Raw genomic sequence first — 144,179 nt, 5'->3', positions numbered from 1 at the left:
AATGAAACTGAATCCTTTTCTAAAGAAAGGGATCTACAAATGGGAGGGGGCACGCCGACTCCGAACCTCCTACTTATTGTTTCTTATCTGGCCGGTTGTTGCACCCTTATTTTATTGCATTTTATTGCATCGAGTTCAGTTAATTTGTTAACAGTTCGCAGCAGCGGGATCAAAGGGGATTGGCCCGAACAGTCTCCTGCTTACTGCCTCGGCATTAGCAAACTGGATGAACGCACTAGCCCGCTTTAGTCCTGGTAGGATGATTGCTTCCTGGTGCTCCCGGGTAGTTTCTTTTAGTATTCCTTTTACTGCAGAGCCACTTTCCCCTTTGGAGATTCACTTGGCTATATTATGTAACTTACTCTTGATGAAATTGGAGCTTAGTACGAAATCCAAGGGGACGTTCCCCAACAGTCTGAGCGCTTGTGCTGCTAGCCGTCCACCGTCAAAAGTTCAGAGACACAGACTTACCCGTTCCACTGCAAGTCACTGGCTTCTGTGGCTTCTCAGAAAATCTCCCCTCGGCTCTTCAGACTCTTCCGACTCCGAAGGACGACGAAAGACCACATGCTCTCCCACTTCCTGTCCGAGTGTGCTCCGCGCTGGAAATGGGCTGATAAGGCCTCTGCAGTCCTCGCAGTACACAGGCTCCTCCTCCACTCAGAAACAGCAAAAGACTTGAAATTTCACCACGAAAGACCACTTACTCTCCCACTTCCTCTCTGCACGCGCTCAGCGCTGGAAATGGGCTGATAAGGTCTCGGCAGTCCTCGCAGTACACAGGCTCCACCTCCACTCAGAAACACCAAACACACTTGTAAAGTGACCACAAAAGACCACTTGTTCTCCCACTTCCTCTCCGAGGGTTTTCAAAATGAGGCGAAATGTAAAATGGACCTCAGTGTCTCAAAGAGAGAAAGGGTTCCATAGTTTGGCTGCTACAATGGAAAAAGTGCAGCCGCCCATCTGGGTTAGGCGTTATCGGGGACCCACAAGAAAAAGAGCTTCAGACGAGCGAAGGGGACGGCTACGTGTGCACGGCCGAAACTTCTCCTGGAAGCACTCTGCCAATATGACAACGTGTTCTCTGGTACGAGCTGCATTTAAAGTGTGCATTTATGCAGTGAATAAGATTGACCAAACAACAAAGAAAGGAGGGGGAATTAAACTGTTAGACCAAGCTGACCCCTAATATTGGGTACACCAAAACATCATACACTAAAGACTTTGTCAACAGTATGTCATCCCAGGGTGAGAAGTCCAACCTCACTTAGGGAAAACCTGAAAAGGGAGAGGGAAATCGTTTCCAATACCTCTAAAAAGTTAGAAGCCACCTAAAATGCTACACAATAGAAAATGGATACAGAGTAATGCACATTGAGCATGATATTCACATATACATTTTATTTGAACTTTCAACAATAATTAGAAATTACAATAAAATTGTCAAAAAGCCATAGTTCATCTCAATTAATACAAATCTTTGGCACAGTCCATAAGAAATTGCACAAGAGGGAAAAACCAAAACACAATTGTAACAACTTAAGTACACCGGGATAGGGAGTGTACAAAAACTATAAACAAATATATGGTTGTTGAAACAGTAAAGCAAACAATATGTGTCTAAATCAACTGTCAATTTGTGAACCCAACCTAAAAATCAGTTGTCTAACACCAAGAAAATGAAAAACTGCATTCACCATTGTGTCTCACACTCCTTCACTCCCATTCAACCCAACATGTTTCATTCATCACTCATTCAAACATACATAGTGAAGGGAAATTCATCAGGGGCATGCACTTAAAAACAATCTGTGCCAAAGTTATGAATAAGATTGGTGAAGGTAGTCTCAACGCCACAAAGCCTGAATGGTTACAATCAGGGCATGGGATACTCTCAAGAAATGCTCAACCAAACCACGCACTAATAATGTCACGTGGGGGTTGACTACTTAGCGATACCAATAGAGCAGCTCTTTCCTGCTCCTATGGTGAGCTTCACATTTACTCCAGCGGACTACTTAGAAGCACCAACCGAACAGCTATTTACTGATCCTGTGGTAAACTTCAAATTATCTCTAGCAGAGGATGGACATCAAACACCCGTGGACAAACAGAGAGCTAGGGAGACCAATAAGTAAAGTCTCTCCCTCAACAGACTGTTAAATTACATCATCTGGGGAGCTATCATGTGCACCAATATAATACACCAAAGAGGGCGTCCTAACAAGGAAAGGTTCATTTTTGTTAAAAACAAAACAAAATGGCGATGGAAGACCCAAGGATGGGAAATCATCACTTATTCTATCTGGTTAACTAAAGCATGTTACTCTGGCCTCTGCCGGGAGCGGAATGGACCCATTTTGGTACGTCTCAACTGACCGGAATCAGCCAAAAAGGCGACCAGAGACATTGCCACCTCGGCCCTAGCATGGAATTCTGAGAGCTTACCAAAGAGGAGAGAGCTGCAGTGTCGGACCCTATGGAGGTGTGGGTCATGAGTCTAGGGTGGCTGGTCTCATGCAACAAGGGCTCGCGGTCAAACCAGGAGCAAACACAGAGTCACTCTTCAACTAGATTAAAGCGACCTGTAAAAGATGCAAAATAAGTAATGTTATTCCTGCTCTGGGACGCCTATGTCATAAACTGGCTTCAAGAATTATTACATAGCAGTGGCTCATGTGTCTTTACCTTCGGCCCCGGATATTAGAGGCTAGTTCTCGAGCAGAATTAAGGTGCTCAATGCTGAGATGAAAATCCTGAAAGGACATGGTCCATTTTAATCAATTCTATCCATGAATGATCCCACTCTAACATGCAATGTTTAATAACCTTATATGGTGTTTTAATGTTTTATGTTATGGTCTTAATGTTCCTGGGATTATTAATTATATGGATTACTTTGATAGTTGAAGTGTACTACATGTACTGTTTTCATCACTGTCAATGAACTTTGTTTTTCTTATGGATTTAATACTGTGCAAAAATGTTTAATGTTAACTGAATTGCACAGTAAGCAAATACAAAAAAAGTAAAGTTTTGATTTAAACCTCCACGTCAAAGCAATTAATAGCGCACAGTACATTATGTTACTTGCTGAACTGACAAAACTATTTATGAGAAACTATTTGTTGGCATCGACTACTTATGGAAAATCGTGTTGGCCTGTGTGTTCGCTTGTCACTGGCATCTCTACAATTTTACAATACCCCATGGAGTGAAAACGAGAGGTCCATATAACAAGAACTGGCAAAGCCAACAGTTTTGGTTGTTCTGCAGGGACTTATGGGCATTTTCCAGACAGTGCCATGACAGTACTAACTAGCAGGCATGAGATGGCAAAAGCGGGCAAATCATTTTAGCACCTGAACATGTTATGTCTATCCAATGCTTATTTGAAAGCTCAAATTGTCAGCTTTGACAACGCTTTGTGTTGGTAGAAATCACAATATGATCTTCTGTTTTCATGTCAGTAGACACATTGATTTTTTAGACGTAATAAAAAAATAGAAAGGGACAGAACACACAAAGGTAAAGCAGATTCCGCTCATTTTCTGTGCAGAAAGATCTCTAAAATCATGTATGCTAAGGTATGAATTTTAAATAAGGTGTTTTATATAATCAGAACGATTGGAACTCTTAAGAAGACTGAAACTAGACATTAGATCTTAGCCTAGACAGAGTACAACAAAATAGTTTGCTTTGTCGCTTCCCATTCTATAGAAAGGGAACAAAGCAAACATTTCTCGGAAAAGCTTCAAGTGCTTGTGACTTCAAAAATAAGGAATCACTACCTTCGCCCAGCCACAGGAAAGGCAAATATTAGCTCAGAAGTCTCCACCACCAGGCATTATGACTGTTTCTCTTTCTCTACAAGGCAAACATATTTGTACAAAGGTTCATGATATTTAAAGAACATAGCATGTGAAATATCATGAGATTATATGAAGCCGTGTGTTCCAACAGTGTGCAAATAGCAAGTAGCAAGGTCTCTTTTCCACAAGCCACAGTTGGTTTAAACCGAAATTTAGTGAAAGGAGAACATGCAAGGACACACATATTGATGATAAATCAAGTTGCTGAGTGCACATTTTTTTAAGACGTGTATGTTACATAGGAGCCTATGTGTAGTCTCAATTAAGGCTTCTTAGAAATAACAATACCTCCCTTAAAAGCACAAATCCAGCACAAAGAGATCCCATGGAGTGTGTTTTACGTGCACACAGGCAGGTAGTGAGTGGGTATGGACATTGGCACTAGCAAGGCCACAGGCAGGCAATGGGTATTTAAAACCCAAACAACACCAAAAGACGGTGTTTCCATCATTACATGTCATCACTCTCATATCTTCGATTCGCATGTCAATAGTTTTGGTTATATGTAGTATTTATAGGGTCACCTAATAACCAGAACTCAAACTTAATAGAGAATAAAGTTAATTAATTAAGCCATAAGCACCCGATAAATGGGCTGGAATGGATGGTAATGTCCTGGGGCCCGAGTTAATAGGCCCAAGCATAGCGAGAGCCTTTAACGAGTGTCCCGGATCCAGCCCATGGAATGGGTGCTTATGGCTATTAGCATCCTGGGTTTGCAATCCAGAAACCCGGGGTGCTGATAGTAGAGATTTTTGTAGAAATTAACGTGACGTCTCACTCTGCCCCGTTCAGTCATACAAAATACTTACGCAAGATGGCCGCCATGGAGCTGGAAGACGGGGCTCCAAGCGGAGCTCCTCTTCCATTCCCATGGTGGCCAGCAGGAAGACACAGCAACAGCAGGGGCGGCGGCAGGGGGGCCACTGTCACTGCTGATGGCATCAGGTAAGTCGGTGAGGGAGGGATGGGAAAACTGAAGGGAAGGGAAGGTGGTGGTTGATGGTGGGGTGGTGTAAGCAGCCGGTAGGTTTCTCTGAACCGGGGCTTGGATCATGGGATTCAGCTAGCGATCAGAGCAACCTGGTTGGTTACTACCCCCGACCCGAGTGCTAATGTGTAATTAGCCAGTCAGATGGCACAGTGAGCTACGCTTGGAACTGACATCTGTTTGAGTCATGTTCCATATATAAGTCCCAGTATAGAAAACCCTATATGCCATCCTTCTGAGGGCAATAAACTGACTACAACTAAGCTGGACACTAATGATACCTGTTGCTTACTTTTCTATCAAATGGCCAAACTGTGGAAGTAAGCGCCATATGAAACTCAAGTTATTTCGTATTGTAAGGGATCAAGAGTAAGACTCGACACAGAGGCATGTTAAATGATTGTTATAGACTTTTATTTCCAGAAAGTAATGAGAAGGGTTGGGGGAATTCCTATCTATTCCTAATCCTAAAAGGGGTTTCCCTGCCTCAACAAAACAAAGGAACGTCTGTGTCATGATGTTAAACAAAAGAGCGTCCTCCGTTCTGTGTCCAAGAATCCTAAACTTACCCATACACTCTAAATGCAATATAACGTGCACAAGGGTTTTCTGGTTAGCTGTTCCATTTTATTTTTATTTGTTTGCATTTATAAAGTGCACAAAGCCCTGGGGCATCGTGGTGCTGTTACAGAAGGCTTACTTAGTTACATAAGTGCTTACAGGAAACATACAAATTAGTTACAAGGTAGGTGAGGGGAGTTACAGGGATAATTTACAGACAGTGAAACATTATGTAGAAACATAACATGGAGGAGCCATACCCAAGTTGCAAGGTGGCTGCACAATGGAATGCATACAGTCAAATTCAGTGATCACAATGGCGGGGCCATTCCCAAGTAGCAAGGCGGTACACAATGTGATGCATACAGTCAAATGAAGGGGTAACAACGGAGCCATACCTGAGTTGCAGGCCGTCTGCACAATGTAATGCATACAGTCAAATTAAGTGGTGACAACGCAGCCATACCCAAGTTGCAAGGTGGCTGCACAATGTAATGCATACAGTCAAATTAAGTGGTAACAACGGAGCCATATCCAAGTTACAGAGAGGCTGCCCAGTGTGATTCATACAGTCAAATTAAGTGTTAACAACGGAGCCATACCCAAGTTGCAAGGTGGCTACACAATGTAATACATACAGTCAAATTCAGTGATCACAATGGCTAGTCCATTCCCAAGTTGCAAGGTGGCTGCACAATGTGATGCATACAGTCAAATTAAGTGGTAACAACGGAGCCATATCCAAGTTACAGAGAGGCTGCCCAGTGTGATTCATACAGTCAAATTAAGTGGTGACAACGCAGCCATACCCAAGTTGCAAGGTGGCTGCACAATGTAATGCATACAGTCAAATTAAGTTGTAACAACGGAGCCATATCCAAGTTACAGAGAGGCTGCCCAGTGTGATTCATACAGTCAAATTAAGTGTTAACAACGGAGCCATACCCAAGTTGCAAGGTGGCTACACAATGTAATACATACAGTCAAATTCAGTGATCACAATGGCTAGTCCATTCCCAAGTTGCAAGGTGGCTGCACAATGTGATGCATACAGTCAAATTAAGTGGTAAGAATGGTGACACACCCAAGTTGCAATGTGGCTCAACAATGTAATGCATACTGTCAAATTAAGTGGTAAGAATGGTGACACACCCAAGTTGCATGGCGGCTGCACAATGTAATGCATTCATTCAAATTAAGTGGTAACAACAGAGCCATACCCAAGTTGCAGGGCTGCTGCACAATGTGATGCATACAGACAAATTAAGTGGTGACAATGGAGCCATACCCAGGTTGCAGTTCAGCTGCACAATGTAATGTCAAAGCTTAAATTGGGTGGTGACAACAGAGCCATACTCAAGTTGCAGGGCGGCTGGTCAAGTATAATGCATAGCGATTGGGTAAGTTCAGCTTGTAGAAAGTGCGAGGGTCAAGGTGTTACAATGGTGATGCCACTTACCTTGCTATCAGAGCGGAGATGATTGTGCCGGTGAATTGAAGGGGCTCCGTGGTAGAGCGCCGCAGCGTAATGCAATACATATGGAGATGACAGGGTCTTAGAACGCAGGCCTTTATACCGGGCTCGAATTTGCCTCCCGGCTCAGCTGGGTCTCGGTATTCGTAGTTAGATGTAGCCAATCAGGCTGCTCGAAGTAGCGACGTGCCTCTCCAGATGGTGCAGAAGGCTGAAAAAGATGCGCAAATGTGGGGGCCATCATTAATAAGGTCGCTGGTGCTGCAGTAGATGGAATGGACTGCAAACTCTGCACGCGATCTTCAGGGGCATTTCCTTCAGGCATATGGGCTTCCAGGGAGAAAGGAGATATACTTGTAGCTTGCTTCAAAAGATCTCAACATAATGGTTTAAGGTGCAGAACAGAAAATTCCTTTTGGCAATACAAAAATGTCTTTGCCTTATGGTTTCAACTATATTCAAAAGGTCAAGATTCTTCTTCTTTCCTTCAACCATGTCGTTCTTTAAAATGTTCAATTTGTCACACTTTATCCACTTTCCACCCCTAGTGTACTCTCCTGCATAGGTATTTGTTCAGTAATCAGGTATATATGTGTAATTAATGATCCTTGTTTTTGCATTTATAAAGCCCTGATGGCTGATGGGGCCAAGCTGATGGCCATGCAGTCGGGATATTTCATTTTCGATGAATGTAAAAGAATGTACTTGTATATATGTTTTAATAGATCTCATTGAAACGCTAGCTTCACCTTACTAACATACACACTTTAAGTGAATATGAAGGATTATTATGTTTGAGCAACATATCATTTACATTTATGTTTTAAAGAAATTAAAAAAATATATACACACAACAATATTTTTAAAAATCACAGTAAAGCCTAACAAATCAATTTTATGCGGAAAGGGAAAAAAATGAAGAAATAGAAAGAGAAAAACTTTCATTAGCTTCTGAGTGGACATTAAAGAATATGAACAAGCAATTATTAAGGGAAAGTGAGCCCAACCTTTTGTAGTTGAGAAATGTGCTAATCCCAACTGAATACCTATCAGTTGACTTGCATAAAGTCTCAGAATGAATGAACAAACAATGTGTCAAACTCTGGTTTTAGGTACATCACCTAATAAAATAAAGGAGATCAACAGCAAATTAGTACTGTGTCCTGAATACTTGCTGAAGCATAATCTACTCAATAGTGCAAAATACAAATTCAAAACCTAAAATATATATACTCATAGACACTGATAGCTCATATTCAAAGACAGCTTTCCTGATTCCATTATTGTTATGCTCAATCTGCAATCAAAAACAACCTGAGATTTAAAAAAAAATGTGAAGTTACTTACCAGCTATACCTTCTATTGCTACGATCGTGGTGGCGTCCTGTATGGCACCGCCATTTTACCTTTATTTAGATATAGCCCTAACGATGTAGGAACATAATTGCGTGTACCCCGTATGGCGTAAGAGGCAAAAAGAACATATGTTTAAAGTGTTGAAAAAGATATTCTGAAAGTTAATAATTTATGTCCAAACATTACTATGCTGTAAATAAAATAACCAAATCGTAGCGTTCCACATAAAACCATCTTTACTGTTTCAAATGTGACCAGAGACAGTTGAAAACTCATATCATTGCCAATGTTGCATGCAATATGTCTTATAACAAACCCTGTTGTCCAATTTCATTTTAAAAAAAGAAAGATACCCTATAGACATCAAAGCTATTATTCCTGATTTTCATACTTAAATTAAAGCAAAATAATGGATTAGAAGCTCGTATTTTGTGAGAGCTGCAAGGTGTCTCACCTCTCCTAATTCCATATACTCTGTTCTAATTAGTATAAGGAACTGCCTGTTTGATCAGCCAATAGTCAATAATCTCATTCTCCATTGTAGCTAGTTCTCGACCAAATAAATAATATTTGAAACCAGTAAATCAGAAATTTCTGAGCTCCAGATCATTTGATTGACAACAATTAATGTAACTCCATAGAGTACTGTGGCTGAATGCATGGACATGCCTACTTACGTAGCTTAGACTTTCCAAATGTTATTTAAAATTGTATCAATATTCACTAATGTGTGTCTCTACGAGTAGTCTGACTCTTGTGTATCAATAGTAGTGGTACCACACAACAAAACTGCATGTCAAATAAATTATTGATAGCCCCAAATAAACATTGCAGTAAGTATGGATTGTTAATTTTCTTAAATGTATCATTGATTTGTAGAAAAAACATTATTATAATTCTCTCTGAATGGAATATTCGATAATCAAATCCCCAATATGTGTAGTATGATTTAAGTTTGTACTTGATGTTTCACAAACATTTAAATTATTACCAACAATTAGAAAAAATCACATTCCAATTTTTCATAAGAAAACCTCCAACTCAGTATCTGTGTTAAACCCCTCGATTGTAAATCTGAGTTTGCAAATGTATCTGGCTTACATCCTCCTCGGGTTATTCTCTCTGTCTCTACCTCTTATGGAGCATTTGGCTTGATCAATGGCCAGAAATCTGAGATTGTGCTTGTTGTCCAAGATGTGCATCTCGCTCCAGTGCTCGGTAAGTGGAGTACTTGGGTCTTCATTAATAATCGAGTTCATGTGTTCCCTAATGCAAAATTGGACTTCTCAAATTGTACTGCCCAAATACATCTTACCACAGATAGAAACAATAAGATACATCACAAATGTACTGCAACAGTTTAATAACGTGTTGATAGAAATCTCTGATCATTTTGTTGAGGGCACACTTAGAACAAAACCTGCATTTGTGGAAACCATTACATTTCTTTGCGGTAGTTAACCAGTTCTCTATTGGCTTTAAAGGCTTCAAATGACTAGGGCATAATCTGTTTCTAATGGTAGGCGCTTTACTAAACGTAATGTCTAGTTTCCTGAAAATATATTCCTTCAAGTTCTCAAACATTCATAATGTCTCTCACTACTTTTGTCCACTATTAGTTCTTCGCTCAGTTTACCTTTTAATTTCTGAGCAGCTTCTTGGATGCAAGCAGCACTGTATCCTTTTCTTTTGAATCTATTCTTCACTACATCCTATTCTTGTTTGAACACACCATCTTCACTACAATTGCATCTAACTCTAATAATTTCCCCAACAGGGATGCTACGTATAACATGTCTCTGGTGACAACTACTGAGTTGACTTCAGTTTGTTTGTAAAATGTAGATGCGTACCTGTTGTTGTCCTAAATACATATATTCAGAACCAGAAATGTGATTCTTTGGTCATTGATTTTCCCACCAAATCCAGTCCAAAGGCATTATATTCTGTGAACTCAGTGAACTCAATAAGTGACCCATCCGAAATTAAAAATATATTGTCTATGTAGCAGCACCACCTAAGAACGTGTTGTTTGTAAATGTTGTTTGAAAAAAAGTGTGCCTGCTCGAAATAAGCTATAAATAGGTTGGTCAATGAGGGGCATAGCAGGCCCCTATCGCTACTCCATTTGTCTGTTAGTAAAAGACCCCATCAAACGTGAAAACATTGTTGTTGATAGTGAAAGTCAAATGTTCTTTCATGCATTCCAAATGTAAAAAGTATGCTGCTGTGATGCCAGAGTATGGTACTCAAATGCCTTAATGGCTAATGTATGGTCAATAGATGCATATAAAGCTTTGACATCAAAGCTGGCTAAATAGTTTTGTGACTTCCATTCCATTTAATATTTGAATAATATGTTTGGAATCACGTATGTAAGATTGAAAATTAATGACTAGTGGTTGCAGATACTGATCTATGTACTTGGATGCATTCTCTGTAATCCAACCAATACCACTAAGGCTAGGTCTCACTTCTGGTAAGTCCTGGTAGGATTTATGTATCTTTGGAAGAAAGAAAATGGTGGGCAGGTTTGGTTTTTCTTGCCAATGGAATGTCCTGTCCTCGTCCAACAAGATCCCTTGTCCATGCCAACATATGACAAGATTTGTATGCTCTTCTGAGATCTCTGTCATTGGATTCTTACTCAACTTCATGTAACACCCTGGTGTGTTTAGTTATTTAAAACCTAGCTTTATACATTAAAGTGGTAACATGCAGATAGATTCATGCTCTCCTGTGCTAGTTTCTAAGCAATGTGAATAATAAACATAGCAAGAGAAAAAAAGGATCCAACAATAGGAATCCTCATGTCCCTTGCATACTGTCAACAATCCACCAGAGAGGTGGTAACTGATTGTCGGTAGGAATATACACATGTAAAATAAGAGATTCAATGAGTACTGTTCCATTTATGGAAATCAAAAGATTTATTTTTAGAAAACATGTATTATATAAAATACACAAGATTTTTAATCACAGGCAAGCATGTAATTCATAAGTCCAAGGTATAGGTTACTGTGGCTTTACGCATTTCGAGGGTCATCCCTCTTCTTCAGAAGCCTAACTTGAACTGTCGATGATCAGCAGTGGATGGTGGAGAGTTCAATTGCAAGGAGAAAGGAATGAATTGGGAAAACAATAAAGTAACATATGTATCAAGTAAGTGTAACGCTCACCTGGCTCCCACGGAGGCGCTGGTCTAGTCTGGGTTGCTGTGGCCTCTTCAAGCGTGATTGAACAGGACCCCCAAATCTTGCTTGTCTGGCCCGTAGGAATATCCTTCTGCAGATGAGAAAGGGGATTAACTGTCTGCAGAATAGTGAGCTTGCTCCCCCTTTCCCCCTTCGTTCTTCTCTGACTTCCTCCAAAACCCCCGGTTTAAGCTCACCTTATGGTTTGGAAGGATGAACTCTCCATCCTGCTTCTGGTGCAGGGGCGCGCGTTCGTCCAGTTACTTCACTGGTTTTCAGAATGGCGCTGGCAAAATCCACTTGACTTTTCTGAGCGATACGCCGTAAGAATGAAGATTCAAAATGAAGTGGGAGAATGGAACAAAAGGCTCCCACCAATCCCCTCGCACCCCTGGCCTAGAGGATCACGGCCCAGGCACCCGCCACGAGAGGAGTTTGCCCATCTACCAGACGACCAAATACCCTGGTACAGGAACATACGGATGTGCCCACCAGCCTGCCCACCAGCCTGCCCTGCCCATGCCGACACCTGCGGCATGGATGAACTCGACTGAACCATGTAGCAGTAAATGAACACATCGTTAGGGATGCCATGATGACCTAGCTAACGGTCAGCACACCCGGGCAAGCATTCACACTGGACACTCCCACACCAATCCACACAAAGAACATATTCAGTGCTATGACGTAGGTGACGGACACACCCACTGACGCGCATCTTTATTATTTTTCACATAGGCTTTTCAAAATGCAGAAACGCAAGACGCACAATGAACTAATCTAAAATGCTTGCTCACGCTTCTCCTAAACCCATGCATTACAATGAGAAATATAACAAAGACATGATACTGGGGATAAAGCAATATGATACCATAACCTAAAGCGCTGTGTCTCAAACGTTTCCACCTATGCACCAGGCCCAAGTAGGCCGCAAGCAAGAGCCTCCATGAACATTGAATGAGCAAGAGTACAGTTGCTGACCCTGCAGAATGAGAACGGCGAGAGCAGACAGTCAAGGGCACAATGTTGCAAACTCGCATGCCGCAAGCCGACGCCAAGGTCACACCTGCAAATTAAGCCAGGCACACAGTGGAAAATGCAATATTAATTGTGCAGAATTCTGCCTCAACCACGGTCTCGCCTCAAGTGACCAAGCCGAACCTGACAGGGTGCCAGGCCCAGGAGGAGGGAGGCGCCTGGATCCCACGTTTCAAGACACAGGCAGATACAATTAAGCGACTCAATGGACATCTGCGGCGGTGGGAGTAGTCTGCCTTCCAGCATATGAATAAATCCTCACATTGTCTGCACATACCCATAGTGATACATTGTTGCAAATGACAGGTGCACCGCGAGCTGGGAACAGCGATGGTCCCAGACTGGGGGGGCTCGCGAGTGGACCAATCAGAACATGGGGCTCTTATCACTGACGCCATTAACATTAGCCAATCCTCAGGGGTCTTCATGTAACAATTTTCATGTATCAAATTGAAGGGACAACCCAAGTATACCACCTGACTAACCCTCGACCACTAATAACGGTCTCTATACGTATGCTATACTAACCCTACCACTCGAGGAACCAATCCAGAGTGGCGATAGGTTTTTTTGCTAAACTTTCCCAGGTGACGCAAGTAGCGTGTCATACTAAGGTAAAAAGGGCCTGCGAGCCCCACGATTGTGAAGTGAGTGTCAAGACGGACGCGTACGATCCTTGACCCATCCCTGCCGTTTTGTTCAATAAACAGCAGAATCACCTTGCTTCTTGCGTGTGTCTCATACTCATTTTTTGGGATATACGGGAGGAGTTGGGGCCTCCCTGCCCGGAGGTCCGCGGACGGCCCAGCCAACCCCGGGAGAATTTCCCCCCGACAAGTTGGAGGCACTCCTGAGATCTGTTTGAGGTCTGCTTTTATTTAATTTTCCGAGTACTCCCGTTGCGAGGAGGCCCGGCGGCGCGGCCCCCTCTGCCGCTGCCCCCTTTTGAGGACTACAGGACCATCGCGGAACTGCGAGAAGACCGGACAGCGCAATCCGGATATTGGCCTTCGGGAGCCGGTTGTGAAGTATCCCGCCCGCGGTTGGCGAGTGTCCAGACGTGGTCCAGACGAGGGTAGGTGGCGAGCCGCGTGGAGGGGTGCACGCAGTCGAGCGGCCCCACACCAAGAGAACTTGGTGGGTATGCCACGCACAACAAGCAATGTGAAATTGTGAGGGAGTGGGGAGGAATTGAATACGGGAGGCGGGAAGTGTTACACAGGTGCGCGGCGAAGGTTTGATAAATTAGTATTGACGGTGCAATGAATGGTAGCTGGACAAGTGCGAGAGCAGTCCGCTATGTTACGGAAGAGAAGGGGGCGGGGCACGGAAACATCACGTGCGGCCGCTTGTAGACACTGATTGGCCTAGGTCGCGACCACGTGTAAGGGTGTGTGTGTGTGCGGTTTCCTACGATTTGGTAATTATTGATCAATGAGTAGATGAGGATCCCTATTGATCGAGCAGGAAACTCGATAGATAGATGACGTTTCCCTGTAGGCGGTAGCTAGCTGGTTGCCTAATACGGAAGATAATTGGCTGGTTAAGCCCTCTTGTCGAGGGGCGTATCACACGCGAGGCGACGCAGCGTGCGCAGTCCGATTATATTGTTGATTACCTTGTTCCAGGCGTGACAGGAAGACAGCTGTGGGGTTAACGGGGGTAGCAAGCGTATTTTGAACTTTTAAAAACATATGAAGAACTTACCAGTAGTTTGAAGAGATCGGTGACGTCACCAGTAGGGCTTTCATAGGATACCTCGAACACAAGGCATAATTCTTTCTTAGAGTGGTGGGGAAGAGAGTTATGGTAAGGGAGTGGAAACGGAGGTAAACGGTAACGCGTTGATCGGGGGAAGGTGAGAAGGGGGACGTGGCTGCGCACGGAGAACGCCGGCCACGGCAAGTGAAGAAAGGGGAGGAGGAGTAAGTGAAAGTGGGACGGCTGTCTAAGAACGTCACAAGGGGCACGCAGCCGCAGGGGGCTACGTGCGCCTCGGCCGCAGGGGGCCGTAAGGGTGTTCGATAAAGGAAGGAAAGAAAGAAAAGAATATACAAATGCAAATGCTATATTTTACTAATTTTCCTTAGCGGACTATCGCAAGTCCCCAAACTTACGGGGCCAGGTAAAGATCTAAGGCTGTATAGTGTACACTGTTAGTAAGATAACCGCTACCAAGTAAGGGAAGGATAAAAGTGAGGCGCTACTATGACATACTGGGCAGGATCGGGAGGGTGGGGGAACACCCTCACTACCCCGTTACAGCACATATGTAAAACACTGTCACCCCATAGGGAGAAACTGATCAAGTATAGCATAGAATGGACACAGGGGACGGACAACAAAATGACAACACCATGGCCGCCTAATGGCAGTTTCGATCCATATACCCAACACTCACTATTAAACCATCTGCATAACACATACAAGGGGAAGAAGTTGGTGCACCACGTGGAGGTGTTTAACTTATGGAGGATGTTCCAAGGGTACCGACCAGGACCAAACGGAATGTTCATTATGGGGGAAACAACGGAAGAGGAGAAGATTAAGGAGGAAGGTGAGAATGGGGTAAAAGAGAGTGAAGGCACATCGAACACGGGGAAGGGAGAAGAGGGAGGAGAGAAGAGTAACAACATAAACAAAAAAGAAATAAAAAAGGAACAGAGCGACGATATACCCCTAGCGAAGGTAGTGGAAAAGGAGGAAGGGGGGTTATATCCTTTAACAGAACTACGAGACATGGTTCAATTAAGGGCGGCTGAGGGATACTCGAACCCGGCATACAGCCCGCCACCATATACAGCCATAGGTAGCCACACAGGAAGGGAGCAGAGTAGCACAACGGGATCAGCTCGCACGAAAATGCCCGCAAGGGAAGGGGGGACTGGCGAAGAGCAGATCGCAGGAATAGGACAGGATGAGTGGGTAGCTGCGCAGGTATTATTAAAATTACGAGGTTCATTAACAGAAGAAGAGGAGGAGGTAGTAAGGAAAATGGACGAGGACAACACCAGGAAGAGTGAAAGGAAAGGGGAAGAGGGGAAAAGAAAGGGGGAAGAGCTGTTAAGGCAGAAGGAAGAGATTTTGGAAGAACGATTAGCAGAATTAAGGGATGAACAGAATACACTGATCAAGCAGCTCGAGAGAGAAGAAAGAGAGAGAGCACGGGAAAGGAAAGAAAGCAAGAATGAGTTGGACAAAATGAGGGAACGAACTGAGGAGAAAAAGAGAGAAGCAGAAAGGGTGAAGCAGTAGCAGAAAGGGTATCCAGAGCAGCACTGCGTGACAAGAAAAGGGAGGAAGAAGAGAAAGAAAAGGAAATGGAAATATGGAGGAGGAGATTACTATCAGAAACGACAAGGAAATACGAAGAAGGGAGGATGATAGAGGGTATATTAGAGCGGAAAAGAGCGAGATGGGAAAGGAAGAAAGAAGAAGAATGGATAATGGAAAAGATGAGTATTGAAGTAATGGAGGAATTGAAAAAGAAAAGAGAGGAAATTGGTAGAGAAATAGCGGAGAAAAATGAAGGGGAAAGAGAAGATAGGAGAGGGGGGAGTGAAGTAAGGAGGTATGTATACAGAGACACAGAAGTAGCAACAACATCAGCACAAAGGGGAGCAATTGGCAAAGAAGACAAGGGAGGAACGGATCTAATAGACTTAAAAACAGTAACGATTAGGGGGAAAAAGACGGATTGGGGGTTGCCATTAATGGAGGACTTTTGCAGTGAGGAAGGAGAAGGGATGGAGGAGGACGGGAGAGACAGTGAAAGGGAAAGCTTAGATAAATTATACATCACCCGGACAAATGGAGAATCACCATGGATCTGCAGGAGAAAGGAAGAACTGGAGGGAAGTGAGGAGGAAGAGCAAGGAATAGCGGAAAGACAGACACGTGCAGCCACACCCTCACCATCCCGTCCCACATGCTCCACCACCTCATGCTCATTACGTGCAACATGCCCATCTAAACTCGCGCCCTTCCCACACGAACTGACACCCTATGCAGGCAGGCTTAGAGACCTCCCTGGACGCAGGCAGGGAGAACGAATACACAGGCCCACATTAAATAAAGGAAATGATAAAAGAAAGGGAAGAGATGAAGGAGAAACAGTTACGAGCAGGGGAAATATGGACCCCATTGACGATGTAGAAGCCAGGGAAGAAGAGGAGGGGTGTACGGATTCGATTGTGTGGGACCCAAAGGGCCAACCAGGACACAACCTAATGCCACTTCTGGAGAGGGGAGGAGTTAGACCACAATACGTCCCCTAGAAGCATGCAGACAAGGAAAATATAAAGTGCAGGCTCCCATCATTAAGTGGAGGTGCGGGGAAATGGATATATGAAATGGAAAAACACACCGCAGGACAGAAATTGGCAGTGGGGGATTTAAAGGGCCTTCTAATATTAATATTAGGGGATGCAGCAGATGACATCTGGAAGAGAGCAGGCTTCCCCGGGGTCACAATAACAAACACCTCACACGATGGGGCACCATTCGCAAACTGCAGACATGCATTATGGCAGGCGCTGAGGGTACAGTACCCAGACACATCAGACATAGGAGCAATTACCTCACGCAAGATGCGTGAGAACGAAGATCCTGTTGATTATATCCAGGAAATTCAAGAGAAGTGGCGTATGGAAACTAGAGAACAATGGGACAAGACACCAGCAATATTCTATCATATACTAGTACAAGGGCTCCCAGAAGCAGTTCAGAAACAACTGAAGAAAGTAGTGGGGATGAAAGCAAAGGCATGGCCAGAAATACAACTGACAATAGTGCATCATTGTAGGACATGGCAAGAAAAAATGAAACAAAAAGAAGAGGATAGGAAAACGGAAGAGGCTAAATTAGTACAGAAAATACTTACTAAATACACGATGGAAGGTGCACTAATAACTACACCTGCAACAATGACTCAAAGCCCCACACAAGTAGTGGCTGCACAAGATCCCTCTCAAATACAATCATCACAGACTGTAACACAACAGCTGCCGCCACTCCAACCATACACGACCAACATGGGAGGAGGATACTCAATGCCAGGAGCTGGGTATTATAATTACAACAGGGGAAGGGGAGGAATGATGAGGGGGAGAGGATACGGATATAACACACAACAGCAGGGGGGAGGACTTAGAAATTTCTACCCCACCGGGCAACCAGTATACCAGGACAACCCAGGAAGCTTTCCATGGCAGAGCAGGGAACCACCGGTGTGTTGGATTTGTGGATTAGTAGGGCACATGTCAGGCACGTGTAGAGTGAGACCAGGCACACCATCATGGAGTGAACAGGGACAACAGGGGCCCACACAGGAACAGCAGGGCATCCAGCAACAGAAGACATTGCAACAGGGAAATGGGCAACAACAACTAGTAACACAACAACAGCCACAGACATATTCACTGCCACAACAACAGGTAGCGATAACACAACAACCCCAAGTACAGCAAGTACAGCAACCTGCCCAAATCCAAGACCATAACATAACCTCTACCAATACACAACTACAGCAAACACAACTGGGAAGGGTGACGGTCCTGGGACACAACCCTTACACAGGAAGTGGTCAATCATTATACCCTCAATAGGACAGCCCACAGACGGCCTTGGTGTGTCCCATCCTGTCGGTAACACCTAATAGTGCGGAGGAACCACGCATAGAGGTAACAATAGGTGACAAAAAATTATCATTCCTTGTTGACACCGGGGCGACCCGGTCTTGCATAAGGGAAGGTAAATTTAAGATGTCAGGTGAAGCCATGAACACCCAAGGATTCTCTGGGGCTAGGGGGTTGGTTCCCTTTACTGATAACATTCCCTTATCAATAGGGGATTATGACATGTCCATCCCACTTTTATATTCTAGGGCCTCACCAGTAAACATACTGGGGAGAGACATAATGAGCAGGTTGAATATGATGATCTCCTTTACGGAGGACGGCATAATTTGCTCCACGCCAGGAATTAACATGCTCACTGCACGACAAATTATGCAAGCATACTGTGGACAGACAGTGATTAGGGCTGAGCCAGTAGATGGTGAACTGTTCCAGTACGGGACAGACATGGCATTTGCATGGATGCCAGGAATAGAAGGAAAGATCTGGAGGAGGCCAGCAGCCTATTTGTTTAGACCAGAAACACCAGCCAATGAACCAGAAGGAAAGGTGATTTCAGTGAACGTAGAGAGCATTATAGCAACTGCTGATTACATTGCAGTACATGCCCAAGACAGAGAAGGAAGAGCATGGAGGGCAGTGATAGCACTAGCAGAGGGATGTAGACTCACCCAGGTGTCAGATGAGGAGCTCTTCTCAGAAGAAAAGGAAGAAGGTGAAATGGTTTTTATGATGAGTGTAGAAATATGGCTAAGAGTGACGTACAAACAAGTGGCACGGAAAATTGCAATGGCACTTGAAGCACCCACATCCACCCCAGTTCCCTTCTTTGAGGAGGATATGGCAAAGGTACCAACATCATTATGGACTACTAGTCCCTATAACGTGGGGTGCATAAAAAGTATAGGGGGAGTAAGAATAAAATTGAAAAAAGGTGCAATACTCCCCAGAGTGAAGCAGTACCCACTATCAAAAGAGGCAGATGAGGGCATATATGAAACAATAACGGCCCTTATAAATAATGGCATATTGGTACCATCAGAATCACCATGTAACACAGCTGTATACCCAGTGCGCAAAGCTAAAGGGGGGTCTTGGTGCTTCATACAGGACCTCAGGCCCTTGAACAACATAGTGGAAGCAGAATACCCCATAGCAGCAAACCCGGCCACAATATTGTGCGGCATTCCAGCAGAGGCATCACGATTTACAGTGATAGACCTCAAAAATGCCTTTTTCTCAATACCCCTGCACCCAGACTCACAAGATCTGACAAGCTTCACGTACAGAAACACAAAATGGAAACACACCAGATTGCCACAAGGGTACTGCGAGTCACCCTCAATTTTCAACAGAGTAATACAGATGGACTTGGGTAACATTGAAGTGGAAAGCAAAGTGTTGCAGTATGTTGATGACATAACAATTTGCAGCACAAACGAAAGAGGATGCAGAGAGGACTCATTGAAGATGCTGACAATATTGGCTGAAAAGGGTTACAAGGTAGACAAGGAAAAGTTACAGTACTGTCAGGAACAGGTACTATACATTGGTCAGCTCATATCCCAATACGGAAGAAAGATTGCACCACAAAGAGCACAGGCCATTTCAAAAACGCTGCTGCCCCAAACAGTGAGGGAACTGCAGCAGTTCCTGGGACTGTGCAACTACTGTAGAGCCTGGGTATTTGATTACAGCTCATACATAGGACCCCTACTTGAGGCGTTAAAAGAAGCTAACAAAGGGGAGAAAAAGTTGGGGTGGACAATGGAAATGAAAGAGGCTTATGATGAACTGAACGATGCAATATCAACTGCTCCGGTACTGGCCACCCCAGATTATGAACGACAATTCTTTATATTTTCACATTGCGAGTCAGCAGTAATGAAAGCAGTGTTGGCTCAAAAAACAAGCATGGGCTACAAACCAGTAGCGTTTTACAGTGGCCACTTGGATCCTGTGATGTTAGGTCATTTCCCTTGCGCACAAGGTCTCGCCGCAGCTGCCTTTGCGGTAGAGAAAGCATCATCAATAACAATGGGGTGCCCAACCACACTATTTGTGGAACATGCACTATTTGCAATATTGAACAAGCCTAAGTCCACACTAACCACGCAGAGGGCGTCAGGTTATGAGATCATCTTATCTAGACCAGAACTATCAATTGATAGATGCAGCACGGTTAACCCTGCAAGGTTTATAGCAGAAGTAATTGAGGAAGGGGACTATGCACACGATTGTACGCAGACTACCGAAATGTACTCATGTACTAGAAAAGTTGAAGAGAACGCACTAAATGGAGGTGAGCTCTTGTTCATTGATGGGTCATCAACAATAGACCAAAGTGATGGGATAAGGAGAACTGGGGCAGCAGTGGTAAAAATGACAGAGGAACCGGTGTGTGTGGCGATGAAATGCATACAATTACCACAGCATTACTTTGCTCAAGCAGCTGAATTAGTTGCACTGATCTTGGCGTTGAAGGAAAGCTTTGACAAACGAGTAACTATATATTCTGACAGCGCATATGTCACGTCTACTGTCCACTCAGGATTGTCCAAATGGAGGAGAAGAGGGTTTAAGAGAGCTGACGGCACCTCAGTACAACATGCTCTCTTGTTAGCCGAACTAATTGAAGTAATAAATGACCCCCAAGAATTAGCTTTGGTCAAATATACCGCACACACTAATGGAGAAGATCATATCTCAAAAGGGAATGCAGCAGCAGACGCACATGCGAAGTATGCTGCATATTTTGGTGAGATATGGAACCCCCCAGAGTTCGAGAGAGGGAGAGGGAGGGGGATAGCTAAGGAGATGTTGATAAGAGAAGGGTACACCCATCTCCCAGCCACACAGATAATGGAGCTACAAGCGGCTGCACCAATGGCAGAAAAAGAAATATGGGTAAAAAGAGGATGTACAATGTCACCAACTGACGCACTATGGCGCCAGGGTTACACTAGAAAGATGATAATGCCATTGGCACTATTGAACACCGCCCTGAACCAACTCCACCACCCAGCCCACACAGGCAAGGAAGTTATTGCAGCACGAATTAGGGAAGATTGGTTCTGTCCCGAGTTAAATTCCCATGTGACAAATTTTATCAGCAACTGTCTCACATATCAACAGTTCACGGCCGGTAACACGCTGAAGGTGATAAAAGGTACTATACCCCGGCCAGAGGGACCCTTCCTACACATCCATATTGACTATGTTGATATGATCAACGTATGTCAAGGAAATAGGTATATGATTGTAGTAGTATGCCCATTCTCCAGGTGGATTGAGGCAGGACCCTGCTCACACCCAGATGCATTCAGAGCAGCTAAATTTCTAGTGAGGGAGGTTTTCCCCAGGTGGAGAGTGTGCGAGGTACTGCGGTCAGATAATGGCCCGCATTTTGCTAATGAAATGTTCCGGCACATCACATCCTTACTGAACATCAAGCATAAATTTGCATGTGCATATCACCCGCAGGCCAACGGTGTATGCGAACGCCTGAATGGCCTACTGAAGGAGGCAATTGCAAAGATACAGCAAACAACAAAGAAGAGTTGGTTGTATTGCCTTCCGCTAGCCCTATTTGAGCTAAGGAATAGACCAGGTTCCGATCACCACCTCACCCCTCACGAGGTGGTGACCGGACGTCAAATGCGCCTTCCTCTGACGCCAACATCAAGAGCATTCACAGATTATGAAAACACTGCAACCGTTCTTGGTGATGAAATGTACCAATATGTGTCTTCTTTGATTACTAGTGTAGTGTTTGTGTCTCAACAGCTTGAGCGCACGCGGGGCGGGTCTAAGAGTGATCGACAAGAAGACGCGGATAAAGAATTGGAAAAGGAAAAACTGTGCAAAATTGCTAAAGGTGACCACGTGCTACTCCGCAATTTCAACAGAAAGTGGAACAGCCCACGCTTCACTGGCCCCCACCTGGTAGAGGAGGTATCTACGAGAGCAGTAAAGTTACAGGACAAACGTGCTTGGAATCACCTGCATGACGTAAAGATCTGCAAACTCCAGACCCGCCCTAGCGTCACCGACAGGGCCATTGGAAGAACAGCAACAGCGCCACCCACGGAGGAAGAGACTTCTACCACAGCTGACGACCTAAGTGTCTCCATACCCTGCCACCCACACACTACTAAAATAGAAAGGGGTAATTCCCATACCGCCCACCCATTGGTCACACGATCAAAGAGTAAAGAGACTTCCGCCAGTTAAACCCCAAACCCTCGGCCCATTGCAGTAATAACCCAACTGAAGGACATTGTCTTGCACATATACACATGTAGACACTTGAATGTTCTCTTTTTTCTTTCTCGCACATGCAGGTACCGCGTATTATTGTATTGCTAAGAAAACAGATAACTAACAAAGTTCACTGCCCAGGAGTGGATGCTACCCTCAGACGATAACTACCCTGAAGAGCTATCACACCAATTCGTCTATCACATAAAAAGGCCAAAGTACCTGAAAAGAAGGAGAGTATGTGTCTACTACACAGCATTTCTCTTGGCCATAGAACAATCAATGCCCCACCTTCACCCATACTTGCCTGTCCTAAGAGATAGATCGCTTAGATTGGCGTGGGAACAGCTCTTCGCCTGGGCACTGAACGACTACTTGATAGGGAGAGCTTGAAAACAATAACTAACACTAATAACAAGCATATTGAGAATTTTCAGGCGGGCAACTTTAACGTCGCAAGAATTAGCTGCCGGACTGCAGCAAGGTAAGAGCAAAATGCCGGTGAGACTAGCCTCTGTAATAAAGATGAAAGGGATTGTGATGATCACCGGGTTCTTGGCTGCCTCTGTATGGCAGAACAGTAATGCTATCAATATTTTGGCTATACCCAAACCTAATATACCTCCACCCACGGCTGCAACAGGTGTTACGTCAGGTTGTACTAGCAAAATTCCACACAAGGGAAATAGAGTTAAACGCAGCACATACCCAGATAATAAAGGTATTGACAACTACATACAAGATTCAGCACACGTCTCGAACAACATGTGGTACCAACACATGACCCAAATAGGCAAGCAGACAACAGAAGACAGCTGCTACGTCTGCTCATTGATCCCATACGCCATGAGCGCTTCTCGAACTTTCGTTGCCACGGAAATAGATGAAAAGACAGCACGATGTATAGTATACTTGGCACTGTTCCAAACGAAAGGGAGATTTCAAGGGAACACGGTGCACCTGGTATGGAAAACGCGAGACACATATCCATACGAAAATCACTTCCTCAAGATTTATTTGAGTTACCACAAGACCAGTTTGCATGCTGAAGCATTCAGATACATGACAAGTGGCCCTGACAAAGGAGAAACAAAGAAAGTAACACTACAATACCTACCATGTGATTGGTACGCCACTGAAGTTCCTGGTAAACAAGGATGTTGGGAAAGGCCACTGATAATAATAACAGGGAAGGTGTACCTGGGCAACAAATGGGAGATAGGAGTGGTTGGCAGCAACATGGTAACGAGAGAGGATACTAAAACTATTGCTGAACACAACAACAGATGTTGGACGACTTGGGTCAAGTACATACCCATGCTCAGGTGGATAGAGAAGGATGAAGACCCAATAACAATACTGCCGCTGTCTGCACCTAAGGTATGCTACAAACATAAAGGAGAAGTGGACGTGGGATACAACACCAACTGTGCAAGCGTGACGGAGTTACCTGAGGGGGGAGCAGGAACAGCAGTGTTAATGGACCATTACTGGGCCTGCGGAGACAAGGCATACCACACACTGCCCCCTCTGTGGAATGGTATATGCACAATGGTACACGTTAATGTACCATCACTAGTGGTGCCCCAGAAACATGTGAACGTGGCGAACTTCCCTAAAATGGATGAAGGAAACAAGAGGAAGAAGAGATCTGTACAACCTCAGAAGGGGCCAGAGAACCAAAACAACGGCAACAACACTATCCTGAATAGAAAGAAAAGACAAGGAGAACCTCTGACAGGAAATTACCTATGGGGGAGATCGGAAACAGCACTCACTTCAATCCCACCAGAACACAGACTATTCAGCAGAGCAGCAATGTTCTTCTCCTCAATAATACATCCGGGACTACAGGCTTACGCAAACGCAAAATGGCTCTAGATAACTAGATGGGAACTAATGATGACAATTAATTCTACAGTAAATGGATTCAACGCAATAAAAGAGGAACTGCGAGCAGTGAGGATGGTAGCACTACAGAACAGATATGTACTGGACCTCCTCACAGCAATGGAAGGAGGAGTTTGCGCAAAGATAGGACAATCATACTGCACATTCATTCCTGCTAACGATGCTGACAATGGTACACTGACAGAAGCAGTATCACAATTGGCCCGGATGCACTCCAAAATGATGGATGAAAGTAAAGGTGTGAAAAAGGATGACAGCTGGTTTTCGCTATTATGGTCATGGATGCCATCTTGGCTGTCGGACGGACTGAAGATTATAGTTGGATGCATTATTTTGGCTGGAGCTGCACTGATCATAATAAGATTTTGGAAGGCCCGGAAGGCACGCACCACAGACGAAATGATCAAAATGGTTGGTATGCACCCCCTGATGCCGGCAGATGATGGCCAACACACAGGCACAATAATAAAAGAAAGAGAGAAATTGCGCAACCAGATCATCACCAACCACCTGGACACACCATCTGTGAAACTCGAAAACCCAAGGAGCTACATAGGGAAATGGGTATACTGCACACCTGGAGGAACCTGTGTATATATATATTGGTCATTTGAAGACCATGTCAACCACTATGGACATTTGGGAGGAGTAACTAAAATATGGAGAGTGAGAGGGGATAAGGAAAAGGATATGTTTGTGGTCGACAAGTCGACCAGAGGGGGGACTGAAGTGGGAGAATGGAACAAAAGGCTCCCACCAATCCCCTCGCACCCCTGGCCTAGAGGATCACAGCCCAGGCACCCGCCACGAGAGGAGTTTGCCCATCTACCAGACGACCAAATACCCTCATACAGGAACATACGGATGTGCCCACCAGCCTGCCCACCAGCCTGCCCTGCCCATGCCGACACCTGCGGCATGGATGAACTCGACTGAACCATGCAGCAGTAAATGAACACATCGTTAGAGATGCCATGACGACCTAGCTAACGGTCAGCACACCCGTGCAAGCATGCACACTGGACACTCCCACACCAATCCACACGAAGAACATATTCAGTGCTATGACGTAGGTGACGGACACACCCATTGACGCACATCTTTATTATTTTTCACATAGGCTTTTCAAAATGCAGAAACGCAAGATGCACAATGAACTCATCTAAAATGCTTGCTCACGCTTCTCCTAAACCCATGCATTACAATGAGAAATATAACAAAGACATGATACTGGGGATAAAGCAATATGATACCATAACCTAAAGCGCTGTGTATCAAACGTTTCCACCTATGCACCAGGCCCAAGTAGGGCGCAAGCAAGAGCCTCCATGAACATTGAATGAGCAAGAGTACAGTTGCTGACCCTGCAGAATGAGCCCGGCGAGAGCAGACAGTCAAGGGCACAATGTTGCAAACTCGCATGCCGCAAGCCGACGCCAAGGTCACACCTGCAAATTAAGCCAGGCACACAGTGGAAAATGCAATATTAATTGTGCAGAATTCTGCCTCAACCACGGTCTCGCCTCACATGACCAAGCTGAACCTGACAGGGTGCCAGGCCCAGGAGGAGGGAGGCGCCTGGATCCCACGTTTCAAGACACAGGCAGATACAATTAAGCGACTCAATGGACATCTGCGGCGGTGGGAGTAGTCTGCCTTCCAGCATATGAATAAATCCTCACATTGTCTGCACATACCCATAGTGATACATTGTTGCAAATGACAGGTGCACCGCGAGCTGGGAACAGCGATGGTCCCAGACTGGGGGACTCGCGAGTGGACCAATCAGAACATGGGGCTCTTATCACTGACGCCATTAAAATTAGCCAATCCTCAGGGGTCTTCATGTATCAATTTTCATGTATCAAATTGAAGGGACAACCCAAGTATACCACCTGACTAACCCTCGACCACTAATAACGCTCTCTATACGTATGCTATACTAACCCTACCACTCAAGGAACCAATCCAGAGTGGCGATAGGTTTTTTTGCTAAACTTTCCCAGGTGACGCAAGTAGCGTGTCATACTAAGGTAAAAAGGGCCTGCGAGCCCCACGATTGTGAAGTGAGTGTCAGGACAGACGCGTACGATCCTGGACCCACCCCTGCCGTTTTGTTCAATAAACAGAAGAATCACCTTGCTTCTTGCGTGTGTCTCATACTCATTTTTTGGGATATACGGGAGGAGTTGGGGCCTCCCTGCCCGGAGGTACGCGGACGGCCCAGCCGACCCCGGGAGAATTTCCCCCCGACAAAAAGTTCAAGAGTGAGCCTCTTTTTATGTTGTCTTCCTAACCTGTGATCTGTCCTTTATTTCAGGTGCAGAACGAAGGCGATGCGTTTGTGGGGTTAAATTGCCGATGGTAAAATCAGGTGAGTTAGTGATGAGGGCGACCCCTCTAAATGTCTTTATATTTCCCCATTAATGTCTTTTTTCCTTTCCCCATAGGGGCCGGGGTGCGGTACCTGCCAACGAAGCGGCGCCGACCCGAAATGTGGAATGGTTCACCAAGAAAAGCCGGTAAGTGTTATGGCTGAAAATTCGGCTTTCCTCCTGTGTTCTCTCTGCTCACCTTTTGTCTCTTCTTCTCTCCCCTAGGTGCAGAGATGTGGCGACCGGTGCTGACAGCCGCGATGGAGCCGGGAGATGTCTCGAGAACAGGTGAGTGAAGCGCGGCGCTGCAGTAAGCAACGCAATGCTTTTAAATGGAAGTCTTTCTTCAAGAATGCTGGCGTGAAGATTCCGGATGCAGGTAAGAAGTTTGAATAAGTTCTTGGTTTTCACCTTTCTCTTCTCTTCTTTCCTTACAGGTGTTCCAGGTTCGAGGTGGGCGTGGCTGGAGTCCAGGTGCAGGAGCAGACACGGTGAGTGTTCAGCTGCTGCGATGCAGAACAACGCAAAGCACGTGTGGCTGTCCGGGCGTGGCTTAAATAGCCTTGGAAGAAGTCCTAGGTAAGTATTCTTCCACAGCCCCACCCAAGTAACAAAATAGTCCCTTCAGTAAAATAGTCCCTCCTAAGCCTCATTTGGCTTGGGTCTTCATGCAACATGGTCTGCATCAGGGTAGTATGCAGCATGGTCTGCATCAGGTAAGTGCACCAAACACTTTCCTTTATGAGCCTGGCGCCTATGGCGCCAGGACTGATGTCCAAAATGAGCCTGGCGCCAAAGGCGCCAGGACAGAGTCCAAAGAGCCCCTATAAGGGGCCGCTGGGCTTTTACCCGGGGCATGATGCCTGCTCCCGGGGGTGCTGGGCCGGGCCTGGTGGTCCGGGAGTAGGCATCATGACAGCACTCCCCCCCAAGGCCCCTCCCAAGGTCGTTCCCTCTGGAGGTTTCGGTTTGTTTGGGAAATTCCGATGGAACCTTTTTACTAGCCGAGGTGCATGTACGTGGTCGCTGGGTTCCCAAGACCTTTCCTGAGGCCCGTACCCCTTCCAATCAATTAGATAGAAAAGTTTTGATTTTGAGATCTTAGAATCCAAAATGTTCTTTACCTCAAATTCAGGCTCCCCATCTATCTGGATTGGTTCTGGTGGCTTTATTAATCTGGTTCCTGGTTGCACTGGTTTCAAAAGTGACACATGAAAAACGGGGTGAATCCTGATGTTAGCTGGTAGATCTAGCTTGACTGTCACTGGGTTAATTATAGCTTTGATTGAGTAAGGGCCTAAATACCTTGGATTGAAAGTCTGAGGTCCCTTGAGCGATAAGTGTTTGGTAGCCAACCATACTTGATCCCCTATTTGGTTTGGAGGTGCCTCTCTTCGATGCAGATCTGCATTCTTTTTGTATTTCCCTTTCGCATGTTGTAAGTGTGCAGTTGCATCCTTGAAGGCTTGAGTAATCGTAGAATGCAAATGGTCCACTGCGGGCATTTCAAGGCTCAAAGGTGAGTCCAAGTCTGAAGTACGAGGGTGATGTCCATATAGGGTATAAAAGGGGCTCTGACCAGTTCCAGAGTGTATCGAGTTATTGTATGCATATTCAGCCACCCATAAAATATCCTTCCAATTACCCTCCGATTGGTGCAACATACATCGTAGATATTGTTCAAGGGTCTGGTTCGTTCTCTCCGTCTGACCATCGGTCTGTGGGTGGTGGCTGGTTGAGAGTCTTACGTCGATTTGTGCCAGTTGACAACACTTTTTCCAAAAATTAGAAATAAACTGGCTTCCCCGATCGGAGACTAGTATGGACGGTAATCCATGCAAACGGATGATTTTTTCGAGGAATCCCTTGGCAAGAACAAGGTAATCCTTTCAACTGAATAAAATGGGCCATCTTGGAAAATAAATCCACCACAACCAGAATAGTATTGTATCCATTACAAGAGGGCAGGTCTGTGATAAAATCTAGTGACAAGGTGTGCCAAGGTGCTGGTGGAATGTCTAAGGGTTGAAGAAGACCGGCGGGTTTTGTTTTTTGACCTTTGTTTTGGGTGCAAACTCCACAGGACATCACGAAAGATTTAATATCCTTTCGCCAGGAAGGCCACCAGAATTGTCGTTTAATTTTTTCCTCTGTTTTGGCAATGCCAGGATGTCCTTCCATCAGAGTATCATGATGACGGGAAATAACCAGTTCTTGCAATTCCTTTTCTGACAAAAATAAGCGTCCTTGGAAGTAAGGTAAGCCATCGTTGACTGAAAAGTAAGACCCCCTTTTGATCCAATCCTGCAAGGCTGAAGAGTCCAGGAATTGTTTTACCCGTGCTTGAATGTCTTCAAGGGTTTGTAAAGTGGTTATCCCCAAAATTCTTAGTTCGGGAATTATCGGCACAGGTTCTGAGTTTGTGTCCATTTCTCCCATTCCAATTCGAGATAGCGCGTCCGCTTTGCCATTCTTACAGCCGGGACGGTAAGTGATTACAAAATCGAACTCAGCAAAGAACAAAGCCCATCGGAGCTGTCGTGAAGACTGAGCCTTGGCAGTTTTTAAATATTGTAAATTTCGGTGATCAGTGATCACGGTGATGGTATGCCTGGCGCCAAGAAGATAATGCCGCCAAGCCTTAAAGCCGGACTTAATGGCTAATGATTCCTTATCGGTGATTGCATAATTTATCTCCGGCGGCGAGAACCTTCTGGACCAAAATGCTACAGGGTGCAGTTGGTTGGTTTCGGGGTCTCTCTGAGACAGGACAGCTCCCATGGCTAAGCTGGACGCGTCGGTTTCGACTATATATGGGAGATCGGGACGCGGGTGTTTCAAAATAGGTGCGGACGTAAATATAGCTTTCAATTCCTGAAAGGCCTGTTCAGCTTCCTCGGTCCATTCAAATCGTTTATTTTTCCGCAAGAGTGCAGTGATGGGTTGCACCACACGTGACAATTCCGAGATAAACCTGCGATAAAAATTGGCAAAACCAAGCATGCTTTGGACACCTTTCACCGAACTAGGTGATGGGCATGTGAGGATGGCATCCACTTTCCGTGAGTCCATTCGGACCCCTTTAGGTGTCAGGATGAATCCAAGAAACTCAACCTCGGTGGTATGGAAAACGCATTTTTCCAGCTTTGCAAACAGTTTGTGCTGGCGCTATTTCTCTAGGACGGCCCTGACATGTTTTCTGTGATCTGATTCCGAAGAGGAGTACATCAGAATGTCATCGATATACACGACAACACAGACATCGATGAGTTCCCGAAGGACATCGTTCATGAAGAATTGGAAGACAGGAGCCGCGTATCACAACCCGAAAAGCCTTCACCTGGTATTCGAATAGTCCATATTTTTCGAAGGCCGTTTTCCATTTGTCGCCTTCTTTTACTCGTACCAGATGATAACCCCGCGGAGATCTAACTTGGTGTATACGCAAGCGTCCTTCACCTGGTCAAGGAGTTCAGGGATCAAAGGCAGAGGGTAACGATTTTTAACAGTTATCTGGTTCAATGCGCGGTAATCGATACAAGTTCTAAGGTCGCCTTCTTTTTTTGGCACGAAGAACAAAGCCGAGGATGCCGGAGACTTTGACGGGCGAATGAAACCATTGGCTAGGTATTGATCTAAATATTGTCTCAAATGCAGATTCTCCGGTTCAGTAAGGGCATAAATCCTGCTACAAGGGGGTTGTGCACCGGGCACCAGATCGATTTGGCAATCGTACGATCTGTGAGGTGGTAACGTGTTGGCCTGTTCCTTTTGGAAGACATCCTGAAAGTCTTGGTATTCCGGAGGTAGTTGCATGGAGACAGAGGTTACTGATGCTAGACTGATCTTCAGATTTTCTGGGTAGCAGGTTTGTGCACAATCCGGGAAGGTTATTCTCTTCGCTCGCCAATCAATTTGAGGATTATGTGTCTCTAACCAAGGGATTCCGAGAATAACCTGAAACTGTGGAGCCTTGATTACATCAAACACAACTGCCTCCCGATGGCTGTCCGGACCTACAAGTGTCACCTCAGCTGTTGAATGTGTTACCGGTCCAGAGGCAATTTCGGTTCCATCAACTGTGGTGATGACATCTTTGCTGGTTTTAGGACGCAGAGGGAGGTTAATCCTGGAGACCAATTCACGATCCACATAGTTTCCTATAGCCCCACTATCGATGTATGCCTTTATTGCATGCAACCGCTTAGGCTGTTCCGGATCTACGAGGACCATTGGCACAATGAAATGCGAGGTCTGAGAGTTAGATTTCAAGCTCAGCAAGCGGACCCCTACGCTTGTCGGGCGTGGTCGTTTCCCGATACAGAGTTTTGATGGATTTTATCAGCGGCTCCTACCACCTTCTTGGGCGGCTTTGCCGGGCAATCTCGTAGAAAGTGTCCAGAGGATCCACAATAAAGACATAATTGCATCTGCCGTCTTCTTTCACGTTCCTTTTGAGTTAGAGGTCCTTTAACCCCTCCGATTTGCATTGGCTCAGAGGCTTCAGCCCCCTTGAGGTTAGCGTGGGTCTTGACCAACACACGGGTCTCAAACTTGGACCGATCTGCTTTTCTGTTTTGCAGTCTGTGATCCAATTGGACCACTAAGTCTATATATTCTGGGCATTCTTGGGGCGGATTTACAACTTGGGCCAGGACATCTTTAAGTTCTCCGCGTAGACCTTGATAAAATAATGTGATTCTTTTATCCTCTGGCCACCCAGTTTCCACAATTAGTCTATTAAAGGTTGCAATGTAGGATAGGAGGTCTTGATTGCCCTGTCGCAGAGATAGAAGTTCGTCATCCAGAGCCTGCCCCTGGGAGTGACGAGCAAATAACCTTTCCATGCTTGCTTGAAATCCTTGAAAATCACGAAGAATCGGGTCATCTTGAGTTACCAGTGGAACTGACCAATCGGCAGCACTGCCGCTGAGATATGACAATACAAAGGCTACCTTGGTCTGGTCATTAGGGAAGGCCCCAGGTCTGCAGAGGAAATGCAAACGACACTGATTCATGAATACGGCGAATCGTTTGGGGTCCCCAGCAAAGCGTTCGGGTGGGGCCAGCGGCATGTTTCTAGGTAGATTAATCTGCACCGGGTTACTGGAAAGCACAGGAGTGGGGTTCCCCCCGGAACCGGGTAAAGGAGTTTGTCCAGCTTGACCTTGCAAAAGCTGTCTAGCCAGGTCATCAGCTCTTTCCTTTGTTACAATCACTTCCCTCCTGAAAGCATTAGTCTCTTGACGATCGGCGTGTACTTCGGCCCGTAATTCCCCCAGTAGTTGGGCCAACTCGTCAGTCTCAGAAGTTTCCATAGCGCCTGGGTGGGAATTTGTAGGAAGGCTTCGCGTTCTGTAACGCTCACCTCGCTCCCACGGAGGCGCTGGTCTAGTCTGGGTTGCTGTGGCCTCTTCAAGCGTGATGCGCAGAACTCGGACCACTGATTGAACAGGACCCCCAAATCTTGCTTGTCTGGCCCATAGGAATATCCTTCTGCAGATGAGAAAGGGGATTAACTGTCTGCAGAATAGTGAGCTTGCTCCCCCCTTTCCTCCTTCGTTCTTCTCTGACTTCCTCCAAAACCCCCAGTTTAAGCTCACCTTATGGTTTGGAAGGATGAACTCTCCATCCTGCTTCTGGTGCAGGGGTGCGCGTTCGTCCAGTTACTTCACTGGTTTTCAGAATGGCGCTGGAAAAATCCACTTGACTTTTCTGAGCGATACGCCGTAAGTATGAAGATTCAAAAGTTCAAGTGTGAGCCTCTTTTTATGTTGTCTTCCTAACCTGTGATCTGTCCTTTATTTCAGGTGCAGAACGAAGGCGATGCGTTGAGGGGTTAAATTGCCGATGGTAAAATCAGGTGAGTTAGTGATGAGGGCGACCCCTCTAAATGTCTTTATAATTCCCCAGTAATGTCTTTTGTCCTTTCCCCATAGGGGCCGGGGTGCGGTACCTGCCAACGAAGCGGCGCCGACCCGAAATGCGGAATGGTTCACCAAGAAAAGCCGGTAAGTATTATGGCTGAAAATTCGGCTTTCCTCCTTTGTTCCCTCTGCTCACCTTTTGTCTCTTCTTCTCTCCCCTAGGTGCAGAGATGTGGCGACCGGTGCTGACAGCCGCGATGGAGCCGGGAGATGTCTCGAGAACAGGTGAGTGAAGCGCGGCGCTGCAGCGAGCAACGCGATGCTTTTAAATGGAAGTCTTTCTTCAAGAATGCTGGCGTGAAGATTCCGTATGCAGGTAAGAAGTTTGAATAAGTTCTTGGTTTTCACCTTTCTCTTCTCTTCTTTCCTTACAGGTGTTCCGGGTTCGAGGTGGGCGTGGCTGGAGTCCAGGTGCAGGAGTAGACACGGTGAGCGTTCAGCTCCTGGGATGCAGAACAACGCGAAGCACGTGTGGCTGTCCGGGCGTGGATTAAATAGCCTTGGAAGAAGTCCTAGTTAAGTATTCTTCCACAGCCCCACCCAAGTAACAAAATAGTCCCTTCAGTAAAATAGTCCTTCCTAAGCCTCATTTGGCTTGGGTCTTCATGCAGCATGGTCTGCATCAGGTGAGTATGCAGCATGGTCTGCATCAGGTAAGTGCACCAAACACTTTCCTTTATGAGCCTGGCGCCTATGGCACCAGGACTGATGCCCAACATGAGCTTGGCGCCAAAGGCGCCAGGACAGAGTCCAAAGAGCCCATATAAGGGGCCGCTGGGCTTTTACCCGGGGGCATGATGCCTGCTCCCGGGGGTGCTGGGCCTGGCCTGGTGCTCCGGGGGTAGGCATCATGACAGTAAGCATATACTTAGAATAATTTAAATTTATACATTTGAAATTAACATGATTAAATCATCAGATAGCCACAATTATCCATTAGAACACATGATCTCCCATATGAAGCTTTTTCAATCCGTTCGTGAGTGATAATCTTCAGAGTGAAACACGGCATAAAGTGAAACAATTCAAACGAATATGTATTTAACACATGGTCATCCATATGTAGCATTTTCAATGGGTTCATGAATATTAGTCTTCATAATGAACCAAGACATATAGAAAGGAAAATCAAACGGATATGTATTTAACTCATGTGAGTAATGTCCATGGCTGGATGTGTCAAAGGGCAATCTATAAGTAATAACCATCAGGCAGTTCATTGGGAAACCTAGAGTAAGGAAGAACCCATTATAATGTGATATGAACAACCACAGATCGGTTGTTAAGATAAAGACCAAAATCGATAAAGAAAATGGCAGATATGTACATATACTCACCTAATTATGCCAAGGTGTCGTTTATTATTGAAGAATGAACTAGAAAGTAGCCCTAACGATCGCCGGTCGTTCAAACAAGATAATCCAATACTCGGAACCTATTGGGGATACATGAAATATTTTACTTGAAATATTCGAGCAGAGTATGGGAATCAAATGACATCAACAAAAAAATGTTAACGCAATATAATCCGGTCTCGTCATGGCTCCTCACATTGGTATAGCGATAATGCCGTAGTGGATGACAATGCATAACCAATGTCATGTTTACACAATCAATCTGGCATAGATAATAGGGACCACAATACGTGTTCAAAACAACTAGTGTCAAAGAAATTGGTGAGAAAAGAAATGTCTATAGACTAGAGTCAAGATATCGATTCACCCAAATAATGCATTGCCGTACCTTCAATAGGAGCCAAAAATATGCACCAAGTTCACGCAGTCTAAATGATAAATAATTCAAGCTAAGTGGGGCTAATCGCCATATGCCGATGTATTCAGATGCATTCAAATAGCGAGTCCTCGCTTTAACTGTGTATAGAAAAGGACAGATAGCGCTGCCTGAGAGATTATATAGGGGTAACTGATATGTATGCTTAGCAATTGGACGGGAGTAAAGCAGAGGAAACGTGCTTACATGGTGCTGGTTCTATGGTAGTGAGGAACTTGGTCATCTGGGACGCTGGAGGTGTTCCAGAAATCGTACCGATCGAGTGCTTCTGAGCTGGCAGCATCAGCGTGGTAGAGAAAATGAATTCCGAGGTTCCAAATGGATAAACTACAATTAAAGGCAAACATGGTGCTGTTAGCAAACATAGCTTACATGGTAACCAAGTCTAAGTGCCAAGTGTTCAAGCATGTCTGAAAATCATACCTCCAAATTGCAGGATTGCGGAATGGGAAGGTGCGAGGCAAGGAAACAGTGCCCAATGCATCCCTATAAACAGTAGCCAAATATGAGGTGCTAAAGGCCATCTGCTGATCTGCTCCGGCGCAAATCGTTATAATCCAGTCCCCAAGTGTCCAGCGGCAGCTGGAATTTTGCTTGGGAACTGCTTTCACATTGAGTCATCGCTCGGGCGCAGGCATTGGCAATTCACATAAACTGTGAAAACTGATATAATTTTCCACGATCCGACTGTAAAAAGAACATGACGTGCAGGGTTTTATACAGATATTGACGCCGTCCATGCACTGTAATGATAACCGTTCTGTAATTCCTGCAGCGTCGGCATTTTGGCGCTGCGCGTGGTACTCTTTGGCCAGTGCATCCATTCATGAACCTCCATTTGAATTGTTTGCACATTTATGGGCTTTTTTTTTTTTTTTAAAGCATTTGCTTTCCCAAAGAATTTCACACACCTTTGCCATCACATCATCAATGTATGAAGACTGCTCCACACAGTTGATGTATGTTTTAACAGCAAATATATTTCACAACTTTTTACAAGTGACATTGGCCCTCATTACGACCCTGGCGGAATCCGAAAAACGATGGCGGAAATGCAATACCGCCATCGAATACCGCTCGGTGCGACTATGACCCGTCACCGCAAAGTACGAAGCCATTAGCGACACCGTAGTGAACGCCAACGCTAACTGCACCAAGTACGTGCGCGCGCGCCATGCCAAACCGTAAATACCACCATGGCGCAAGGGTACGCGAATTCCGACCCTAGCGGACATGTACCTAACGCCATCAAGCATGGCGGAAAGCACCAATCCGCCATGGTGAGAAGTACGGCATCGCGAATCAACCGTAAACGGCCCCACTGAGTGCCTGTACACCGCTCCCTGCCCACAAAGTACAACTCCCCGTAGGTGCAATGAAGTCACAATGCAACCATTGAAATGTACAAGTCACCCCTGCATGGCAACGAACAAAAGAAACACAAGAGGGGCCAATGGGAGCTGCAGGGCACAGATGGCACGAATACAGAAGCCATCCCAATGGACATGACCACAGTCCCCCACCAAGAAACGCACGCAAACACAGGCACCTGTGACCAGCAATATTCCGAAAAACACATCATTCCACCAGTCCACCTGGCTGACCGGCATCTGTTACACAAAACCCAATCCCCCGCCCCTGAGCATGACAACATTCAAACAGTCATATTGGCAGCCCCCATCCCTGACCTCACTGTGCTTCGTAGGCAAACGCGCCCAGCACAGTACCACGCAACTAAACTCCGAAGCTGGAACCCAATGCAGATCTCCTCACAATACATCGCTCCCCAAATAGGAATATGCCACATCACTCGCAAAGAAGAACGCTACACGGCCCATATCAGAATAGAAATTTAATGCACAACTAAATCACCAAGCCCATACAGCCATTAGTCCATGAACTCCAAAACACATATCACCATTGTGGGCTGCATCCGCAAGGAATGACCAGCTACTACTTGTGTGGCGCCCTGTTCCATCATGGTACACAGAGCCACATTCACGTACGAAAAGGCAACATGGAAGCGCACAGAACCGCAGGCCCGTCCCAATGGGGAGGCACTAGTCCAGCTGAAAGGCCGAAATGTTGCTCCGAGCCACTAGTACTGCGTAAGGGCATGTGGCCCATTGGCGATCGTCCCATAAGATCGTAATGCTGCTCCACTGATTAACACGAAGCAGCAGGTGGCGGGAGTAAACGCCATCTGCAGGAGTGGCATACAGATGGCAGTGGCAAAAGGGGAGGAGATACCTGTCAACCAAAAGAAAAGAAAAAGAACAGAATGGCCATCAGAACTACATTCGAACAACTCACTTCAATGATCACACTAAATCCACAGTCATATGCATGCTAGCCCACTCGAAAGGATCATCACCACCCCGAAAGCACTTGCGACTCATAACTATCTATATCGAGGTGTAAACACCATCACAAACGAGTGTACCTGTGCATGCGTCTGTCAAAACAGATTCCATCAGATGGGAATGTTAACGTGCATGGACACAAGTGTCTGAAGGCGCGTCGAGACAGGGAGGGCACAACAAGGCCAGATAGACGATGGTCCCACTATGGCAGCCCTGCATCACATAGCGCAGGGGAGGCAGATAGATTCCAACAAGCCCTGTACATGGCAAACCCTGTATCACATCACCTGCCCATGCATCCATTCATCATTCCCTCATCCTGTTATAAAAACGCCTGAATATTTACTCACAAAACATTCGAAATTTCCATTGAGTCTGTGCGTTATGCAGCCTGCAAAATCCACAGTGCCCCAGCCCGTAATTCCAGTGTTGTGAAGTTACATGTATTTGGGAACGTCCGGCCTCATCGCCCACGTCACTATTGCGCATCCAAAACTATTCATATCAATCATTGCTTCCTCGCCATGGCCCCTGTCTCAAGGACATCGAACAAAAGAACGTTATATTTGCAGTCAGACCTGTGGGCATCTCCCCGGCGCTAGCTGAAAACCGAAAGCGCCGCCCTTCGAATTCCTCTTTTGCAACATCACGTCGAAAAGGCATCTGTGGCCGTTTGAAATCACAAATTAATCCATCTAGTGCGGCTGTGTGTGAAAATGGCAACTGCCTTCACCCACGAATGGGACGCCCCGCCCGTCGGTGCAACTCGGTACAGTGATGCATGAGGGCCCACCGTTACTCGAGTACTACGTTCCACTGACCCATCACAAGTCTGTTCGCGACTGCAAAGATTGTATGTGAAACAATGGGACCATAGCCGAATGTACATATCAACAAATGTTACACGGCCATCGGGTACAAATACATGAATGCAATAGCAAGATGCCATTCCTCGAATTGCAGCGTTGTGTGCGGGACGTGCTCGGCCAAAGGGGAGAGCAGCTTGCACAGGTGGAATGAATCACCACAGGTGGAGGCCATACAGCCTGAAAACACATAAATTGCACACCCAACCCCCTCCCACAACCACACCCACTCCGAAATGCTACCGGCAGGACTCGCGATGTTGGCCCTGGGGGACCTGATAGCACTGCAAGTACTCCAACTCCAAGAAGAAGACGAACACCAACTACAACCGGCCGCACGGAGGAGACGCAGGAGGAGGAGGAGGCCAAGGCAGGGCCAGCAAGGGCCGCCAGCACAGCCACTACCACCACGCAGGCAGCCCGCAATCCCACGCCTCCGAGCACATCCGTTCAACCTCACTGATGAGCAGATCCACACCCTCTACCGTTTGGACCGGGACACCATAGCCGCCATCGTGGACATGACACACGCTGACCTTGTCAGCATGATAGATAGCCCAACCGCCATCCCACCCCTACTGAAGGTGGTGTCTGTACTCCACTTCCTGGCCACAGGCACCTACCAGCACACAGTCGGACAGTTGCATGGCATTTCTCAGCCACTGTTCTCACGGACACTATTGCAAGTGCTCGATGCCCTCCTGCAGCACGCAGACGACTACATCTCTCTACCACGCTCGGAGCAGGAAATTACCAACACAAAAGTGGGATTCCATGCACTTGCCGGCATACCGGGTTGCATTGGTGCCATCGACTGCACCCATGTGGAATTGGTCGTCCCACATGCCATGGAGGCCCAGTACCGCAACCGAAAACAATTTCATTCCCTGAATGTACAAATGGTGTGTGACTCCAACAGGATCATTACACATTGTTGTGCCAGATTCCCTGGATCAACCCATGATTCTATGGTCTTGAGGAACTCTACTATACCACGCTACATGGAGCGACACGCAGGGAACAGATCCTGGCTACTCGGTGAGTCTCATTTCATGCATGATGATGTGGGGTATGTGATGCGGCAATGAACTGGCAGGAAGGGGGGGGGTGTGCGTACGTAGCAATGGCATTCCACATCATACGTTTATCGTCCACATACAGGTGATGCTGGGTATCCACTGAAGAGATGGCTCCTCACACCAGTCCAGAACCCACGGGACCAGCATGAGGAGGACTACAACCATGCCCACTCACGTACCCGTGTAGTCATTGAACAGGCATTCGGCCTACTGAAGACTCGTTTCCGCTGCCTCAGCAGGTCTGGCGGGGCACTCCTGTACCGCCATGAGAAGGTTGCAATGTGCGTACGTAGAAATGTGCCCATGCCCCCTGACGCAGAACTGCAAGCACCTGATGATGGTCATGATGAGGGTGGGGATGTGGCAGCACCTCAAGGAGTCTGCGAGGCACCGGAGGGCCGTGACATTCGTCAGCATCTCATTGATGCATGCTTCTAGCACTCACGCCTGGTGGCTGATACATGGACACGGGACTCGTGGCACTGTGTGTGTCTGGTACATGCACAATATGGACTGTACGCCTATGATGGCCTAGTACACAAAGATCATTGTCCACACATCTCATTGGTTGATCGTGCACTGTTTATGGCATATGTGATATCATGTTGAACACCCTATCGACCCGCCACCCAAGTGAGCCCAACACACCCCCTCCACCCTCCTACCTCCCCCCCGAACACCAGTGTCCAAAGATGCTCATTGTCAGTGGGCTGTCGCTATTGCAAGCCGCCTCTGCGGGTGTCAGGGGCACCCCTGCCTGTGGAGCGCAGGTTCCTCCCAGATCTACGTTGGGGGCTGCCCTGGACGGAACTTGCTACGGATGATGTGTCTGCCTGCTCACGTCCATGCATGTCCCTAAGGGTTTGTGAGAGCTCAGTGAGCACACGGCGCACTGCGGCAAGTTCGGCACATACGTCTTTGGACGTCGCATGCAGTTCCCCCCTCAGGCTCTCGGTGCTTCTCTCCATCTGGACTCTCAGGCTCTCGGTGCTACTCTCCATCTGGACTCTCAGGCTCTCGGTGCTACTCTCCATTTGTGCCCTTAGTGTCTCTGTACGTCTCTCCATTTCTGCCCTGAGTGTCTCAGTTGATGTTTCTATGTCTGACTTAGTGCGCCCACATTCATCGGCATGGTCCTTGAGGAGCGTGGCCAGTTGCTGCTGTTGCTCGATTAACTGGTCGAGGGACTGTTGCCTCTGCTGGGCCATGGCCATTTGCGGGGGTGTCACAGAGGGGCTGTTGACCTCATGTTGCCTTGCCACAGGGCTTGGGGGGGATGGCCAGTCATCGTCTTGTGGGTGCCCCTGCGTGGTATCCTCATGTTGTATGGGATGGGACAGGTCATGGATGGATCTGACTTCGACATCCCCGTCTTCTGTGTCGGAGCATGCTGCCATCAATGGGGTGTCACCTATGGTGCTGCTGCCACCAGAGGCAGTGCCTTCTGTGGCATCCGTTGGGGGGACCTGTGGTGGTGGTGTTGTGGGCATGCTGGCTGCTGGGGTGCCTGTTGATGTTCCCTCCTCTGTGCTGCCACCTGATTTGTGCTGCTGCCGTGTCTTGATGCGTGCAGCTGAGGTGGAGGCTGTTTGGCCGTTGGTCTTGGCCCTCTTTGCAGGTGTGCTGGTAGGGGTGTCCTGATGCTCGTCGTTTGGATCGGAGCCTGTGGTGGAGTAAAGGAGGGCGAGGGTTATTAATGGGTCTGTGGGTATTGGAATGGCATTGTATCACATGCATTGGGGTGGTACATGAGGGTGATTTGGGTCGGTGCCTTGGAGGTGCTTTTATTTGTGTGTGGGGTGAGGGTGCAGTTGTTTGGCAGCCTGCAGTTAGGGTGTGCCTGCTGGACGTGTGGTGGGTGTTTTAGGGGTTTTTAATTATTTATGTATTTATTGTGGTTTTAAGGTGCGCTATCAGGGCGATGTGTGTGGACGTTCTCCTGGACATGTGTTTCTGTTGCACTATGTGGACACATGGTACTTCACATGATTGGACATTGTGGATTTTGCATTGTTTTATCTGGGCCACCTACCTGATTCTTCTGATGTCTGCACTCCTTTCTCCATCCCTCCGACTCCCTCTATGCTCTCCATTCCGATGGTGGAGGCACAGATTTCTTCCCAGGGGGTCAACTTGATGGGTGATTCAGGACCTCCCCCGGTGGCTGTGGCAATGTTGCGGTTGGCAGAGAGTATGCTGCGGACGCGTATCCGCAGGTCGTCCCACCGCTTTCTGCATTGCTGTGGGTTGCGGGGTGCGGTCCCCACCGCGCTTACCCGCTGTGCCACCAGAGCCCATATGGCCTTCTTGTTCGCAAGTGCCGTCCTGGTCATTTGCGTGGAGAGGACGACGGCAGCATTCTCCTGGAGGGTCTCTGTTAGCACGGTGAGTTCCTCACGGGAGAAGTGGACCTGCCGCTTGCGGTCGCACGCTTTCTTCGCTACTTTTTCCATTTTTCTTGGTTTCGCTAGGGTGGATGACGGGTTGGGGTGTGTCTCGGGGTAGTGTTTTTAGTGGTTGTGTGGTTTTTGTGGTTTTATAGGTGTACGGCGGGATGTTTCCCGTTCCGGGACCATGTTTTAACTTCCGTTTCCGTATATTTCCGGTCACCGTACTTTCCGGTAGGCGCACTCTGCGGTGCCCGCTGTGATAGGTGGCGGTATTGCACCTAGGGCGCCGTACGGCGGCGGTGTGGGCCGTTTTGGGGTCATTTCCGCCATCGCGGACTTTGCACTTCCGCCATGCCGTGGTGCTCGTGCCCGATGGGTCGGAATGGGCCGCACTTTGCTCCTTCGTGCAATGGCGGAAACGCTATTTACGCTGTTGCGGTCCGGTCAGTCACTTTCCGCCAGGGTCGTAATGAGGGCCATTGCCTAATAGTCCGAGGAAGAGGTCCTTATCGCAGGATAATAGCTTGAAAATGTTCAATTAGATCTCAAAAATGTTTTTAAAGATATAACAGAATATTGTGAGGCTTTTGACGAACAGTTGAAGCTATTGTCAGGTTGCCCACATCGTTGTGTGAGCGGACCCCCGTTGGGTCCCACAGGACATGACGTCCCGGATGTGACGTCAGGGGAAGGTGAGGGACGAGGGCATGTTCGGCAGTTCCGCCGATGAGTTTAATAACGGAGGTTGCATCATACCCCGGCTCCCGCGTATCATTCCTGCGCACGCAGGGCCTTCCACAAGGGGACGCTTTGGGAAAAAGCGGCACCTCAACACTGGCGACGAGCGGGCATGGACTCCCGCTGGCACCGCGCCGAGGTCTGCGGTCGAGCAGTCCAGCGCGTCGGCGTGCCTCGGGCACGACGGCCGACCCTACACGGCCCCGCCTCCCGCATGACAAAGGCCTGGATTCGGCACACGGGCGCCCCATAATTACGGGGGCACTGATGCCGTGCGGCCCCGCCTCCCGCGTGACATAGGCCCAAACTCTTCACACGGGCGCCCACGCGAAGGCGTGCAGGCACGCCCAGTGAAAACAAGACACGGGAGAGTGGCGCCAGAGGAAACCGTCCTCTCGTGCCAATCACGACCTCCCTCCCACGTGCGGCGTGAGGCTGCGCAGGCCAAGGAATAAGGCCACACCGCAAGGAAGCGGTGAGGTGGGGAAGGTAATTCACTACACGCAGCAGAAGTGCTGCCGCAGCTGCCCAAGTACAGTCCCAGGTGCCACAGCATATCGGCACACAAACTCTTCACTGCAACGCAGTAATGTCGGACACGGCGACCACGCCAGCATCCTCCTCGGGAGGGGTAGGATCAGCGCCTGGAAATGCTGACACAGCACAGGACAACAGCCAACATGCACACCAGGAGGGAGCAGCCCAAGTCATGCACATGCCCAACCCATTCGAAATTAGAGATACCTCTAATCTTGGGCCCAAATGGAATATATGGCTACGGACTTCAAATTCTACACAGGTGCCATAGGATTGACGGACGACACGAGGTTGAAAAATACACTGTTCATGGCAGTGGGGCCAGCGGTAAGAGACATTGCGGGGGAGCTGCTGAATGTAGAAACAGTCACATACGGGGAGCTACACGCCAAGCTGTCCGAATACTTTGCACCACATACAAACGTGGATTATGAGTGCCACATGTTCCACACAACAAGACAGGAAAAAGGGGAATCAATAGACAATTTCGTGATGCGCCTCCGCATCAAACTGAAACATTGCAAATTCCATAGATACTCCAATGAAGAGGCACTCAGGTCCCAAGTAATAGCCGGGTGCCTCTCGCAGCCTTTTCGTAAGCAGCTCCTACAGAAACAACGATCGCTAGAAGAAATCCTGGCGCTGGCCCGCATGGAAGCAGCGGTGGACTCGCAATTGGACAGCCTAGGAAAAGTGTCCATACACCAACACAGTGACAACACCGAGTCGATCAATAAACTGTACACCCACCCTAATCAAGGCAACAAACACCCCGATGCCACATGTTTTAAATGTGGTTATGAATACCCACACACAGGGACATGCCCAGCCGTAGGGCAAAAGTGTGCCACATGTGGAGGAATGGACCACTACAGGGCCATGTGCAAGAACGCCCCAACCCACACAACTCCCAAACATCGCTACCAAGAAAGGCGCCGGCCCACACCCCAGAGCCCACCCAGACCTGCAGTGGACAGCGAAAGACGGCGCGCCAGGAAAGAAGACAGCGACCGCAGAAGCCGATACACACGCAAAGATAAACGCTCGTCAGAGGACACGAGACGATCACACAGGCGGCGTTTTGTAAGATACGTTGAGACCAGATCCCCCAACAGTACTGACACCTCATCGTCACAAGAGGATCAGAGGAGGAAAGGTTACGTGTGGGCCCTACAGGACAACACGGCGGCCACCCAACACAGCCCTATTTTGCCACTTCAAGTGAATGACACACCACTGAAGTTTCTCGTGGATACCGGAGCGACGGTCAACATTATTAGTGAAAGCGCATATCAGTCCTTGACCACACAGCCTAAAATCAGAAAGGCCACGGTGGACATATACCCCTATGGCTCCACGACACCCCTGCCATGCAAAGGCATGATCACAGCCAGGTGCACACATAAAGGGCACTCCGCAAAGATCCCGCTGCACATTCTAGACACAGAAGCTAACAGTGGATGTATACTGAGCTTCCGGACAGCAGTAGACATGGGACTAGTACACATCTTATACCAGCTGATGGCCCACAAGTACTTTACAAAACCGGACTCAATCGAACAATCATTCCCAAAGCTCTTCACCGGCCTAGGCAAGCTGCGAAACCGGAAAGTACACCTCCACATTAACCCTCAGGTCAAACCAGTGGCCCAACACTATCGAGGCATTCCGTTTCATATCCAGAGACAGGTGGAAGAGGAGCTGGACAAACTCATCAAAATGAACGTTATAGAACCTGTATCGGGTCCGACGCCATGGGTATCGCCCATCGTCCCCGTCCCCAAGAAGTCACCAGAAGGATCCGTACGTTTATGCGTAGATATGCGCAGAGCCAACACAGCCATCGAAAGGGAAAGGCATCAAGCGCCCAGGATCACGGACATGATTCACCTTCTTCATGGGGCGAGAGTCTTCTCCAAGTTAGACCTTACAAAAGGATACCACCAAATTGAAATCGCACCGGAATCCCGTTACATCACCACATTCGTCACTCATCTCGGCCTGTTTCAATACAAAAGACTCAGCTTCGGCATATCCTCGGCCGCCGAGATCTTTCAGGAGGAGATTCACAAGGTCATCAGACATGTCCCCAACTGTCTGAACTATTCGGACGACGTCCTAGTCTACGGCAAATCACAGGAAGAACATGACCTGGCACTACACAGGGTATGCCAAGCGCTGGACGACGCAGGGCTAACCTTGAACAAATCCAAGTGTGAGTTCTCGAAAGGATCTCTGAGGTTTTTCGGGCACATCTTCTCGGATAAAGGCATGAGACCCGACCCGGAAAAAGTAGAGGCCCTCAACTCAGCCACGCCCCCCGTGAACACCACCGACCTCAGGTCGTTTCTTGGACTGGCCAGCTATTGCTCCAGATACCTGAAAGACTATGCCACAGTCAGTAACCCCCTGCGCCTACTCACCCAGAAGCAGATTAGTGTTTTGGGATATGTGTCGGTACAACTTCTTCTGTTGGCGACCAAGATGGGTTTGATTTGGCCTCTCAGCCGTGTCGCATCCTATGTGGCATTCGTTGGAGGAACCAATCCCCTACCTCCTTGGTTACTAATATGAATAGATAATCTGCCACTCAAGAATTGCGCCACACTTGTTAGTTCAATATTTTCAAAAGAACATTTCTTTTTATTCCTTATTTGCCCTTTGAATTCTTGTTGACACGTGTTTCGGCTACTCAAGAGCCTTTCTCAAAACAGAACAGGGCTTTATTAGGTACATATCTTATTCTATTAACACAATTATTATATAATGTTCAAAAACATGCCTAAAGAAAGAAGGACAAATACTGAGCACAGGATGATTAATTTCATTACAACATATAGCTCCAATATTGGAGTACTCAAGAAAACGTTAAACAAAAATTGGCATCTTTTACAACTTGATTCTCACCTAACGGAGTATATTGGAGAAAGACCAAAAATAACATATCGTAAGGCTAAAACTTTGAAAATGACCTTGAGCCCTTCTCTTCTACCAGATGTAAAACCTGAACCTAGCAGAACATGGTTGGACCCAAAGACGTCAGGGTTCCGAAAATGTGGCACCTGCACTATGTGTGATTTTGCACATGACATGACGATGGAATTTGTGGACTCAAGAGGGACGCAAATGAAAATCAAAGAAAACATACTCACCCAGAAGGACACGCCATTCACATGGTCGAAGGAGTGTCAAGCAGCGTTCGAAGCAATAGGGAAGGCCATCACACAGGCAGAAGACATGGCATACTTTGACGCCAGCCGCGACACCGAACTAATAGTGGATGCCAGCCCGGTGGGACTCGGCGCCATATTGACCCAGAAAGATCCCAGGGAGCCACATATCATACATGTGGTAGCATACGCCAGCCAGAGCCTGACGACCACGGAACAGGCATACTCACAGGCCGAAAAAGAGAGCCTCGCGGTTGTCTGGGCTTGTGAATATTTTCATCTCTTCCTGTTTGGCAAGGAGTTCACCATCATCACGGACCACCAGGCACTGCTTACCATATACGGCAGCCCGAAGGCCAGGATGCCACCGAGAATTGCAAGATGGGGCCTACGCTTACAGGACTACAGGTTCCAAATACAACACCGGCCAGGAAAGGAAGAAAACCCAGCGGATTACCTCTCCCGGCATCCCATGTTCACGACGGCGTCTCAACCGTCCATAGCGGACGCATACATAAATTACATCATACATCACCTGCAACCACTCCCAGTAGGGTGGCTGGAGCTATCGATACAATCAGAGGCAGACCCAGCGCTGCGAATCGCTTGACACTGCCTACAGATGGACAAGACGACCCTCATGAAACATCAAGCCAGAGGTGAATCGGACACCACGAGGGAAGACATCAAGTGGCTGGACCAAGTCCGGGAAGAGCTGACCGTGGTAGAGGACAACATCTTACTAAAGGGTTGCAAGGTCATCATCCCGAGAACGCTCCGGAAGAGAATAGTACACCTAGCGCATGAAGGACACAGAGGTGTAGTCGCCACAAAGCGCCTCCTTCGCCAGAAAGTCTGGTTCCCTCAACTCGATCGCTTGGTAGAAACCATCGTGGGAAGTTGCCAAGTGTGTGCGCAAGTGGCGCCCCCGCCACACCCAAACCCATTACAATCTTCACCGCTGCCAAAAAAAGTGTGGGAGGAGCTAGCAGTAGACTTATTCAGACCACTGAACAACGGGACACACGTGGTCGTACTTATGGACCAACATTCAAGATACCCGGAAGCCCAAATAGTAGAGAGCAGTGCCACATCATGTGTCATTCCAGCTCTTGACAGGATGCTCTCTGCATATGGCATCCCCAAGATTATAAAGTCCGACAACGGTCCCACATTTATAAGTCAAGACTTTCAGCAATTCGCAAAGTACATGGGGTTTCAACATCGACGTATAACCCCCCCGATGGCCACAGGCCAACGGCATGGTCGAAAGATTCATGGCCAACATAAAGAGGACCCTCCAAATAGCCCATGTGCAAAACAAGCCATTCGAACAGGCCCTCAATTAACTACTACGAGAATACAGGCACACGCCCCACAGCACGACGGGAGTGTGCCCCGCAGACCTGATGTTCCGAAGACCGATCACCACGAGATTACCTGAAGACCCGAGACCACAAGAACTGACACCGCTAGAACAAGAAGCGCAAGCAAATGACACCGCGAGGAAAGCAAAGACGAAAGAGATCACAGACAGGAAAAGAAGAGCTCGGGAAAATATAATGCAACCAGGAGACGAAGTATGGCTCAGGCAACCCAAGAATCGGAAAGAAGAAGCCACCTTTGCACCCACACCTCTGGTCGTGACACACAAGAAGGGCTCTATGGTCACAGCACAAAGGGATGACCGTTCAATGGTAACCAGGAACAGCTTGCACTTCAAACGAGTCAGACTGACTCCAGCAGGTCAATGGACCTGGGACAGAGATAGCGATGAGGACAGACCACGCGAAGAAGCATACCAAGGAGATGGGGAAGAGTCAGAAGGCGAGGCGCCCCTCCCCACACTCGCCAGGGACGGACCAACCCCGATCAAGACAACACGACCGCAGAGGAGTCGCATGAAGCCAACGCGACTCATTGAGGAGATGGGGTAAGAGGGGAGCCCCTCAACTCGCATGTTAAAAAGGGGGGAGATGTCAGGTTGCCCACATCGTTGTGTGGGCGGACCCCCGTTGGGTCCCACAGGACATAACGTCCCGGACGTGACGTCAGGGGAAGGGGAGGGACGAGGGCAGGTTCGGCAGTTCCGCCGATGAGTTTAATAAAGGAGGTTGCATCATACCCCGGCTCCCGCGTATCATTCCTGCGCATGCAGGGCCTTCCACAAGGGGACGCTTCGGGAAGAAGCGGCACCTCAACAGCTATATCTTATTTTTACCTATATTTTAGCTTTATAGACCAATCTAAAGGGCTGTACCGGGAGTTATGGTCCCAAATAGCAAGCTAAAGGCTGTGTGCACCAAGGGCATTACACGAAGTAAAAGGGCCATAACTCCCGGTATAGCCCGAGTGTGAAGTCTATAAAGCTATCATGGTTTGAATTAACAAAGAAAAAAAAAAGAAAAAGCTGCACCTGCTAGCCAAAAGCTTAACACATGTTCAAATAGGTCTTTTAAAAAAGTATTTAAGAAATACATATTTTTTTTTTACCAGCAGCACATATAGACATCTCTGTGTTAGCCTGTGATTGCTGTCTGTGCACGTGCTGGGAGAAGGAGGGTGCCGGGATTCCTACACAGCCAGGGCGTATCTACCAGGCGTGACCTGACAAAGGAGGTGAGGCTGGGCCGTGTCTGCCAGATTCGGCCCTGTGAAGATTGTGGCTGTTGGGATCCTAGGCCTACACCCATAAATTAAGGTAAGTAGGCAGTTGGAGAAGGCGTTTGCGTTCCCATGCCATGTCTGTCAGGTGCGGCCCGGCGAGCTGTCTCACTCTTCAGAGGGTGTGAGGTATATGCATAGAGAAGTTGTTAGTACAAAAATCTGCCCTGGCTCGTGTCAGGGAATTGGCTGTGGGTGCTATCTGTGCTGCTGGTAGCCATAGAATGTAGCATTCAAAACAATCTGCAGGCTATAACTGTTCCTATAGCCTGCAGATTGTCCAATGGGAATGCTCTCTCGGGCTTCTACATGTTATTATTAAGCTTTATAGGACCAGGAGTTATGGCCCAGACGATTGAGTTAAAGGCACTAGTTTAATGAGGTATAGAGGGACATAGCTCCCTGTATGGACCGAGGTAGAGGTCTATGAAACTATTACTACACCCTTCCCAGATTAAAGAAACAAAGTAAAAAAGGCATATCACCACCTGCTGGTCAAAACCCTGCAAATGGTCAATTAGATCTTCAAAAAACAAATCAAGTTCTAATTAAACATGTTTAGACTTTTGACCAGCAGGTGGCGATATGACTTTTTGTTTAGGCCCTCATTGCTGCTTGAGCACCTACATGCTGAATGAGGAGTAGGGCCGGGGCTTCCAACCTCAGTCAGGTGGCGTCTGCTGGGGGCAGCCTGGCAAAGTAATGGATAGGCAGCAGTCCAGGGGTGGTGAGGTGGAGTGTTCGGGACACGTCTGGGTGGTGTGGCCAAACCCCCTCAGGTAAAAGGAGTTGGATTGGAAGCAGGCTTTTCAGCCTGTCAATTGCGGGCCGAGCGAGGAGGGGAAGCGAGCTGTGAGGGCCCCAGGGCTGCCCTGAGCATGGGGTTCCCATCAAGCCAGGGAGTGCCGAGCTGAGAGCTTTGCCGGCGGCTCGTGTGCTCTCGGTGCTGTGCTCATGTGAAGAAAGGCTACGCAGTGATGAGAGCACTGCCTGGGGCTCCCGGGTGTGTGACGTCTGGGCTGCTTGGCTCAATCTACGCGCTATGCCAGTTCATACAGCTTGCAGATTGGTCAGTCGCCACAACAGAAGCGTCTCAGGGGGGGCACGATTCAGATATGTGCCCTTATGCATCAATAATTGTCCGTTTGTAAACTGTTTACACGCTCCGCTGGCGCCTCGAAAACATAGGCCTGGGGCAACACGCTCGCCTTAGAAACAAGACAAGACGGTTCGATCCCCCGGGTCCGCGCTAGAAACATATCAGCATTAAGAGTGTAATATATAATCAATTATTATAATTATCCCTCTATAGAAATCAGTGTGCTTTTAATGACAAAGTAAACAATTGGGTACAATGCACCTAAAATGAAACCATGCCCCCAAAACAAACGTGCGAGATGCTCTAAGTGACTGCATGGGAAGAACAGGTTTGGCATTGGAGATGTGGGCTAGCCAAGAGATCCACACCCTGTTCGGGTTCTGCTTGTGGCTCTGCCGTGCAGTATCACACGCAGTGGCGTGCTGTTCATTCACGCATTGCAAAGTGTGCTCGGTTCAGACCAGCACTGCGCAGACACTGCAGCATGTGGCAGCCAGGCCTCACTCTGCAGTGTTGGTTCACAGGTGCGGAATGCACGTGTCTAATGCACGCCCCTTCTCTGCATCACGCACCTCTTCCAGGCAGTAGCTTTTAGCATGTCAGTCAATCCGCTGCCTTGAAGTACGGATACAAGCTGAGCTTTACAAACATAAACCGTATATGAAATGTAGCAATCATGCCATTTCTGTCTCAAGAGAAGAAAGCATGGCCGAACGCGTGTTTGGGGGTCATAGCAGACATTGAACAGAAACATATACATGCCATATGTCTTCAAAAGCTTAAACGAAAGCGCTGAAACAAAAACCTTCCCAGAGCAGGCAGGGTTTACAGAAAGACCCAAAAGCCACTGTTTGTGCTGGGGAGTTCATCTTGGACGCAATTATCCTCGGACAAATCGGCTCTATTGTCCCTAACAAGTGCTCTCGGTGCACGAGAAAACACGGGATTAGTTTGCAGGGCAGCCTAGACTAAATGTTTATCCCTAGTAATTTGTACTTTCCATTGTTATTTAAAAGCCCTCTTTGGGGGAGCACACATGCCCCTGAATCCTGCACATGGGTACAGTTAGCATTCCCATTCTCATGAAAAGGAAGGATTTCCTTTTGGGAAGCAAGAGGGAACGTCCCAATTAACAAGTAGCCATTGGTAATTAACCCCTGTAGAGAGACCCCCTTTGTTGATTGCTGAGTAAACAGTGGGCAGTGTGGCAAGCCCTCATACGGATGATCACCGCATCATGGAAAGCCATTATACCATAGGCCCTCACTGAAGCACAGTGGGGGGTCCATGTTCCCACAGCAGGGGATCCTAAACCCCTGCAGACAAGCCTCCTTAACCTGACGCGCCCTGGTCTCCTTTAGGGGGCACAATGGGTTTCATGCCATTGGGCACCGAGGGCATTGATTTGGAGACCGAAAGAAACCCCACTAGCCCTTTATAGGTGGAAACATGATTTCGAACACTGCCACCATACAGAACTTCCAGAATATTGTGGCATGAAATTGAACATTTTAGCTTTATTTTTTTATTTATTTTTTGCTTCACATTTTGTATTGAATAGAGGGTGCGAGAGAGTGGAGGCGGGCTCCCTCCCCCAGTTGAGGGGCCTTAGGGTGGGAGTGGCCAGGGTCAGACTGGGGCATAAAATTGTCTCGGGCACCACCAAAAAAGTGGCCCACCGTTGCAAATGGGAATTCATTCCTTTGAGAAGCTCTTTGAGTAATACTCAAGGGGGTGGTTTTTGATAAAATGTGATGCAAATTGTACATTTTAAAGAATATTTATTCAAGCTGGCCTGCGCATAGAGCGCCGTACAGGGATATAAAAGGGGCAGGGAAGGTTCGAGAGCAAGCGACAGGGCGTGTGCGTTTTTCCCCAGTCGCCGCTCCTGAGCCTTCCCTGCTTTGGCATGCTTAGTTGGCCGCGGTTATAGATAGGGTTTAGCGTACAGAGAGGGTAGAGGTGTTAGTTGGGGGAAAGAGGGGAAAGGGTTAAAAAAAAATGTAAGTAAATAAAACGGTGGGGTTAGGGGGTGCCATAAATAAGGCGCTGTCGTATCATTCATTACCTTTTGTGCGAGTTCCATCTGGGAATGCTGGTACCATTTATTTTCCCTCGGTGGGCCCGCGTGCAGAGGGGTCTTTTCTGGCTAGGGTCAGAGTCACCCCCGTGGACCCAGGTTCTTCCTCGCATGATTACGTGTGTCGGTGGGGGTTGTGGGCGTGAGGGGACAGTGACAGGAAGGTAGGGAGAGCGTGCATGCTCCAAAGTTTTGCCGTTGCTTCACGTGCAGGCAATTAGTGCAGTACTGACACAGCACCACTAGAGGGCAGTGCAGTGCTCTTAAGGGAGCAGCACCAGTAGATTGGGAATTACGTAGGCTCTAGGCAGGTAGGCTACAGCCAGTGCAGTCTGGTCTTTGGCCAAGAGGGGGCAGTGTGCTGTGTAGCCTTATTGAAGGCCTCGCTCAGCTGCAGGAGATAGCTGTGTTTCTCCACGCATATAGGCAAGCAGCCCTGCGGCAGCACTTTATAGGGAGAGGAAGACATAATAAAAAAAAAATGATTATTATCATTATTTAGGAGTTAAGGGTATATATTGCTGGGGATATGTTTTTGCCCCGTCAGCAGTGTGCTCGCCAGGCGCAACATTTTTATTTAGCTGGGAAAACCTCTGCTGATAACAGGAGTGTTAGCAGAATACAAGGGATTTTTGATGGATATATAACGCTTAAATCCACTTTTCCAAAAGCGAGGAGTATGCTGAAATTACATTCCTTACCGAAATACCTCACAACCTGCCCCTCACGCCATCACAGGACTCAATTCCTGAAATTCAGATTGAACGCCCTGAATACCAGAGAATCATTATGGCAACGTCGATCCAAAACCATTTCTTCAAATAAATGCAGATTTTGCAACCTAGGTGAAGTGGAGTCACTAAAACACTTAATTACAGCCTGCCCTCAGCTTATCATTCCCCGAGAGCTTCACTTGCTCTCTTATAAACCCATCTTATATGATGCAGATGAATGGTGGGACACAGTTTTGGCAGGGAGAAATATTAAGCTCACTTGTAATATAATCAACTTCCTAGATGCGATCCTGCGCACAGACCCAACCTGAAGAAGCGAACCAAGACTTTTTTCATGCGTGAGGATCGATGGAAAATACATAAAGAATTAGTGCTGAAGGGAGCACTCTAACCAACAGTCTGAGTTAGCGCCATGTAACAAAAGTTTGATACTATTATTGAACTGCAGTTTTACAATAAAATAAAAAAAAAATAAATATAAATCATTCGAAGTGAGGTATTACTTTCAAAAGATATTTTAGGTAGCAAGCCACGCAGGGAGAGATTTTCCAGGCTTGGGGCTAGCTTGGTGGGGTTGCGTCAGGGGTTGGTGTTCTTAAGTGAGTAAGTGTCACTATTGTAGTAGAATTGCAAGACGGGGTTCTGGATCCAGGGGCTCGGTGGATGCCCAGGCCTTGAGGGAGGCTCCGAACATTACTAGCAGGGCATTAAAAGCCCAGCTGGAGGGCATAGTAATAGAAGTTACAGGGGAGATGGGTGCAGGGGAGGAGAGGCCACAGTGCAGGGCGGCATCAGATGGGGCCCTAGCAGCGGTGGCGGCTTGTAGCCTGTCGGCAGGAAGGTGGGAGGTATGGGACAGAGGGATCAGGAAGAGCAGGAGGGAGGTCCTTAGGAGAGCAACCAGGAGTGGGGGAGCAGACAGTGAAGGGTCGGGTAGTGGGACAGGAGCTAACCGGCTGGTGGAGGCCACTGGTGGAGCAGGAACAGGGGTAGAGATGGGCACAGGACAAATTAGGGGCGATATTAGGGTCAGCTCAGACTCAGGGGGGGTGGAGGGGCATAGGGGCAGAGGAGGGAAATACCTGCAAAAGAGTGCAGGTGGGAGGAGGAGGGCTCTATCCCCGTCTGTTAGGGAAGATGGGGAAGGTGTGGAACGACCTCCCCACCTAATAGGGTGGTACGCGGAGGGCGTAGTGCAGCCCCTGTGGTTCTAGATGAGGTGGAATGAGAGGGTTTGAGGACAGCACCTCTGGTGGATGTTGGAGGACAGACTAGCGGGCGCAGTATGGCCCGTAGCACGGCTGAGCACAGGATGGAGGAGAGAACCCCTCGCCCGAGAAGAGCAGAACAGGAGTGGGTTGGCGCGACCCCACCAATAAGATGTCAGAGGAGCGGCGGGGCGGATGCCCTGGGCTCACCCGAGGAAGAGCTGCCCGGCCCGAGCGTGCGCTCGCAACAATGGTAGCTCACTGGAGAGGATGACTGGGAGGAGGATAATTGTGTGCGTTGGGAGGATGTGGAGCAAGGTGGGGTGCTGGGGAGGGAAAGAGTGCAGAGAGGTCTAAGGTTTGAAAGGGAAGATGGGGCTGGGGGGAGCAGGAGCACAAAAGGATGGTGGGGAAATTGGCCAGGGTCTCTGCTGATGTTTTTTTGTCCCCGAAGCAAGAGCCTGGTGAGAAAAGAGAGGAGGAGTGTCGGAGTGGAGGCCAGGATGACGCAGCTGGGTTTTTCGTCACTGTTATTCGTATGGGCTTGGCATTTTACCAGTGCTACTGTTGATGGTTCTGCAAGTGCCTTTATTAATTCATGAGTGCTGCGTGTTGTACTGGGACCCAATCTGCTCTCCTGAACCCCCTTCTCCTCCACCTAGACAACCCCGCATGTACCGTAGTGAATAAATTGTCATGGCACAACCTTTACCTGCATGGTGTTCTTATATCAGTGCTACTAACTCCGCAGCTTGTGCTGAGTAGTTCATTTGCAAACGTTTGTGTACCAGTATTTAATATTCTCCCTCTTCCAACCTCACCACTGCTGCTCCCACATGTTTTTCTCCTGTTTCTGGACAAATTGAAGCTGATCCATCCGCAAAATACACTTCTCCTTCACTTAATGCATTTTCACTTGCTATGGGAATGTCGTCTCCTTCACCCTCATACGTGGCACAATCGTGAATCTGCATATCTTCTACTGTACATGGTTCTGTGAGAAAATTGGCTGGATTTACTGTTTTACAATTTATGAGCTGAATGTTTGGGCTTGATGTTATGATTTTGTATGCTATTACTCTCTAGGTTATTAGGGTGGATTTGGATTGTTCAAGTATTGCGAACAGGGAGTGTTCCACAAACAGGGTGACAGAACATCCCATCACGATGGTGGAACTTTTTTCAATGGCAAAGGCAGCTGTGGCAAGAGCCTGTTCTCAAGCAGAGCGGTCTTGCATCACAGAGTCAAGAGTGGCGCTGTAGTATGTGAGTGGCTGTGTCCTAATGACGTTTTCTGTGTCAGTACTGCAGTCATTAGTGTCCCATCTGAGTGAGAAAATAAGAAGAATTCCCGTTCATAATCTGGTGTAGCAAGGACGGGTGCTGTACAAAGCAGGTCCATTAGAAAAGCTGTGTGCATCTCAGGTATCCAGGTTATTGTTTTGTTTTCTTTCTGTGCTTCTTTTAGCCCTTGTAGTAATGGTCTTGTGTAATCTAATATCCAAGCTCGGCAATATTTACATATGCCAAGTAATTGTTGCATGTCTTTCACTGTGTGGGGCCTTGCTGTTGCTCTTACTATTGCTGCCCTATCGGGATTATTCTTTTTCCATCTTTTGAGATCAATTGTCCCAGATACAATACTTCTGCAAGACAATACTGTAGTTTGCTTTTGTCCACCTTGTACCCCTTGTGGGCCAATAATGTGTGTAACTGGATGGAGTCTTTCCTTCACCTTTCATCCCACTCACTGCAAATTAGCAGGTCATCAATTTACTGAATTATTGTACTTTGGACAGCAATATTGCTGAGATCCTGGTGCAATATTCTTTTGAAAATGCTCAGGCTTTCATAGCTCCCCTGGGGTAATCTGCAATGCTCGTATCTTCTCCCCCCCAGTGTGAATGCTGTCAAGTATTGTGAGCCTGGATGCAGGGGCACGGAGAAAATAGCATTTTTCAAATCCACTACAGTAAAATGGATTGCCTTTTTTGGGATACTGCACAAGATGGACGCCAGATTTGGAACAAGAGGGAATTCTTTTTGGACAATGTAATTAAGTGGGCAAAGGTCCTGCACCACCCTCCACGAACCCTCCCCCTTTACTTTTTTAATCAGATAAATCGCAGTATTGCATGGGTGTTGGAGGAGACAATAATACCTTGTTTAGAGTAATGCATGTATTATTTCTCGTATTCCTTCATCTGCTTCTTTGGATAAAGGGTATTGTGTTACCCTGGGCAACACTGCCCCCGGCTTTACTTTTATCCTCATGGTGGTCACTTTTTTTAATAACCCTACATCATGGGGATTAGTGGTCCATACATTTGCTGGTACCTGCTGTAAATCTATTGCAAAACGACAGTGGTGCACTGACAACAGCCATGAGAGGGTTTGTAACCCAACAGTTTTGTACCATTATGTCACAAGGCATGCATATTTCCATGATTATTTCTCCATCATGGTCATTGTCAGCAAACAACTCCTCATCTGTCAAGTCGTGCAAAGCCTTATTTGGGTCTATACATAACACTGTTCGCCATTTACAACCGTGCATGTCCAGTCCAATCGCCACAATACGTTCTGCCGACACCTGCACTCCCTGCAGGTCTAGTGGCAGCACTGTACCAGGAGTATGTCGGGTGTTGCTATGGGGTGGAAAACAAAATCAGAAGGTACTCTCCACTCCTTCCAGATTATTTCTGGCACTACTCTTGCCAATACCTGTTTGCCATACATGAACATATCTGCATTGGTGGAAATTCCTCGCACTGCTATTTCATTTGCCATTGTTTTTATTATTAACATCGCCCGTAGGGGGCACATGCCAGGTGTTGAACATACCATGCACCTCTCTGTGAATGCAATGGTCATATTGAGTTTACTGAGGAGATCCCTTCCCAATAAATTTACTGGTGAGTATTCATGGTACAGTAGGGGCGCTCTCACTGTTTTACCCCTATCTTTACATCTAAATCTTTAGTGTAAGGAACCGTGACCACAGCCCCAGGGAATCCCTGCGTCTCGAGATTTTTTCCAGATAGTGGGAACTTGCGTTCACATAGACATGGTTTCTCCACCCCTGAGTCCACCATAAAGATGAACTGCTTGTTTCCTATCTCTGCCCCCACCAGTGGGACTGGACACGCAAGGGCTCTCTGTGGTCTGTCCGAGTCTGGGTGAGTGTCTGTTCCAGGGCACGAGAAAACATTGTCGCTGAGCACACACACTCCCCGAAACTGTGCTGGTTCACCATTTGCAGTGGTAACAAGGGGGTTGGCATGCATGTGTGTCATCTGGTTCTGATGTGTGAGAGGTGTTTGCATGTTTTTTGCAGCAGTTGTCTGGGTGTGTTGGGTCCTGCTGCGTATCTATTATCTATTTGCTGCTCTTGAGCATAACCTCCGATGGGCAAGACATAGGGGCTCCCTGGATGTGGGTGTCCATATTGGTGTCTCTGATTTCTCTGATAATTAGCCATAGGACGGGTACAACATTCTCTCGCAAAGTAGCCATATGCCCTGCACAACCAACATGCACCCTGTACTCCCCCCCTCGGCCCTTGCACTCCGTATCCTCCTCCACGCGGCCCTTTGTACCCACCTCATCCTCTTGCAGGCCTTCCTTGCCACTGGGGTCCTGTATGCTGCTCTTCTTCGCCCCGTTGCTCTTGACCATTGTCTGCCCATGTGGATGCCATTCTAGCCTGTAATACTACTGTTCTCTCCCCTTCATCTCCCTGCCGCTCCTGGGGCAGTCCGGCAGTTAACGCTGCAACCTTCACTAACTTGCTCTGTACCAGTTTTGTTTCGTCTGCTAATATTCTTTGTGCTATTTCTTTTTCTCTCTTTGATCCTCTTGACAGTGGTGTACTATAAAGCTCTAAATTTCTGGCCATCCCTTGGCTTCTATCCCAGCAATTTAATCAAGGGCCTTCTGTACCTCCTTCAGGAGGCCTTTTTTGACGATAAAATAGAACAGGGAAGTGGATTGGTCCCATGCTGTACTCGTCTCTGCCCTCCACATATCCTGCATCTGGAAAATGAACTGCAGAGCCTCTTCCTCGTCCCCCATAGTGCATTGCATAACAGAGTGTAGATCGGGGGTATCAAGGAAAGGTCCTCTACAGTACATCCCATACTTGTGCTCTTATGTTATTAAAAGACGCCTCGTTGTGTCGATCATTGCCCATCGTCACAGTCGGGAAGCCCGCCTTCACCCACACCCCATCTGCTTGGTCTCCCACTGCCGATACCAAGAGGCTTTTAATATCCCCAATTGCTAAGGGGACCCTGGCTGTGTTTTTCTCAAATGCATATATACATTTTCCTGCCCCCCCTGAGAGTGGAGGGAGTGCTTTTAGTCAATTAGTTTTGTCCATCAGCGCCCAAGGGACACTTTATCTGTTGTGTTCCTCCCGCTGCCTCCTCCTCTAACTCGTCAAAGTCGCTCCAACATTCCTCTTCCCCATCTGATGCTACTGTGTTATATCCTACATCATTGTTTCTCCTTCTCGTTCCACCCATACCTTTCTGATTGGTGTGCTGTCTATTCGGAACAGGAAATCTCCAGATTTCCACCCATTTTCTGGTAATGCAGTGGAGCTCTGTAATGGGGGTGGCAACAGTAGCTGCCCTCCCCTCGGGGCCGGCAATGCTGTTTTGCATAATGTCCACAATCGCGCCAACTCAGCCTGTGTGTTCGTCATTAATACTTCCAAATCCAGGGCAACTTTGGGGTTATCTGGGAAATATGGGGGGGGTTATTAAAAGACGCCCCGTTGTGTCGATCATCGCCAATCGTCACAGCCGGGAAGCCCGCCTTCACCCACACCCCATCTGCTTGGTCTCCCACTGCCGATACCAAGAGGCTTTTAATATCCCCAATTGCTAAGGGGACCCTGGCTGTGTTTTTCTCAAATGCATATATACATTTTCCTGCCCCCCCTGAGAGTGGAGGGAGTGCTTTTAGTCAATTAGTTTTGTCCATCAGCGCCCAAGGGACATAATATAAATGCCCTGACCCTTGTGAATGAGAGGCATTTGCAATTTGACCTTATTTTTCCTTTACTTACCTGCACGCCTTTCTTTTTTGCTATTGCCAATCGCCTTAGTCTATTGCAAAGCCTTCCTTCCCACACCTCTTCTCCTGTAATGGGGGGGGGGGAGGGGTGGAGCAGCTGCTGGGGTGGTCGGTGTGCTTGGTTGCGGAAAATACAGTGGGTCACAATACCCTTCGGTAGGTCTTGTGAGTAGTAGATATAATTTGGTTCTACCCCTTCCTTCTCCTTCTCTTCCACCCCACCCTTTGGCACGGCTGGGGTTTCTTGTTCATTTTCTTTGTTATTTGTAGGGGGTGTTTCTTCGAACATCCTCCACAAATCTAATACTTCTCGTCTGTTTTGGAGTTTCTTCCCCTTATACTTGGCCATTAAGTATGTCTCTACATGGTCCAATACTACCTCATCAAAAGACCCCTCTTCTGGCCAGACCCAGGGTGGCCCCTTCCCTTTTACTTCCATCAACCATTGTCCATGATATTTCTTTATTTTGTCGCTATAGAGAGGGAGGTGCTTACAAATATGTGAGAGTGGCGTATCTAAGCCCATGGTATTGCTTAGTTTCTTTTCCCCTTAAAGTGTGTGCATTTACGTGCTTATAGCACTACCCTACAACCTTCAATGTTTCACTTATACTTTCAATTACATGAATAGATCAATTACTTATGCATTGCAATGATAAACAAACAGAAGCACAAAAAACATTTAACCAATTAACATTTAGACATAACGGACCGACACATTTTTACTAACAACTTTAAACAAAAAACATGAAACCTTAAAATCTGTCCCTTATGCCCCAGCCCTTTGTTAAAAAAAAAATCTGTTTCCCCACTCACATTCAACATTCACGTCACCTCCGCCACTCCTGGGACTTACTCCAAAAGATTATAGATGCTAAAAGAAGAACTACTGCTATTTTCCAGAGCCCTCTAAATAGGTGAGGCTCCTACTTTTTCCTTATCTCCACTTATATTCCTGCACTGGTCGGGACGGTGCTATGTGGCGCGGCCTTCCACCCCCTTTTGGAACTAGGTTCCCATATCTCCTCTTATTTCATCACCTTTTTCATATAAAAACCTAATGGCCAAAGAAGAAAAAACAATCTCTTTAAATTCAACAATCACTCTATTCATATAGAACCCAATCCATAATGCTGTTCCCTTAATTAAATCTGCTCCATGCCCTTCATACTTCCCCTCTTTAATTCTTCTTGAAATCAACACTCACGTGTCGGTGGTATTCCGAGAGCCTCTGTTCACGGTCTATCCAGAAGGGGAGCCTCTCCGTGGCCGGCCCTGCCCGGCTTCAATGAGCAGTTGGGTATCCGCAAAGCCGGGACCCACAGAACCTGCTAAGGAGCGTATGGTTTTTGTAGAAGTCTGCGAGCCATAGGTGGCGTTTGGCCCTCCTGGGGAAGCCCTGGATCTCACTGCAGTACAGGGGCGTCAAGAAATATCACATCGGACAGGTCACCACTTTAAAGGCACCTGGTCCCAACATGATACAAAATAAAACCAAATAAAAGGATGCACCCCGGTTGGAAATGAGACCAAGAGATATATTGCAAGTTGAACAAAGTTTATATCAATAAAGATGTGCACACAGAGAACTCTGCTGCCCTGAGAGCACTCTGCCAGACAATACATGGGCAGAACATTATGAACCAAAAAATCGCCATGAGTGACGCAATGACATACAGTACAATATAACAGTTTCGGTTGGTTGGCCCAGACGGCGCAGTATGGGCTGTAGGTGATGTCAGGCTCCAATTTGTTGCTGTGGCCGGGGCGGTCAGTTGGCACTTCGGTCAGCTGGGCTCATCTTCACATGATGAAGGTCAGGCTTAGTTCAAGACATGTCACAATCCTAACTAATCTAAGCTACACAATGACCATTGACATGCAAAGAATAATGTTAGACATGAAACCATTACTGAAAAGGGAATTGATACGGTCATGGTGCAGTTAAGTGGCAGAGAGAGGGTAAACACAATACGGCAGTCTGGAAGTGCGGAAAGCGAGTTAGGGAGGGGAGGCAGACGGAGGAGAAAAAAGTGCCCCACAGGTCTGCATTTCCCCCAGCGAAAAAGAGAAAACTTGCAAAGACAGCAAGAGTAGAGGAGGTGGCAAAGGATAGAGAGCAGGGGCAGCTGCAGGGCCAAGGAGCAGGGGGCCATTCCCGGGAGGGTGACTACTGTCCCAGGCCCTCCACAGGTAGCACGGCAAGCACAGGGGCAAGAGCTAGAGAGGGACAAGGGGTACCTGCATCTCAGCAGCAAGGCAGCGGCGGGGATCAGGCAAAAGGAAGAGAGGCTCAAGTCTGGTCAGGACAGGGTACCACCAGTATTGGATATTCAAAGGCAACAGCAGCTGGTGCAGTGTCTGGGGGGTACAGCAGTGGCCAAGGAAGCTGGCGGGGATATCCGGGACAGAATGACTCAAGAGGGCAGGCAGTGATTGACTTAGACTTATGGGCAGGGGCAGGCACCCAGAGCAAGTAAGGAGTGAGGGGACTCCAGGAGGGCAGACTGAACAGGAGCTTAGGGGCAGGGGGAGAGTGGCACCCACGGCAGGTCAATGGCAGCAGGGCCTGGGAGCATTGACCTGCCAGGAGGGGTGACACCCCAGGGGCAGGAGGTTGGAATAACCCAGGGCAGGGGGCTGCTGGCAAATGGGGCCAGGCAGACAGCAAAGAATGTCCCAGAGAACCCAGCAACAGGCGCATCTGGTGGAGATGTGAGGGCGCCAGCGGCCCCCATCAATAACCCATCAGGTATGCTCACTTGGCATGTAACACCTGAGTTGAAAGAAAAAAATTGGAAGGATAGATTTGTGGATATTTTTGCTCTGTCTAATTATGCTGTTTCTGATGAAGTAAGAGAAGCAAAGGGGGAAGGGAAGGAGAAGAAAGTGCAAGTCAAAAGGTCAATTGTTCATTGGATAACATGGTTCTCAATATTCACAGCACTAATGGTAGAAAAGTACCCTAAATTACATCCGAAATTATTCTCCTACTTACACTTGATAATGTCTATGAAAGGAGAAAGGACATTCAGCGCTTGATTAAGTTATGATGAGAGATTCAGGGCGACCAAAGCAGGGAGTGTGCAACTTGATGTCATGATTCATGCCCCTGGTCATTATGGCCAAACCAGCCTTTCGGCGGGGGCCAGGTTACAAGCTTCCATTGTGGCCTCAAGGGCCACAAAACACCATCAAGGACTCTCTTGGATCTAGTCCTGGAGCCTTTGGCGCCAGGCTCATACTGTTATGTGAAGCACAACATTTGGATTGGGACTTCAGTTAACATGGAGGCACTCACATAGCTCAGTTCCAAAGAACTGAACTATGCAGTCTAGTGCTTCGGGTGTGGCCGGGCCTGGGACTACTTTACCTGGAACTACTTTACTTGGGCTATATAAGCCACACCCAAACAGTAGCACATGCTTCGCGTTATTCTGCAGTTAGCATCATAACGCTCACCGTGTCTAGTTCTGATCTCCAGTGTTTCATACATCCTGCCGCGTGCTGAATCCTGTATCTGTAAGAAGAAGAACACCATTATTCAGCGCTTACCTGTAAGTAGCAGCCTGGCTTTGGTCTTGAATCTTCCATCTTCATACTACCACCAGCTGCTCACCTGAATAAACACAATCCGGGGATTCTTCATCACGACGCCGCATCGATCTTCAGAACGCTGCAGCAACCTGAAAAAGACAAAGAGGGACATTATTAGTGAGCGCTCGCTCACGGCCACGTAAGGACAACGAAAACCCCTTACCAGGTGCAGTCTCTCCTTGATCTCGGAACATCACAGCGGGCCGTAACATCATAAAGAGCTGCAAAGGAAGCGGCGCAGGCACAGCCTAGCAAAAGAAAAGGCAAGAAAGCACTGCGCACCGCGCATTCCCTTATCTTGCTGAGATTCTCATCCTATACAGCATGGCAACGCCAAAACTCTCCAACTCATCTGAGGGAAAGAAACTAGAGACATTAATAACAAGATAAAAGACTGCAAAACAGTAGTACATACCTCATCAAGCAAATCAGAGTCACAGCAGGCCTGGACCCGAACACAGGGCAACGCACCAATGAAGCAACCAGGTCGCAGAACGCCCACACCACCAACGCACCCCTGCACAGAGACGCAGGACGGAAAGCAGACCATACATAATATTAAGGTGAGGAGAGGGAGCAGACTTAAGGGAGGAATTAGAGGCTGACTGAGGTGGGAGTCAATCCAAGAGAGACATTTAAGCCTTATATCCAGTTCTCCTGTATTGCAGGCGCTATCCTCGTCCAACACACTATCAAGGGAGAGGGTTTGAGAGTGCTAATCTTCCAGCCAGGGATGAGTGGCGTCCCTGTGGATATCAGGTGAGCGTAACACTTGACTGGGGGACCAGAGAAATTGATTTGTGGGCCAGCTGCACCATGGCTCGGCAGCATGGGGGAAGGTTCAAGGGGCCAGGGCACAAGGAGCAGTCCTTATTGAAGGCTCCCCCGGGGCACCGAAAGGGAACACTGGGCCTTCAACACAAAGGTGTGCACTAGGGCAGCATGCAAATTTAAACACACATTGTCAAGCAGCGGACCTCCAGGTCACCCAGAGCCAGCGCTGGTCATTGGGCCGGCTCTTGCAGGATCAGAGATCCGGCACCAGATGTGTAGCCGGATCTCAGGATCCGGCCAGAGTCAGCTGCCCCAACCAGCCGCCCCAAACCCCTGCTCTGAGCTGGGGTAAAGGGGTGAAAAAAAAGCTCCCGCGAGCAAACTGTAACTTCCTCTGGTGACCTCATGCAGGTCACAAGAGGACGTTACAGTCCTCAGACACGGTCCGTTTGTTTATTTATGCAATGTTTGCCGGATACCGGTATCCGAGAAACATTGCATACATAAATGTATAGCTATCCAACAAACATTGCATGAATAAATACCCCTATTAAAATGATCACACACATGCAGCCACCCAACTGCTTTCAGAGGGGAGCTGCAGGAGCTGTGCCTGTGGGGTTCAAGTACAAGAAAATGTTGCATCTGGCAAACAGAAATCCCCCTGCTTGAATAGTACCCAGGGGGAAGTTGTTTTTAATCAAATGGGATGCAAATTGTGCATTTTAAAGAATATTTACTCTGCAACACTGGCTGTATCGTGAAGTAACTCATCACTCATCAGTAAAGTGGAATTGTTATATAGTTTCGAAAAAAAACAGCATGAACGAAATGGAGCCCTTTTAAACAATTGTTTTGGACATTTTCTTTGATCAGAGGTCAAACTCCACCTCCACCCCGGCCCTTGTGGGATCCCCCACCAATTTCTTTCCATTTCCACCGCTGCCCAGAGCTGAGATGCATTAACAGGACTAAAGACAGGGAATACAAAAAGGAGTAAGGGAGCGGGGCACAACTCTGAGTTGCCCACGCCGGTCAGAGTAGATGTACTCCGAGTTTGGGCAAACAGCTACCCCAGGAATGAGGAGGCACAGCTATTGGTGGCACTGGTATAACAGGGGTCCCTGCAGCCCCCCAGTGCGCAGGGCCCCCCAGTCATGCTCTCACTTTTTAAAAAAACGTCAAAATAAAACGTGCTTGCAAAAAAGTGCAAGTTCCGAGCCTGAAATATAACATTGGCCCTGCATGTTTTCATTGGTTGCTGGGCGGCAGACCTCAGTTCCGGAGGAGCACGAGCATACCACTTTGCTGTAGCGGTCATTACAAGCCGGGATGGACGCAGAGGCCCTGAAAGCAGCAGTGAAGCTCAAGAATGGTAAGTTAAACAAAAACCTGTGTCTTGGTGTTTGAATCTAGTGTTTGTTCTAGATTTGTAATTTGTGTGTGTACCTGAGTGAGTTACTGTGTGTATGTGCAAGAATGCTGATGGCATTTGTTTGGCTGGTGAGGGCAGTGCTTAAAGTGGGGCGGGGCCTGCCGGGCCCGGGCCCCAGCAGTCTCCAAAAAGTGAGTCTTGCACGCATTTTCTTTCATTTATTTTCCTTGTTCCAAACATTCTGCTGTTTGTTCCCTCGCATGCGAGGAGGATCGCATACTTGCCAACATTCTGTAACCAAAAAGATGTGAAGGATTTTTCAAGTTTCAAAAATAATAATTCCCATAACAATGACATCACAGGGAAATACAAAACATGCAAACAGCACAACATGAAAAGATGTTGAAATGTAAAAATTGAATAATTGTGAATGGTAACTTAACACCAAATTGTAGGCAGATGCTGTGTGATGGTGTTACACTCTGCCACTTGCTTTCACTGGTGGTTCACCTAAGAGTTCTCACGGCAAGAGTGCTGGACAGAGTCAAGTAGCAGTCAGTTCAGTAGATTGGTCTGAGTCCAATTAAAGTAATCACCTGTCCAATTAAAGTAGTCCACTGTATAGACAGACTAATGTGTTGCATGCTTTGTCCTGGTGCCTGCCTTAGAGTCACAAAAATTACATGCCGCCACTGTAAAAAGCAGTAGGATCTGTCACTGAAATCTGTAGGCGGTAGGCCCCGCCCACCAATTAGGCCACGCCCATCACGTCTTAGACCACGCCCCCAAATGAGGCACCCCCCTCAATTGCTTACCCCACTTAAAGCACTGGGTGAGGGTGAGCTTCAACAACCGTGAAAGGCACAGACAAGGAGATGCCCGAAGGACTGGCTTGCAGCTGGGAAGATTAAAGAAAAATGACACGTGTTTTGCTTTAGAGATCACTACAATGGGCAAAACCAGACATTTAAACAAATATGAAATGTTTTATAACTGAAGAAAGAACGCACATCAGTGATCATTTATTTAGTACTTATTGGAGTTTTATATAGCGCCTTATGTAGTTATTTATTCACTTACCAGAGTTTTAAACGGTGCCAACTGCAAACACAGTCACTTCCTGACGCCTCCAAAGCAAAGGGAGAGGGAGCTAACTGATTTTCACAGAATTCAGAAACATTCAGAAAGGCTATGGGAAGGACGACGGAGGAGGATAGGAAAAGGGGAGAGGCAGGCGAATAGCAAAGGGGACGGAGCAGGGAGGAGGAGAGAAAGGGGAGAGGCAGGATAAGAGCAAACGAGATGGGAAGGAGAGAAAAGGGGAGATGCAGGCAAATAGCAAAGGGGACGGAGCATGGAGGAGGAGAGAAAGGGTAAGAGGCAGCGGAAGAGCAAAGGGGATGGAGAGGGGAGGAGGAGAGGAAGCGGGAGAGGCAGGAGAAGAACAAAGGGGACAGAGAGGGGAGGAGGAGAGAAAAGGGGAGAGGCAGGGGAAGAGCAAAGGGGACGGAGAGGGCAGGAGGAGAGAAAAGGGGAGGGATGGAGAAGAGCAAAGGAGAGTGGCAGGAGAAGAGCAAAGGGGACGAGAGGGCAGGAGGAAAGAAAAGTGGAGAGTGGAGAAGAGCAAAGGAGAGTGGCAGGAGAAGAGTAAAGGGGACGGAGAGGGGAGGAGGAGAGAAAATGGGAGAGGCAGGACAAGAGCAAAGGGGACGGAGAGGGGAGGAGGAGAGAAAATGGGAGAGGCAGGAGAAGAGCAAAGGGGAAGGAGAGGGGAGAAAGAGAGAAAAGGGGAAAGGTGGAGAATAACAAAGGGGACACAGAGGGGAGGATGAGAGAAAAGGGGAGGAGAGGAGAATAGCAAAAGGGAAAGGCAGGAGAAGAGCAAAAGGGATGCGGAGGGGGGGAAATGAGAGGAGTGGAGAAGAGCACAGGTAAGTAATAAGCAGAGTTCACAAGGCGTGCAAGGAATGCTTACAGGATTGAAATGCAGATGTACAATAAGTGCCCAAAACAGCTGCAGGAGAAACAACCATAGGAAACAATCTGCCCACATCCCGGAGATCAGGAGTCATGTAATAGAGTCATATTAAATCAGGCTCCTGGTTATGTCCCTGTTCTTACCAGGTGATTTGAGCATTCGATAAGACAAAATGAACATGGCCAGAGATAACTAGACCCACACACTCATCTCAAACATATAACGAAATTCTCATTAGTTTTGGCTTATATTTAAATTCTACTATACATCATAGCAGGGTTCTCTGTGTCTATACAGAACGAACAACAAAGGAAACCATTAGTACAAGTCCAGATTCATGTGTCATCTGGTTAAAATACAAGTACATATACTGAAACAACTCTAATGGTCACATGGAAAATATAATGTCAAAAAGACAGCACAAAGTGCTTAATTGCAATTACAATTGGAACCAGTGTGGAAAGAGCACTGGGACTCAGGGTCATATGGTCTACACAACAGTGTTTCGGCCTAATAGCGCTGTATTGGTAGCTGTTCTTTGGTCGGCCTTCATCAGGACCGGGTAATGTGCTTGAAAAGAGCTTCCAGTATGGTACGCTGACATGTATGGTTATCTGTAACATACCTATTAGCCATATATAAACAGGATAGCATGATACTGAAGAGCATTAAATCTGGTTGCAACCAGAGAAGTGAGCATGCACGTGTGATGATGAGGTCACGACCACAAAACACCTACATATTGAAATCTTGTTGCACCTTCAGGCTTATGTTCTGCACTCCATTGTTTTGTGGTGTAGGGTCTCTAGGTCATAGGTGTTTACTTTAAAAAGTTTGAAACCCTAAAGTTTGAAAACATTGTCTCGACTATCTGTTTTGGATATTCAATATGTGGAAAGAAACCTGATCTGACAGCGCCCACCGCGACAATCCCACCCCAGAATCTGAGACAAGAATCATGCTGTTTTTGATCTGAATGAAAAAATAATTAAAGCGAAAGGTGGTCCCCTAAATTTATGCTGGGTAAATCACCCACAAAATTCCATACAGCCACATGCAGTATACTACTGAAGAAAACAAAACTTGTCAGCTATTATCTCGCCAACATTTATATTCACAATACGCATAAACATTCATTCATATACAATCATATCTAAACGACTATTCTAGAAAATGATATCAACTTCACCAATGCGATTATTCAAAGAATCATTGCTTGTGCTAAAACCTACATTCGATTCATATATAACTTTATTATTCTAGGAGGAATCTCAATCTAAATGTAGTGTTCTGTTGGTTTTAAATTTGGGCATGTATAGATAAATATAATCATTCCACTCAAATCTATCCAGGGACTTTCCCTAAATTAATATACTTCTAGTTTATTAGCATAAGGAACTCATCCAATCTTATTGCCTCGCTGATGTTGCCCCCGGCGATAACCAAGAACTGTGCTGATAGGGATCAGCTACTTGAATAGTTATTCTTTACTTGAAGAAGTCTTGAGTGCATTTTTATTATATTGGTCACGTGCAAAATAATACATTTGACATTTGACATTTATAGACTGAAGGTAATGTATTCATGTATTGAACTACTTTATACTGAGGGAGAACATTATTTATTTGCCCAGTGTTTTAATTCATTTAGAAACTGAGCCAGAGGGAGCTTTATTTATTATATGTAGAAACCACCACCTGAGACAAGGCAAAATACAGGTTTGCATTGCCTTGTGACATGTTGCATCCTCCTTAGGACACATACAGCACATGTTTGTTGGCCATGCTCCAGTTCCAGAGGTTTTCCCCCATGATTTCTTATCCCACGTAATGCACTGACCTAGGCTGCAGACCCAGCTTCCTGAAAGTGCCAATTGCTGGCGTTGATTCTAGCCACAGCTTCTTGAAAGTGATTGTTAGTGTCCATACTGATATGGACTGTGACAGAAGCTTCATGCAAGTGATTTTCAATAATGATCATAGTGGCAAAGACTGCGGCCGCAGCTTCATGGAAATAATTGCCCATAACATACTAGTATGGACTGTGGTTACAGCTTCAGGAAAACGATTTACAGTGGCCACCCACAGTGTATAGATTATGGCAGCAGGTTTTTGAAAGTGACTGATAGTAGTGCCCATACTGGCATAAACTGTGGCCACAGTTTTATTAAAGTGACGGATAGTAATGCCCATACTGGCATAGATCTTGGCCAGAGCTTCATGAAAGTGATTTGCAGTGGCAATGCTGCCATGTACAATGGGCACAACTGCATGGATGTGAATTGCTAAATTACAATGGCAATGCTTTTATTTGTCGTGGACGCAGCTTCATGGAAATAATTGCCATTTGCCACACTAGCATAAACTGTGGTTACAACTTTAGGAAAGTGATTTACAATGACCAAACTGGTATACATTGTGGCCACAGGTTTATGGAAGTGACTGATAGTAGTGTCCATACTGGTATAGATTGTGGCCATAGGTGTATGAAAGTGACAGATAGTAATGCCCATACTGGTAGAGATTGTGGCCATATGTTTATGAAAGTGACTGATGTTAGTGCCCATGCTGGCATAGATTGTGGCCACAGGGTTATGAAAGTGACTGATAGTCATGCCCATGCTGGCATAGATTGTAGACACATGTTTATGAAAGTGACTGGTAGTAGTGACCATATTGGCATCGATTTTGGCCAGAGCTTTATGAAAGTGATTTGCAGTGCCAATTCTGTCATGTCTCATGGGTGCAACTGCATGGATGTGAATTGCTAAATTACAATGGCAATGCTGTCATATGTTGTGGACAAAGGCATTAAGAAAATGTTGAAAAATTCATGTAATCACGTTTACAGGATGTTTTAATGTGCTGCCCCGGAGAAGCAATAGAAAAGTGTGTGGATTTTCTCTCTGAAAATGTGCGGTAAAATGCATTATTTCAAACATTAGTTTTAACATTTTGCTGGAGGCACACCCTCTTCACACGCTCCCTGAATCCTGTGAACTTATCTAAGACTCCCTCGGTCGCTTGCACTACTTCATAGGAGATGATATTGGCCTTCCACTGAACAAAACTCACCTGCTATTTCTGACCCTGAATCAATTACAATGCTAGGGCTCATCAGAAGCTGCCCAGCTCCCTATTAGAAAAAGCTGCCTTCACCACTGTCATGTGCACAATAATGTTACTGGCGATGCAATGTAGTGGGTGACATGTGTGAAGGAGAGGTGCTACACCCTAGTTTCGACACTAGGTGAAAGATGAAAGGATCGATTCAAAACCTACCTACATCTTCGACCTAATGCAGCTCTCAGCATGCCATTTTGTCAGAATTATCTTCATGCACATTTCCCTTGTGTGGTAGCCAAAATTGGCACAGGATTCTTTGGTATTGTCTAGAATTCTTCAAGGGGGTTTGGGAGAGGGCCCCTTAGCAGGTTTCGCAGTGGGGCCCCACATTTTGTGTTACACCACTGATTTGTGGGGGGGTTTTCTCCAAAGGATTTCAGATTCTGGTAAAGGGGATGGTACCGCCAGAGATCTAGGAACCAGTCATCGGCAGCAAGCAACGATACAGTGTTAGGGGAAAGAATTGCAAAGGAAATGGCGTTTGGCAGAATAAGCGGGACATTTGAGCACTGCCCTTTCCACTGTCTGGTTGCTCCCCGGTAGGTATTGTGCCCAAGAAAAAAGAGGGGAAATATAGGATAATTCACAATATGTCTTTCCCGAAGGGGCCTGAGTGAATGACGCAATTGAGGAAAGCATTTGTTCTGTAGATATGCATCGTTTTATGACGCACTGGGTCAAATGTGGGACCTGGGAAAGGGGGCATTATTGGCCAAGGCAGATATTGAGTCAGCATTCAGACTACTGCCGGTACACCCAGTCGACTACCGGTTGCTGGGTTTACAAGTAGGGGGATGTTTTTACTTCGACAAATGCATGCCGATGGGGTGCTCCATTCCATGCAGTTACTTTGAGGCATTAAGCACGTTCTTGGAATGCCTCACGAAGCATCTGTTGAGGGGAGAAAGGGTGGTACATTACTTAGATGACTTCCTGTTCCTAGGACCCCAGCAAACTACTCTGTGTGCAGATGCAATGCAAACTTTTCAGAAGATAACAAAAGTGCTGGGGGTGCCATTAGCAAGGGAAAGAACAGAAGGGCACGTAACCATCATCACATTTCTGGGAATTGAAATTGATTCAGTGCAAGGAACATGCTGACTTCCGCCCGGCACGGTGGCAGAATTCAGGGTATCGGTGTACTTGTGCCTGCAAGCAAAGAAGGTCACGTTGGTGCAATTGCAGTGCCTAGTGGGACAACTCAACTTTGCACTGAGAATTATAGCAATGGAGCGTCCATTCTCCCACGCCAATCAAGGGGCCATGTTCTCTCTCACGTATAAGCACCACCACACTAGACTTTCTGCCTCGGTAAACGGTGACCTCAGGATATGGGATAATTTCCTGGAAAGTTTCAACAGGATCCAGGTATGGCCACTAAGGGCACAACCGAACCAATAGATCGGGTTCTACACAGATGTGGCAGGAAGTGTGCATGTCAGTGCCATCTGGGGAAACAAATGGTGTGGTGGGAAGTGGCCGGTGGAATGGGCCAGCAGGAAGTTGATAAGGATCATTACATTTTTGGAACTGTTTCCAATCATAGTAGCTTTAACAGTTTGGGGCAAGGGGCTATGGGGCGAGCACGTAGTATTTTGGTCAGATAGCATGTCAGTGATGATGGCAATCGATAATCAGAAGGCATCTTGCGCCATTTTACTAAAACTACTAAAGCATATAGTATTGATTTGTTTGAAAAAAGTGGTACACTTTTAATCTAAAGATGTCCCGGGTTTACTTAATAACGCTGCTGATGCATTGCCTTGTTTTAAGATGCAGGGATTTCATAGATGGCTGCCACAGGAAGATGTAGCAATGACTCCTTTCCCAGACACACTATGGAGTCTTGGTGCCCTGTTATAGGGCTCCTGATCGTTGCATCCCTGACAAGGAAAAGCAAGATGGCATACAAGAGAGCATTTCAGGAGTATTGGGTTTTTTGTGGGGAAGTAAAGAGGGCAGTGGTGTTTCACAGGGACACTGCAATAGAATACCGGGGTGAGTTGTACAACACTGGGGCATCCGCTAGCATGGCTAAAGCAAAGATGGTGGCCATCAGGTTTGTGGCAGGTTTGCAAGGGGTGTTAAGCCCCATGTATGACTTCGCCATAAAAAAGGCACTGGCAGGGTGGCGGTGGATAAGAGTAAGGTAGACAGACGCTTGGCGCCCACTGAACCTGCAGAAACTAGAGAGAATGGTAGGGGCAAAGAGAGAGTTATGCTCAATTGGATATGAAGAGGCGCTCTTTAGGGGAGCATTTGTCATTGCTTTCTTTCCAGTTGTACTAGTGCCCAAGGCAAGGTCCAAGGAGTTGAGATTCTGTGTGGACTATAGAGCTCTTAATGCAGTCACAAAGACTGATGCCCATCCTTTAACAAGGACAGATGAACTGGTGGACAAACTTGGTTCAGCCAAGTACCTCAGTACATTTGATCTCACTTCAGGCTATCGGCAAATAGCACTGATAGACCATGCCAAGGAGAAAACTGCATTCTCCACCCAGCAGGCCTCTACCAGTTTAAGGTAATGCCTTTTGGGCTAAATAATGCACCTGCAACGTTCCAAAGGATGCTTAATCAAGTTCTGAATGGGATAGAGGACTTCTGAATGGCATACTTGGATGACATTGCAGTCTTCATCCCTACTTGGAAAGAACATGTTGATCACTTAGGATAGGTTTTGCAGGCTCTTGAGCAGGCCCATCTGACCATAAAGGTGAGTAAGTGTCAAATTGGTCAGAGTAAAGTGGTCTACCTTGGACATGAGGTAGGAGGAGGTGAAATCAGGCCATTGCCTAGCAAGGTACACGCTGTATAAAACCTGGCCACCCCTACTACTCAAACCCAAGTGAGAGCCTTCCTAGGCCTCACTGGTTACTATAGGAACTTCATAGAGAACTATGGGACCATAGCTTCTCCCTTGAATGTGATCTCCTCACCCAAATTTCCTAAAAAGGTCAGGTGGAATGAGGAGTGCACTCAAGCTTTCGAAGGATTTAAGAAAGCCCTTTGTCAAGCTCCAGTCTTAAGAGCTCCTGACCACAACCAAACCTTCATTGTGCAAACAGATGCTTCCAATACAGGTATAGGTGCAGTTCTGAGTCAGCTGGATGAGAAAGGTAGGGAGCACCCCATTTGCTTCATCAGCAGGAAGCTGAAGGAACCTGAAACAAGGTGGGCAACCATTGAAAGAGAATGTTTTCCCATTGTGTGGCCACTGAAGAAGTTTAGACCATACTTGTATGGATCTACTTTTGTGATTCAGACTGACCACCAACCCTTGAGATGGTTGATGCAAATGAAAGGGGAAAACCCTAAACTACTGAGATGATCAATCAGCCTGCAAGGTTTGATTTTTCCATTAAACACAGGTCTGTGTGTCACCACCAAAATGCTGATGGTCTCTCCAGGATGTTTGACCAACTGGAGTAAGGAGATTCATCCAGGAGTGGATTACATCCTCCTGTCCCTTAGTCTGGGGGGGGGGGGCGAGTGTTAGGGAGAATTCTCATAAATGTGCTAATTTCCCTTACCTTTCGAGACCCCCAGCAACTTTGCTGGATTTCTAGGATTTAAATTTTTACCTGGAAAGCGTTGGAGCCTATTTCCCCACTCTTTCATGTATTTTGATGTGTGTTTTACTTTTGTGTTCTTTGGAAATGGAGTTTTCGACAACTCCATAGGCATCATCTTTTTCTTGTGTGTCACACAGCACCTTCAGTGATTTTGCACAGGGATGTCTTTCAGACTTCCCAAGGTTTAAATACCTTCTCTTGGACTGACTACTGTCTCCCAGAGCATGTAAAGTTAAATTGACTTTGCTAGTCTTTTTAAATTCATAGACCCAGCACACACTATCTTCTTATAGAGTGCTGGTGGGGTTGCCTAGCATCCCCTGTGTCTAATCACTCATGTAACAGTCAAATGTTACCCTTTCCTCTTGAAATGGCTGGTGGCAGTGGATTTAGGACAAACTACCATGATTCTTACCGACCGCGAACACCGGTAGCTAAAAATCGGGTCAGCCATGTTATATGGCGGCCAAGACCCCTCTGTAAAAACAGACGCCGGTCGTCTTTTTTTGCTGTTTCTTTTAGGAAAGGTCTCTGCGCACCAAACCAGGTTTGGTCCCTTTGTTTGATGGCCTTTGGTGGGCTTCAGTGCTGAAGAGTTGCTCTTGCAAGATCAAACGCCCAGGGTAAGGTACAAATAAGATCAATATGCCTGGGAAATTGTCTTCCTGTCTAGTGGGATTTTTCCACTGCGGTTAACAATCTTTGGAAACTGGCCAGGCTGCACCACGCGTAGGTTCACCAGCGTTTGAGATGTATGTGAAATATGGAATAGGAGCAATAATGTTTAATGAAATTTGGCATAGGCAAACCAGACATGTAGAGGATTTGCAATGGCCGAAAGATGCTACTTTTGAGATACCCCGAATAGAGCATTTGGAATCATTACTGATATGCAAAAAAAGCGTGCCCTGTGACATTTGACGTCATTAGAGACTGGAGGAAGGAAGCTAACCTCCGTTTAAGAAGTAGTGAGAAACATGCGCGAAGGCACAAGTCTAATGCAGCTAAAGCACTAGAAGAGAAACAATGGGATGAGAATATCAGAAGGGGGGATAGGAGTATTAAATTAGGCATACAATAAATATATCCACAACAAGAGTTGCATGCATCAGATGAACTAATCAATAAGATTTTGAATGAAAAACGACAAGTACGCCTTCAAAGCATGATTGACACAATTGCACCAGTGCCCATTGCTCCACCACAGCTGCCACCCCCATTCTTGTTGTCCCAACTCCACAAGCCCTCCCTGCACACATGACACCATTCCCCCCACCACCGACAGAGCAGGAATTAGCAGCTGCGGGAGAATGCAGTTCTACAGAGGCGGAGCCTGCACAGAAAGGAAGCACTAGAGTAACCCGTAGCACCGTTAGCAGGGAGAGGAAGAGAGAACTGAAAGAACAGGCAGAGATGTATGTTGAAAGCAAGGGATCGACAACGAGTTCAATGTATGACTACAAGAAGCTTGGTGAAAAACAGGTACTGTTAGAATGCATGGGGGAGTATCTTATGGATAGATGGAGGCAACTAATTGGTATGACACCGCCGCAGAAGTTGCGTGATCTGAATGCTTTTTCACGTATGAGGGAAAGTGAGACAGAGATAAAAGAGCACGTGGACAGGCTATTTGAGTTTAAAGGTGAACTTGATGAATTATATTCAGAGATGTTTTCTGTTCCTGGGTTTCGATACAAAGAGATAAAAAGAGGAAGAGAAGAGGTGGTACCATATGTTGTGCAGCGATTTTTTCCGCCGACGAAACATGTTAGTGAAGAAATGAAAATATGTACACGAGAGGCGCTTAGATGGATTACGGATGCTAGCATTCCTACAATGGAGGTGCATGATACGTTTGATCAGTATAAGATAAAGACGCAAAGAAAGGTATGGCAGGTAATGGTTGAATATTTGCAAGATAGATATGTTGAGAAAAATAATTGCTGTCTCCCTGAATTAATGGAAATATACAAGAGAGCGTTTTTGCGAGAAACTGTAAAGACTGCCCTATCCCTTGATCAAGCTATAGTGCTTCATAGGAGAGAAAAAGAAGGAAGCGCGAGTGCAATATTTCCCATGAGAGAGGTCCCTCCCACTTTTGTGCCGAAAGTAGAAATTCCTGGTGTTAAAGGACAACCAGCGCAGGTAACAGAAGCACATTATACAGCGCAGTACGTACATGTCCCCTTTTCTAGACAAGAGGTGAATAATATAAAACAAACAATCCCTGATTTGAGAAAGAATCCGGCGGGATTCTATAAAGAAATTGAGTCCTATTTGAGATCGTCCATTTTTACAATGAGCGATATTGACCTATTATTTCCTGTAATTCTCCCAGTAGATATATAGAAGAAAATTAGGAATGTAGATGATAATGACATTTTGGGTGATACCTGGGAACATTTGATAAAAGAGGACACGGGCAGAAAGGCTGGCGAGAAGCCATCGCCAACTCTGTTAGCATTGCCGGCACGCATAGTAAAGAAATTAAAGATTATAGTACCTGAGAGGAGAATTATCTGGGACAAATTAACTGCATGCGTGCAAGGCAAACATGAAGTGGCTACTGACTATTTTAATAGATTTGAAGAAGTGTTTGCAGATATTAGTGGTCACGATTTAAGCACTGAACCCGGGAAAAGACTATTTGTTGACAAATATGTGAGAGGGTTACTACCAAATATTCAAAATGTAATAATGACGTCATAAAGTGCGTGGCAAGCAAAGTCACAGAGTGAAGTATTACACATGGCACAATATTATGAGAATAGAGTAAATTCAGAGAAAGAGAAAGAGGTGAGCGATAGAGTGAATCTAAAAACGAGAGTATTATTGCAACAGGTAGCAAATAATAATAGGGACAGAGGAAATGCACAAACGAGAGGGAATTATTCCAACATGCACAGAGGTCCAATTGGAATGAATGAATGTGTATATTGTAAAGAAGAAGGTCACTGGCGAGCACAGTGCCCACATTTGCAGAATAGAAATGGGAATGCCCCAAGAAGACAGAATAGAGGTCGCCCGGGAACACAAGGGCAAAATAGAAACACCAATATGCCACAAAATCAGAATAACCAAGGAAATAATAACCAAAATCAGAACCAGAATCATCATCAGCAGAATGATGGAGGAGAAGGGAATGTTTTTGATACTCAGTCCAACACATACTATTCTGGTGATTACACATCGGATGATGTATTGTTTCACTAGGACAGCCCAAGACAGGCGTTGGAACCAGTGTCTATTCCCATTGACCAGAAAGGACCCTACGTAGAAATGAAAATTGGGAATAAGGAGCCCACTTTTCTAGTAGACACAGATGCACAGAAGTGCTCAATAGACCATCACTTGGTTCCAGAGATACCACTGTCAGGGCAAAAGAACGTTTGAGTAAGGTTCGTAGGCACCCCAGTAATTAGTCCAGTGTCACAGTCAGTACCCATAACACTAGGCCCATTCACCGAGACTTGCCCGTTCCTTTTGACACAAAATTGTGGCGAGAATTTATTGGGTTTAAATTTGTTGAAAAAATTAAGTGCGGTTATTCATTGTTCTCCTGTATTTTTGACAATTTCATCACAAAGAATGCCAGTGTCCCAATTTGTGTCCATACTCCTGCCAACTGAATTAAGTAACGTACTGACTTGCATATGGGCAATGAATGAAAATGATGTTGGTTGTTTGAAAATAGAGCCAGTGAGAATTGTTTTGAAAGAGTGAGTCACATTGCCACGTATCCCACAGTATTAAATTTCGGTGGAAGGTGAGAAAGCATTGAAATGCATTGTTTCAGATTTGGTTAAACGCGATGTGATTGAAGAAATTACTGGTAGCACTTGTAATAGTCCCATTCTTCCAGGTTATAAGAAAGGAGGTAATGAAATACCGTATCGTTTCATAATTGATTTGCGTGCCTTGAATAAAGTGGTTGATCCGCACTTCCCATTGATCCCAGATCTAACTACTATTTTGACAATGATTCCGGCATCTGCTTCACATTTCAGTGCCATAGATCTTAAGAATGCATTTTTTAGCATCCCAGTAAATCCCCATAGTAGATATCATTTTGCTTTCACATTAGGAGGACGTTCTTTCACATTCACACGAATTCCACAAGGTTACACTGAGAGCCCAAGTATTTATAGCAGATCACTAAAAGAACAACTAGACATGCTAGAGCTACCAGTGGGTTGTGTACTATTGCAGTACATCGATGACCTGTTGATTGATGCTGACTCACAAGACATTTGCAAAGAGGGTACAGCTATGTTATTAACACATTTAGCAGTGCATGGACATAAAGCTTAATTAAAAAATTCCACTATTGTTGAAAGGAGGTGGCCTATTTGGGCTACCTACTTTCGAAAGAGGGAAGAAGACTGACACCGGAAAGGTTAGAGAGCATCTCTGGTATGCCTATTCCAAAGACACTGAAAGGAGTCGGAGCCATAATAGGCATGGCTTCATATTGTAGGCAGTGGATAGCGAATTTCGCTATGATTGTGAAACCAATGGTGGTATTGACAAAGAAGGATGTTGCTTTGCCTTTACCATGGAATGAGGAATGTCAGAATTCATCTGATCTGCTCAAAGTTGCGTTGTGCTCAGCTCCGATTTTGGGCACACCAAATTATGAAAAGGATTTTAAGTTATTTGTGCATGAAAATGATGGCTTGCGCCAGTCACTTTTGACTCAGGAACAAGGAGGAAGAAATAGACCATGCGGTTATTTTTCTTCCACGCTGGATCCTGTTGCATGCGCTTTGCCGCGCTGTTTGCGAGCTGTCGCTGCAGCTGCTGCGTCAGTAAAACAAACTGAAGGAATGGTTTTGGGTCACGCCTTAAATGTGATGGTGCCTCACACAGTAGACGTTCTTTTGAATAGAACACAGATGCAACATCTTACATCAGCTAGACTGACTAGATACGAAATTGTCCTCTTTGCAACACATATTCAAATTCAGAGATGTTGCGCCTTAAATCCTGCAGAGTTAATGCCCCATCCCAATGAAAGTACGGGTGAGAAAGAATTGCCACCCCATGATTGTATAATGGTTACTGAACAAGAAACAAAAGGAATAATTGATTTGACAGACACCCCACAAAAAGAGCCAAACGGAGAACTCTTTTGTGACGGTTCTTGTTTTAAATTGCCTGATGGCACATCAACTGCTGCATATGCCATCACGACACTGAAGAGTATTGTAGAGAGCAAAAGAATTCCATACAATTCAGCACAGTCTGCAGAGATAATAGCATTGACAAGAGCATGTGAAATTTCTGAAAATTTGAATGTAAACATACATACTAACAGTCAGTACGTATTTGGAGTGGTACACAATTTTGGTCAACTCTGGGCTGAGAGGGGTTTTCTAACATCACATGGAAATAAGATTCAACATGGCCCTTTGATAGCATGATTGTTGTCTGCACTCATGTGTCCAAAGCGACTAGCAATAATGAAATGCGAGGCGCATAAGAAGGTAACATGTAACGTTGGAAAAGGAAATGCATTTGCAGTCAAAATTGTGAAACAAACAGCCACTGATTTGCATACAAGAATGTTAATTGAGAGGTCAGAAGAAGTGCCCTGCATGATAGAAAATGGGATCGCCACAGTCAAAGAGATGCAGACGGTAGCAAATGCAGATGAAATAAAAGAATGGGCTGAGGGTTCAGCAGAATTAGATATAGAAGGTTGCTGGGTGGACAAGGAAAGTAGAAAGTGGATACTGCCCAACTCCTATGTAACCGTGATGGTCACAATGGCCCACAGTCCCACACACAAATGTGCAAAAAAAAAATGATTCAGCATTTGACCACGGTATGGCAGAACCCACACATCAGAGAAAATGCTGAGATGCTGGTCCAGAACTGTATGACTTGTTTGCAACATAATATTGGAAAAGGAACAACTACTCCAATAGGGATCTTTGGCCCGCCCTCTATGCCCTTTGAAGTCATCCATTTTGATTTCATAGAAATGGAAAGATGCCAGAACCTCAAATACATCTTGGTGGTAGTCTGTGCATTCAGTAAATGGGTGGAAGCATACCCGCTTAAGGACTGCACAGCAATGAGAACCACGATACATATGGTCAGACAACAGGCCGCATTTTGTTGCTGCTGTGATATTGCAGATTTGTGCAGGCCTTCAGATTGATAAACGATTCCATTCCGCCAGGCACCGATGAGTGCCGGTCTTGTTGAGCGCCAGAACTGCATCTTAAAAAATAAGATAAGCAAGATATGTTCAGGGAGTCAATTTAAGTGGCCAGATGCACTGCCCTTAGCTTTGTTGTGCATGCGCACGTCTGTGCAAGCAAGGACTGGACTCTCCCCATATGAGATTGCAATGGGGACACCTGCGAATGTTTGGTGCGCCCCACAGCCTAGGCGCCTGAGTGAAGTAGAATACCCTTTGCTTAGTACCTATTGTGACGTGTTAACGCAGAAACTTTGTTTGATTCATCAGCAGGTGCAGGAGGCTCCTCCTGTCAGATACACAGGCCCGGGACATTGTCTGTAGCTGGGAGAATGGGTCCTCGTCAAGAATTTTAAAAGGAAATCATCACTTGCACCGAGGTGGCGAGGCCCATATCAAATCCTCCTGGCAACGCAGACTGCAGTCCGTGTGGATGGTCGTAAGGCGTGGATCCACGCCACCCACACAAAAAGAATTCCATCACCATTGAAAGAACTGCCTGATCAAGATGACAAGAAAGAAACGTCACTTGACTCGAAAGACACGATCGCCAGTTCTCTGCCACAGATTTTGCCCGAGCTTGAAAAGAAGCCTGAAAAACCTGAAAAGATTGCTAAAGAGGAGAAAGGTCTAAATGTGGCCCAACTTTGCCCAGCTGAATCTGCATCATCACAGGCTGACATAAAGCCTGTATCGTCACTTAGTGCATCACAGGCTGACACTGAGCCTGCATCTGGAAGTGCATCTGCAAATACACCTGCATTGTTCATTTATCACCAGGAGCAGTAAGGTACAATCTACGATCTCAAAATCGAAAGTGATCTATGATCCGATCTACGTGCTTTGTTTTTGCCTCTATTTCCCATCACGGATGAAGTGGGAATCGGAGGCCTAGGGAAGTGGAGCATGGTGGCTGTACCAATCTGCATCAAATTGGGAGCTCTGAAGAGCGGCTTCTCGGTGCTATCTTTGAAAAAAGAAAAAATATTTTTTGTGAAAGACCTATGTAGATCACCCCTCGCGAACAAGTGGGGCTCATACGGTGAAGACACAATTGATGCTCTGAAATCTTTGAAGCACTGTGTTGAGGCATGATAATATTGCCACATGTTTAACAATTTTGGCTGATGAGAACTGGCCTAAACGCTTTGCTGAACTCTTCGAACGCTTTCCTGTTTGAACGCTGCTGTAGAAATTATTGACGACCAACATTGTTGGAGAAGAAGAATTGCACACCATGCCCACTCTCGCTGCTGTTCCCTCCTGCACCAATGCTGATGATGTAATAGATATAGAGACTATAAAAACATATAGAAAGAGTTGTCGTAAGAAATGTATGTTTATATTCACAACATTCTTGTGCATTGTGAGTATACTTGCACCAGTATCAGTGATCCCAGTACTATGGTATTTGGAGAACGTGCATCCATTAAGTTCTCTTTTGCCTACTACTAAAGTCTCTGTCACAGACAGTCCAGTCCATGTAGTCTTATACTCTCTCTCCAATAGAAGAAAGACACAGGGAAGGCCATGGGAATAATGCGTTGCTTTTAATTATGAATATGACTCACTCCACCCTGAACAGAACAAACTACTGGGTCTGCACCCATTTACCCCAGCATGGCGGGAAAGGAATGGGTTGGTATGTACAGCCATTCAACATGTTATGCATCACTGAGCGCACTATTTTATGGGAAGTGGAATAAGAGTGATACAGGTCAGTTAGATCAAACAAATATAGATGAATTCGAAAGAATGGTAATGAAACCTGTAAATTGTTCCATATTCCACAGAGCAAGAGTGATAAAACCAGTGGTGAAAAGGCCAGTAAACAGACTATATGTGCCTTATAAGTCATCTGTAATCACGTTTCACATGAACCCAGTAGGAATCAAGGATGTAGTACATCCCTCCTGTACGATATATTACAACCCTTGCACTGTCCCATTTTGCCTACGAAAGAAAGGTTCATACACAGTAGGGACATTCGATAGATGAATGAATATTGCAGTACTTGAGAGAGAAGAAGAGCCAATATATGTAGGTGATCCCGTCTATTTCATATGTGGGGGAAAAAGCTTATCCCTGGTTGCCTAGAAATTGGGGAGGTATTTGTTACTTAGGGATCCTTTTTCCAGGTGTATTCCTTTCCAAAATGTCAGACCTATCAAAATGATCTAGATCCAGGCCCCGGTGGGATGATGAAGCAGGATTTATTGCGGGAGACATAGCAAAATCATTCATACCATATTGGGGCCAAGCAATAAACTCCTGGAATATAAGACAATTGTCCAGAATTTTAGAAAAAACAATAAATGGAACGACCGACATATTGTATAATATGACACTAGAAGAGAAGGCAATTAGATTAATGACACTTCAAAATAGAATGGCTCTTGATATAGTTTCGGCCGACCGCAGAGGCGTTTGCAAAATTGTGGGGTCAGCATGCTGCGTATTTGTAAGTGACTCCTCCCCTACGATTTTTGAGGCAATAAAGAAATTACACATTGTGGTTGGGAACTGAATATAAGTTCCTGGTTTTGGGAGTTACTGCACTCATGGGGATGGAAACTGATTGCAATTTTATTAACGATACTCAGAATCTTCATGACATGTTGTTTCATACACTGCCTGCCAATCATTTGCTCTGAAATAACTGATGAATGCGTACACATGGTAACAGAGAAAAGACCTCCCAAAGTGAATAGGAATGCAAACAATGAAACAGAAACAATGAAAGAGTTCATGTCAATCAATATTGAGGATGACGATTACAGTAGTATGCATAGTTCAGAACTAGATACATGGTCAGAGGAAGATGCGATGTATGGATAATGCTTTTGGCTCTCGGCCAAAAGGAGGGTTTGTGAGTCTAGAAAGATTACCCTACCAGAGCATAGATGGTATATTATGTTGGCCGAAAACCAATCGCATTATATGCCCTACATCGCCAGATACAGAATTGTCAGCATAACCATAGAGCGTCCATTTTGTGCACGCAAGATCCGCCATCTGCTTTGCTCTGCCTTTCTGTTCAAACGTTTTGCAAAATGTATTTCATTTCGTTTTGCTCTCAAACAAAGCAAGGCCACATGTTTCATGAAGAGAGACCGGCCCAGACAGAGATGCCAAGCAGTACAGAAATACATTGTTTTCCTCCCTTACAAGTCCTGGAAGGCTAGCAGAGAGGCATTTAATCACCAAGCCAGGTGCCGGCCGGTCTCGCTGAAGCTGTAGTAACAGGCATGAATTATACTTTTCTAGCAGCCCCCCTTTAGATGCCCTCATAGATCAGGCTGACCCTTGGTTCATGAATAGAAACTAGACGATAACATGCTTTGGAATGTGTCTCTCCTAGGAACACAGTTGCTCGCAAAACAAGTGCGTTGTGTTCTCCATAACAAAGAACCTTGTCTGCTTACTGCAAATTGCAACTGTTGCTAAATCAAGTAATATAGATTAAGACAGAAAACGTGTCATAATGTGTCATATTTGTCATAATTGTCAATTCCCGAACCCTAGCTCAAGAAGATACATTATGGATGGTTTTAATGTGTCACAAACAGATAGTATGATTGTCATTTTGTATATATGATACTGTTGTAAAATGCTCACTCTCTTGCGTCTCACGAGGTCTGGGTGACACATGTTGCGAGACGTGAGAGCTAGTCGGCCGTCTGAGACTATTTGTTTTGCAATAAACCCTAGATTTTGGTAAATTGAACCTCGTGTCTAGCGTATCAGTTCGTGTATGGTGATTGTGCCTTGTTTCCATGCGCAAGGGCCTTCAGGGCCTAGCACAAAGACGGCTTCTTCGCTTGAGCTGGTGGGAACAACCAACTCGCAAGCCACCTGGACAGCGTCTCCATACTGGTCGAATTGTCTTCAGAGTGCTGTTGAAAACCGGATAGCCAGTGAGAAGGATACCAGTTTGTGGACTTTAAGGCACTCACACATTAAAACCGACATTAAGCCAAGCTTGTGGCTTCTTCCCTGGGCAGTGCAGGAACCTCCCGATGTTCTCCTTGTTGTCCTCACGACTGAAGCTCAGGAACATCGAGATCTGCAGGAACTGCCAGGAACAACTGCATCAGCATTATCCATAAGGTACTGTGCAAACGCGGTGTGGAAATCCTTTCTGGCGCGGTGAAAGTTTGTGAAACTTTCCCAACTTTGGAGTCTTGTTCACTCATAATCCTACATATAACTCTTTGTCTGGCAAACTACTTCTAAGAACATTGGCAAAGACTTAACCGTTTACTACCAGAACTGCGCTTTCCTATCCAAGACACTGAACCATTGACTTTGGCCCAGGCCTATTGAATTGAATTGCCTCTTGTAGTAAACTGAAACTATTTGCCCTGCCTCTGAAAGTAATTGTGATTTGATTCTTATAAAATCTGTCTTTCTACCCCTTTTGAAAGTTACTGAAGTGCCATTTTGCTCCCACTTCAGGGGAGCCTAACTTGTTCAGAAACGTATTGGTTGTGTACTGTAGTGCATTATAGTGTGATATTGAGCTGTTTATTGCTAGTGGAATGTTTTCTAACTATGTACATAAATGTATATTCTTTTACCAAGAAACCTTGAGTAAGTGTTTGTTTAACTGCTGTGATTGCAAGTCATTTGTGTAACATCTTGTACTGCTCACATCCCTCTTGAGATAAGTATGGCTGCTCACCCACTGCTACCACATAACTGTGCAGTACAGGTTTGTACCAAAGGTGAGATTGTGCTTACCCCTGTAGTCTTAATTGTGTGTAGTGTTCCCAAAGAGTGCTGCATGTAATTCTGCCTAACAGAGCCCTGATGTACGCTCCAGAGAAAGTAGGTAAAATTGTGATTGTGTGTGCCATGCTGCACAATACCTGGCTGAAGAGGAATGTCCCGCTAACCCCTGACATGGACACGCCACCGCCAGAAGATGAGGATGCAGTGCCTGTGGCAGAGGCAAATACATGCATTGTCAGAGATGATGTGAGGGATGGGAGATTGGAATGCTAGGGACCGATAGACAATTTCATCTGACACTTTAACATGGCACAAGCCATGTACAACTTTGTGGCACTAGCGTCTATCAATAAACACTACAATGACACAATCAGGAATGGCCTTGCATTGATGAACTATGCCACCTCCTTCCGCCCCCACCAACTCCCCAACATACAATCCTCCCTCCCACTTTTACCCACCAACTCCTCAGCACACTATCCCTCTTTTCGCCTTACCCCACCAACTCCCCAGCACACTATCCCCCGTCCTGCCTCCTCCCACCAACCCCTCAGCACACTATCCCCCTCCCACCTCTCCCCACAAACTTCCCAGCACACTATCTCTCACCCTCCTCTCCCCACCAACTCTCCAGCACACTACCCCCTCCCATCTCCCTCCACCAACTCCCCAGCACACAATCCCCCCTCCTCCCACCAACTCCCCAGCATGGTGAATCATGCAATTAGTGCCTCAGAGTCCTTCATAACCGTGGCCTCTTTCCCCCCTGCCAGCCCCCAATGATTTTGGGCACAGAAGGTGCTGTGACTGACGCCTCGGTGTGCCCTACTGTGACCTCTCTGTGGGTGTGGTCAATATGGAAGAGACGGAGCCTGTCCCCAGGTTTTGTTGGCGTCGCACCTCTGTGCTCTGCCGGATGGCCTCTGCCAGTGCAGAGATGCCTTCAGTCATCTCCCTGAGCCTCTGGGCGTACAGTGTCAGGACAGATGTCCTGGCAGTTGTCCCGGCCCTGTTCTGCGTGATGGCCTGCACAATCTTGCGTGCGGCTCCTTGAATCCTGTCCCTTATGGCCTGCAGATGTTTGTAGTGCATGTGGCCACTGGCCTCCATCTCCCACTGTCTCTGCTCCATCTCTTCGAGCCTCTGCAACAGCCTGCTGCTTGTTGGTGTGTGCTGTGTGGGAGAGGGTCTGTGCATTCACCCTGGGCTGTAATCAAGGGTGGCATAAAATGGTGTGTCAATGTCCGTTTCTGGGCTCTGTGGACACCGACGGCATGGAGGGCTCTCCAAGGTCTGTGGACACTGGCAGCGTGGAGGGCTCTCTGGGATCTGTGGCCCTTCAGCAGGAAGTGACGCCTTGCTGACCTGTGACTCCACAATCGCCCTGCCAGCAGGTGTAGCCTCGGTGTCTGAGCCATCAGCTGCAGGATGGGGTGCAGTGTGCCTTCCACTGCTCCTGGTGGCCTGTGGTTTGGTAGTTGGTTTGGCCTTCCTGTGTTGCAGTCTTACACGACGAGAAATCCGCCACGGTGTAGGCTGACTGGGCCTTTGCATGGTGGTGGTGGCAGACCTTGAGGGCTTGGATGTGCCGCTCCCAGATGGGCCTGCAACCTCCTCCTCCTCCAATGTCTCTGGCGATGTGTGGGTGCCTGTCGGGGATATAGGAAATGTTGTCAGGTGTGGTTCGACCACGTGTGTTGGCATGCAAGACACATTTGCTATGGTACAGGGTGGGACCCCACACATGTGGGCAAATGTGCATGGTTTGCCAGGAGGATTGCATGTGGGCCCAGTGTCATGGGGTTGCTTGTAGCAGTGAGTGTATGTCACATGGCCAGTTGGTCTTTGTCCTGTGTGTGGGGAGGGCAGGGTGTACATGCTGGGGCAGCTGATGACTGGCATGCCTGCATTTGGTCCTTCATCCCCCCACATCCCCTGCCAGGGTGGCACTCACATGGTGGGTGTAGGGGTGGTGGCTTAGTCCATGGCACCGGCATGGCTGTATGGGGCACTGCTGTGCAGCCAGAAAGGCTGCACTGTGATGCATGGTGATTGGCAGGCTATACACATGTTAGTGTGGTGGACGTGCACTTCTCTGTGGCTTGTTTGCCGTGCCAACATGGGGCTGGCCAACTGGGCCCGCAACATGCTGGTGTGACTGCTGCACGGTGTTGTGGTCCTTCATGCACCTCAATCCCGCTGGCACAGGGTGGGCCAGTAGGGGTGTGGTGTGCAGGGCATTTGGTAAGGTCACTTGCCACCCTTACTTGCTAGTGTGATGCTCAGGGCTGCCCTTGGTGCCCTGCCCCATGACCACTGTGGAGGGTGGCTGATGTGCAACCACATTACTCCTGTTGGCATGCCCAGCTTCTGGGCCTGCTGACATGTGTCCCTGTCCACTGAGGCATCTTATGGTGGGATGTCATTTGTGCATGCGCTTGTGTTGGCGCTTGTTGATTCACCTCGTGCTTCCTGGCTGCTGGCACCGGCCTTCGCACTGCAAACTACCTCAATTCTTTCTATGACCAGCACAGTATTGCACTTTTCCTCCCAGGCGGTGAGGACCAGTGGTTCCACAGTGCCTCCTCCAGTCGCCAGGAACTTCTGCCGATGTTGGGGAAGCAGTCCCTGCACCCTGACCCTCAGGTCATTCCATCGCTTGAGGCAGTCCTCACCATCCGAGAGTACACTTGCCACTGTTGTGACCTTCTGGCTGATAGTATGCCAGATAGCTGTCCTGTGCTGCCCAGTGGTCTTCCGCTGCCAACTGCCATATAGTTAATCACAGTTGTCAATGACCTCATCTGTGAGGACCACCAGCTCCCACTCACTAAATTCTGATTTGCGCAGACAATATTCTGCCACCTGGCCTCTGATCCTCTCCTAGGACATTCTGGCTTCTTGCCAGGACCAGGTGGCTGCAGGAATGGAGATATTTATTGGATTGTGTTTTTCAAAATAGCTGCTTCAATTCTTCCCGTTCCAGCGATTATGCAATTTCTGCCTGCGCTGTTATTGCCAGGATCCACGACGGTAGTGCTATTACCGCAGTTTTTTAGGCAATTACCCTTATTCCGGCACAGTTTCCACCAGGCGCTAACAGCATTACCGCCTGGTTCTGGGGCACTTTCAAGCCAGGTTGTGATGTGGCGCTTATACCGCCACATGACACAGCAATAACGCTATTTCCCCTCAGCGAACTGTAGATAACAGGAATCCACTTTGTACGGTTAGGACATATTACAATGGAAGAGGCTCACAACCCTCTATAATAATTGACTGCGGTAGCACATTCAGTCGCAGTTGCACTTTGCACAGTCACAATAGCAGGTGCAGGAGACGGTGGAGTAGACACCGATCCAGCTGCAACTATGTTACAAACATAGCACCTCCCATTACATTTCTTCCAAATCCAGGAGAAACACCTGTGCCATGGAAACATTGGAAGAAATCCTTTGATGAGCATTATGCCGCACCCATGTGTGGCACTAACTATGGAGAAGAAATAAAAAAGTCTCTACTCATTGTGAGGGGTCAGAACTGTGAGACGGAAGTATTGATAAAGGTTTTTCACAAGTAGCCATTTTATTAAATTGTGTTAGAAATGCCTCGCTGTTCCTAATCCAACGAGGATTTCCCTGCCTATGAAACTAAGACTAAGGGAAAAACTCTAATAACAAAAGGTATCTGTCCCTCACACTTATATATACAACAACATCATACAGGTTTCATATGGCTGTTAAGACTCAATAACATAATAATGGTTAGATTCATACATAAACCTTAAAACCATATATGCTTGTAACCAGGTCGGTTCCCCTTCTCCAGGATTAAAGCAGGATTTTGCAATGCACATTTTCAGTCAATAATCCAGTTCTGCTTCAAAGTTAACACAACGTTCCATTCAATAGTTTTGCCTCCAACACTAGGTTTCTTCACTCCATGAGTTTCTCACTTGGCACTTGGATTGTTCCACTGTCAGACAAAGTTCATCACTCTTCGGAATAATTGTCAAGTTTCCGAAAACTCTACTTAATAAAACAAGAAACATTATCTCCACATATCTGGTCAATACTTCAATATGACACTTCTTTTTTTAAAGACAACTTTTTTCATATTGTTCTTTCATGAAAAACGTTTTGTCAGAATGATTTCACCGTAGTTCATCAAACACATTAGTAGATGTTCCCCTATTTTCCACAACCACCTTCCACCACAATGGAGTACTTCAATATTTTCTTCCTGGTCCACTAACCTGCCAGGACTAACCACTAACAGTCCCTTTGATGGTATAATCGCCTGCCAGGACAAAATCACCTCCTACTACTACTACCACAAAGTACTCTGTGTTTTGGTTTTGCTTCAAGCTTTAAAGAAAGTCTTTGACTTTCACCTACATTGAATTTCACAACTTCATTCATAAGGATACAATCCACATCAATGTTGTTTGTTGCACAGATATTTTTGTCAACTGTATTGCAGGTTAAATATCTCTCATCATTGAGACTTTCTACAAGGGGGGCTTCTGTCCTGCCACCTTTTGGTTTCTACTACATCACCAGTTAACTGCTTGTAATGTCTCTCTTCTACTTTTCTAAATTTAAGAAAAGGATTTTGCCTCTTTTCTATGATTGCCCCTCTTTGGCTTAGGCAATACTGGTTGTCATTTTCCTTTCAGGCAATCTTGATGTACTGTTATGGAAATGATATCCACACTTCTTACAATTGTCTTTTTTGCAGGTTAAATTCATCTCCTCCTTGAGGCTTTCTACAAGGAGGGCTTTTGTCCTGTGTGATAAACCATAAGATGCCTCACCCACTAGTCCCCAAGGATCTGTCATCCAGGTGGCCAGGACATGGCCATCACTTTTGGATCCAATTCCTGTGGTGGACCAGTGCGGAAGGATCACCTGGGTGAGAGGTCTTCAGGAAGTGGGAGTGGGACACTGGATGGTGAGACACGGTATCCCCTACCCTGTAACACCTTTACCCCTTCCGACCAGGTGGGATATTTAGGAACTCAAACCCCACCTTTTACAACACAAACACTTTCTCACAGACAGCCTGCTATGAGAGAAAACAGACTAAGACCTGAGCAGTATACCTGACGTGTCCCAATACAATGGTCATGCAAGGTCTGGCAATTACTAACCATCACAAGCACCTGACTTCCTCTAAGCTTCCCCACATGGATAAAAGGTGGAGCACTAGAGCACACTATGAGTGAGGCAAAGCGCATGAGGAAACAGCAGTTTCGAGACGGCAGCTGAAGGAGAGAGGAAAGATAGCAAAGCAAAAGGGGATTGCAAGGAGGGATGTTCCCTTGATGTTTTTGACAAGGAACCGTTACTTTCCAGAAACCTTGAGAATAGAAAGCGTAAGACCCGGGAACCAGGCTGAAGAATCCTGCATTGTGTGTCAGAAATACCCGGGGCCCTCCTGCATCAATAATCAAGGCGGGGAGAATCACCAGCTGCCATGATACCGTCCTTGGCTCCAAGAACAAAGCAGTGTCAGTGAAATCAACACAGCCGGTGAGTTGGGGAGACCAATATGGGACTGATCTGTGTTAAAGCCAGGTTGCAAGCGGCAACATTGTATTGCGAGCGATAGAGTGAACCTTGTTGAAACGCGTGTGGAAAGAGATGCAATTGAAGTTGAACTGCTGATCAATGACTGAACTTTAAATGCAAGATACAATACCTTTGACAGAGTGTTCCGTCATCACGTGGGTGCTCAATCGAAGATCTCTGTAAGGTATCCAGCTGAGAAGTAGCAAAAGTGAAAGTGAGGAAAAAGTTATATCAAGAAGAGACTGAGTAATTGTGAATCAAAGTGGTCCTGCGACGGGTCTAGCAAAACCCTGCGCACCGTCAAAAGTCTTCGATTTTGATGAAGTAGAGAAATTTGGTCCGGGCCTTGCGGAGGGAGAACAATTGAAGGTTTTGTGTTAAAGTGGGTCTGAGCCCAGGGTGAACAGTAAATCACTCGAAGTTGTATATGTGAAATCCTAAGAAAGAAACTTTAATGTTTGTCGTGTTGCATCAGGCCCTCTAAAATAAGAGACTTTGAATGGCAAAGAGACTTTGGCACAGAAGGCCCTGATGTTGAAGTTCTTAACTGCATCCTCGTGCTAGAGAAGCCAGAGAGTGTGCTAAGCTCGAGTGTGCTGCTATATTCTGTGCTGAAAAGGTGAGGAAGGAATCCAACGGCTTGAATATCTTGATATATCATTTCTTGAACACTTTTCGTTTGCATACCATTGTTTCCCCACACTATTTGTATTCAAAAGTAAGGATTGGCAATAGGTTTATTAGTATAGGCCCTTTTATTTTTACAGACTTGACTAGGACTGTGTTATTATTATGCGATGGTCATAGCTTTCTCCCATCTTTTGATTTAGGATTATATAGGTGTTTTTCAAACCCAATTGAAGTTCAACAAACACCCTTGAACTGTGATCACGTGTGTCTGTCTTACTGTTTGATACCATGCCTTCCTTACAGCTGCCACCTTTGGGTTTCTACTACTCCACCAGGTAACTGCTGGTAATGTCTCTTTACCACTTTTCTCTGCATAGGAAAACTATTTAACCTTTTTCTTATAATTACCTTCTGTTGGCCTAGGCAATGCTGGTTGTTATTGTTTCCCAATATTGCTCCCTCTTTACTTTGGCAATAGTTGCTTTAATCTAATAGAAAAATGGTCCTCTCTTTACTTTGGCAAAGGTTGTTATAGTTCCTCTCCTCTTGCTTTCTTTCAATGTGTAAATTTGCCAACAAACACTTTTATTCATTAGTTCAGTATTCAAAATTATCGTTAGCAGCCAGGGGTCTAATGTGGAATGTCCTGGGGTCACCTATTGAAGGCCTACTCACAGGTCTTCCTTTGCACATCTGCGCGACCCGCTGCTGCTACAGTCTCCTCTTCTCACGTCGGGTCCTGGGTGTTTTACAGCTCTGGTCATACTCCTGTGGCCCGCACCTCCTGCAATAGGAGCCTGCCACTTTCCTTGTGTGCTCCAGCAAATGCCAACTACCGGACTGGGCAGGGAGATCTCCTCTCTCCCATGGGACATACAGCAACTGCAACGGTTCTTTCTAGCTGTGCATTTTCTGCTAGGTGTAGGGGCAGACCCCTAATTACCTCGTCCCGGGAGGATAGCACAGCAGCAATGTGCGCATCTTGGAAGCAAGATGACACGGAGCAACACAGGTTCGATCCCCGGGTCCGCGCTTAGAAACCTCTGGGTGTTTAAGCGCGTTACGCAACTAAGAGAAAAAACAATTACTGTAACAGCGCCTCGATGCCTGCGGGCTGTGTAAGAGCTTTAAAAATATAAAATAAACAAATAAACAAACCTCAGCCCAAACCAGAGTCCACCACCTGAGGAAGGCATGTTTTGTATGCAAAGCAAGGTTTATTGTACAAAAATCTGGGGAGCAGTTGGATAGTCCCGGGAACCAAACTGACTCAAGTCTCAATGAACTACATCAATTGTTATATTTGTATACATTTAGCCAACATTTAAAACACTCCCAGATATTTTATTACCACTCACCCCTTAAACATGATTGGAAAAAACATTTACAAAGACTTCCATCTTTTACAAATGAGTTCTTTGTTATTGGTCATCGACAATCTTTATGACCATCTTCAGATCATATTCGAAGGTGCCTTTGCTGAGGATTGGTCCGTGGTAGGTTGTGACATCATGGTACAATGAAACATTATCATATAACATAATGCATTACTTATTAAGAACTGGCTTAGAGCCTTTAACCTTAAGTGTGATATGCACATGGCCCCTCAGACATTGCAGCAATATGGGAAAGGCCTGAACAACAGGTTTTCTTTAACTATAGATTGCAATCTTATCTGCCCCAGAATCCTGGCTCCTCTTAAGACATACTAATGTATACGACCATTACTCCAGCGCGCACAGCCTCTAGTTTCAACCTGTGAAAACAATTAACTGCCAGACACCCTGGCCTTGGGCTCCATCTATATTGCTGGTCCAAGCAAATGGTCAACCCCATCTATGTGACTTCAATGCAATGAGCAAGATTACATCTGTTCCTTTGCAGAACTGTTAAATCATAAACCTTTACCCTAATTGCAAGCTGACCTTTTACTGGATGACTCATTCCTCCTCCTTCTACCCACAGGCCTGAATAAACAGAATGTCCCAATTGCCTAAAAAATGCATCATGTAACTGCTAACTGCAAAGTCTGAATAAACTCACAAAACCCCACTACATGCAGATTTATATAAAGTCCTTATTTAAGCTTCTTTTGTATGTTTCCCTGTGTGATCAAAATCTCCTTTTATATATATCTATCTTTATATATGTATCTGTGTGTATGTGTGTGTGTGTGTGGTTTTATAAATGTTATTCCTTCAGATCTCAGGACAGGCCCCACTCTGCATGCGCATTGAAACCCTTTCCATCCCCCAGTTTCCATGTACTTTTGAGCACCCTGTGTAGATCATGTTCATGTTGCATTTACGGTTTTAAATGATATCTTCCTATGTGCGTCCATCTCTAAAATGTATCAATTCTAAACAAACAGTAACACTAAAAAGTAGCATATGTCATCCATAATTAACTACACTCGATACATATGTATTTGCAACATCCCACCCAGTTCACCGCCACCCCAGTGTGCAACATAAACCCCTCGTAATCATGGGGACCCTTCCTGACCACCACAACAATGGAAAACTCCCAGCTTCTACTACACTTTCAGCACCTTATTTTGCTGAAATCACAGCAGCGGTACCAGTGTCTTCTTTCTGCTTCTTACACTGCAGCTGTCCACTTCTCCTTCTACTGATTCTAATGGCCTGCACCTGGAGAGGTCATACATGTTCAAAAGTCCCACTCAGGTGTGGGTCATTAGGACCATTAGTCTGCACATCATGGTTCTGCATCTCTGAGCGCCTCTTCCTCGCCCCACCACTTGGAGCATTATGGGACTTGAAATCCCTAATGTTCTTGTTCTTATTTTAATAAAATGCCTCATTCTGTTGAAATGAATTTTGAAATATACTTTATGGAGAGGTTTGTAAAGGTATAAAAGGTTGATTCTGGATTTTATAGCGCACATCCAAGAGGGAATCCTCATTATCACATTGAGTGATATTGACTCTTTGACTCTAACATATATCATTCCCCTGTTGATTATAAGGGGTTCCACTTCTGACAATTCAGGCAGTTTTGGGAAGGAAAGCCCCACACTGACAACAAGCCATTTGATATTCTGGCATCACCCTCCAAAGGAGATAAATACCATGTCTCTCCTAGCAAAGACGTTCTAATACGTTGGGGGCCTTCTCCTCCCAGGTGATCCACCCAGCTAATACCACCCCCAGGGTTAGAATCAGGAAGCGGCTCCCTCCCCTGGCCACATGGGAGGATACTTTATACTGGGATTCTTTTTAGGACTCTGTAGGATTCATCACATACCCTTCCCCTAAAAACCTGGCCTCCCATTCCAGGTTCTTCTCCTGCCTCTAACCCCTCAGCCTTCCCCACATTCAAAAAGGGTTCCTATATTTCCCAATTCCACACTGGATCCTCGGAGAACCTCTCCTCCTATACCCATGAATTGTGGGGAGAGTAAAAAAAGAATGTTTTATTCTTCTACTTGCCAGGATAATTCATATTTTTCAATTTCAGAGGAGCGACCCATAGGACCCACTCAGTGAAATGGGGAACATCACTACCCAAAACCATTTGTATGGGATGATCAGGTATCACTGCCACCAATAATGATGTTTCCTTCCCCAATATGGTAGCATTAAGGTCGGTTAAGGGATGTCCTTTAGCTTGTTGAACGTGAAAAACATTAGGCACACCTATTTAAGTGTAGGATTTCTTATTGTTTGGAGTTCGCTAAATGGTGTTAATGTGTCCTAAAAGGTATTTGAGGTGCGGGGGAGAGAAAAACAACAGTGACATCTAGGTTGTAAAAATACATGAAAGAAAAAGAGTTCCTCACGTTCCCTGCACACTATCCAAGTTCTGAACAAATCAGAAAAGTAGTTAGTTAGGGTATCTAGTGCCTAGTCAAAATATCTGGCTAAAGACCCCATGCGTTGATCATACATAATAATTTTTACAAAATGTTTTTGTAGACGTTTGTTACTGACAAAAATAATTCAATTGACAAATTCAAAATTTCACAAGAACATATGATTTATTCTTGAAGTGGCTCAACGTGTTTCGAGTATTCTCACTCTTCATCAGGGGCATATGGTTTTCAAATATATTCTACAAAAAGAAGTTATGACTAATATTAGATTCAGGTTGTTACATCATAGATACGAGTTTCATATTAATTTACATTACATTAATAAAGTGTAATTTTTCTTCCATCTGCTGGCTTCTTAAAAGTAAAGCATGTTTCCAAACCAGGTCTCCTTACTTAAAAGAACCATTGTACAGAACATTTTGTAACATCATAGGTTTGTATACAAACAATATTTGTTGAGGACTAGTTTGAGATAGGTTCCTTAAATAGGTTAGTCATTCTAACTTTGCAATGTTCTACACCCGGTCTAGATTGCTTAATATCATGAATTAAACCCTTAATATATATTTATAAAAGTGATTAGGACTAAACTTGTGATGTTTTTTATTTCTTTCAGGGCATGGTTTTCACAGTCCTTATAATACATGGAAGAATAGTGTATCTTCAGTGCCTGATGCTTGTGGTCCTGTTTTCGCAGTAGCCTAATGATCATAAAAATATGTACAAATTAGCGTTTATATGTGTTAACCTATAGGTTTAATTTTCAGGAGAAGGAGTTGCATCTTAGCCAAATAAGGCAATTGACTTGTTTAGCGCAGGATCCCTGGGAAATGTCACCATTCGGGATTCGTAAATGATAGAAATATCTGCGGCTTTCACCAAATTGGCATCTCGTAATCAAATACGCATTGCGGGATATGTATCAAAATGGTCTCACAGAAATAATATCTTCATATGGACAATCAAGGGTAATTAAAAATATGTTGTTAACTGAAAAAACAAGACAAGTTCAATGGTCCTCATTACGAGTTTGGAGGCAGCCATGCCCTTATTAAGGGCATGGCTGCCTCCAAACTCGGATGCGGGTCCGGATTAGCTGAATGGGGAAATACCGGTCCATTCTGACCTTGGAGGGCCCGGTATTTCCCCATTCAGGGAACCCGGACCTGGACCATCCATAGTCCCAATTGAGCCCCCATAGGACTCAATGGGAATGGGGAGCATACTAGCAACGGGCCCATTAATGACAGGCCCTTTGTTAGCATTAATGGGCCTGTTGTTAGCATGCTGGCCTCCTCGCAGGACCCATTAAGGACGTCTGGTAAAACCAGACGTCCAGAGCGGGTCCCGCGAGGGAACCTCGTAATGGGGCGGTACAGGGTTAATGGCTCTGGCACCAATACCGGCGCCGTTAACCCCTTACTGCCCCTCTCGTAATGAGGCCCTATATGTCAGAACTATCAAGGAAAAAATGGCTGTTCAAAGTCTGCGAACAATTAGTTCAAAAAGCACTTAGATCTAGAAATGCAAATAAAGCTCTGGTATTGCTAAGTGTGCCTTCATTCGAGCAGATGTGGAAGAAGGTGATAAGTAAACTTCCAAGGGGGTACAACCTGCAATACCAGAAGAAAAGTATAAGAATTCCAAAAAAATGTAGGCGTGATAATGTGTGTAAAGAGCCTAATGTAACTTACGTAGTTGTCTTCTTTGTTGCACGAATTCCTATCTGCCACCAGTCGGAGCAGTATCAAAGGGAACTGCTGGGTTCTGGTTAGGTAGTGAATGTTTGTTTATATACTGTAGGTTGCTGTGACATTATAATGCGCATGCGCGAATGACGTCACGATACGACCGAGATGACTAATGAAATAAAAGTATGCGATTTTGATTGAATAGTGAGTCTATCCCAAAATATTGGTTGAGTCAGGGAATCTCTAGTGTATCTTAATATTTCAAAAAATATTGTGGGATTGAGTAAGTAAGCAAGAAAAAATCAGAACTGCGACGTGCAAGCGTCTTTATGTCCAACATGTTCTGATGATGTAATGAGTCATATCTAAAGTGCCAGAACCATATTCGTGGCTCCCAGACTCTGAAACTGTTTTGGAGAAAGTAAGGGAGCTATACCTCAATAAAAACATAAACAAATACTGAATACTGTATTAATACCAACTTGGTGGTCAAGCGCCAATGCCCTTGGCGTTATGTTACGGAATGCGTTAGTCAAACGAAAATAAAGATACTTATGTGCTTTCCTAGTTTTAAGGTAAGATTATGTAGAAATGTATTGTTATGTTGACAAAAATTTGGAAAAATAAGATGTTTTTGTGCGTTAGCATAGATGCGTCATTAATAAATATTTTCTGAGCTGAAGTAATATAACAATGTAAGTTGAGTATCAACATTGTACAATATATTGGTATTCCGAAACTAAAGCTCTCAAGTAATCCTGTTTGTCATAATCATCTACATTTAGACACTCGCTTGTATGTTCTGTCCTTACATGGGTTCACAGTCTTACTTTTCTTTACAACAGTTTGCAGAAAGACTTTTGTATGCATCATCAATTTCACATATATATGTCTAAATGGTAATGTTAATGTTAAAGGACATTTGTACCACGCACTATCACCACCGGAGTGGTCCCCTGGCGCTCTGGAGGCTCTGAAAGAGGAGGGGAGGTTGAGTTAGTGGGAGGAAGCAGGAAAAGTGCAAGAGAGCAGTGATGTGCTGTTGGCGGCCGCAGCCCGGTGGGTCAGTTGGCTGGGCTTGGGGTGTTTGCGGCCGGTAGTCGTTGTGTACTGTTGTGCGAGTCTATATGTGTTTTTGTTTTGTTGTTGCAATGTAGTGAGGTTTGTGCGGTTTGTTGTGCTGTAGGTTCTGGTTGTGTTTGGTTTGGTGTTTGAGAGGTGTATGCAGAAGGGGAAATTGTTAGTGGGGTTGGTTAGTTTGCATCTCTATCCTGAATTGAGGCGCTCGGCTTGCGTAGTCTCTCCTGATGCGCCTCTGTCCTGATCTGGGACCATCTGGCATACAAGGTTCTTTACTCCTCTGGCCCCCACCTCTATCATGCTCTCTCATTGCCCCCCCTGTCCTCCCTCCATACTCCTGTGGCCAGTGCACCTGCCAATGTCAACATCTCAGGTAGTGTGGTGATTGCCAATATCTCAACAATTCCACAACACTGTGGTACCTGGCGGTAACTAAGGGGCGGGCGAAAAGTGTTGCTGGGATTGGCTGGGGTAGTTGACTCAGTCTCCGTGTGTGTCGCCTGTGTTCCAGTCTATTCGGTGTCACTCACCAGGTGCCGTGGAAGCTTCCCTGTGGTTTGGGGTTGTCTGTGTCCTTTCCAGTTTAGTCATCCTTTTTCCTGTTTTGGTTTTCAGTTTTAGTCTGTGGTGTTGAAGAGCCAGGTTTCTAGTGATTTCCTAAATTTTAGGTGATCTTTGGTGTTTCTTATTTCTTTTGGGATGTTGTTCCAGGTTTTTGCGGCTAAGAAGGAGGTGCCTCCAAGTTTTTTCTTAAGGTATAGTTTGAGTTCCAGGCGGAATTTTTTGGTTGATCGAAGGGGTCTCGTTGGTTTGTGGAGTGTTGTTTTCTTTTGTAGGAATTCTGCTCCTTGTCTGCTGATTGCCCTGTGCGTTATGCACATTGTATTGAAGGTTATGCAATGTTTTAATGGGAGCCAGAGTAGTGTTTTTAGGGCTGGAGTGATGTGGTCTCTTCTGGATAGTTTGAGGAGTAGTCTTGCTGCTGCATTTTGGATCCGTTGCAGTTTCTTCAGGAGGTATTCTGGTATTCCGAGGTAGAGGCTGTTTGCATAGTCTATTTTTGACATGATTAGGGTGACGATACTGAGTGTTTTGTGCGTGAAGGAGAGGAAAGGTAGAATTCTTCTTGCCGTGTGGAGGAGGAAAAATAATTTCTTCACTGTTGCATGTATTTGTGGTTCTAGGGTTAGGGTGTTGTCCATTAGGACTCCAAGATTTTTTACTATCTTCGATGGTGTTGGTGCGTTTCCCATTTCCGTAGGCCACGGGATGGTGGATTTGTTCTCTTGGTCTTTGGATACGATCATGATTTCTGTCTTTCCTTGGGTTGATTTTCAGGTTGTTGGCATCCATCCAGTTGAAGACTTCTTTTAGACAGTCGATTAGGGTTGAATGGTCGGCATCGTTATCTTTGATTTTGTAGATGATTTCAGTGTCATCAGCGTAGTTGTAACATGTAATGTTGTATTTTTGGAAGATTCAGATGACCGGAGTCTGATAGATGTTGAAATATAGTGGAGATAGTGAGGATCCTTGTGGCACTCCACAGTCTTTAACTCGTGGAGTGGATTTGAAAGGTTTGATCCATACGGTTTCTGTTCTGTCTGCTAGGTATGATTTGGTCCAGAGTAGTGCTCTGTCTGTTATGCCTATGTCTTCTAGTCTTTTGGTAAGGGTGCCGTGGCTAACTGTGTCAAAGGCTGAAGAGAGGTCGAGCAGAATAAGGGCTGAGGTAGTGTTTGAGTCTGCGTTAGTTTTGAGGTCGTCCTAGATGGATAGTAGTGCTGTTCCTGTTCCTCTTGCTGGTCTGAAACCGACTTGAGCTTGGCCCAGAAGGTGGTGTTTTTCTACGTGTTCTTGGGTTAGTTTATATACGTAGGTTTCTAGAGGTTTTGCTGGGTAGGGGATGTTAGAGATCGGCCTGTAGTTGGAGAGGTCTTCTACATCAACACTTGTGTTTTTCAAGAGTGGCTTGATGTATGCTGATTTGAAGATCCTCGGTACAGTTCCTGTTGCTAGTGATAGATTTAGAAGGTTGCTGTAATGTTCTGCTGGCGATCCTTGAGAGAGGATTGATTTGTAGATGTCTGGGGGTCAAAGGTCCATGGATGATCCCGCTTTCTTGCTTTGTTTTTACCAGCATTGCGAACACCTCTGCTCATATTTCAGGAACGCTTGGAGTTTGTGCTGTGATTCCGTGTTAGGTTCCTTGGGTTGTATGTTGTTTTTGGTGGGTCTCTTTTGTATGGTTTGTCGGATGTCATTGATTTTCTTTTTTAAGTGGTGTGCTAGGTCGTTGCATAGTTTTTCTGAGGGGGTTTGGGTGTTATCGCAGCCTGGTGGGTTTCTCATTTCTTCAATGATGCTAAATATTTCTTTTTGTGTGTTGGTGGCATTGTTGATTCTGTCATCGTAATGTCTTCTCTTTGCCTTTTGAATTTCCTTCTTGTATGTGCGGATTTGTTTCTGGTACACTGTTTTTTTTCCTTGGGTTGTATTCTTTCCTCCATTCCAATTCCATCTTTTTGTTTTCCTTTTTCATGGCGTTTAATAGTGGGGTGAACCATTTTGCCATTGCTATTTTTTTTGATAGGGTGAACGGTTTTTCTGGGGCGTTCTTGTCTATTGCATCTGCAATCCATTTGTGTAGTATCTCTGCTTTCCCGTCTAGGTCAGCTAGTTCTAGTTCTGTAGTTGAGAGTTTGGTTAATTCCAGTTGTTCGAATAGGTTGCTTTCTTTGACGTGTTTCCAGTTTCTTTTGTGGTGGTTGTGAGTTTCGGATTTTGGATGTAGGCTTGAGTAGGCAGAGTGATCACGTATGGGATGATGAGATGGTCGCTCCACAGTATTTGTATTGGTGGTGCGGTGGTGATGAGTTTTTCTTTGGCGTAAATTGCGAAAAAGTGTCAGTATGACCAAGGAGAGCCACAGACAGGAAGGAGGGAGGATTCACTTGTGAATCCATGCTAGACCCATGCTGGAAAACAATAGTTACAGGTAAGTAACTTGTTCCTTCTCCAGAATGGGGTCTGCCATGGATTCACATGCTCATGAATAAAGAATACATAGCAGTACATAGCAGTAAATACAGATTATAGACCTAACAGTGAATGATTATTGGAAAAGTGCATAATATACATTGTGGTCAGCTGTCCCCATTGGGGTTGACAATCTGTCAGAATATAGTTGTAAAGATTAACATGATCTCACCAGGTATAAAACAAAATAATTAGCCTGAGTCTGAGGTCTTAACAGAAAGGGGCCTAAGTAGTAATCTTCATTTATGCCTAGAGGTGCCATTGCATCCAATCTATGGACCCAAAACAGTTCTCGGTGGGACAGAATTTTGTGAAGATCTCCTCTTCTGGGGAGAGGGTGCAGTACTTCTAAAATTACTACCCTCATTTGTGAGATATTGTGATGGTTATCTCTAAAGTGTCTAAAGACTGGTGATTTTAAATTGCCTGTCCTGATGTTCGACTTATGCTCCGTCCATCCGTCTTTTCCTCTCCTTATGGTTTTCCCAACGTAGTACTTTCCACAAGGGCAGCGGATTGCATAGATGACATTCTTTGTTTCACAAAGAATGCGAAACAAAGAATGCGATCATGTTAATCTTCACAACTATATTCTGACAGATTGTGAACCCCAATGGGAACAGCAGACCACAATAAATATCGTGCACTTTTCTAATAATCAATCACTGTTAGGTCCATATTCTTATAATATTGATATTTTGCATATAATTATCAGTCTCATCTGAGCTCCATGAGGGTTCTAATTGCACATATTTTGGCTTACCACTGATGGGCCAGAAACATTGTCTGGATATGGTTTGTTCAGGTTAAAAACAGATCATCATATTATGTGATTCTTCCTGCTCTTCATCAATAAACTCACACTTAGCCTCATTCCCCAAAAATGAGGGCTTTTGTTTGTGATGTACTGTTAAGGATATTATTTTTAGATCTCTCCTTACTCTATGCCTCCCAAGCAACATCATATATCAACCTTCCTACTCTATCACCTCTGTATATTTCATGGGGATTGGCTGAAGTATTCAGGAGCATTTTAATTCCTTACCACAGGAAACCAAAGGACATATTCTCAACCCTGTCTCTTGTATGGGAATAATGTAGGTGGATATGTAAACAGGACACTCTATTTCCAATAATAAAGAAATTAGGTGTTTATCCTTTGCTGTAATTACATATCTTTGAGGAAAGAAAAGATGGTATATGTTACCATCTACTGGCTGTTTTATGGGACTGATGGCCTGTCCTGAAAGTTTCTGAAAATATAAGACAACATTCATCTTGAAAGGTCGATGATTATAAGAGCCCTCTCTTAATATCCCTGTTCCTGTGATGGAAATGGAGTCCAAATTAATTTCTTCCCCAGTATTGGATATTATAGAGTTAGGTTCTATTGATCCTGCATATGATCTAAACATGTAAGGAGCATGTCCACACCAATTTTCATATTATCTGTATTGTTAGTATCTAACATATTTATATTGGATCCCCAGTTCTGATCAAGTGACTCCGATCCCACCACTGACACCATATGTGAGGGGTCAGAAATGTGAGGCTGACAACTTAATAAATGTTTTTCACAAGTAGCCATTTTATTAAATTATATGTGTGTGATACACGCCTCGCTTTCCCTAACCTAATGAGGATTTCCCTGCTTATGAAACTAAGACTAAAGGAAAACACACCAATAACAAAAGCTACCTGTCCCTCACACTTATACATTCAAATAAATCACACAGGTATCATATGGTTTTTCAAACCCAATAAAATAATGGTTAGATTCATACATAAACTTTATAATCATACATCCTTGTAACCTTGTAACCAGGGTTGGTCCCCTTCCCCAGGATTGTAGCAGGATTTTTCAACTCAAATTCTCAGTTAATAACGTCCTTTGCAATGATCCAGTTCTGCTTCAAAGTCAACAAAAACGTCCTTTCAATAGCCAGGTTTTGCCTCCAACACAAAGTATATTCACTCCATGGTTTCTCACTTGGCACTTGGATTGTTCCACTGTCAGACAAAGTTCATCACTCTTCAGAATAATTGTCAAGTTTCCGCAAACTCAGCTTAATAAACCAAGAAACTTTTTTCTCCACACTTCGAGTCAATACTTCAATATGACTCTTCTGCTTTTAAAGACAACTATTTTAATTTTGCTGTTTCATGAACAACAATGTTTTATCTCTCCCACTGGACAGCCAGTAACTTCACTGCTTCCCGCTGCACGTCCACTGCAAGGAAAATTCCAAGCTTCTACGACTCTCTCAGCACTGCGCTTCGCTGAAATCACAGCGGTGTTCCCGACGTCTTCTTTCTGCTTCTGACACTGCAGCTGTCCACTTCTCCCTCTACTGCTTCTAATTCCCTGCATCTGCAGGAGTCTTTAATATTCAAAATCCTGCTCATGTGAGTCATTAGAACCAGTAGTCTGCACGTTATGATTCTGCACCTCTGAGCTCCTATTCCTCGTCCATTACTTGGAGAATTATGGGACTTGACGTCCCTAATGTTCCTGTTATTATTTTTTTTAAAAGCCTCATTCTGTTTAAATGACTTGCGAAATATACTTTTAGGGGAGGTTTGTAAAGAAATAAATGGTTGATGCTGGGTTTTATAGCGCACACCCAAGAGGGAATCATCATCATTGAATTTAGTGATATTTATTCTTTGACTCTTACATATACCATTCCTCTGTTGATTATAAAGGGTTTCACTTCAGACAATTCGGGTAGTTTTGGGAAGGAAGCCTCACTCTGACAACAAGCCATTAGATACTCTGGCATCATGGAAGTATCACCCTCCAAATAAGATGAATACTGGCTCTCTCCTAGCAGAGCCATCCTAATCCCTTGGGGGCCTTCTCCTCCCAGGTGATCCACCTGGCTAATACCAGCCCCATGGTTATGATCAGGTGGCGGTAGCCTTCCCCATGCCACCTCGGTGGAGCCTCTAGGCTGGGATTCTGTGAGGACTCAGTAGGATTCATCACATCATGCATTGCCTAGGGACTCCAGGAAAAAAGAAATATAACGTTCCTGATCTTTCGCCAGAAGAATATCAAGATCTGGACAAGTATGAAAAGTGCATTGCTAAAATGGATACACAATATGAGACTAAACTAAGTGTACTCTTGGAAAGATATCCATTTGGAAAAATAATACAGAGGGAGGATGAATATGTAGACCAATTCATCACGGCTCTCAGAGGGCTTGCAAGAACTTACAATTTTGGTCAACAAATACACAAAAGGTTATGAGGCCAATTTATGCTGGAGTGCAGGGACAGCAAAAATAGGGAACAACTGTGGTATAAAGGAGATCCACCACTGGATGAAGTTTTATAACTAGCAAAGGATTTCAAACACACAAATAATTGCGCCAAAACCCTTGAGAAGAAAGTTCTGCACCTCAAAGAGTTGGAAGAAAAAATGGGAAAAGTCAAAGAATTGGGTGCAGTCATCACCAATAACAAGATCTTTGAGACTAGGGGGAAAACTGGTAGTCAAGGCAGCATAAAACACATCAATCCAGAAACCTATAGATGTAGATTTGACGACATAGGTCACTTTGCAAACAGTCCAGCTCCGGAAGCAAAATATACCAGGTGCAAATGAAAAGGACACTTAACAAAATGTTGTAGATCGCACACTATCAATATCATATATGATATGTATGAGTACGCTGATGAGGCAGTGTTCGCTGTTGGAGATGAGCAGAAAGACCTACGCGGTCCCAGTGATATTGTGAAGGTCAGTGGACAATTAGTTTAGATTCAGGTGCAAAACATGCTTTACTACTGAAGGGTATATTTAATAAAGTCTTTCCAAGGAAGGATTTCATTGATGTGGACATTAGGCCATTGGCCTATGGTGGAGCAAGATTAAGCATTATAAGATGGTTTGAGAGATATTTTGAATATTTTGAATTCAAGGGAAGGAAAGCCAGAGGGAAGGTATACATTACGGAGGGAGGATCTGTTCCACTTTTAAGCTGGCCTCAACAGAAGAGACTGGAAATCGAACTGAATTCCAATGCATGTGAAGCATTTAGGTACTGTAGTGATGAAAAGATGCAACAATTGTTCAAGAAGAATGCAAGGTGTTTGGAAGGTTTCATTCATTAGATAAAGTTAAAAAGGGGATCAGAACTGGTTGTGCACAAGGTCAGAAATAACCTGATAGCAATAATGGAAAAAGTGAAAGAAGCTGGAACAGGATGGTATAATTGAAAAAATAGAGGCATCCGAATGGGTCTTGGCATTGGTTGTTGTGGCAAAACTAAATGGAAATTTGAGACCTGCGATACCTTAACAACTGTGTGATACCTGATTGGCATCCTCTGCCTAAGATTACTGAAACGCTATCAACCCTAAGAAATGCATGTGTCTTCTCATCATTGGATCTCACAACTGCGTATCACCAGATATGACTACACTCTTTTTCAAAATGTTTGACTGCGTTCATCGCACCCAGGTCTTTTTCAAGTCATATGCATGCCTTTCGGACTTGTGTCGGTGTCATGAGAGGATAAAGGCAGTGAATATGGCAAGGGAAATGTGCACAAGATCACACAGTGAACATATCTTTGAGTCAAATAACAAATAACAGGAGCAGAGAAAACAAAATTACAATTGCGAAATCTCCCACCTACCCTCACAGGGAAAGAAAATCAGACACAATGGAAAATCGTTAAAAAAAGTTTTTTAATTATTAGACATTTAGTTATTACAAACCTTTGTCTGGAGAAAAGAAAAAGAAAACAGCAGAGAACAACATCAAATGAAGCCTCCCAACCTAAAATCAGTAATTAGAACATGCACAGAAAAGACAAGAAACAGCAGAGAACAACATCCGATTAAGCCTCCCAAGCTAAGATCAGCAATTAGAACATGCAAAAACCCTTTCCATGTACTTGACCATAGCAAAAGGAATTGAACAATGTTCATCCAACATCAGCATGGCCCACCAGTCTTCCACATTGTGAGTTCTCACACTTTCTATGAAGGTTCCCAAATAGCAAGTTCTTAGTTCTATGAGGCCAGTGCATAACAGAGTGATGTGTTTAAATGATTTTGTCTCTTCCAGGTGACAACAGAATCTGCAACTAATGTTCTGCACTGATGATCATAAAGCGATGTAGGTTGCCTTGTTGGATACAGATGTAGCCTAAACTCATAAAGACATATCTCACGTTGGGACACATAAATGTGATCAAGTATTTAGGAAGAAACAATTTTGTTCCACTATCCAGGCCATCAAATCTACGATGGTTATTTTTGGCTTCCAATGTGCAGATCCAGTCTTGTTGTCACAGCCATTTTTTAACACCTTCTGGGTTAGTCATCGGGGCATCTTGGTTTGTCCATAGCTATTCCAGAATGAGGAGACACTCAGATTTCCAATATATCAGCAGGCTCTTGTTATCCCTCTCCATTTTTCGCTCTTAGAATATAATAAGGTACTGCGATGGTCGGCATAATACACTTCCGAAAAAGGGAAAGAGTTTTCCTAGTAAGTCTTGCAGCTAACGAGATAAAGCCCAATTAATATCGAATGATTAATTTAGGAATTATTCATGGCAGTCTTAAAATAGCTCTCCAAAAGGAGCCTTCCATGGATAACCAAAACTTCTGCGAAGTGCAGAAAAAGGCCTAAGCGCCATAAATTAAAGCTGATACTGCCTTTTGGTTATAGAAGGCCAGCATCAGCTTAATAGAAAACTTCCCAAATGTTCCAGCTATGGCCCTCCCTTGCGCTGTGAGATCTTTACAGCGAGTTTTCAGGGCACTCAGCCTTGGGCATCACAAATGCTAGCACTGACGTAAGTACCCAAATAGGTGGTGTGTGGGATCTCCGTCAAAAGATCAGACATCACGTGCCACCTAAAGATGTGTTTCCCACTTCACCCCCCCAAAGTTAAGATGTTAGTTTTGGAGGTATTTATCTCTGGTTGGTTTTTCTTCATATAACCATATAGTGCTTTCAATCTATGTTGGAGTCCTATAGGGGTTTGGTCAATCATCCAACTCAACTCCTGTTTGCCCATCTTTGGAGGGAATGATCTTGAGGTTTTTAAAGTATCTGCCAAATCGGAGATAAATAAATTGAAGTGTTGGAGCCAAATGGCCTCCTTGCTTCAAGCCTTTGTGCGCTGGAACCTCTATTGTCAGGCCACCATGATGGTTGAGCCTTATACGTACCAAGAGAAGATCCTCTGGGCAGTTCCAAACTTCCAATTTGGACCACTGAATCCCTCTATTAACACTATCTAACGCCTTCCTCAAATCGATGAAGGCAAGGTAAAGTTTTGACCGCTGTTTTATTGCCTTCCACTTCAAAAGATTCAATAAAAATAAGTTCAGGTCAGTCCCAACATCTTTTACAAAGCCTGTTTGATGACAGTTGCTTCTATTGGTAGAGACAACCCACTTTGGTAGCTGTGAGAGAATTAGTGACGCATTTAGTTTGCCCATAGTGTCCAAGAAGGCAATTGGGCGATAGTTGGAAGGATCTGCCCTATTGCCTCTCTTGAAAATTGGTACTATTATAGCTGGCCTCCATGTTTCTGGTATAACACCCAGTTTATTTATCCATTTGAATAAATCAGCCAAAAAGTGTAGCCTTCCTCCCCGGTTCCGCTTTATAGTTTCATAAGTAATACCATACGGACCTGGTGCATCTGCTAAATTTGCTATACTGATCAGATATTCAAGATCCCCTTGATCAAAGGGTATTGACCACGGCCCGACATCTTTTCTCATATCGGCTGTAAAGTTAATTTCGGGGCGCAAAAGAGGGCGGCATTGAATTTCACCCAATCATGCTCTGAGACCCCATTAGTTAATACTGCTGCTTTGCATGATGTCTGAGCACCAATCAGGTGCCAAATGTGTCTGGAGTCTCATCCCATTGTTGCTCTCTGAATTATTTCCGAATCATGTTGGAATAGTTCGGCCTTATGCGAGCAAAGCCAGTTCTTGTATCTCTGCTTTCATTTTTTATCTAAGCAGAGATACCGGGCAACACCATATTTGGTGAGCTCTCAAAGGTCCCGCACCAGATTTCTTTTTCCAGGGCTGCCTATCAATCAAAAACATGCTTGGGAATGAAATTCATTTATTTCTTTTTTCTCTCCTTGGCCTTGAACTCCAGCAATAGAGGCGCATAATTGCTGTCCAGACTGCTACTTATAATTTTTTCTCTAACGCCCTGGGTGAAATGCATAACCTCAGCTAAACCCATGCGTAAACAGTTCCTGCCTTGTGTGACATTCACCACATGGCACTAGTGATCTCTATATTGCTTAGTGCCCAAAGTACACATCAATTTCAACAGTGAATGACCGCTGTTTAGCCTTTCTGAAATTTCTAAGTTTTTGACTTTGTCCACCAAGTTATGAGAGATATAAAAGTAGTACATAGATCTATTTTGCACTCCATTGGTCCAAGTAGTAGTGCTGGGAATGTCCCCCACAATAAACCCATTCAACATATGCTTTTCTAATCATCAAATGTGTCCACTTTCTTGCTTTCTCATAATTTCTGGATAAACCTCAATTCCTATAATCAGATTCCCCCCACACCCCAGCATATCTACATGGGAAATCTTCAAATCCCTGCGTATAACGATCGAGAGATTGTCAAATTGGGCATAAGCTTCATCAATGATTTCAGAAATTGTATCAATGAATCCATCCCTGTTAACGCCAACCGGGATCCAGTAAACATTCAAAAAAGTGTTGTAATCTCTATGTTTGAATCCAACAGGACACCTTGCAACAGAAGAAACTGTGCAAAAGGATTTGCGGCTCCTTCAGCCACTACTGCCAACCCAGTACCACATTTATAAATGAGCAGAGTCTAAGGATCAAGGTTGCACAGCAGAAAAAGTCAAAGAAATAAAGAACACAGACACACTGGGCAGCACAGAAAAGGGAAAGCACTGGGAAGTACGGACTGACAAACAGAATAAGACAGAAAGGGAATCCAGGAAGCAGAAATTACTAATAAGCACACTAAATTCCAAATCCAGGGAAAAGGTAACAAGAAAATAGAAACTCTGTACTAGACACTAAGCTAAAATACAAGGAACTGATCACAAACAGAGACATTGCATCAATGACCTATTTGGAATGCAGCAAACTGAGATTTTTAAAGGTAGCTAAGGAACACACACATCAGGTGTTCTGCTTGCTGCACCTGCCAGCCACAGGTGCTGCTTATCCTCCACCCAACCTTGTCCTGCAAGGGTTGAGATGAAACAGTTGGCCGGCATAATGGGAAGCATAGTCTTTTGATTAAAGCAGCATACAGGCTGCCGAAAACCAGGAATGGGTCCGGAAGCGAAGTGACATGGAAAATAAGGATTTAGCACTCCCAAATTACCAGAGTACTGTCTCATACGGTTTGAAAGGAATGTCCAATAGGGAATAAACCCAAATCAGGCCGCTAAGTGGCAGGAAAGAGAGAAAAGGGAGCGAATTTTGACAGTTATCTGCTTCAGTTTTATATGCTTTCAAAATGATGTATTGGTGTTCGGAGAAGACCAGACAATGCATGATGAGAGGTTAATCAAAGTGATAGAAGCATTGATAGAAAGGCGCCCCATGTTGAGTGAAGAAAAGTGAAAGTTTAACAGAAAAGAAATAGACTATATGGGACACACAATATCCACTGCGGATGTGAACGTGAAGCAAGGTCTAGGGAATAATATTTTTAAAACTCCAAAAGATAAGGCAGGCCTACTCTCCTTTCTAGGAATGGCAGAATTTTACTCTGAGTAAATACAGACAAAACTGTATATTTTTAATTATTACTAAAAAATGTATCAAGCATGAATGGAACGACAAGTGCACGGAAGAATTTGAGATGATAAAGGTTGCACTGGGTGAAGCACTGTCATTGAAAAATTTCAAAGTAGGGAGAAAAACGGTATTATCAACTGATGCAAGCAACACAGGTTTCAGAGCTGTGTTATTGTAAGCGGAAGGAGACAAGGAATGCCTCTTTGCATTTGCTTCACAGCTTCTCAAGGGTGCAGAAATTAATTGCTCGACCATTAAGAAGGAACTCCTTGCAATCAAATGGTAAATAGAGAAATTTAGGACATTTTTGTGAGGTTCAAAATGTCTTGTTCGAACGGATCATAAACCACTGAGAAAGACATTGCAGAGAAGTGTTTAGACAAAGGGCTTCATTATAAGTTTGGCGGTCCAGAAACAAGGATGCCAGTAAGCTCACTGGCACCTTGTTTCCGTACCGGCAAACTATGTTTCTGCCTGCCATGGCCACATGCCCGACAGGTCTGACCCTGCAGGGCGCAGCAGCCATGGTAGGCAGACCGTTCACGGAAGCACCGACACCCATAACAGCTGGTTGTGCCAGCGCTTCCGAGTCCCCTCTACCATAGAGTCCTTTAGGAATCTATGGGAATGGGGACTTACATTTTACCGGCGCCTGACTTCCTGGGCCACCGGACTTGTAATCTCCTGGCAGCACCGGGAAGTCAGGTGTTGGTAAAATATTACGAGTCCGGCGGCAACTTGCCGGTAGCACCAGCAGGCATACCTCCGGACCCGTAATGAGGTCCATAGTGTCATAAAGGATAAGAAGATGGGTAGTTTATCTGCAAGAATACGAACTTGAAGTCGAATATGTTCCTTGGGAAAGAAACATACCATGGGATTCTTTATCATGGCTTATTACGAACAAAGAAAACAATGAGGAGAATGTAGATGGAAGTGGCTAGAATGAGTCTATTTTAAGTATTGAGCAAAAAGTGGTCTCTAAGGATGAATAGGTTGTTAGTATCGAAGAAGATGAAATGTTAACAAGGTTTAGGAATGAGATAAGAAAGAGGGACTATATCGAAAGCATTTGTGGCGGGGATGAACTTAGAAGGATGAACTACAAGTAAATGGAAACTACGTCGTTTGGATGGCTAAAATAAGACCTCCCTGCAGAGAAAGAAAAAGGATCATACAGGTGGCACATGAATGCCATCAATGCATTACAAAGACTAAACAGAATGTGTGTGCATATTACTGGTGGCCAGGGTGTGACTTAGAAATAGAGAACGTAGTAAGGAACTGTATATCATGTAAATTAAGTGAGAGTAGTCTCAAGTCAAGAGAGAATCCAATGACTATTGTTTCTATTCCCTGAATGACGTGGGAAAAGGTTAGTATGTATATAGTGATACCGATCCGCGTTTTGGGGTCTAAATACTGCATAGTGTTGGTAGATATTCTATCAAAATGGAGGAAGCCCAACAGTAATTTGTGTCCACCCTGGTTAGACAGAGCTAAATGGGTCTGGGAGAATGTGGATGGGGTCAAATCTTCCATCACGGCAAAACAATGGAATAACAAAGTGAGGTATGATGAACGGAAGGCAGTAAAAGAGAGGAAGGTATGAGCAGGTGAATGGGTAAGGAATCAGCTTTCTAATCCACTTAGGAATGGACCAATGAAGTGGTCCCAACCACAGAAAGTAGTGGCATCATGCCATAATTCCGTAAAGACGGGTGGTGGTAGGGTATGGAATATAAATAGAGTGGCTAAAGTGGAGAGATCTAGGAACAGCATTTCTGCTGGTGGTGCAGATGGAAGCATGCCTCAGAATGCTGGTGCGTCAGAAGTCACGAGACCTGTTAGGATGTTGAGACAGCCAGAACGTCTGAAAGATTTTATGTTCGTTTGATGGTGTGTAGTATACTGGCAGCACAGAACGGAATGGATTGTAAGATTTGAATGGAGTGTTGGAGGCAGAATGAGAATGTGGAGTGTCAGAGAAGAGGTTGGAAGATGCACTTATAGGGGTGGATTACCGTACTGCTGGTGGGGATTTCCAGTTCATGAACTTGAAACAAATACCTTTTTTGAGCACTTTCGTCCTGGAGCTGATCATTAAAGCTTAGTCGTGGTGCTTTGTTCTTATGCTGTGTAGTTTGTTTACCCAATTACACACCTGGAATCGGTGGTGCACCTATAGCTACGGTTGATAGGCGAAAGGTTTACAGAGTGTAGAATCTAAAAGCAGCCTAGTGCAGAGCTACAGATTAAACTGATATTATCCTGCCATTAATCTTGTGATGGTGTGAGTTATTAGAGCATCTTAGTGCTATGGAGCAACTGGCATCAAGTACAATTAAGCTATCAGAGATGATGTATTCGATTCATGGTGCACTATATTGGTCATGTTGTTATACTGGTTTTAATAGTAGGACAACGCATTTGGACAGAAAATGCAGTTGAGTCAATTAGTAACAGTGATTTGAACAATTCACACAAAATAATGAATGTGGCTAGGCTGTGGAGTCAGATGATCTGTGAATAATTGATGAGCTATGGTGAGGATTCAACCGACGATGGAGGACTAACTGGTATAGTGATGCAGGAGAAGTTTTATTTTTGTTCCTGGCTATCTTGCTTTTAGGTTTCAAAGAATTGCTCTCACACATTGTTGACTGTGATGTAATTTTGCTTTTATTTGTGCAAGTGGTTGGTTTTTGTTGTAATATACATATAGTACATTGGGGGTTCTTGAGTCCCCTTGTTGTCAGCCGACACGTGTTTCGACCCTAAGGTCTTTATCAAGGCTGATTCATTATTCAAAACCATGTCTGGTGAAGATTGGTGACAGTTATTGTGACATACATAATAGGTATGAATGTAAGGTGAGTGGTGTTGGCTGATAGTGAAGTTTAAGATAATCAGAGTGCACATTGAAACATCAATACGTTGTATACATTACAATATGAGCCGGCGTGGCGGCAGAGATAAAGAGGAGAAGGAGGGAATGGAGAGACAAAAGGTAAGCAAACTCCAAACTACGATACAAATAAGGACCCTCCAAATTCCTTTTGCTTACCTTGTGTCTCTCCATTCCTCCCTTTTCCTCTTTATCTCTGCTGCCACGCCGGCTCATATTGTAATGTATACAATGTAGTGATGTCAGCCATGCAATGTAATCAATATCTGTGACATGTCTATCACTGTCCATGTCTATCACTGTGCAATGTACGTGCTAAGAGAAGGGGTTAAGCAGGTGGCACAAAGTAACAGATGCAATTAAATCAGTTTCTATCACAGAGCAATTTATGTGGTTAAGGTATGGGTTCAGGACACAAACACAGAATAAAATGGTGTCATTTTCCATCACAGAGCAATTCATGTAGCTATGCAAGGGGTTCAGTGAGTAACACAAACAGCAGAAGCCAATTAAGTCAGTTTCTATCACAGTGAAAGTGATGTAGCTAAGGTAGGGTACAGCATATAACATGAACAAGCAGATGCAATGGAATACGTTTTGATCACTGTGCAATTGAGGTTGATCGCCCCTTCGGCTCAAACAGGGCACTCCAAACAAATGATGCTAGGTATGGGTTCAGTAGGTAATACAATTAACAGGTGCATGGAATCATCATCTATCACAATGCAATTTAGGTAGATCCGCTGTGGGCTCAAACAGGGAATGCCAGATCCTGTATTGTATCCTGAGTTTCCCCAAAGACGATTGTGTAGTGAGAAGGGAGAGTTTCCACCATATGTAAGCAGGTTAAGGTCATTACCAGCAAGGAGACAGACAGGGACAATTATCGCTGCCATGGGTAGACTAATAGTGGGATCCGACTATGGGATGGGATTCCCACAGTTCCCCTTATTAGAGAAGGGGGGGGAGCAAGACCGCAAAACATTCCATGGCCACAGATGGACAAGGATAAATTAAAATGCAAGGTGGGAAATGGATATACAAATTACAGGAGGAAATCCGCTGGCCATAGGGGACATAAAAGGTCTCCTGTCAGCCATTCTTGGAGAGAGGGCTGATGACATATGGGGGAGGGCGGGATATTCAAGTGTGAATGCACAAAACACAGGGCATGATGGGGCGCCATACAATAATTGTAGGGCATATGTTTGGAAGGCTCTCAGGCTGAAATATCCTGACACATCAGATATGGATGTAATTATAACACATAAAATGAAAGAAGATGAAGTCCCTGCTTACATTCAGGATATTCAGGAGAAATTCTAGCTTGAAACTCGCAAGCCGTGGGAAAAGACAGTGGCACTGTTTTATCACATTTTATGTCAGGGGTTGCCTCAGCCAGTACAGAGGCAGATGAAAAAGCAAGTGGGGATGGAAGCCAAGCCATGGGCTGAGATACAGTTCACAGTAGTACACCATTGTCAATTATTACAAAAGAAGAACAAAAAGAAAGATTAGAACTGAAAAATTGAGGAAGCCAAGTTAGTTCAGAAAAAGTTGTCAAAATTCGCCATAGAAGTGGTGGTATTGACAAGCAGAGAAGGATTGGAGATGCAGGAAGCAATAGGTACATCACAGGTGAATAATCTTCACCAATGGACCAAGGTGGGTATGGATTTACGCCACGAGACAGAAGTATAGGTTATAGGGGAAGAGGAGGATGATTTTAGAATAACCAAGGTGGGTTTCAAAACACACAGAATGAGAACCAGAGTGCTCAGGGAGGATATAACCAAGGAGGATTTACTAGAAGGGCTCCCCCAGTATGTTGGAATTGTGGAATGATAGGACATATTGCGTGCATATGCGAGAGCCGAGGGAGTGTACACGACGGCTAGTTCTCCAGAGGGGGGACAGCTTATCCTCCACCATACAGCACACAGACCAGAGAGGGCTTTGCCCAAGATCATATATCTTATCAGGCACAAGCACTGCAAGTACAGCAGGTGCCAAAACAATGACAAGCGCAAATTAATCCACCCCAAGGGCAGTTGCAACAGGCCCCTATGCAGACACAGCACTATGCGAATACAGGACAAGTACTAACACCTAGAATAGGAGGTGTCACTGTGGAGGAAAAATACCCAAAGTCAGTTATTGCCATGAATGCTAAAGGGTTCTCTAAAGCTACGAATCTAGTTCCTTTTACTGATAAATAACTGGTCTCCATAGGAGAATGTGACATGTCCGTCCCTTTGTTATACAAAAACAAGGCAGGTCCTGGCAGCCCCTCTGCCAGCAAATAAGTCCATGTTTTGAGAGTCTTACCCAGATTCTTTAGCTCACTATCTATTTCACAGAGGAGATATATCCATAATTTATCTGTTACGCTCACCTGGTTCCCACAGGGGTGTTGATCGGACCCGGACAGCTGCGGTCTCCACCAACGTGATGCGTAGTGAAGAGATGACAGTCTGGACTGGCCCGCCTAGTCTTGTCTGCTGGACTCGTAGAAGTATTCTCCTTATGTTTTTAAATGATGAGCTCTCCATCCTGCATGGCATGCAGGGGCACGTAGATACCAGTTACTTCACTGGTTTGAAGGTACTGGAGGAGTTCCGGAGGAATATTGACTCCAGTGTCTATAAAGTTCAAGGAGTTCAATATGTCCGATGTTCACTCTTGTTCCATTCCCTTGTTAGGTTGCAGCTGGGTCCAAAAGAATATTGCCTGGAGGCAGATGGCGTTCAGTTAAGAGTCTGTATTACCAAACACTGTCCGGTAAAAGTTGCATGAGTTTAACTTGCTGTTTTCTCTCCCTTTATAGGTGCGGCATAGAAAGATGCAGCAAATTAAAGGATAATACCTCCGGTGGTAAAGCAGGTAAGTCTATGGTGGCAAAGAGATTATCTTTGTCGGTTTTCTCGGCTCACCTTGTTATTCCTTTTGTTTTCCCCCCAGGTGCTGGTTTGAAGGTACTGGAGGAGTTCCAGAGGAATATTGACTCCAGTGTCTATAAAGTTCAAAGAATTCAATATGTCCGATGTTCACTCTTGTTCCATTCCCTCGTTAGGTTGCAGCTGGGTCCAAAAGAATATTGCCTTGAGGCAGATGGCGTTCAGTTAAGAGTCTGTATTACCAAACACTGTCCGGTAAAAGTTGCATGAGTTTAACTTGCTGTTTTCTCTCCCTTTATAGGTGCGGCATAGAAAGATGCAGCGAATTAAAGGATAATACATCCGGTGGTAAAGCAGGTAAGCCTATGGTGGCAAAGAGATTGTCTTTGTCGATTTTCTCGGCTCACCTTGTTATTCCTTTTGTTTTCCCCCCAGGTGCTGGGTTTCGACGAAGAAAATGATGGAGGCAGCTCCGAGTTGAAAGATGCGGTGGACTGGTCAGTATAACGCAGCGCTGCTGCTGGCGAAGCGACGCGTGCTGAAATAATGTCCTTTCCAGGCTTGGAGATGTGCTGGGTCCGGAATCAGGTAAGGAGTCAAATAATGTCCGTGATCTAACCTCTTCTCCTTTCTTTTAATTTTGTCTAGGAGCTCCGGATTCGAAGCGGGCGTGGCAGAAGACTGGATGCTGAGTTGCAGACACGGTGAGCGTTACGCTGCTGGATGCAGAATAACACGAAGCATGAGCTGCTGTTTGGGCGTGGTTTAGCTAGCCTGCAAAGTAGTCCCAGGTAAGAAGTTCCTCAGAACCACACCCGAGTAAAAAATAGTCCCTGTAATAAAATAGTCCCATCCAGGCCTCATGTTGGCTTCGACTCATTTGCAGCATGGTCTGCATAAGGTAAGTAAAGTCTATGAGCCTGGCGCCTAAGGCACCAGGACTGAATCCAAACAGCCCCCAGCCAAGGCTGTTGGGGTTTTAATGAGTATCTGGATGCCTTCTCCCAGGGTTTATGGACTCGATCCGGATGCCCGGGGGTAGGCATCATGACAATATCAGTCTTTGTCCTGCCCTGGGGCAGTCCAGCACCGAAATGCCAGGCAATTCTCCTCTGAACAAGAGTACCGACAGCAACCCCAGACACGTCCCTTTGTTATATTCACGACAGACACCAGTTAACATTTTAGGAAGCAATCTAATGATGAAACGTAATATGACAATTTCATTTAGTGATCAAGGAATAGTGTGCTCCACTCCAGAAATACACTTGGGAGCATTGATACTGGTGTTCACAGGGCAAGTGGCTCTGCGAGGTGTTCCAGTACATCCTGAGATATTTCAATATAGAGTAATCATTTTGCTGACATGGCTACCTGGTCCGGTAGGAAAGATTGTGAGGATACCTGAGGAGTTTTTATTTAGACTACTAATACCTATGGATGAGGAATGTGGACAGACTCTCATTGAGTTGGAAGCAGCTATAGTATGAAGAGAGATGGCAATGCTTGAAGGAACAGGCAATGAGGGTAGACCATGGAAAACAGTGACAGCTCTTGAGGAGGAGTACAGACTGACTGACATAACTGATGATGATATGTTCAGGGAAGACCGAAGCAATGACGTTGATATGTTCAGGGAAGGAAGAAATTGTGTTTTTCATGAGAATTACATATTGGATAAGGATAGAAAAAAGGGAAGTCTCAAAGACAATGGTGATAAAGCGGCAATGACCAGCATATTTTCATGAGGATCTATGGACCACGGGCCCCTATTACGTAGTTTTATTGAAGGGGATAGGGGAGGTTAAAATAAAGCTTAAGCCAGGAGCAATTTTACCCCAAGCAAAACAATACCTCATGTCGCGAGAAGCTGATAAAGGTGTATTTCCGACAATTTCAACACTGATAAATCAGGGAATTCTGGTGCCATCAGAATCATCGTGCAATACTGGGGTGTATCAGATTAAAAAACGTAAAGGAGGGTCATGGAGATTTATCCAAGATTTGAGACCTCATAAACAGATTGTAGAACCTGAGGTTCCTTTAGTTCCTAAACCGGTGACAATATTGTGTAGTATCCCAGTAGAAGCACAGTACTTCACAGTGATTGATTTGAAAAATTGATTTTCTCGATCCTGTTGCACAAAGACCCACACGACTTGACTTCCTTTACGTTTCACTAGAAAAACTAAAACATGCTTGTTTGCCTCAAGGATACGGTGAGTCCCCATGGATTTTTAATAGAGTCCTACATATAGATCTAGGCAATATCGATGTTAAGAGTATGGTGATATGATACATAGATTATCTACTGATTTGCAGTAAAACAGAGGATGAGTGTAGGTAAGACTCTGGCCAATTGATGACTATTTTAGCAGATGAAATATATAAGATGGACAAGGAGAAATTACAGTACTGCCAGGAGGAAGTGTTGTACTTAGTTCAGTTAATTTTACATGAAGGAAAGAAAGTGCCAGCTGAAAGGGCTGAGTCAATTATGAAAACACCAAAACCGAACACAGTGAGACAAATGCAGCAGTTTCTGGATTTATGCAATTATATTACATCCTTGGTGTGTGCTTACAGCACATACTCAAAGCCATTTCTGCAAGCATTAAAGAAAGCACAAGTTGGTAAAACAAAAATAGAGTGGACCAAAGAAATGGAGGAAGGATTTGAGGAGTTGAAAAAAGCAATTTGCACATCCCCTGTTTTAGGGATTCCCAATTATGGCAAGGAATTTTATTTGTTTTCACACACAAATGAGTCTGTAAGGACAGCAGTACTTACATAAAGAAACACATTGGGGTATAAACCTTTGGCATATTACAGTGGGATTTTAGACCCAGTTATGAGAGGACACTTCCCTAGCAAACAATCTTTGGCAGCTGCCTCGTTTGCAATTGTGAAGCCCACAGGTATTTTCATGGGCTGTTCTATGACCCTTTATGTGGCGCATGCTATATTTTCAATTTTCGAGAAACCCAAGGGCACATTACCTTCCCAAAGAGCTTCAGTTTACGAAGTAATGATTTCTAATCCAATGATTAAAATGGTAAAATGTAAAATAGTGAACTGTGCCACGTTCATAGCTGAGCCAATAGAAGAAGGTGATCATGTGCATGACTGTGCCAATTATGTTGAATTTTATAATGATATACCTCATGTGAAAGAGAATTCTCTGGTGGGAGATTCTTTTCATTGATGGCTCTTCGAAAATTGATCAGACTAGTAGGGCAAGGCATTCAGGCACTGCAGTAGTAAGACACAGATTAAACGGAAAATTTGAGGTGATGGCGTGTGCAAGGCTTCCGTCTCATTTTCAGTGCAACAGTAGAATTAGTAGTGCTCATTGTCACACTTGAGAAACATGAAGGGCAGGAAGTGAAAAAGGTTTTTATTATGTTGTAATTTGTGTTTCAAAACATGGCACTATGCATAGAAGTTGGACCTAAATGTGACTTTCTTGAGGAGGGATTTAACCCATGATCAAACATTCATGAAACAAGATATGGATATTGGACAGTTGAAATGGATTTCTTCTTTTTCTGTTATAAATAGCTCTGATTTGAGAAAGGCGCTGGGATGCCAAAACATGTGTTATCACAAAAGGCCATGTTTTGAAAAACCAATTACCACCTAATAAAACCCTTTTTGTTTAACCTTACTTTTTGTGGCACATGATAACATATGAAAAACTTAATATTGCTTTTTGATAAACAGATTGGAGGGACTATTTTCTATGTTTCATTTTCATGTACATGCGACTCCGTTGTTGAACTGCAAATGACTACAGGGCGCTGAGGCATTTATGTTGGTTTCCCTTAAGAAGTTCCTCATACCCCTTCTGTTTTCAGTAGATGAGCTGCACAGGACATCATCCCTTCTTCTCATCCCTTCTTGGTATGCACTCCTCCATAGATCAATAGCTGTGTTTGTTCCCGCTTCATAGATGCAATTCCATTGTCATGGACAGATCATTATATTAGAATTTTTGAATTAGTACCACCGGAAAAAACTTTGGAGAAGCATGTTGAGCACATGACTGGTCAATTCAGTAGGGCAAAAGATCTATTGAAGATTTCAGGGGAGGATTTGAAGCAAGCCTTGGCTCAAATCAATAATGATTTGTCATGTGAGGATTTTTTTAATAAAAGGCACAGAGATCATGGACAGGATATGTAACGAATACGCTCCTCTTCAGAAAAATAGAGCCAGGAAGATTACCAGCCCATGGTTCTCACAGGATCTTGCTAAAAAAAGGGGACATTTAAGAGCCTCCGAAAAAATATGGAGGAAAAAGCACACAGAGAGCAATCTAGAAACAATAAAGAGCATTTCAAGTGAATATAGAAAGGCCATTTTTTAGGCCAAATCCAAATTCATGATGGAAAAAATTGATAAAGCTATCAATAGACCATGAGAATTATATGCAGTGGTCTCTCAGTTAGCGGACCCTAGGTGCACATCAGTAGCCTCAGAGATCTCTCAATCACAAGCTGAGGATTTCAACAACTGTTTTACAGATAAAATAGATTTGATACGAGCAAAAATTTCTGAAATCACGCCAAAGATTCCCAGGACCACCCAGAGGCAATAGAAGTCACTGGACTGGAGAAGTCAGGGATTCAGAAACCAGGTGTGGCTAGGAAGGCAGAGTTGGAGGGAATTGTGGTCTCCAGCTGTGATACTGAGGCGGGTTATAACTTGTTTGCATTCATGGAGGTTTCGGAGGGGAGGGTTTGCTACCTACTCTAAGAGTTGAAGGCTACCAATGATGTGCTTTATGCTATCCCATCTTCAGTAGTCAAACGAGTAGCCTCAGACATCGCCCCATTTGTTACAAAGTTTGTAAACAAATCTTTAACATCAGGCACAGTACCCCAAATTCTGAAGAAATCTGTAGTCACCCCACTGTTAAAGAAAAACAATTTAGATCCTAACAATCTTCAAAATTATAGGCCAGTGGTAGGATTGCCGTGGCCGGCCAAGATTCCAGAAAAAATGGTGACATCCCAGCTACAAGAACACGTGGACCGTGAAAACCTACTGGACCCGTTACAATCTGGTTTGCGACCAGGGTTCGGGACGGAAACTGCGTTGTTGACAGTATGGGCTGACCTATTGAAGACGGCAGATCAGGGGGATATGTCCTTACTGGTCATGTTGGACCTGTCTGCCGCATTCGATATGGTAGACCATAGGATCTTGTTGAAACGATTGAGGGAAGTAGGAAAAGTTTCGGCACAAGCCCTTCAGTGGTTTCAGTCTTTCCTTTTTAAAAGGGAACAAAGGGTCCGGCTTGGAGATTTCCTGTCGGATTCTGTCTTACAAAAGTGTGGGGTCCCTCAGGGGTCTTCACGTTCACCTTTGCTTTTTAACCTCTATGTGAAATTGCTTATGGACATACTGAGGAAACATAACATCAACTTTCATTCATATATGCAGATGATACTCTGGTGTTCCTGAAGGTGCAGAGATCTGAGGATACGTTTGCTATAGTGGAACAGTGCCTACAGGAGGTACAGGCCTGGATTTGTGCTAACCAACTGTTGCTGAATGCCAGTAAAACGGAAGAGTCATTATTTTCTTCAAAATATCATCTGCAACAGAATAAACAGATACTGCCACCATGTTTCCTAGAGGCGCAGCTCAATTTTGCCAAGAAAACAAAAAACTCGGGCTGCGTGTGGGAAGACAATATGGGTTGTGCAGCGCAGATTAGCACAATGGTGCAGTTAGCATTCTACACACTGCGATCACTGAGACACATTCTGCCATTTATTGCAAATGGGGATAGGGCAGTGGTTCTAGGGACACTTGTCATCGCGCGACTGGATTAGGGTAACGCATTACTGGTAGGAATACCAGCGTTCCAGTTGCGCAGATTGCAGATGGCCCAAAATGCTGCGGTTAGGTTAGTGTGCAAAGTATCAAAATGTGCACCTATCAATAATCTGAGAAAACCCTTACACTGGCTAGCTGTGAAAGAGCGAATAGAGTTTAAAACTCTTTGCCTGGTTTTTAAATGTGGAAATAAATTGGCACCAGGTTATCTATCTGACAAAATCAAGAGCTATACTCCTAGCCGGCAGCTACGCTCAGGTGAGAAGAATTTGCTCCAAGTTCTGCGGTCCAATTATGTGAGTAAAGGAGACCGTAGATTTGGGGTCGATGGGCCTAGATTATGGAATAAGCTCCCGGGACATATCAGAGAGGCTAAGCCACTCATGACATTCCTTAAGGCCTTGAAAACCCATCTGTTCTGCTGAGACTTCCCACAGGAAATAGCCACAGGGGCAATTTAGTTATCACACTGGAGAAAGACAGTCCAAATGCTAAAGTTTCCATCTGCGCCCTAATACGATTTAGTTTGTCTGGTGCACGATATAAATGATTCAAAATTCAAAATTAAAGTAATGGGCCAAGCACTCCAAGGTACTGAGATGGGTACACGATGAATCAGGCCCAGTGGTTGTAATCCCATTGGTTAATGCAACACTATGTTTCGTCAGCCATGGAAAGAACCGTGTGAGATATAACAAAGGATGCAAAACCACAACTACTGTTCCCGGAATGAGAGAAGCGACCACTGTCCTTATGGATCGATATTGGGCTTGTGGATCTAACGCCTATATGAAGTTGCTCAAGGATTGGGGCAGAGTATGTTCCCTGGTGCTCATCCAATTTCCAGCATTAGAGATTCCTCAGAGCAATCTAAACATTGGTGAGTTTCCAAAAGTGGATGACAATTTGAGAAAGAAGATCACTTGAACTCTGATGGAGTAAAAGAAAAACTTACTTCTCAGCCAAGTCAATAAAGTGTATGAAACCATTCCTGATGAGCATATGTTGTTCAGTAAGACTGCTATGATAATAACAGCTATATTTATGTCTAGAATTCGAACAGTGGCGAACGCCAAATGGTTGCAAATCACCAAATGGGAGCTTCTGCAGACAATTAATGCTACCATAGAATGATTCAACGCCATTAATGAAGAGCTGAGGGCATACGATTGATGACCCTCCAGAACAGATATGTCCTTGATATGATCACAGCGATGGAAGGAAGAGTTTGAGCCAAAATCGGGCCATCATGTTGCACATTCATACCTTCTCACGGTGGCCAGAATGGGACCTTGGCAGAGGCCATGTCGATGTTGACACACCTGCATACCAAGATGGAAGAAGAGACAGAGCACATTGAAGATGACGGTTGGTTGACCTCCATGTTTTCATGGAGTTCTCAGTGGTTGGCAAATATATTCAAGGTTCTTGGAGTAAAACTGGTGCTAGTAATGTTTGGATTCTGTAGTAGTCAGGATGGTGACTGCCGAATGCAAGGAAACGGCAAAGAAAGTAGTAGGAATGAAGATCATGATTGATGTAAAAAATGAACCAAACACCAAGGAGCTGACTGATGACACTGTCAGAAAATACATAAAGGCTAGCATAGTGGCACCTGAGGGAACAAAGTGTCTGTATCCAGAGAATCATAAGAAGTATGTGGGATGATGGGTCTATTGTACCCCAAATGGACAATATAACTACATGACCTGGAGTGCAGAAGAACATGTCAAATCAGCAGGCACCTTGAGAAGGATGATGAAAATATGGACACCTAAGGAACACTTATTCAAGAAAAAATACCAAGTTTTAGAAAAGCTTGAGGAGGTGGTTGAGGACTTGACCAGAGGGGGGTATGTAGAGGAACAGCTGTATACCTCTGCAGGAGACCCCGCCCCCTTCCACCCATATGCTGGAGACATGAGACTGTGCCATGTACTGTGCCATGTTTGACACCAGCCATTGTGCCAATACTACAGCGTGTATTCAAAATAAGATGCCCGCTGAGACATTCTTACCGAATGTATCCCCAAAGTGATGACAATCTAAGGGAGGAACTCCCTGAAGGAATATGAGAAAGAGCAAAGAATAGAAGCTAGTGACGTCATAGAAAGTATGCACAATGGCCTGAGATACTAACTGAAGAGACTGTATAGATCCTAAAGAAACTAATGACAAAGTAAAAGAATCAAGTGAACTTTTAAATACAAAGAAGTAGATTACTCGTGCACAAAGTGCTGCAGAAAATCATCAGTTCAATAAATGTACGGACACTGAAATGCAAGGTAGACTAAGTCATCTTAGAAGCTGGTTATACGTAGTGAATAGACGCAGGCGAAGCCTGCCGCCATTATATAGAAGCTAGACATCGGTATCATGAATTTAGTAAACCAGGACCCATGAAGCGGGAAGGGAACACTGTTGCAGCAAGAATAAACAGAATCGTGGAGCTGCAAGATGAGGTTGACTGGCCTGGAGTCAAGACTGAAGCAGCCATGGTCAGTTATCTATTCTGGAAATGAGCGAACGTGCGGAGGATGAATCACCCCTTGTCAAGGTGCAAAGAAATAACACCAAGAGTGCCAAGTTTTATTAATTTCGAGCATTCAAAACCTGCAAAATGGACCAGATCGTGGTCTCCTGTCACGTGAGCCAAGGATGAAAATAGAGTTCGAACTTAGAGTCCTAGACACAATAGTGAGTGCCCTCACAGGAAAACTTTGCGTTCTAAATGTATAAAGAAAACCTTCATGGCAGAAGGCATGGGCGATGAGAGATGCTGGACTAATTGGGTGGGGAGGTAGTGTCATGACCCATCTCCTTGCACATGGGTCTGGGCTTACATGCTGCCAAATGAACTGAATGTTCCAGACATGGCACAAGTATGGCAACCAATTATATTAGTCCATATAATGAAGGACCTTATAGTTTGAAGACCAATGAGAAACTGTGTATCTAATGTTTCTGAAGAGGACATGTTTTAGAGCTATGGATATGTTGTCCACCTGATAGTGGGCAGCCAATCACAATCCTAGTTTCTATAGAAAGTATACTTAGTTGTTCTCTTTAGCCAATCCTGACCCTTGATAGGTTTTTTATTATGTAGTATGATGTCACTTCTGACGTATTTTTCTATATAAATACCATGTTTTGTGTAAAATTTGCTGAGAGACTGAGCGTCTGCCTGTTGATGTTCATTGTAAACTCTGTGTTTTAGATCATTGTTAATAAAACAGTACTTTGCCATCTTCCTGAGTTGGTTCAGTTATTTGGACTCAGAATTATTCTGTATGATCCCATCCATTACATATGCACGTTCCTAAAGGGCCTTAAGCTCAGTCTAGTCTCTCCAACTACACACCGGATTGGAAACTGACATATAAACTGACAAAAAACTCACCTGAATGTCAAATGCCCCGGAGAGGAACCGCAAGAGGGACCGGTTCCTGGAGAGGAGAGCAGCAGGAGCAAACCCAGATGCAGAGACGCTGAAGCAACAGGCTCCACCTGGCACACTGATCGAACCAAGAAGCTGGCTGGGGAAAGTGTCAGCAATGCAGGACCATGTGGTCCGGCTGGGAGAGACACGCTGAAGAGGGCCAGAAACCGAGAGCCTCTGTGGCAAGCTGAGAAGTGCCAGTGAGCGCCTTTGAGGCAGAGAAGCATACAGGGAAGCCTGCAAGCAAGACCCTGAATGTATTTGGGTGACTGAGCCTATAGTTAGGGGTCCCCAAAGGGGGCAAGAAAACCTAACATCAACTGAGTATGAAAAGTGGGGGAGAAGAGATAACCCCTACGGGACACTAAGACAAAGGGAAGAGAGCTGTGAGAATAAGACATACAAACACAATACTTGACAGGCGAGTACAACAAGTCTGTATGTGAGACCAAGAGGCCATAAAGAGAACTGTGAGAGTAATACATATGGAGACAATACTTGGCGGGGGAGTAAAGCAAGTCTGCATGTGAGATCAAGAAGTCATAAAGAGAACTGTGAGAGTAATACGGTGTCCAGTCAAAGTTACAAATACAATGTTTCAAAATGGATGTTCGAAACAAAAGGATCGGAAAAAAAATGTTTGAATGCCTTTTTTTTAATGTATTTTTTTTTTTTGGTTTTGTATAGGAAATATTAGTGGTAATTTCCTCAAAAAACGGGGGTTTGGCGGGGGACCCCCCCTCCCGCCCACAACTGTTTTTTCAAGAAACGGGCATTCAAATTGTTTTTTTTTTATCCTTTTGGTTCGAAAATATTGCATTCGATCCTTTTGTATTCGAACCTTTCACTATGAACCAAGTAATACATGTGGAGAAAGTACTTGGCAGGGGAGTAGATCAAGTCTGCATGTGAGAGTAGGAGACTATAAAGAGAACTGTTTGGAACTGTTTGGAAAATACAGATAAACATAGGACTTGGCAGGCGAGTAAACAAAGTCTGAAGGCCTCACCACTGTTTGGAGAAGCATCCAAACTCCTCTTCTTCATCCCAGTGCCTGGTAGAAGGGAAGCAGGGCTGCCAACAAGGGCCATGGACCCACCACAACTTGTAGGAGCATCCAAGCCACGTTTCCTTGTTGAAGTGCCCGGTAAAAGGAAAACAGGTCTGTCAACCAGGGCCAGGGACCTACCACAGCTTGGAGGAGCATCCAAGCCATGTTTCATTGTTGCAGTTAGCAAATCGTGTCTGCCAACTAGCGTCTGGGACCTCAGTGACAGAGAAGAAGCCTGAGAAAGGCTGGTTGGGGATGGGAAACTATTCCCCACCAATTGTTGAACTGTGTTATAAGCCTGAGTAAGGACAAGGAAGGAACAATTTCCCCCAGCAGTTGATGAACTGTACCAGAAGCCTGAGGAAGGCTGGGGAATGGAGACATTCCCCCAAAATTTAAGAAACTTGCAAACCAAGAACTGTCCTTTCTGTCTGGGGGAAAGGAGTAATTCCTCCGGACTAGAAAGGCCTCCTTTTTATTTACTTTAACCTATAGTGTGAGGGACAGAGATTCTGGAATAGAACTTTGGACTTCTGCATTTCGACATCCTAACTATGTATGACATTAGTATTTCGGTTGAGGTAGGGAAAGCCTTCTTAGAGCTAGGGCAAGATAGGGTTTCTTTTCATTTTCTCACTTGAATAAAAGTTTATGCCAACCACAATGACCCGTCAGTGTCAGAGTCTTACTTCTGCACCCTCACAATACTTTCCCCGCTGCAAAAATGGATGGAGAGAAGGAAGAGTTTAGCTAGGCTAATGAAATAGTTCATATTAGAATTTAATCTTTGTCTAAAACATAGGTGAAATGTGAAACGTTAAAGCAAGTAGCAATCATCATCTACAGATTCTGCATAGGATGCGGAGGAAGATGCTGTAACAAATGAGGCCCATGTTTCTGATTGTCTGTGTGGAAAGTCATTATGAGAGGGTGCCAGTGGCTCCAACCTGTTGCCTGCCATCTTGTTGTCAAGATACACTGGTGCACAGATGACACACAGCTTTGCCTAAAGATCCATTGCATCATCATCGACTTAAGCACTGTCTGTCGCTCATCCAAGCCTGAATGCCAAGCACCCAAATAAGGCTACCCTGACAAAGATTGAATATATCCTGTTATAAACAGAATGTTGATCGATTCGTGTTCAACTCTTCTCAGTGCAAAATCTCTTGGCATTGCCATCACCTGTGACCTCTCCTTCAAAGCACACATTTCCAAGAAGCACCAATCTGTAAAGGATGATGAGGAAGATACTGTAACAGAGGAAGCACAATCACTTAGTATCGGTTCTAAGCAGAGGCAAAGGGAAAACTGGTCAACACAGGCTTGGAGGGTTTCAAAGCAATCAGGGGGAAGGGACAAGGATTAGTGCAAGTCCTAGTAAAACAAATGCAACCTATGGTTGAGTTACAGGACTAGTGCAAATGCTAGAGCAAGTGGTAAGTGCAAAGCAGACCAGCAAGTGGAGAACTCAAGGAACAAGGCCATTGAGGTCTCCAAGTCAAAACATTTCTTGAAACAAAATGTTTTTGCATTTTACAGAAATGCAGATTCTCTAGGAGCTGGAAGGTCGCTCCAGAGTGAGAACCCTACAGCATCAAGAGTTCGGCCTCCACATGTCTTCCCTTTATAAGCACCCGCCACAGGAGATGTTATGTTTATAGATCTCATGAGTCTGGATGGGAGATATCTTCTCACCACCTGTCTGCGGTAAGCAGAGTAATCATTTTGAAAAGCTCTGTGCATAATGCAATTGACTGTAATTGTATTTTATATCTTTATTTATTAGGTCGATATGTTTGGAACATAAACTTATTCAAAAGCTAGTATTAGAAATTGGGGCAATCCAGAAGTCAGATTCCTCAGAATGGGGTACATATATGAGCGAGGAAGTGATCAATGAGAGGGGTATGTTAGGACATATACCAGGGAAGGTACAGAACAACAGAATGACAATGGAAAATGTATATACCGGGAGCAATCACTGGGTTGGGTGAAAAATAGAGTGGGGAAGTGGCAACTGAATTTATAAGTGTGTATGTTTAACATATTCTTTATCTAAGGGGAAAGGGAACTCCATTGATGGGTTGACACGTATAGTGAAGGGGCAGAATCAAGAGGATGCACAGGGTGGGAAGGAAATGGCAAAATGTAGCGTGTTACTGGATTAAAAGAGACAGGAAGAAGAATAGCAGGAAATTGAGGATTACAGGTAGTGAGGTGAATGGATTTGAAGACCTGAAGTAGGGCGCAGTTGCGCCTGGTGAACCAGCCAGTTTAGTAACAATGTGGGGAGGTGGGATAGGAGCAGGGAGTACAGTAGATAGCACAGGAAGTGCATTTGAAGATTTTGGAAGAATATGTCAAGGTGAGAATAGGAGTAGCCGGGTGCGCTCAAGTGGAGACTGGAGTAGTAGTCAAGGTGATTAAGTGCAAAAGTACCCTGGCAGTGCCCAGCTCATCATACTCAACAACACCTTAATTGAGGCCATCAAATCTCATGCCCAAAACATAAACTCAACAACTGAACAAACATAAGCCCTCCTCACCATTATAGACACAGGAAGTCAACAACAACCATGTCCGTCCACAGACAAAAAAGGTTCTAGAGAAAATTCCATCCACAAGAAGACCGCCTCACCCTGGCAGCCCTCTGCTCAGCCACAGAACCTCTTGCCTCAGCTACTCTGCTATAAAGCAATATTCATTGTAGGATCAAACAATAGCACAGTGAACTTAAGAGGCAATGAATCTCTGCATCAAACTCCTGCCAGACCCTGCAATACCACAATCCACAGACAAATGTAACGCCATCAGCAACCTCTTCACAGACAAGTTTGTCAAGATAAGTAAGGTAACAAATTGACAACTAATATAACTAATAACCAATATATGGCCACTTGCCGTGTTTGCCCACAGACCCCCATTGGAGTGGAGAGGCCAGGAGCCCCCCACCACAGACTAGGACGTCACCACGAGGACCTGAGGACCGACGCATCGCCAGCCCTGAAATCCCCCTGCAACGCGGCGGCGCTTCCGCCCATCTCAGGGCCATAAAGCAGAATTCATCTGCCCCTACCCCTGCCTCACCAGATCACCATCCAGCAGCCCATTTTTGTGCTCAGCAGAGCCTCCTGCAGCCTTCCCTGGCCCCCTGGACCACACGCGCCGACATTAGGAAAAACAAAATGTCGGGCGCGATGCGGCCTGAAAGTGAGGCTGGGCATCTTGGCTGTTGCTAAGCAATGTATGTTTGCCCGCTCTTAAGCCCAAACATCCGCTGGCAGGCGGAAGAGCAATTGGCCACCTAAGGCCAATATAAGGCCACTTGCTCTGTTTGCCCACAGACCCCCATCGGAGTGGAGAGGGCAGGAGCCCCCACCACAGACCAGGACGTCGCCACAAGGACCTGAGGACCGACGCATCACCAGCCCTGAAATCCCCCTGCAACGTGGCGGTGCTTCTGCCCATCTCAGGGCTATAAAGCAGAATTCATCTGCCCCTACCCTTGCCTCACCAGAGCACCATCCAGCAGCCCATTTTTGTGGTCAGCAGAGCCTCCTGCAGCCTTCCCTGGCCCCCAGGACCGCACACGCCGACATTAGGAAAAACAAAACATTGGGCACGATGTGGCCTAAAAGTGAGGCTGGGCGTCTTGGCTGTTTCCAAGCAATGCAAGTTTGCCCGCTCTTAAGGCCAAACATCCGCCAGCAGGCGGAAGAGCCGGCGGCCACCTAAGGCCAATATAAGGCCACTTGCCCTGTTTGCCCCTGTTCGCCGCGGTTCGGCACGAGGCGCTTCTTCAACTCGAACTCTAACTCATGAACTCGCATCTATTCACAGGTACCTACCTACCTGATGTAAGTACCATAAATATCTGTAACATAGCCTATTACTGTAACCCACCTCACATTCTCATATTATAGCAGCCAGCCCTACTCTATTCTGCTCTAACAGCGTTCTATCTGTCATCTTGCCTTTGCTCGCCGGTCCATTGCTTACTTAAGCATTACTAACTGTCTACTGCTCCAAACTAAACTCCTTTACCAGGCAGCACAAACATGCCTTCATCTGTATACCCTGTACCCTTCCTCTAACTGTTTACGCTGATTGTTCCTCCTATTACTCTGAAACGTCCTACCGTTCATGGCACATCCCTAAATGGTTCCCTATCTGCATATTGTCCACTTTTTGATTGCTGCATTTAGCCCTATGCTGACCAATATTTGATTGCTGCATTTTAGCCCTATGCTGCCCAATATTTGATTGCTGCATTTTAGCCTTATCCTGCCCAATATTTGATTGCTGCATTTAGCCTTACATTGCCTAATATTTGATTGTTGCATCTAGCCCTATGCTGCCCAATATTTGATTGCTGCATCTAGCCTTATTCTGCCCAATATTTGATTGCTGCATTTAGCCCTGCATTGCCTAATAATTGATTGCTGCATTTAGCCCTCTGCTGCCCAATATTGTATTGCTGCATTTTAGCCCTATGCTGCCCAATATTCGATTGCTGCATTTAGCCCTATGCTTCCCAATATTTGATTGCTGCATTTTAGCCCTATGCTGCCCAATATTTGATTGCTGCATTTAGCCTTACATTGCCTAATAATTGATTGCTGCATTTAGCCCTATGCTGCCCAATATTTGATTGCTGCATTTAGCCCTATGCTGCCCAATATTTGATTGCTGCATTTAGCCTTATGCTGCCCAATATTTGATTGCTGCATTTTAGCCCTATGCTGCTCAATATTTGATTGCTGCATTTAGCCCTATGCTGCCCAATATTTCATTGCTGCATTTTAGCCCTATGCTGCCCAATATTTGATTGCTGCATTTTAGCCTAATGCTGCCCAATATTTGATTGCTGCATTTAGCCTTACATTGCCTTATAATTGATTGCTGAACTTAGCCCTATGCTGCCCATTATTTGATTGATGCATGTAATAGTATGCTCTAGTTCGACTGGCCAAGCCTGCTCTCTGTTCTACTTGCCTCTAACACTATGTACTCTTACTTGCCAACCCCAGTCTATCTGGCCACCATCATTAACTTGACAGCTCTACTTATTATGTTGTTATGTTATGTTATTTTGCACTTATATAGCGCCTTATATACCATTGGTATGGTCTGAAGGCGCTGGTAGGTTGAACGCCATTGGGAACCGAAGTTCAGGTCAGTAGAGGGAGTGGGGACGGTCAAACGGCGCGTGTGCGCACCGGGTATGTGTGCAGCTGGTGCGATATTCGTGAAATAGCTGCTTCTTAGCGGTAGGTGTGGTGGTTGATATCAGGGGTATGTGTTCATTCTGGCAGGATTTATCCAGACCGACTGTGGCTGCGTTAGGCCTGAGGAGAACGCCTGGCTGGGGGGGGTGTAACCAGCGGTGTTTACTTAGAGTGATGGGGAGTGAGCGAGAAGTGTTGGTATGAGAACAGTTATACCGAATGGTGTCATAGTATCTCTGTGTTCTATTTCGGTGGTGATGTAGAGGAGAGAGTAAGCGTGGGGTGTAATATGGTGGGTTACATGTTCTTCCAAACGTTCCCTGCATTCCAGACCATACTGGAACCAGCTACACTTCTAAATACACATAAGCTGTTGGGTACACCTCTACATGCAATTTTTCTCAGAGAGGCTATTGGGCACAACTTCTAAATGCAGCTTTCTCAGAGAGGCTATTGAGCACAACTTCTAAATACACAAAGGCTATTGGGTATACTTCTTAATGCAACTTTTCTCAGAGCGGCTATTGGGTACACTTCTAAATACATAGAGGCTATTGGGCGCAACTTTTAAATGCACAGGCTATTGGGTACACTTCTTAATGCTATTTTTCTCAGAGAGGCTATTGGGTACACTTCTAAATACATAGAGGCTATTGGGCGCAACTTCCAAATACACATAGGCTATTGGGTACACATCTAAATGCAACTTTCTCAGAGGTAGGTGAGAGGCCATTGGGCGCAACCTCTAAATACACATAGGCTATTGGGTACACTTCTAAATGCAACTTTCTCAGAGAGGCTATTGGGCACAACTTCTAAATACACATAGGCTATTGGGTACACTTCTAAATGCAACTTTCCTCGGAGAGGCTATTGGGCACAACTTCTAAATGCAACTGTCTCAGAGGCTATTGGGCACAACTTCTAAATGCAGCTTTTCTCAGAGAGGCTATTGGGCACAACTTCTAAATACACATAGGCTATTGGGTACACTTCTAAATGCAACTTTCCGAAGAGAGGCTATTGGGCACAACTTCTAAATGCAACTTTCTCAGAGAGGCTATTGGGCACAACTTCTAAATGTAGCTTTCTCAGAGTGGCTATTGGGCACAACTTCTAAATACACAAAGGCTATTGGGTATACTTCTTAATGCAACTTTTCTCAGAGCAGCTATTGGGTACACTTCTAAATACATAGAGGCTATTGGGCGCAACTTCTAAATACACATAGGCTATTGGGTACACTTCTAAGTCCAACTTTTCACAGAGAGGCTATTGGGCACAGCTTCTAAATGCAACTTTCTCAGAGAGGCTATTGGGCACAACTTCTAAATACACAAAGGCTATTGGGTATACTTCTTAATGCTATTTTTCTCAGAGACGCTATTGGGTACACTTCTAAATACATAGAGGCTATTGGGCGCAACTTCCAAATACACATAGGCTATTGGTTACACTTCTAAATGCAACTTTCTCAGAGGTAGGTGAGAGGCTATTGGGTGCAACTTCTTAATACACATAGGCTATTGGGTACACTTCTAAATGCAACTTTCTCAGAGAGGCTATTGGGCACAACTTCTAAATACACATCGGCTATTGGGTACACTTCTTAATGCAACTTTTCTCAGAGAGGCTATTGGGTACACCTCTAAATACATAGAGGCTATTGGGTGCAACTTTTAAATACACAGGCTATTGGGTACACTTTTAAATGCAACTTTCCTCGGAGAGGCTATTGGGCACAACTTCTAAATGCAACTTTCTCAGAGGCTATTGGGCACAACTTCTAAATGCAGCTTTTCTCAGAGAGGCTATTGGGCACAACTTCTAAATGTAGCTTTTTCAGAGAGGCTATTGGGCACAACCTCTAAATACACATAGGCTACTGAGTACACTTCTAAATGCAACTTTCTCAGAGAGGCTATTGGGCACAACTTCTAAATACACATAGGCTACTGGGTACACTTCTAAATGCAGCTTCCCCAGAGAGGCTATTGCGCACAGCTTCTAAATGCAACTTTCTCAGAGAGGCTATTGGGCACAACTTCTAAATACACATAGGCTATTGGGTACACTTCTTAATGCTATTTTTCTCAGAGAGGCTATTGGGTACACTTCTAAATACATAGAGGCTATTGGGCGCAACTTTGAAATACACATAGGCAACTTTCCTCAGAGAGGCTATTGGGCACAACTTCTAAATGCAACTTTTCTCAGAGGCTATTGGGCGCAACTTCTAAATACACATAGGCAACTTTCCTCAGAGAGGCTATTGGGCACAACTTCTAAATGCAACTTTTCACAGAGGCTATTGGGCACAACCTCTAAATACACATAGGCTATTGGGTACACTTCTAATGCAACTTTCCTCAGAGAGGCTATTGGGCACAACTTCTAAATACACATAGGCTATTGGGTACACTTCTAATGCAACTTTCCTCAGAGAGGCTATTGGGCACAACTTCTAAATACACATAGGCTATTGGGTACACTTCTAATGCAGCTTCCCCAGAGAGGCTATTGGGCACAACTTCTAAATACACATAGGCTATTGGGTACACTTCTAATGCAGCTTCCCCAGAGAGGCTATTGGGCACAACTTCTTAATGCAACTTCCTCAGAGAGGCTATTGGGCACAACATCTAAATACACATGTTATTGGGCACAACTTCTAAATGCAGCTTTTCTCCAAGTCACATTTCTATCTAGATGCTGCGCAAGCTAGGTTCATAATTCTAATTGTGGTGCATACTAAGAATCACATATGCTAACAATCACATTTCTGAAATTCCATCTAGGTGCGGTTTTTGCTAACAATCATATTTCTACCTAGATGCGACGCAGGCTAAGGTTGAGAGTTCTATCTAGGTGTGGCATATGCTAGCAGTCACATTTTGTCTAGATTTGGTGCAGGCTAATCTTTGTGGTTCTCTCGGGGTGTGGTACTGGTTAACATTATACTGCAGGCCATTGAGAGGTAAGTTAGTGGCAGGAGCTTTCTGGAGTAGAGTAATTGCTCTACTCCACACCCATGCCAGCACTTACAGTTTTGTCGGTGTCTGGTGGCTTCATTGGCTTCCCCTGCTGACACCTGCAGACACTCTCTGGAGCCGCCATAGTGGGAGCCGCCCTTGGCCTTGGGGCCCTTAGCCGCAGGGGCTGCCGGTCAGAGGGCTGCCCTGGGAGGGATGGTTACGAGATGAGGGGCAGCCAATCACTCCTCGGGGGGAGGGGAGAGCAGCAAGACGCACACACTCACCTGCTCAAGCCTGGATGGAAATGGCGAGCATGGTTCAGTGTAGTCAGGGAGGCCGATGGATGGGCCAATTTACAGTGCAGGGGCAGTCCGTGAGGAAGTGGGAGCGGGAAGGAGCACTGGGGGGAAACGAGAAAACACAAGGGCCTGGGGGCAGCAGAAAGGCACCAAAAACACAGGTCAAGTTCTCTGGGGGAGGGCGCAACAACACAACACACCACACTCACCTGCTCAATCATGGTGAGCATGGTTCAGAGTAGGCAGGGAGGACGATGAATGGGCCAATGACAGTGCAGGGCAGTCCGGGAGGAAGTGGGAGCGGGAAGGAGCACTGGGGGAACGAGAACACACAAGGGCCTGGGGGCACCAGAAAGCCACCAAAAACAAAGGTCAAGTCCTCGGGTGGAGGGGAGAGCAGCAAGACGCACACACTCACCTGCTCAAGCCTGGATGGAAATGGTGAGCATGGTTCAGTGTAGGCAGGGAGGCCGATGGACGGGCCAATTACAGTGCAGGGGCAGTCCGGGAGGAAGTGGGAGCGGGGAGGAGCACTGGGCGAAACGAGAACAACAAGGGCCTGGGGGCACCAGAAAGGCACCAAAACACAGGTCAAGTCCTCGGGGGGAGAGCAGCGAGACGCACACACTCACCTGCTCAAGCCTGGATGGAAATGGCGAGCATGGTTCAGTGTAGGCAAGGAGGCTGATGGATGGGCCAATTATAGTGCAGGGGCAGTCCGGGAGGAAGTGCGAGCGGGGAGGAGCACTGGGGGAAACGAGAACACACAATGGCCTGGGGGCAGGAAAAAGGCACCAAAAACACGGGTCAGGTCCTCGGGGGGAGGGGAGAGCAGCAACAACACACCACACTCACCTGCTCAAGCCTGGATGGAAATGGCGAGCATGGTTCAGTGTAGCAGGTAGGCCGATGGATGGGCCAATTGCAGTGCAAGGCAGTCCGGGAGGAAGTGGGAGCGGGGAGGAGCACTGGGGGAAACGAGAACACACAAGGGCCTGTGGGCACCAGAAAGGCACCAAAAAACACGGGCCAGGTCCTCGGGGGAGGGGAGAGCAGCAACAACATACCACACTCACCTGCTCAAGCCTGGATGGAAATGGCGAGCATGGTTCAGTGTAGGCAGGGAGGCCGATGGATGGGCCAATTTACAGTGCAGGGGCAGTCCGGGAGTAAGTGGGAGCGGGAAGGAGCACTGGGGGAAACGAGAACACACAAGGGCCTGGGGGCAGCAGAAAGGCACCAAAAACACAGGTCAGGTCCTCAGGGGGGGAGGGGAGAGCAGCAACAACACACCACACTCACCTGCTCAAGCCTGGATGGAAATGGCAAGCATGGTTCAGTGTAGGAAGGGAGGCCGATGGATGGGCCAATTTGCAGTCCGGGAGGAAGTGGGAGTGGGAAGGAGCACTGGGGGAAACAAAAACACACAAGGGCCTGAGGGCAGCAGAAAGGCATCAAAAACACAGGTCAAGTCCTCTGGGGGGGCGGGGCGCAACAACACACCACACTCACCTGCTCAAGCCTGGATGGAAATGGCGAGCATGGTTCAGTGTAGGCAGGGATGCCGATGGATGGGCCAATTACAGTGCAGGGGCAGTCCGGGAGGAAATGGGAGCGGGAAGGAGCACTGGGGGAAACGAGAACACACAAGGGCCTGAGGGCAGCAGAAAGGCACCAAAACACAGGTGAAGTCCTCGCGGGGAGGGGAGAGCAGCAAGACGCACACACTCACCTGCTCAAGCCTGGATGGAAAGACTACTGTCAATATCACCATGCCCTCCATACTGTCCCCAGAGGGCGTAGGAGCCTCTCCTATGCAATTTATCTCCAAATCCCTGTGCAACATAGCACAGAGAAACTACAGACTCTGTGCACAATTACCCAAAATATTCGAACCTGTTAATAAATATAATAGTAACTTAGATCACCTTCGCACCAAACTACTTCCCCCATTGGATATGACCTTTCTTCCGAGCCCCAAGCCCCGCTCTAAAAGAAACAAGACCACCAACAACCGACTTGCCACCGCTAACCTGTGCCCCACGCTACAGTTAGAACCTGACCTTAAAGGCACACTAATCAATGCTAGATCTTTAGTCGCTCATGCTACAGACATAGCAGACACTATCCTGGAAAATGACCTTGACTTCATCACCATCATGGAATCCTGGCTCCACGAGGCAGCAGGTCCAGCACTAACGTTAGCAGTCCCAGACAACTACACCATCCTTAGAGCTGATAGACTAGATTCACAAGGTAGAGGAATAGCGATCATCGCCAAAACTAATCTCTCCATGAGAATCACCTCAACACCTAACCTTAAATCATGCGAGTCACTTTCCATTAAACTACCCGCCGCCAAATCTCAAACATTAAATATCCATCTCCTCTACAGACCCCCAGGCCCAATCAGCACCTTCAATGAAGATATTACCACTGTTATCTCAGAGAAGCTAAAAAACCCCTCACAAACCCTAGTGCTAGGAGATTTTAACCTAGGGTACAATGATATTAATTGCTAGTTGTTTAATTGCTGATTTTTTTTCTCGAGTTAAATTGCTTCTTACTTTTGTGTAGTTGCGGCCCAAGTAGTTTTTTCTGATATTTTCACTGACTGCTCTCTGTAAGGTGTCAATTGCATTATCAGATGAAAAAATGTACATACATTTTGATTTTGGTTTCATACTGGTCTCTTCTGATAAGCAGGTAAGTATTCCTTGCTCCTCCAAAAAAGTTTCTGTTGTGTAATAATGATCCTCTTCAATATTGAGTAGATCTACTGTATCTTCAACCATTTTTTCTCTCAATATAGATGGAATCGGAATAGGTTGTCGTTCTTTGGTTTTTGGAGTTTCCTCAAAGAATTTTTTTAGTTTTAATTTTCTGCAGAATTTGTAGAGATCTAGCTGGGTTTGAAAATAGTCTCCTCTATATGTTGGACTAAATGTTAGTCCTTTACTTAGTGCTTTAATTAGTACCGGTGTGACTTCGAAATCTGATAGATTTATTATCAGATTCACCTTATTCCCCTTGGTTTTGAGCTCTGGTTTCTACTCCTACATTTTCTTTTGCGTGTTTTGCTGCCTCCTCTCTTGCCTCTGAGGCGTTTGGAGGAGAGGTACCTGGAAGTTGTTGCTGATTTTATGGTATTCCACGTGAAATTGCTTAATTCATCTGGGAGCTTTTTCTGTGTCTTAAAATTTCTTCCAAAAAAGGACAAGATCTTGGTTTAGAAGCTTGATTGGTGTCTGATATTTGTTCAATGCTTGACGCCAAGGATGCTGGGATAGATTCAGTTTCCGATATTTCTTTTTCACTTGAAGTTTCAATATCTGAGGAAGATGGTGTTGAAGGTTTGCTTTTGCTAGTTGGGTTTGTACTTTTTTTCTTAAATTGTTGCTTTACATTTACATTATATTTTCTTTAAAATGCAAAGATTATGTTGTTAATGTAGTCATCCTCATCTCTGATAAATGTTCTTTGCTTTTTAATTTTAAGTTATTTTTCAAAGTTTCCAAGAAAGTTATCTAGAATTCGGAAATTTTTAAATGTGGTTTCTGGGCATTCCAAGTCTTTTAGGCCTCTTTGGTGTCTTCTATATCTTTCATTGTTCTTTCATGTATCAATGCTGCTTGGTTGATTAATTGTATCATCATCTCTTTTGATGTGTTGTTTAGTAAGTCTACCCAATCATTAAGTGCTGTTATGTCTTCTTCAAAGGGAGGAAATATACATATACGGAGACCCCTAGGAATCCGATTCACTTCCAGGTACATTTTGAGGGTTTTAATTTCCCACCATTTATTTAGCTCTTGTTTACTTAAATGTTCTAATTGCTCAAATAAATGTCTTAAGGAGTAGTTGTTTCTCTGTGATGAGGCTGATGAGCCAGTTTGACTATGTCTTAGAAATAATTCATTAGCTTGTGCTTCTCTAATATTGAAAGCTTCTTCCATTTTTGAAAGTTGGTTGTTTTGAGCGTCAGCCTGGGGGCTTTAATAAGACACCTCGTAATTTAAGAAATTTGCAACCAATAAAGCTCTTCCCTGGCGATTGCTCTTTATGTTATTATTGTTGGCTGCACGTTTTGGTGTTGTGTAACACGCAATTTAACTCGAGAAGAAAAATCAGCAATTAAACAACTGGGAAAGGATACTTCTGTGATAACTAAGGCGGCGGACAAAGGAGGTAAAATTGTTCTAATGAACAGAACTGACTACATAATGGAAGGTCAAAAGCACCTTAGTATGATTGAATGCTATGGAGTGAAAATAACTGACATTTGAATGGGAAAATTGATATTTTTGTTTGAAATACTAGGTGTGATGACAACACCTGAACTTAAAAAGAATTAAATAATTTTTGAAAAATAACATCTTTCTATTTCTAAACAAAGAACTGAATTTATATTTTGAAAATTGCAGCTTTGCCTGACTCACCAAGACAAACTTAATTTTTTGTCGCATTTGAGTAAACTTGTTTTCTCATTTCAACTGTATTGTTTTTACTAATATCTGTGTAGCAGCCACACAAGAATTTGAGAATTACTCATGCAGACAACTCCAAAATGTGCAGACAACAATAATAACATAAAGAGCAATCGCCAGGAAGGAGCTTTATTGGTTGCGAATTTCTTAAATTACAATGATATTAATGATCACCAGGCTACCTCCGTAGCCAACATCCTGACAGAATTAGGTTTCACGCAGAAAGTGAATACGTCCACCATACCAAAGGGAGAACGCTAGACTGGATTGGCAGTCACAACTGCAACCTCTCCATTACATCCATCTCCCCCCAAATATGGTCTGACCACCACCTAATCTCCTTTACTCTCAACACTAAAAGACCTACTGCACCACTACCTCCTCTTGCCGTACCTACACTAACTAGAAAGAAGAGAAATATCACAGCTGACAATATCCTGCCCCATTTCCTACCTAATCTTAACTCCTTACCGGACCATACTGACCCAGGCTCACTAGTGGAGGAATTTAATAATGCTACGACCACTGCTCTCAACAGCATCGCTCCGCTAAAACTTAGGAACAGCAAACCAAAAAAGCATCTTAACTCTTGGTTTACACCCCAACTAAAAAACCTAAGATTACAGAAAAGAAAATGCAAAACGGCATGGAACTTACATCCTGCCGCAGAAAATAAAACCAATCTAATAAGTATCTCAACGCAATACAAAAAGGATATCATCTTGGCCAAACAAGAAACGTATAACAACAGGATTACCCAAGCCAACTCTAGCATGAAGGAGCTCTTCTCTATTCTAAAAGAATTGGAAACCCCAATTGCAGTACAGGATGACTCTATTAAGGATAAAACCTTGTGTACTGACATTTAGTTGGCACTAACCAACAAAGTGGCCAACCTCCAAACTAAAATAGCTCTAAAGAAAGCTTCACTATCAGCTCAAACCTAAATTCCCCTGAACAAAACACCAAAATCTAAACCCAAAGAATTTACCCAATTTAACTTCGTTAAGGTCTCAGTGATCAAGGTAGAGAAAAGTATTCTTGCACTTTAACCATCCAATTGCAAAGGCGACCAATGCCCAGCACAACTGATCAAGGACGCTGCTAGAGATCTAGCCCCCTTCATCACCAAACTTATCAATGCCTCCTTCACTACTGGCACCATTCCGCGCACCCTAAAGGAATCTTGGGTACTCCCTCTTCTGAAAAAACAAACACTGGACCCCAACATTCCCACAAATTACAGGCCCATCACCATGGTGCCATTCCTACTAAAATACTAGATAAGGTAGCATACACCCAAATTCAGAACTTCCTTCAGGTGAACCATCTCCTAGGCGCTCGCCAATCTGGTTTCCGACCTCAACATGGCACAGAGACTGCCCTTATCGATCTAAGGCCCAAATAGATTCACTCAGAGATGACGGAAAATTAGCACTCCTCCTGCTACTAGACCTCTCAGCTGCCTTTGACTTGGTGGACCATAAAGTCCTGTGTAATCACTTGGACTCAGTGGCCCACTTCTCAAAGGAAGCTAAAGTCTGGATACAGTCTTTCCTTAGTGACAGAGCTATGAGGGTGTTCTCCCCCTCGGCGGCGGCAGACCCGATACCTATTACTTGTGGAGTGCCCCAGGGATCATGCGTCTCGCCAACGCTCTACAATATCTTCACCAAGCCACTCTTTGACGATCTTGACAATCTAGGTATCACCTATACCAACTACGCAGACGATACCCAGATTCTCCTACCACTTACTGGGGATTATGGGGAAGATCTGGCTCTGGTGAACAGAGTTTATAGCATCGTTCAGGCATGGATGGCCAACCATGGACTATGTTTGAATGATGACAAAACAGAGCTCATCATCCTGGGTACCGCAGCTCGCATCTCAAAACTCAACCCAAATTACTCAGCATTTATTATTGATGGGAACACTATCAAAGTCACCAGAGAAGTAAAAACCCTAGGTTTTTACCTCGACTCGACCTTATCCCTTACCAAACAGGTAAACTCACTGGCCTTATCTACGGCCTACACATGTAAATTAACACGAACCGGGAAACAATTCCTATCAGTTGACAGTTGCTTAATCCTATCCAGAGCCCTCATCCTTTCAAAACTCGATTATTGTAATGCCCTCTACATGGGGGCAAACAAACAAACCATCAACAGAATACAAGTGCTCCAAAATAATGCGCTTAGGGCTGCCCTAAGTATTCCTAGAAGAGCACATATTTCTGAAATAAGACGGAAACACAAATGGCTCTCCACCCAAGAAAAAATTAACCTCAAATCAGCCTCCCTCATCCACAAATGCTTGAACAACAAAGCCCCTCGTTATCTAACAGAACGATTCATCAGAAAAAAACACCATTAGACCAACAAAAATAGTCAGCCCCAACTGCCACTATTGGAGGGTCCAGCTTCCCAGTTAGGGCAGCTCAATTGTGGTACTCCCTACCTCACGCACTTAGATCTGACCAAACATTCTACAAATTCAGAAAGAACACAATAAAATGGCTCACTGAGAATGATATGTAACCCACAAATTCAGAAAGAACACAATAAACTGGCTCACTGAGAATGATATGTAACCCACATTCTCCTAACGTACCAACCTAGCACGACTGCATGTAATGTACTTCTGATATAGATTTGCCAATATGTAAACGTCAGCTAAAAAAATGACACGTCGTCTACATATGCCGTTGTACATGTACTATACTGCCTTACCCTCATCTGTTGCGCCTAAGAAAGTCGTTTTTACCTTTGCTTTGTAACTTGTAACTTCTGTAACTAAGCTGTAAGCCCTCTTTTCACCTGCGCCCTGTTACCTCAGGGTCCGGTGCGCACAATAAATAAATAAACAAACAAACAAACAAACTACAAAGACAGAACTGAATTCCATCCATGCTACTCAACAACACAACAAGATGCCCTTTCGCAACATCCTCACCTCTTGCATGGGCTTTAACAGAACAGTCCTGCAATGGTTCACCTTTCACTGGAACAGACCACAACTTTCCAAGATGGGCACTAACACATCCCAGCGCCACCCAGTAACATCTGACAAGGCACCACTCTGTCGTCTGCCATCTTCAAGGTCTGTACAGTTCTTTTGAGGGCAACACTAAGACCAAGTTACACCAATGCACAGATAACATGCAAGTTTACCTAAAGATCAAAAGCATAAACAACAGACATCAACTCTATCATTGTCTGTCCCTCATCCAAGGCTGCATGTAAAGCACCTACCTGAAGCTAACCCAAAAAGTACAAAATATATTCCCCTTGGAAACCACACCAAGCCTGCCCAAATCCAGTACTGGATGAGGGAAATTAATCTTTACTTTTCATGCCTCAACCCTCACCCAGTGCAAACTCTCTTGGCTTTACCATCAACTATGACCTTTCATGAAAAACATACATTGGGCCTCATTATAACGTTCTGTTATTAATGCATACCGGCACATTACCGCACCGGCCAACTACAAGTTAAGAGCTGGAGGTAATTCCGACACCCTACTGGCAAAAATATCCTGTATTACTGACAACGTTATTACAGGTACCGGTAACACAGTAAAATCCCAACATGGAGTCCTATGAATGGGGATTTACACCACCACCAGGTACTCGGAATCTGGCGGTAATTCTGCCAGACCGAGTGCCAGAGACAGTGTTACTATTTGCCGATATCCTGGTGGATTTACCAGCAGAATACCAGCAAGGTCCTAATGACCCTCATTATCTAGAAGACCCAGACATCAGGATACCAGATCATACCCCTATGCAAAAGTAAGCCTTTCATGCCAACCAGAGTTTCAGAACAGCTGTCCAACCTTTGACTATCTCCCACCTGAAGGATGGCAACACCCTAAACACAGCCGTACCAGATACCACTTTGGACCCTCTGAATCCTTTTCAGTATGCTGCAGCACACCTTATCACAGGGCAAAGAAAATGTAACATCACCCTCACCCTTAAGGAGCTTCACTTACTAAAACTCCAAGCATGCATCATGTTGTATACAGTCTACAATACATTCAAAGCAGTCACAATATTCCAGTACTAGTATACCAATACTAATATCCAACTATGCTTGGCTGAGACACTCACAATCTCCACAGGTGATCACACCCCCAGAAGCCATGACATCGACAGACTAAAAACAATGAAGTGCATGAGGACAGAAAAATAGGAAACAGACTTTTCCTGCTGCACAGCCTGTCTCGTGGCATGTTACTAATGCAGTGATGTTATAGGCTAAAGTGTCCTTCATTTACCAGGAGTGACAACACTCTAAATGTACCCCTTCAACATCTAATGACTTGCACCCGCGAGCGCCCCAGCCCAGAAAATCCTCTTTGTTGACTGAACCAGGAGGCAATAGAAATGTAAGACTTGACAAAACTCTTATGTAGTGAAGCACATATGTTGGCATCACTCTTCCTATGTTATTCACCACTAATACCCATAACACATGCAAGATCATCCCATTGTAACATCATCAAGAATAAGCGGCAGCTGACTGCATCTAAGGCCTGAAACTGTTGGTTCTCACTCAACCTAAGAAACCCAGAGGACCAGCCAAGTCTGGAATCATGCATGCAGGTTGCAGAAGTACACACAGACTTTTTTAAATACTAATTTGGAGCATAGCAGGCCTACGAAATGAAATGCAGGATTTAGACTTGCATGAATTTGTGAGATTCAAGAACGTTATTTGCTTTCAGGAATCATGGGCCTTAGAACCTTTTTTTAAGAGTACATCAACTTCCACATCTTGGTGAAAACGAGGGAACTAGGGAGGCCGACTGGAGATTTGGTTGCCTGTCACATATGTGGGTGTAAATACAAATGTTGTATCTCGGATTCAGGAAAGTCGGAGATACAGATCCTGAATTTAGCCTTCCAGGGAACATGATCATTGTTTTGTTTAATATTATTTGGAAGTTGACCCAGGGAGATTTAAATAGTCAGCTGTTTCAATCTCTGAACACTGCTCTAGGTGAAATGCCTTTGTAAAAGATAATAGAGTGGCCTGCATAAAAATAGAGTACTTTAATGCCAAATGTGACCTATTCCAAGAACTTCTTTGTGAATGTGTTGAGGAAGATGCTCTTTGGAATATAGCTGAGGTGAAATGAACAGTTTCAAGAAGAGTTCACCTGAATGCTCAGAAGAAGATTTGGTCCGAAGACATGCAATGGTCGATATTGCGGTGATATGCCGGCAAAACCTATTATGTCTTTAATACTAAGAGTAGCCATTTGGATTATATCTTAGTGAACTTAGAAGCATGGCATTGTGTTAATGATCTGCGTGTCGAGGAAAGGATTGAGAGTGACAACAACCAGCTTGTTTAAAGGCTGTTTTACAGAATCAGAAGGCTAACAACCCTGTAAGGGCAGCATTGAGTTGTAGAATCACCCTACCTAATAACAAAAAAATTTGCATTTGCTTGCATCTCTATTTAGCTGAATCTTTACTTGCTATTTACCAGGCACAGATGTCTCTGCTTGAATATTTTTATTAGATACTTCTAATGACTGTAATATAATGCTGTCTATTTTGGAACTGGTTGCAGCTACCCGGCCACATGTACCTAAATCATAATTACATGTTAGGCGAAAAGTAGTGAGCCAGAGTTCCAGGTTTGTCAGGTCTTGTAGGGTAAAGAAGGTTCTCCTTTTCTCAGTTGTGACGCAGTCACGGGAGGAACATCATCCTTCGGAAAGGCAGCTATGGTCTGAATGTAAACAGCCGATGATTAGGAAAAAGGCATAAGCAGAGAATGGGAATGGGAATGCCCTCATGGAGGCAGTGAATAGCAAAGACACAAACATGTTTTCTGGGACATTGTATCCCATAGGGGCCGAAGCTGACCTAGATTCAGGCATCACAACAAATCGCTGTTATGAATATTTTAATAACTTAGTTCATATGGTTCTCATAACTTTGGGGTTGAGCACATTTTAACAATCTCGTGATACATTTTGTGATTCTATGGAAAGTGTGCATTTTGTGCTGTCCCTCAAGGAGCTAAAATATGCCTCGTCCATTCAGACAACAGGAAAGGCCCCATGATTAGATACAATACTGATAGAGTTTTGTTTTAATAATTATCCTAAAATGTGGCCACCTTTTTCATCACAATTGTTTAGTCCTATAAAGGACACTATTCCAAGGAGTTGGCCTTGAGCTGAGAATGTTCCAACTTTAAAGAACAGATGACCCAGAAATTACTGGATGATTTCCTTGAATGATTATTCCCTGGAGAAAGCGTATGGAAATGACTCATGCAGAGGTTGCAGGACTGGGAAGCAGAGATTTTAACACAGTTACTGGCAGGTTTACAATGGAAAGTAGGGACAGTGGAGTACGTTTATAGATACACTTTGTTGATTGGAAGAAGAGCATGTATATTGATTTTTAAATATTTATTACAAACATGGCACAGTTTTGCCTGTATCAATCTATATCAGTTGGTCTGTCACCGAAGACAGATATTTTTCAAATCAATTGTTTAGGCTTACCTGCTGAATTTTACTGTTTGCCCTTTTCCATCTATTATATTTATTTATTCTATGTCATTTTTGTGGGGAATAATTGCTAGTGAATAATTGCCA

This window comes from Ambystoma mexicanum, chromosome 6p, assembly GCF_040938575.1.
Source record: "Ambystoma mexicanum isolate Mex_15411 chromosome 6p, UKY_AmexF1_1, whole genome shotgun sequence".
NCBI lineage: Eukaryota > Metazoa > Chordata > Amphibia > Caudata > Ambystomatidae > Ambystoma > Ambystoma mexicanum.
The sequence above is the reverse complement of the archived record's forward strand: the minus strand, read 5'-3'. Positions refer to the sequence as shown.